General features: G+C 40.3%; 7 protein-coding genes across 12 annotated transcripts; 6 read left to right on the top strand and 1 right to left on the bottom strand.

The window, feature by feature from the left end:
* Positions 1-8278: 8278 nt before the first annotated feature.
* Positions 8279-16088, top strand: tmem244 (transmembrane protein 244). Of its 2 annotated transcripts, XM_085247366.1 has the most exons (6): positions 8279-8426; positions 11394-11479; positions 11601-11677; positions 14746-14871; positions 15154-15198; positions 15408-16088. In XM_085247366.1, the coding sequence occupies exons 1-6, from the start codon at positions 8334-8336 to the stop codon at positions 15503-15505; spliced, it is 525 nt and encodes a 174-aa protein (XP_085103492.1). In that variant the 5' UTR covers positions 8279-8333; the 3' UTR covers positions 15506-16088. The 2 variants fall into 2 exon arrangements, with proteins under 2 accessions (XP_085103492.1, XP_085103491.1); XM_085247365.1 differs by lacking the exon at positions 15408-16088 and having other exon boundaries at positions 15154-15401.
* A 128-nt stretch (positions 16089-16216) lies between these two features.
* On the top strand, positions 16217-21636 carry fkbp6 (FKBP prolyl isomerase 6). Of its 4 annotated transcripts, none has more exons than XM_085247364.1 (9): positions 16217-16649; positions 18457-18574; positions 18834-18923; positions 19012-19214; positions 19357-19476; positions 19600-19797; positions 20013-20122; positions 20876-20976; positions 21370-21636. In XM_085247364.1, exons 1-8 carry the CDS (start codon positions 16575-16577, stop codon positions 20955-20957), a joined length of 996 nt encoding a protein of 331 aa, XP_085103490.1. In that variant the 5' UTR covers positions 16217-16574; the 3' UTR covers positions 20958-20976; positions 21370-21636. The 4 variants fall into 4 exon arrangements, with proteins under 4 accessions (XP_085103490.1, XP_085103489.1, XP_085103488.1 ...); XM_085247363.1 differs by having other exon boundaries at positions 19357-19488; XM_085247362.1 differs by having other exon boundaries at positions 19012-19229.
* Positions 21637-23949: 2313 nt separating this feature from the next.
* On the top strand, positions 23950-43942 carry arhgap18 (Rho GTPase activating protein 18). The gene is made up of 18 exons (XM_085247582.1): positions 23950-24288; positions 32919-33183; positions 33622-33748; positions 34369-34451; positions 34686-34835; positions 37284-37347; positions 37778-37896; positions 38497-38568; positions 38701-38794; positions 39007-39098; positions 39885-39962; positions 40514-40673; positions 40767-40849; positions 40948-41154; positions 41288-41419; positions 42182-42303; positions 42393-42448; positions 42627-43942. Exons 1-18 carry the CDS (start codon positions 24155-24157, stop codon positions 42716-42718), a joined length of 2130 nt encoding a protein of 709 aa, XP_085103708.1. The 5' UTR covers positions 23950-24154; the 3' UTR covers positions 42719-43942.
* Positions 43943-46559: 2617 nt separating this feature from the next.
* On the top strand, positions 46560-57099 carry sel1l (SEL1L adaptor subunit of SYVN1 ubiquitin ligase). Its single transcript, XM_085247297.1, has 21 exons — positions 46560-47107; positions 47250-47287; positions 47551-47740; positions 48859-49026; positions 49746-49851; positions 50355-50517; positions 50638-50691; positions 50777-50836; positions 50929-51010; positions 51092-51246; positions 51776-51832; positions 51936-52004; positions 52351-52428; positions 52571-52633; positions 52865-52952; positions 53095-53243; positions 53401-53566; positions 53772-53846; positions 54680-54852; positions 54981-55109; positions 55259-57099. Exons 1-21 carry the CDS (start codon positions 47020-47022, stop codon positions 55523-55525), a joined length of 2418 nt encoding a protein of 805 aa, XP_085103423.1. The 5' UTR covers positions 46560-47019; the 3' UTR covers positions 55526-57099.
* Positions 57100-57313: 214 nt separating this feature from the next.
* LOC146557605 (phospholipase B1, membrane-associated) lies at positions 57314-64303 on the top strand. The gene is made up of 16 exons (XM_085247207.1): positions 57314-57433; positions 57712-57776; positions 59367-59457; positions 59586-59644; positions 60247-60314; positions 60490-60533; positions 60646-60766; positions 60882-60933; positions 61013-61093; positions 61194-61259; positions 61373-61464; positions 61552-61633; positions 62816-62917; positions 63127-63222; positions 63358-63429; positions 63889-64303. The coding sequence occupies exons 1-16, from the start codon at positions 57376-57378 to the stop codon at positions 64012-64014; spliced, it is 1275 nt and encodes a 424-aa protein (XP_085103333.1). The 5' UTR covers positions 57314-57375; the 3' UTR covers positions 64015-64303.
* A 5696-nt stretch (positions 64304-69999) lies between these two features.
* On the top strand, positions 70000-77295 carry LOC146557604 (uncharacterized). 2 transcript variants are annotated; one of them, XM_085247208.1, is made up of 8 exons: positions 70000-70264; positions 70607-70656; positions 71450-71543; positions 73066-73134; positions 73218-73286; positions 73843-74130; positions 74880-75274; positions 76539-77295. In XM_085247208.1, the coding sequence occupies exons 1-8, from the start codon at positions 70219-70221 to the stop codon at positions 76620-76622; spliced, it is 1095 nt and encodes a 364-aa protein (XP_085103334.1). In that variant the 5' UTR covers positions 70000-70218; the 3' UTR covers positions 76623-77295. The 2 variants fall into 2 exon arrangements, with proteins under 2 accessions (XP_085103334.1, XP_085103335.1); XM_085247209.1 differs by lacking the exon at positions 73218-73286.
* Positions 77296-78645: 1350 nt separating this feature from the next.
* Positions 78646-81418, bottom strand: ccn2a (cellular communication network factor 2a). The gene is made up of 5 exons (XM_085247282.1): positions 81131-81418; positions 80723-80939; positions 80351-80626; positions 80045-80256; positions 78646-79945 (listed from the first exon to the last, which is right to left on the bottom strand). Exons 1-5 carry the CDS (start codon positions 81191-81193, stop codon positions 79649-79651), a joined length of 1065 nt encoding a protein of 354 aa, XP_085103408.1. The 5' UTR covers positions 81194-81418; the 3' UTR covers positions 78646-79648.
* Positions 81419-108472: the final 27054 nt, after the last annotated feature.

The raw sequence follows: 108472 nt of genomic DNA, 5'->3' as shown, positions 1-108472 counted from the left end.
AGAGAGAGCGAGCAGCAAAAACGTTACAGATGTTGGCATGTGTGTCATTTCCTGTGTTTACAAGCTGGAAGAGTTTCAGGGAAGTATAGCAGCTGGGTGGAGCTGAAGAAGAGAATTTAAGGCATTTGGGCAGATATCTAACAATAAGCAGTAGGTGTGTGTCTGTGTGTGAGAGAAAATGTAAGAAATACAGAGAGCCCATTATTTGTTCAGATGGCTCAGATTAAGTTGGTGAGAAATGAAACCTCAAGAGCAGCTGAACATACACATGCAGAGGAGGCGATAGTCTTTGTATGTAGGCATAATTTTTTACCTTGAATGTGACCCTTACATACCATCTTTACCCCAATCCATCTCATGCCAATAACAAGTGTAAATGACTAATTATTATGTAATTATTATGTAATTAATGATTGATCAATATTATTTACTCCCTCTTGATCGCAAAATTTTTGTATTATTTTATGAGCTACTGATTGGTGGGTTTGTTCTTATACCCAGAGCCTTGAATACTGCTGAATAGTCAAAGCTGGTAGTATCCCAGGTACTCACACCGTGTCTTTAGTGCCAGTTGTAAGAACAGCATTGCTCCAAGCTCAACTCTTCTTAACCCAAAACACAATCCTTTCCTAATCCCAACTTTCACAAAATAGTTTGGCGGTTAAACTAAGAGCCATCAAAGCAAAAGTAAACAATAAAAAGTGGAGCAAAACAGGACACAAACTGCTGTCTAAGAGTTCACAGTATTTAAGCCACCAACAGTTTACACAAGAAAAGTGCTACATCAGTACCTGACATGTCTACTGTGCTTAAAAGTTTTACATTTTTAAAGTCTTTTTATACTTCTATATTTTGCTTCTAAGGAGCAGAATTGCTTGTAGTCTTGAGCAATAGCTCTCCAGGCTTTCTGAAAATGTACCGACCATTGTTGTTTTTTTAAAAAACATTTTTATATTTATCTTTAGGCATTAAAAAAAAGAATGCCAATGATAACTCAGTTTGACAGACAAAGAGTATTTTTTGAACCTACAAAGGAATTTTCAATGCACTATTAGCCAGAAATGTGTGCAATTAATCTTCAGAACATTTGAAGAAATTGCACAACTGAAGGAGAAATTACAAAGGAACTGGGCATTGCATCAGTAGCTACAAGTGTTATGGATCCAAATTTAAAATTTGTGGTACAAATGATAGTTGGTATGTATGGAGGAGGTCAGGGTAGAAGTTCAACACTAAGTGTTCAACACTGGAGGCTCTGTCATGGTTTGGGGATCTTTTTTAAATTGGTGGAATTATGACTGCAGAAAAGTACCATCAGGTTTTGATCCACCATGCAATACCATCTGGAAAACATCTTCATTTTTCACGACTACAGGGATCATGGTCACACTGCTAATGTAGTGAAAAGCATACCTGATAGAAAAACCCACAATCCGGTTGTTCAGTGATGACGCGACGAATCCTACTTCCGGGTCTAAAGTAGTCTGCGTTTAATATGGCTTTTGTGTTGTTAACATGTTTAATGTTATGTATTTTCTTCTATTTGATCTCAAAAAGCTCCTAAAACAGTCAGTGATCACTGTTGACCTCCCTCGGCTTTTATTACCGCTAATCATTTATTTAAGCTCAGTTTTTAAAACCTTAGGGTGTAACTACAGCCCAGCCCATGCAGCAGTATATGAATGACTAACCTCGTATTGTGGATGGATTATCTCAGTTGTTCTCCTGGCTGAAGTTTGGTCCTTTTACAGCATCCTGCCATGCGATTACATTTGTTCCTGACCACCGAGAACACTCACGGTAACTTTTATCGAGTGGAAAAAAAGTTAGCTTGTTTATATTATGCTAACGTAGCTGTGTCGCTAGCGGTCACGCAGCACATCATTATATACCAGCTAGCCCAACTTCAGTAACCCTACAAACGTTACTGCTGTTTAGTTTTCTGTCTTCATTTATGCTGGAAGTGATAACAGAGTTGTACGTTTTAATTTGTTTCCAAAACCCCGCAGTCAGGACATGCTATATTGTATTTAGATAGAAGCTAGCGAGCTAACTCCCTGCTAACTTCTAACTCCGTTAAATGTCATAAATTCCGTTTTCATGGATGCCTGGATGTTAAACTCAATTGTTACACCTGGTAGAGCAGAACGCTGATCATTTTATTAAAGATGAAAGACTTTAGACAGTTTTTCAACTCTCAGTAATGCCACAGTGATCGTTTGATATATGGACCTGCAGCGGAGTTTAGACCCAGACACGGCTAGTGACGTCAGACTGAACAACCGGATAGAAGATAATCGGTCATGGATTGGCTTCCCCGGAGCCTGGACCTCATTATTATTGAAGCAGTGTGGGACAGACAATGAAACAAAAGGGAGTCAACATCCAAATAAGGGCTCTGAAGTTCCTTCAGGAAGCCTGGAGAACTATTTCTGGAGGCTACTTAAAGAAATGACAAGTAATCTGCGTAAGAGAGTTCAGGCTGTGTTGAAGAATAAAGGTTATCATACCAAATACTGACTTTGAAGCTTATTAGAATATAAATCTTTTTTTCTTTATATATTATATTTTAGTGTGTTTTTACCTATTTCAGTAATTTGCTCCATCTATTTCACATTTCACAGTAACATCCCGACAGTCTTTGTAAACTGTTTGTTAACCAGTCAGTAAACATTATTGTTTAGTTGCTTATTAGCCGTAAAAAGTTTAAACAGGGCCCAGTTAACCATAAATTCACTAATTATGAACGACAGCTCATAGCGTTTTCTTGAGCCACATGCACATACACCCTCCCAGTGACAGACGTGGCCTATTTAAATCCTCAAACACGCAGCTTTGCAGCTTTTTCTGATTTTTTGTGGAAACATCTGGATCCTATAACATACCAAAAACTCTCATCTGGAAATACAAACCGATACATGCTCCAGGCGATATCCACAGTTATCCATGAAGGTGGTCAGTCAGTTGCTCTGTTTACATTTCATAACGGACTGAAAGGAAAACATACTGTAGAGGGGCGGGCGAGAACCAGAATAAGATGTGGGGAGAGCGTGGGAGTTAGAGGGGAAAAACAAAGCCTTACATTGTTTACTGGTACACTTCTTGTTTACAAGCCCTCTTGAGATTATGTGATTTACAAAATGTGTTGACTTTTTGGTGTTACACTTATTGTAAGCAGCTGTGGACGAGAGTCTGCAGCTAAATAATTAATGGGAAAATGTAATTGAGAGGAGATTTGGAAAAAGGGGGTGGAGAGAAAATGTTGATGAAGGAGAGGTAGAGGGAAGAAGAGAAAGAAAGACAGCAGAGAATTTTTCAAATTCCTTTCACTGTTTATCATTTCAAATGAGGATATTTGCAAGGATGAAATAAAGACTGACAGACAGCGAGGGAGCTGGAAGCCAGAGGACAGTATTCACAGATCATTTCACATGCCATGATTGGAGGATTGGCTAAAGGAGAAAGAAACAAGCTGACGAATGATTTAAAGCAGCCACTAATGATTTTTTCCCCATTATTGACTGATCATTTGTTCATGCTTTCCTCTCTTTCCTCCTGCTGCGTGTTTATCTTAAACAAATTAAGATGCAAACCACGTCTGTGTGTCGTTATGTGCTATTCAGACACTCAGCATGGATAGTACAGCCTCTCGGCTCCCACATAGAGCATATTGACATGTAGGTCAATGAGCCCAAGTGAGCTCATGAGTATCCCTCCCTATTGGTCTGTTTTGAAATGATTTTCAGAGACCTTAAAAACAGAGCGGGACAAAAAGCTGAGACGCAGCATGTTCATCTCTGCTCCTCGGTGGATGCAGCACAGATTGTTTAAGCTCACTCGTGTGGTGTTAACAGTCCCTTTGGTTGCAGGAGCACGCTGCTGAACTGAGTCATCGCTCCCATTTTTCACACTCGTATCATATCAGGTCTGGAGCTGCTGTTTCATTTGTTATGACTGGATCGCAAGCAAAGGCGACCAGCTTTACGGTTTGTTACATTTTGTAAGAGAACATCCTGTTGTTTGCCTTTTGAGGTTTTAGTTTTAGTGCCGGCTTAATAATTCATAATGCCTTGAAATGCATCTAAAATGCCGTTGGGCTTCAAAGGTTTTACTGTGCTTATGTCACCACTGATAGCCTGAGCTGAGTTGGGTTGAAACACAGATTCATTGTCACATGTTTTAATTTGTTATATATTTCCCTGACCTGTGAGCTTGGTAGGCTGGCGACTTGTCCAGGGTGGACCTGGCCTTTCACCCTATGGCAGCTGGGATAGCTTCTATCCCTTCCTAACAGCCCTGAGCTGGATAAGCAGTTAAGAAAATGGATGAATGAATTGCTATTGAGGCTTTCTGAAAGTCAAAGACAAGTTTTAACTCATGCCAATGATGCTTTTGTCTCTCACACAGTGCAACAAGTGATACACTGTCAAAATGAATAGATCAACTTGATAGATATTCTCATTGACTTCTCAGCTGAGGGTTAGATTAAGATGACTGACAGCTACCTCAATTCTTCTCCAAGGCATAGAAATAACTGATAAAAGTAATAATGTCTCTATAATTAAGACTTCAGCAGTAGATCCTTTCATTTGTGTAAGTCAAAAGGTGATGCCTGCTTGATTGCATTAAGTCCCCTCTTTATTGTGCTCGCCAAGTTATATGTGAACAATTTTTGTGTGAAAAAGGTCATATAAAAGAAAAGCAAAGGGTAAACGTAAAGAATAAGAAATGCTTCGTCACTCATCCAACTGACTTCTTCAGTCTCAGCTGACTGCAGGTTTGCCCAACCTTTAAACAGTACATTTGCATAATGACAGAAACCAGCTCCATTGCAGAGAGAAACGTGCAATTTCACCCAATGTGGCCAGTTTGTATATGGAAGATGTGGAAAACAGGGCTCTGTTATCATATCTTGGAAGACCACTGAGCCTTTGGTTGAGGTTTGTAGATAACTCGGTGGACAAACACATCACGTTCATCGGGGAGGATATTAAAAATGACAGGCTAGCCTTCTTAGACTGTGAGATTTCCATCAGTAATCTGGAACATTTAAAAGTTGATGTGTAGCGTAAAACAGCACATACGGATCAGTATTTAAGGTTTGACTCTCATTATCCACTTGGAGCACAAACTGAGAGCGAACACCATCCACACAGATACAGCGACCAGGGAAGCAGAAAAACATATCAAGAAGGCCCTGAGTAAATGTGATTATCCCAGCTGGGCATTTATTAACGTTGGGAAGGCACCTAAAGAAAGCCCCAGGCAATTCAGGAGAGAAGAAGGACAACTGCTGCCTGAGCGAAAACCTTTAGTGATCCCTTATATGTCAGGAGTATTGGAACAGCTGAGATGCATATTCTTTGTAGAACAGAGCCTCTGTGGCTTTTAAACCCCCCAAAATTGGTCTACCCTGAGGATCCGGTTCTCCGACGCAAACAGAGTAATAAGGTGTACGCTGCTAAGTGCCAGGAGGACTCCCGTGATTTATACATCAAGGAAACCAAGCAACCTCCGGCGAAGCAAATGGCACAACGGAGAAGAACTAACTTGTCAGGTCAAGACTTGGCAGTCTATTTATACCTACAGGCCAGTGGCTACTCTTTCAATCACGAGGATGTACAGATCCTGCACAGGGAGGAATGCTGGTTTAAGCAGAGAGTCAAGGAGGCATATCTGTGTGAAAATGGAACAACCATGTCTGAACCAAGAGGAGGGCACATGAGGAGACGTCTAAATCATTCCCCAACTCTCTGTGAGCAGTACCCGTGGCCATTGGTCATTACATTTTGGTTATTAAGGATCATGAAACTGACCTCATTATTAGTGAATGGTGCTGGTTTCAGTGATCAAGCAGATGCACTGTTTATGAAGTTGGAGAAAAGAGACTGATGAGTGACAAAACTTGTTCTACTGAAAGTGTTACATCCAGGTGAATAGAATCAACTTTCTGTGACAGTAAAACAACATCCACATGAATACCAGGTTCATGTTTGCTTACTATTTATCTTCAACATAACCTGTAACCATTTCTTCTCTATGTAAAGACTTCACAGAGACATATGATTTAGAGGGAGAAGTCACTCACCAGATCAGCCACCTTCTTCAGATGCTTTACAGTGCTGTTCTGATGTTCACATAAACATTATAAGGATTTTGAGCAGTTAACCAGGTTCAGGATAGGCACTGTGATTGGTCTGTGGCAAACCAAAACATACTCTCCAGTCTGTGATGTATTGTGTGTTGTGACAGCTTTCTGCTACAGCCAGCATTCAGACTGTCAGCAGCTTGTGCTACACTGCATCTTCTGTGAAATATCAGCACGCAGGCCAGCCTTCTCTTCCCAAAGGCATCCATTAGCCTTGGACACTAATGACCTTGATGACTGTTCACCAGTCTTTCCTTAGATCACCTTTTATAGGTACTAAATATCACTTCACACTCCGCAAGACAAGTTTTGAAGATGCTCCAACCCAGTGGTTAAGCCATCACAATGTGGCCCCTGTTGAATCGATCGTATTGTTATGCTTGAGCATTTTTTCCTGCTTTCAACACATCAGTTTCGAGAACTGACTGTTCTCTTGCTGTGTTATATATCCCCACCACTTGACAGGTGCCACTGATGCAAGATAATCAATGTCATTTAATCACTGCGTCAGTGGTTTTAATGCTGTTGCTAACTGGTGAAAGCAATATGTAAATAATGTGTTAACTGGTAAGCTTTAGCTTTGTTGGCAGGTAGATTGTTATCTCCCTCCTCATTCTAAACATTCTAAACAAAGCTGGCTTCATATTTAGCATGCGTGCCATTTGTCATTCACTGAAATGTTCTGCCAGGAAGCAAAATGGTGTGTTTTTGCAAAATGACAGATTGTTCTTTTAATCCCAGCTGCTTTTACTTTTAGCCCTCATTACAGCAGTTACAAACATACAATCATCCAAACACCTTAACTTCAAGGTAAAATACAGTCACACATTCAGTTCCCATCCTGCTGATTTCTGAATGTTTAGCAGAGAAGCACAGACGAGTGTGAGAAGTTTCCTGAGAGCTTCAGAGTAATAAAATGTACCAGCACACAAACCGCTTGCAGAGGGACAGCTAGTTATGACGCCCACCTTACTCTTCATGCAACCCCCCCTCCTACTCCCCTGCTCACCATCACCATGGTTACAATGATGCAGGTTACCGTGGCAGCCAAGTCAACTCCACACTCCACACAAAGGCGCACGTGCATGTGCTTTACCGCTCACTCAAAGGGGGATACGCATGTTGTGACGATGAGGAGTTGAATATAGTTTCCTGCGTAATTTCTGGAGGATACGAGGACATGGAGCTGCTGTCATTTCTCTGTCTCCTGTCTGACACTCTCGCTTCTGTTCATGACAGATGATGGATGGTCAGCAGCTGGCAGCCCCCAGTCCCCCCTCCAGATTTTCCCAATCTGTTCTTTTTTTTCTTTTTCTTCTCTACGCCAAAAATAGACACGTAGAAAAACAATTTGTGACACACACAGCACAAATATATACATATGAATGGTCAGCATCTTATCTGTTGCTGCCAGACCCTTGCATGCGCCTCTTATCATCTCTTCCAGTGTGTGCGTGTGTGTGCGTGTGTGTTGGTTAAGTTCATTTGAGGCTATGCTGCCACCCAGTGTTCACATTACAAACTGCAGAATAAAAGTTTTAATATTCTCCCCAACCTCCACCCCCGAAAAATGAATTCAAGGATGATTTACACATTTAGACTGAGCAAGAGTAACTCATTCAAAACAGGTGTTGTTTAACGGTTATATTTATATTATATTATAAAGACCCAACAATATTAGAAAGAAAAAAATCACACGACCCTCTATGAGCAAGCACTCGGCGACCGTGGGAAAGAAAAACTCCCTTTTAACAGGAAGAAACCTCTGACCAGACCAGTCTCAGGGAGAGGCAACCAGTCATTTTCATCAGTGATTTTATTATTCAGTGAACCGTTTTGCCTTTATAATGTAAGGGCATTATAATTTTAACAGACATAAAAAAATAACGAAAGCCTGTGAGTGATAAACTAAATTAAGTTTACTACACTGTCACATAAATTTTTGTCCGTAGCACTTCCTGAAGTCTGAAAATCAACATCCTTCATCTAACTTACGTGTAAGTGTTCAAAGCTATACTGACTACATGTATATGTTTGTCTTCATCCGCTTTGGGATTGATTCAGTCTTCTTAGTAGTAATCTCATTTCTTCTAATCCAGCCCTCCTTCCTTTCTTCCCTCAACATGCTCTCACACACACTCGGATATACACATGCTGCCTCTCTCATGTAGACCAGCAACCATTCATGTTGTTGGACTACTGCTGTCGCTGCTGTGGAGTCACGCTCATAAAACGCCATGGACCCATCTCCCTCAAAACTACACCCAGTGATACCTGGGTAAGGACACACTCTGGTACTGTATGTAGAAAATGGTTAGAATACAGTTAGACTACTGTATGTGGAGGGTCAAAATGTTTAGCCAACTTGGTAATAATTTTCTTACTGAAAATTACAATTACTGACAATCATTTGAATTATAGCACCTCATTACACACATAATTAACATTTAGCTAGCAGTGGTTTTGTATAATGTCATATTTTCTAATCCATAAGTGTATGTGGCACTGCACATCTGGTTGTAGGCTTGCATTCCTAGAAATCAAAGCTAATTTCCAGGTCATGCTTTTAAAACATAATCTGTAATCAGGAGATGGCAAACAGACAGCTAGCCAAAGTGTTTAGTTGTGTCTGATGGTATTAGCATGAGCTCAGCTACTTTAATGGTTTTGGACAGACTCACACTGTGATCCAAACTGTTGAAATATACAGTGAGAAGTAATCATAGACGGTATCTAAGGTCTAAACATCCCAGTGAGCTCAGAATATATTGTGAAATGCAATCGAGAAATACTGGAAGATGAGAAAACATTGTACATTAATGTACCTTAACGCCACATATCAGGTGCAGAGTCTGTAAAGTATTCATATATTAAACTGTTAAGCATTTTTCCATTTTTGTGCTGATGTAAAAACTGCTAACACTATCTTACAGTCCTGTGCAAAAGTCTTGAGCCACACCTCTTTTCTTTATAGTCTGCTTCCAAGAAGTTAGTTACTTTTAATTTTTGTTTTTAAAGTGTTGTTGAGCAATAGTTCTCCAGGTCTTTCAAAGTCTGTCTTTGGACATTGGCTGCCTTTCATTTTCAGTCAAGTCCTTGCACCTGTCAGCTGGATATTTTTCTTTTTGTTTGTTTGTTTTTGTTGAGCCAGTTAAGACCTTATGAGCTATGAATCATTCAAGCAAAAAAAAAAAAACAGGACTTGAGAGATGCATCTGGCCCTTCAGTTGATCCATCTACTGTTTACTAAAGCCTCATCAGAGATGATCTCAGTGGAAGTGGGGGCATAATAATCTCTCACACACTGCCAGTGCTGTTAAAGCATATGAATGGAAAAACACACACTATCAGTCATGGATTGCCCTCCCTAGAGCCCAGACCTCAACTTTATTGAAGCATTGTGGCATCACTGTAACAGTCATATTGACTTACAGGTTCATTAGAATTGTACAATTGCTATTTTTGCCTTATATACTATATTTCAATTTCTTTTTGCACTTTTCAATAAATTGCTGAACCAATATCCCAATTTCTTGGCAAAATATAAGTAAATGAGGGGTGGCACGAGACTTTTGTACAGAACAGTATATGCCTGAGGTGCCTATTTACATGTTTTTTAGAGAGTTAGTTTAGTAATCGTAAGAGAAATTACAGCAAATGTCTTACATTTTATATATTAAAACATCAGTCTGCCAGTCACAGAAACAAAATGTTTCCAATGTCTTGTCCAAGGGAGACCTGAGAAAATGAAAACACATCACACAAGAACACGATCAGAACAGAGAAACAGTCGTACAACAATAAACAAAGAAATAATAACTGAATTGAGAAAATGTTGGAAGAGTTATAAAAAATCATCAGATACTGAAGCTGTCGGAGCTTGTTTGCAGCTCATTCTATTTGAGCGGTGCGCAGTACCTGAAAGCAGTTCTTCTAACATTAGTGTACACATGGAGAATATATGAGGCTTATTAAACTGTGTGGTGTAATTACTAGATTTAAATGAGAAAAGAGATCTGAGGTAATGAACAACATAAGAGTTTCATTCTGGATATAGAAAGAGAGTGCATATTTACAATCAGGGGCAGAATGAAATATAGAGAAAGATCAAACTGAAAGTAAGAGCAGTATGACATTGATGAAGAAAATAGGAATTTTCTTTGTATCTGCCAGATTACTAAATGTGGATGAACTCAGCAGTAGGTACAGCTGTATGCTGGTATTATGAAATGCACCACTGCTCACTCGATTTTGATTGATTTATTACTAGTGAATGAAAAACCCTACTCAAATCCCAGATTCTTGGCATTATCGCTAGAGTTTGAGTTTCTAACATTCTTAGGTAGGATGTTCCAGAGTTTGGGGGCATAAACTGCAAAAAGCTGCACTTTTCTCTGTCGGAAATACTGGATATCTAACATTTATCATTGGTGATGAAGAAATGAGTCAAAAAAAACACATGAGCAGCTTGACTCGTCATCATGTATCCTGTTACCTTCGAAACCAGAAGTGCCTGTTTATTTTACCCGAAAGTGCAGTGAAAGTTGTTATTCATCTTATTTGCAGACGTTTGACTTGTCACAACAATAACTAATAAGATTAACGATGACCCCATTCCATTAAAGTATGCCAGCAAGCCAGTGAGCCGTTGTGCTGGCACCTGCACACCTGACTGGAATGGAACCAGCTTTTAATGTAATTAGTTTTACCTGTGTCTGACAAGCCAAACTGTCAGCCCTGAGGGGTGTTATCAGCCCTCCTAGGGTGTTATATAACTGATTTTCTGAAAAGGTTGCAGTCAGTCATCTATAAAAGGATGCCTTAGGGAGCACTCATTGACTGTCTGCTGTCAGGAGTTTTCTGGGTCACGTAAGAAGAAGATGGAGGAGAGGAGCAGTGATTTTCTGTCAGCTTCAGGAGCCAAGCAATATATCAGATAACCCGTGTCTTTTCCGGTAAACATCTCCAGATGAGTTTTCTCAGAAAAATGTGAAAATAAAGCCATAACGCTTGATATTTCTGTCCTGCCCTCTCTGTCATAAACAGTTAGAAATGAGGCAAAAATGCTGCCAGTAAGGTGCAGCATTATAAATAAGTAGTATTTCATCACAGAATCTTAGTTACTGTTTGTTCTTTATGCTCCTTCAGAAAGAGATTTTTTTCAGGACAGGAAACTTGGACTACAGCAGGTTTTATAGCTTCTTCATTAGCTTTAATGGTTTAGTCTTCCTTCTCCTCTCTTCAGGTTGTTCTGCAGAATCTGTTGATGTGCATGGTGTGCTTCTACTCTCTCTACTACATCGCGGTCAGTCTCTGCATTGGACTGCTCAGGTAAACTCAGACTCACACGATAATGAGACCCAGTGGGATAAGAGAGACAGATAAGCAGGTTGCAATAGACTTGTTATTGTTCGTGCTCACGTCATTATCTTTTCTTGCTTCATGTCTTCAGGGTTCATGAAATCAACAGCTTGTTGGCTCCATTCGACTACACCGCGCAACCGTCATGGCAGAACCCCAAATACCTGGGTGAGTTACAGTTGTGAAGTAAAACTAGAGGAGCACATCATTTTCATGACCTCTGTTACTTACATTCTGCTGTATTTCAGAGGCCAGTATTTTACAAAATGCTGAATTTATTCAGCTCTGAGGTTATCAGTTACTTTTAAGGTTAAATCCAAAACATATGAGACATATGCTGTCCTCCTCCACAGTGAGTACCTTTAGTCCAATAGTTACACATTTCGTGGTAATAGATTACTTCTATTTCCATTTAACTATAAAGCTAAAATATAGGGTTTTCTTTGTTTTGTTTTTTTACAGAAAGAGATGTAAATGACTATGATAGGTAGCCTTTAAGTGTTTTTAGTGCATTAAAGCCTGAATGGAAATCAGAAAAACTTTAATAACCCCTGCGGGGGAACTGCTTCATAACAGTTGCTCAAGACTGTAGAAATTGTAAAATTATACTACTTCATCAGAAAGAGGAGGAACTGTGTAACTTGACAGCCACAAGAAGGAAGCAAGGACGTCCTGTGACGTTCAGTGCTGCAGTGAGTCATGTTTAGTATATAATTCTCCTCTGAGACATTGCAGCATTCATCGAAAGACAGAAGCTACAGTCATTCGTTTTTACACAGAATTATCTTGGAATTACACACTATTTAAAATGACTTGTGCTGTATACAGTATAATTTAGCTCCTTTCCAGTTTTTCAGAAGCTAAAAATGAAATAAATAAATATGTTTTAATTCAAAATAAAACACATTGACCATATTTTGATTATATGATCTAGAAGAAAAAGTTGTGTGTTCCATCTGTTCTCACAATTGTCTGACTTCAAAGACCCACTGTGGCAACCGCTTGTGAAGAAGCGGGCACCTCTGATTTAATTACTGCATATAATGCGCACATAACTGAGAACTTGGGACAAGGAAAGTGTTAAATTTGAGGGACACGTGGATTCTTGTGTTTAAATATATATATAAAGGGCTTGAGCCTATCACAGCTGTCATAGGGCGAGCGCACCCTGGATAGACTGCAAGTCTATCACACAGCTAACACAGAGAGACAGATAACTATTCTCACTCACATTCAGGCCTACGGGCTCTTTCTTTCGTTCTTTCTTTCTTTTAGAATTATTAAAATTTAAAAAAAACAAACAAAAACAAACAAACACAGGAAACTGAAATAAAAAATTCCCAACATAATGATCTATAAACCCGAACAAAAAGGTGAGCAGAAAGAAGCAGTGGATCATCCAGTCCTGCCCCTAAGTTTGCATATAATCTCTTAATCAAAATGGTAACAATATACATATCTACATACAAATGCATACATACATAAACACATACATAAATACATACTTACACACCTATACATATCCATATGCACATGCATAGATGCACACAAGTCTGTCACTCTACAGATGCCATATTAAATAGTTTGGGACCCAATACTGAACCTTGTGGGACACCACAGGTAAAATATTCAAGCACACAGACTTGACTGACCAATTTGTACAAATTGCTGTCTGTCATCAAGATAACTTTTTAACCAGCTGTTTTTGGCCCCTCTCACATCATATCTTTCCATTTTTTGTAACAATATTTTATTGTCAATTGTATCAAAAGCCTCTTACAGGTCAATAAATATCCCCACTGCATATTTTTTTATTATGTATATGTTCGGTAATATTTTACACTAACTCCATCATTACCATAGATGTTGATCTAGTTGTTCTGAGTGATAAATCACATATATATGTAATTGGACACATAATTTCATGAATTACTTTCTTCAGTATAGTCATATCAATGTCATCACTATCTGTTGAAAATTATTTTTTTACATTTCTATAATCTCTCTTTCTTGTATAATCTCTGCAACTTTCAGAAGTATTGAATTTGGACTTTCTAGTCCACAGTTCTCACCTACATTGTTCTATAGACTCTGTCATGTTGTCAACAAACTTTGGACTGTTGGACAAAGTGAGAGTACCCAGAGAGAACCCACGCAGACACTGGGTGAACATGCAAACTCCACACAGAAAGACTCTGGGCAGATGGTGGATTGAAGCTCAAGATAGTAAAGCAGGAAAATTCTGAAATCAGAATAATGCAACCCTTTTTTCTCTCATGTCCTTTTTGCATATTTAGGTTGTTAAGGATGAAACTTGACCCATGAACACAGTGAAAGAACTCCTCGTGTTTCTCTTATTATTCTCCAAATAATCAAGGTTATTTTTCCTAAATGGGCTTACTTAGGAGAGAAAGGTCAGCTTCAAATAAGATGATTTATTTCTCATTAATCCAAGAAAAGACTGCTGTGAACTTTAAGTCTCAAGCTTGCAGCTCAAAGAGGAAAGTAAACAGGTCGCGGTGTACTGTGTTGTTCCAGTCCTGCTCAAAAATGGGAATTACTCATAAAATCTGGTAAAGTAATCTATGATCCAGGACACCACTGCAGTAACCTACATAGGAGTCATCTTTTTTAAAGGTGTTGGAGAAATCAGAGAATATGAATCTGATAGTGTACCCTGGTATGTATGTGTGTGTGTGTTTTGCAAGCAGTTAGCCTTCATGATGTGTGAACTAAGAGGCTACCAGACTGCAATCGCTGAGTTGCTGGCATTGGGATGGGCCCTCGTGGTATCGGAACAGGGACCTTCTCCAGACATGTCTCCGGAGGTGGTGGCAGCATTGCTAGTTAATGCAAGGCGATGTGCCAAATCTTCCAAATAAACATTTAAGCCTGTTGGCCCTCTTGATGTCCCCATCTAGCATTTGACTGCTGGGCCTGCAGCCAGCGATCATCCTCATGCCTCTCCGGACATCCCTGGTGTCACTGCGCTGCAGCCCTGGCTCCAGCTTCATCCTGTCAGGCCTCTGATTTTCATTGGTTGTTGTTTCTGGAATCTCCTGACCTGAACAAAAGATTGAAGGGCTCCTACTCAGTATCAGGAGTGCTGTCTGAAAATGTCATTTTATAGTGGCTCAGCATTATCACAGTCGCATGTGACTGGACATAGCAGTTTATTGTTAAAGCAAAAGCAGCTCTGTAAGGTGATGTGCCACTTTTTTGCTTTCTTCCTGCAGTCGGAGTAATTTCCACAGAAGTGACCTATATTTTGGGAGGACTGGTGTTTGCCTGGATTGTGGAGGAGTGGGTTTGGGACTATGCCATAACTGTCACACTTCTCCACATTGCAATGACTGTAGCAGGTATATACACACACACGCACGCAGAAACACAAAGTGGATCAATTGAGCGGAACAGCTGATAGGATTGGAGGCCTGGTTATGTAACTGGATATAGAGGCTGCAGCTCAGCGTATAAACCCACGGACACTATTTCATTTGAATGTTCACCGCTAAACTGGAATCAGTTTATCCAAGCATAAAGCTTGCATATTTATCTTTTTCCCCGAGGTCACAGTCAGTATTCATTAGTTTGATAGTAATTGTTGTCACAAAATTTAAATTGTATTCTGGTGTGTTTTGCAGTCATGTCAGACTTCCCTTCAGCTGAGCACTGGTGGATGGCTCTGGGTAAGATTTGTACTCCTTCATTGTTCTGTCCGTGCCTCTGTCTGACTCCAATCTCATTTGCAGAAGACAAAAAAATATCCACTTTGTTTTTCAAGCTTCCAATCTATTTCAAGATATTACATTTCTTCTATCTAGACATACTATAGCTCACTTACATCATGCCTGCAGATTCAGCTGCTCTTGCAGTCCTTTAACTCTTCTCTCCACAGGTACAGGCCTGGTGATGATGATATTTGGAGGACAGCTAATGGCCTACAAATTTTTCAGAAGCAACTTTGTCTATCCGGCTGAACTGCAGAATTTTTGATGAAAATGAAGCATTTCACTGCAGACAGTGTTATTACTGGTATTAGCAACTAAAGTATGTCAATAAAGTTATTTATACTGTACATATTCTAAAGAGAACCACAAGACTGACTTTGTTTCCTTACCAGCTTAGTTCAGTTCAAGTAATAGTCTGATCCCACTTTGTACAAATGGCCTACTTTTGTCAATTTAACATCTTTTTTTTTTTTACCTTTTCTGTACAGTTTATTATATTTCAGTTTTGTATTATTTGTTTACACACTTAAAACTTTAAACATAAGCTTAAAGCAACAGATGTTAAAGTTGGAAAAACTGTGAATTATATACTACCTGTAATCTATTGACTGATATGTGTGCATAGATAGTTTTTGTCTTTTTTTTTAAATTATCATTATTTCTTATGTTAGTGTAAGCTTCAGAATTTGTTACATATATTCACATATAATTTGTTGCTCAACGGTGGCCACACAGTTTTGTCTAAATAAACTCAGTGCACATCTACACAAAAATAACTTTAATGTTTGTTATATTTACAATATTTAAAATCTGTTTGGAATTTGAATTAAAAGTTTTATGAACAAGGACATTTTTATTGTTTCTTTTTTTTTTTTTTTTTTTATCTGTGTGTCTCTATTTTCCAGTCTGTCTTTTTTTTTTTTATATCAACGGGCAGTTAAAGTAGGATGACGATTTCTGTCTGTTAAAACAACACAGACCCCAGTTTCAAAATAGTCAATAGTTCAAAAGGCTCGTTAAGGGCGGAATTTGCAGACTGATGATGATACAGTGCTCTTCCCAAATAAACTGAATTTATAGGCTAAAAGTTTCAGTATTGGGATTGGTAATACCAGCCCCGTGTATAGTTGGCATTGGCTCACCTAAATGTGCAGACAAATTGCACAGACGCGTTTCCTGGACCCATCTTCTGCGCACAGTTTGGGACGCTCGTCAAGGTCACGTGGTGTAATTAACCCAAGCCTGAGCGCCAGAACAAACTAGGGAACTGGCTTTACAGAGTTATCTGTGTAACAGCGCTGTTTACAACAGTTTTAACTCATACTACCGAGTAAATGTCAAGGAACGGGTTAATATCGAGTTTGCGGAGGCTAATAAACGGCGAGGAGCCGCTCGAAACGAGGTCTCCGGTAAGTAAACGTGTCAGCAAGCCTGAAAGTTGCTAGCTCAGCTAACTGACCAAATGCTAGCAAAGTTTGAATTTTTGCTAAAAAAATATAACCACTATAATGTAATATTACAGCTAGTCTAGAAAAAACATATATTCTTTATGTAGGCTATTATTTTTAAATAGTGCCCAGGTTTGAAATGACACAACTAGCTTGGTAAAATTAGGTACAGTTCACCGTTAGCCTCAAGTGTCAGCTGGTTATGTACTTCACTGCCAGTTCAACACAATGATTTTACATGCAAGAGAATTCTGATTAGTGTCAACAGTATTTACTCTAAATACCTCACATACATAGCTGTGCAAAGGTTTTTATTAAATTTTCTTCATATTTTGCTAGTAAAAGTTTCAGCAATTTATTGAAACGTGCAAAAACAGTTTGCACGATTGTAACGAGTGAGTATTTGGTAAGACCACGTTTTTTCAACAACACAACCAAGCTTTCTATTCATTTCTTTAAGTAGTCTTCAGAAATTGTTCTCCAGGCTTCTTGGAGGATGGTCAAAGCTCTTCTTTGGATGTTGGCTGCTGTTTGTTCTATTCTCTATCAAGATACGCCCACACTGTTTCAGTAAAGTTGAGCTGTGAGCTCTGGGGAGGCCAGTCCATGGCTGTGGGTGTTTTGGGGTGTTTGGGATCATTGCCATGCTGAAAAATGAAGGTTTTTCTAACTACTATTGTATGAGGTATCACAATCAGATCGTCATCTATAAAACATCCCAGAGCCTCACTGTTCTACCTCCTTCCTTCCTGACATTTCTTTGTACATACCTACCAATTTGAACCGACAATGTCAGACTGGGATTAATCTCTAAGACCATAAGACCATGTCACTGATTTTCATTTCAGGTGTGTAACGGCTTAAAATACACTGCTCCTCACTGTCTTCGTTTACAGGCACAATATTGTGCTAGAAAAAGCTAGATGGGACGGAGCCTTGTCTCCTACTACAGCTACGCTTTGTTTTTTCGCTGTCGCTGTGTGCTAAAAAGCAGTAAGATTTATTTTTTTTGTAAGAATTTTATTTATTATTGTTTTTTAACTACCAGCCTATTTTATTGTGTCATTATTTGCTGCCTATTATGCCATTTAATATTGGTATTTATTTTACTGTGTGTGTGTGTGTGTGTGTACACAGCCCTTTGTGACCCTTACCTGGTCTACCACTATTTTCCTCTATTTGTTCACTTTTCTTTTTTTGAGGACACAGGGATATTTTTGTTGTATTATTTTTTTATTTTATTTTTTTCAACGAAAGAAAACAACTATGCCGTGCCGTGTTCTTGTGATTAGCTGCTCGTAACAAAGATAAAGATACAATTTTAAAATCAGTTCTTTGTTAAGTTGTTTGTTATGTGTATACCCAACACTTTCATGCCTTGAGTTAGGGGCTTTTTTTATGCTTGAATGATTAATTGGTCAGTTTTAAGTGGCTAAACAAACAAACAAATAATAACTTTGAAAATAGTTAGGTACAAGGACTGGACTAAAATGTGTAAAATAGCAGAGCAGCAAAGAAAACCTTTGAAGACCTCCATAAAGTCTGGGGAACCACTTAAAAAATGATGAGAAATTCTTGCTCCTTGTAAACAAAATATAACGAAATGAAGGGTACACTCACAGTATGAACATTTTTGGTCCTTGAAGTACACATAAATTTCAGTAGCAAATCTATACCAACTTTGTGTCACACATAAGAATGCAGCGGTTGGTGTTTGAGTATAAAATGTGTGTTTGCCAAGTGTCATTTAATCTTCTTTCCATCGTAGAGTCCTTTTGAGCAGCTACGTCCGCGGATGAACGATATCATAGGAGATGGAGGAATCCTGAAGGAGGTGGTCCAGCCAGGAGAGGGCCCGCCTGTCCCCGAAAACGCTTCAGTACTCAGTATGTATGAGTACACATTTCTTGTTAAAGCCTCTTACAGTTGTAAGTTATCATATACGTGAGGTCAGGATTTTTAGTTTGTCTAGCCACAATTCACAAAAATCTCTACTTCTTGTAGAGTGTTGTTCAGATTGTTATGAACCCTGCACCCAGTTGTCTCCTGAAGGTCACGTTTGCCATTTTATGGGCAATAACCTGTGAATTGTGTGAGCTGGTTGAGCTGCTACATCACTGATGGTCTGGTTTTACTTCCACACAGTCCATTACTCAGGATTCCTGGAATATTCTGATCAGCCTTTTGAAACCACCACCCACCTCAAATACCCTCAGATGATGAAGTTGGGGAGAGGTGAGAAATGCTCTACAATGGCTGAACCGTGAGTTTTTTTGTTTTCCCGCCTGAAATATACCAGTTTTAAAAGTCATTCTTCAAACAGATGTGACACTGGCCGGGCTGGAGCTGGGTCTGTTGACCATGAAGAAAGGAGAGTTCTCTCGGTTCCTCCTCCAGCCTCAGTATGCTTACGGGGAAATGGGATGCCCTCCATTTATCCCCACAGCAGCTGTGGTTCTGTATGAGGTTCAGATCCTCGACTACCTTGACTCAGGACAAGTGGATGACTTTATTACAATGAGTCTGGTAGGGAGGCTGCAGGTGCTCTGTTTAGTACTACCAATCTCAGACAGATCTGCATCTTTACTACACATACTTAAAAGCCTCTACTTTTTTGCTTTTATAGCACAGATCAGAAACGGTCTTTGATTTCTGTTCTCCTCCTCAGGAGCAGCAGAACACCGTTCCTATGTCCACACTTCTTGAAGTTGTCAACACACTGCGGAGCTTTGGCAACCGTTTCTTCAACCAGAACCGATATTACAATGCCAAAGATCGCTATAAACAGGTACATTTTGAAGTATGTTAATTGTTTTTATTTTTAATTACGTTTTACTGCGATGGCTAATATCATGCCAAGTTGTTCTTGGTGAAAGTGTTTTTTGATTATATTTCTCTGCTTTGCCTGCAGGCTATGACGCTGCTGGGAAACAGGGGAACACAGAGTGATTTAGAGAAGGAGAGGATCAAGACGGCTCTGCTTCCTCTCTACCTGAATATTTCTCTCGCTGAGCTCCGCCTGGAAAGACCGCACAAAGCCCTGAAATATGGAAACAAAGCCTTGGAGATAGACTCTGCCAACACAAAGGCTCTCTTCCGCTGCGGACAGGTAGGACGGGGCTTTTGTTTGTCTTCCAGACTGTCAGATAAATAATCCTCACTATCTCTGGGGGGTTTAAAAAAAACAAACAAAAAAGGGGGTTGATGACACAGGAAAAACAGGAAACAAAATCATTTTTATTCACGCTTTCGTGTTTCAAGTCTCCCAAAACATATTAACTTAGTTAAAGATGCAGTTTGATACACTAATCGCATTTCTTTTAGGCTTACCTGGAGCTGCATGAGTATGCGAGTGCTCATTGTTGCCTCACATCTGCTCAAGCACAGAAGCCCTTTGACAGTGACATCAACAACCTTCTGAGGAAAGTGACAATGTAAGATGATTTTAATGACTTTAGAATAAATGCTGCTTCAGCTGTTTCTCCTGGCCTGTGTGCAGCAGTATGCACAGCAGTTCGCTGAAACTGTAACAGCTACCTGACCTAGAGCCCTCTGTCTGTCCACACAACCGTGACTATTACATTAATTTTATATTAATGCCTCCACTCACCCACCACTTTTTAGGTGCACTGTGTAACTGCTTCAACAGCTCGTTAAGGTCTATCAAACGTCTAATCAGTCAATCACATGGCAGAAACTGGATTATACATAGTCAAGACTACCTGCTAAACTTTAAACTGTGCATCAGAATGGGGAAGAAAGGTGATTTAGGTGACTGTGAACGTGCCATGATTGTTGGTGACAGGCTGATCTGAGTATTTTGGGAACTGCTGAGTTACTGGAATTTTCCCACACGGCCATCTCTGGGGTTTAAAAGGAAATGATCCAAAAAAGGGAAAATGAACAGTAAGCAGTGGTTTTCTGCCTCATTGGCCAGACTGCTACAAGCTGCTAAAAAGACGACAGTAACTCGAATAACCAGTTGTTACTCAGCCAATGTGTGCAGAAGAGCATATCTGAATCCACAACTTCCCGCAGGATATCATACCATGTCACAAAGCACACACAAGGCAAAAAGAGGTACAGCCCAGTACAAGCAAGGTGTTCCTCATAGTGGATCATAACTGTCTTTTGTAACATTTGTGAAACCACTCGGAAGATATTCACGTGTCATTTTCTTGTCCCAGGTGCTATAAAGACAGCCTGGACAAAGAGAAAGACTTGTACTCAAAGATGTTTAGAGAGATGAAGGGCTCAGTGAAAATGTGAGGACCAGCAGGAGGAGGAGGTGAGAAATCCTGTTCATTCATTCTGTCTGGTTTTCATATATTTTAATCTCATCTCCATGGGAGGGTTAACATTTTAAAATGACTTCCGTGTGATGTGCCAGTAACTGTCCTTTTCCCTTAAACCTGCTACACCCGTCGTCACAAATAAATTATAATAAATACACTCTGTATAATAACTTTTAATGAAGCCATGAAAAAAAAAAAATACTAGACTGTGTTTCAAAGTAAAATCTTGTTGGTTAGTTTCCTTCTACTGATCTGGATCTCATCATTTAACCAAACATTAACTGTATGATCTGATACAAACTACAGCTCTCATGAGTTTTTGCCATTTGCACGGACAAATCGTCTTTGACTTCGTCTTTGACTCAGGTATTGGTTTGTTGTTGCAGGTTTCAAGATTCACCATGTTTTCCTTTTATAATTTGTTTTCTACTTATGAAGGGAGTTGGGTTGTAATCATTGTTTCAATTCTTTCAAAATTATCTCAAATTAAGTGTTGTTTTGATATTTTGTTAAATAATGTTTCTCATTAGTACCCTTTCTCTCCTTTGGACTCCTGCTGTACATATTCCTTGCATGTTTGCTGGAGTATTAAGCATTTGCTTGGGATCTTGAGATGATGATGATAATAAAAAATACAATGTTCACTTCTAGAAGAGTTTGTCTTTGTTGACTAACTGGAAACTAAGGTTTTCTCATCTTGAATTTCATCTTCAGTTTATTAGCTCACAACCTAATCTGTTGTAGGCAGATATTATGGATGTAATTCTAATATTAAAACGGCTGTTTGGCTTGTTTGGTTTTTTTTCCATCCTGGCAGTCCAGACAGGATTCATTTCCTCTTACTGAAGCAGATGGGGTAGGGGGCTTACAGGAGTGGGGAGATGAGCTACATTAAGAGTTTGCGCTTAATTGTGAGCTTCACTTGACCTAATTACCTGAGAAAGGATCTCCATTGACAGCAGGGGGTGCCCTTTCTGATACTACTGCTGGAGTGTAGCAGGTACCAGGGTCATAACTGAGCAATGTTTGTAACAAACCAAACTGCCACAAGCAGCCAAACTTGTGCAAACTTAAGATGTGATGATATTGGACTATTTGAGCTATTAGGAGTGTAAAAAATTACAAAATTACCAATTTTAGCTCATTTTTCAAAACTTATTTGAAAGATTTACTGTTATAGATGCCCTTTGGCCGCCAGTACTCTAGGCCCAAATGAAAGTGATCTCAAAGTGGAGGTAGCGTGAGGGATACTGGGAAGAAACAAAGCAGGAAGTAAGTGAATGATGAATAAAACTGAAGTCATGGAGAGACTGAGTTGAGTGGTGGCATGACCTCAGAGGTGGGGAGGTGCACAAAAATCTAATTTACTTCTCTGGCTAATCCAATTTTCACTGTGTGGGTGGGTCAGTTTTACTATCAACTCCCACCACATGGTGAGTACAGTAGGTTGTGCTTTGTGAAACAAAGCTTTACTGAATTCAATCAGGCAACAAAACAATGGCCTCCAGATTCACATACTACCTCCAGCTCAGGTAAGGAATTGGTAAGGTTTTTGTGTTTGTACACCGGTGTGTGCATATGGGTATGTAACCCTTTTTATTTTTAAACATAGGTCACATGCTATGTGATGTGTGTTACCTGTAAGTGCTCAAAATTTAGGATCAAATGTGTAGTTTACCTGCTGTGCATGTGCTGTGATCAGCTCTGACTGACTCTGGGCCTTTGAAATATGATACAGTTATAAGCATGTAGTATACACTGCATATATAACAGCATACACAGAAAAAAAGTAGTCAGTTTACCTTTTATATTGTAGTTGTGCATATTGAACAGTAATGTGACAAGTAGCCTTTTTAGTTATTCACATATTAAAAGCTATCGTTTAGAATTTGTGGTTACTAGAAATGTTATGTTATCCAAAAATGATCCAAGCAATTTTCCTGGGGGTGCAAGTATAAACTTGCAGGATATTAATATAATGCAGGCTCAGGTCAGTGTGTGAACACCCTCAAGTATTTGCAAAGCTGCATATTAGAAACACTACTTCATTTCAAAGCCAAAGCAGCTGCCCACGAACATGAACCCTAGGCTGTATTTTAAAACAACAGCTGCAAAACTGTAAGATGACAATAAAGAACCCTTAAGCTGTATGGCTGAAACTAGCAGGAAACTTTATTTTGCTCATTATCAATCCAGAGTGGAAAAACACTGAGCATTGACTTCCACCTAATCTACCGTAAGTTGTAAATAGTAGAGCAAATAACATACATTTAAGTCCCACTAGCTGTACGGGTTGCAGATCATTCAGTTCAATTCAGTTTTATTCATATACAGCCAAACCACAACAGCAGTCGCCTCAAGGGGCTTTATATTGTAAGGTGAAGTAATACAGCTACAATAATCTAAACAAAAAAACACCAGCAATCAGATGACCCCCTATGTGTAAGTGCTTGGAAACAGTGGGAAGGAAAAACTCCCTTTTAACAGGAAGAAACCTTCAGCAGAACCATGCTCAGATAGGGTCAGCTATCTGGCGCCAGGGGTTGAGGGTGAGGAAAGGAAGTCGGGACAAAAGACACAATGTGGAGCCAGATTAGACTGAGCCATGTTGACATTACATGAAATGCATGTAAAGTTACCATCTTTATAAAATGTAGGAAACATGGTTTTAATTGTCCTGCTTTACAACTTTTTAAAAATGGTGCCACAAGCTGTTAATACACATACGTGTGTGTGTGTGTCTATATATAAATGATAATTCAAATCTAAGGAGAAAAGTGTGTTTACTGGGAAGATATATGGAGGAGTCTCGAAAACCCCCTTGAGCTTATTTGTACAGGAAGCTTTCAGTACCCTGTTAGAGCAGCTGGGTGCGCTGTCACATCGGAAACTTTGCCCTGCGGGGTTTGGACCAATCCCGGAGCTGGTCTGTGAGTGTAATCCAGCCCCTGTCCTGCGCTGCCTCTCAGAAAACACACCGACAATTTGTAGAGAAAGACGATAACACGGAGCTGAGAGGACGAGGAGGAGGAGAGTAAAATGTGAGAATGAGTCGGCAACAAATCCGCACACAGATGGAAGGAATACACGGATAAAGTGATTATCTATCGATTAGCGATCGGATGTCATAGCCGTGTGTAAAATAGAAGAAAGACGAAAAGCGGGAGAAACATGAGCCGGCAGCAGATGGAGTCACAGGGAGTGGTTTTAACGGGTTACCACAGCAACGCGGAACTGTTGCAGCAAACTGGACCGTGTGAGTCCAGCTGTCCGCCAGTACCGGACGCCGAGCACACCGTACACAGGTGGGAGTGTGTGCAGCTGTAATGCCGTCCTTACAGACCATTAAAAGAAGTGTGTGTGAAAGAGGGCAAAGGTCACGTTGATAATGCTATTTTTTCCTCATTTTCTTTTTTGAACTTCAGCTGTGGAAGGAGTGTTAACTGCGTTAACTTGAACTCAGCAGTGGCCCGGTGTACTGCGCTTGCAGGCAGTCCACATTTCTTATTGTTCCCTCTGGCCTAACGCCGCCCTTGGCCTTTGGTTATGCTTTTTCCTAATCAGCAGATAACAAGTTTCACCTTGGTTTTGTTCCGCTGGCCAAGATTTCACACCTAATCCACAGTTCTTCCTTAGCACTGTAGCTTTACGAAAAGTCTTCCCCTACGAAGTGCTAGTTTTATAAGCAGTGAACAGACTCAAATGCAGAAGTATTAAATTAGCTCGTAGTTCATATATCCCATTCCCCTGGTCAGTGTGGTTGGTGACACACTTTTGCGCTGTGGTAAATCCTGTTCACTAGTTTCCATCAGCTTAAACAGAAAAAAATCATGTTATATTACACAGATTGTTCTATTATGAAAATAACAGCTGTAAGGATGTCTTAAAACAAATAATCTATATGGGATAGTCAGTTTTCTGTGATTCAAAACAGAAAATCCCTGACACTTAAAATATAGAGCTGGGTGTAGAGTTATTCTATACTTGGCCTGTGTTGCTGCACTTTAAAGCTTTTGGTTTTTAGTTTAAAACCAGGATAATTCGGAAGTGTCTGAAGACATAATTTAACTGTAACAAAGTATACAGAAACTACTTTTAACTGCTTTCTTATTCACATGGGAGCAACCATACATGTTTGACTTGGCAGATTTTTCTTTTTTTATATATGCCGGATGCCCTTCCTGAGGCAACCCCAAAAGTAACCTCTCTCTTGTTAGGCAAAAAAACACTATGGAGCCATGCAACAGTGGAAATATAAGGCCAGAATGATAATTGTCTGTGATGTCATGTGGTTAGTAAAATGTATGATTGATAAATTACATGTTGGGCTGCCACAAACCTCCAGGGCAGTAGTCAATGTTTCCTACACAGATTTTTCAAATCTAGTACTCGATGTGATCAGTCTCCACCTGAAAAACAACATCTGATTGGGTGTTTTGATGTTCTCTTCATGTAGCAGAATGTAGTCATGCCTTGTCTGGATTTCATAGCTTAACTTTCTGGCTTATTGTTTTATTTAATGGTTTGACGACCTTCATGTCCGCTTGTACAATGAGGAAGAGACTCAGTAATTCAAGAGGTGCTGTCGCTGGGGCAGCGATGAATGAGAACTAAGGTGTTACGGAAACAACTGTATAGCTACTCTTTTATTTATAACGGATCTTGCTGATTCATACAGGCTGAGCTGGATATGAAGTCTGCTCATTTACATCAGCAAACACCTGCCGTCACCAACTGTGGGCTGGTAAAAGTAAACAGCCCCAGCTGGGATTCAAACATGCACACCTGTGCGTAGGTGTGTATCTCTGTGCGTGTTCCAGATGGCTTGTCCAGGTAGCTAGAAGAAAAAAGAAAAGCAGCATCACATTACAGGCTGCCTTTGTCTCACCTCCCAAGCAGAGTATGTGTATCCTGTCTAGGTTGACGTGCGGAGGCTTAGTTTTGTAGTCATTGTTTCCCCTCATCAGGAAATGCCAGAGAGACATAATGTGTCAAGTCTCGCATTTGATGTCTTTATTTGTTACATTCAGGCCCTCTAAGCAAGGAAACTTTACACTATTATATCACATTTTCCATTGCCATATATAAACTATGGACTGTATATAAAAGAGGGTTGTAACCAAAGTGATGTCATTATTCTTTTTGGACTACTCTTGAAGCAGTGGCCTTAGCATAGGGGCTAATGCATCATTCTTTTTTTCTTTTCTTTGTTTTTCTTTTTATAAACCATACATGAATGAGAGTCTGGATGTTAATTTAGCAGCTAATGCTAGCTAGCATTAGCTAGGTACATCTATAGATGTACCTAGCTATTAGTGCCCAGACAATGAGCAGTCTTTTTGGACAGGACAGACCCTTCGATCAACAGCACCAGTTCCAGATTCAGTGACTTAAAAAGCTTCAATCCCTTGTACAGTTCTCAGAATCTCAGGAAATATGGGGGTCTGTGGGGACTGACTCGCTCTTGGAGCCTGGCAGCATTTTGAGAAACTGGAATTTTTGGCACTTCACCTTTTGGCTTAATTTGACTTGGCATAAAACACTACTTCTCAAAGTTTAGCGTGACAAAACAGACAGTTTAGCTCTACAACAGAGCACTACAACAGGAAGTGAAATAAATGAAAGGTTACAAGGCATCGGGCCAAAATGAATTACAACAACGCAGAGGGTGCAAACACACAGCTGTGTTCTGTATAACACATATCGGTCAGATCAAATCTGGCGCCTGTAAGGATAAACAAATTACAAACAGAAGAGCTGAGGATTAAGGAGATGCAGCTAAAACTGAATACTACAGAAAAACACATGGCAAAGGAGTTAGTAATCAGGAATACTATAACAGACATGGATAGGTCATATATTGTCGATTCATTAGAACTACAAGAAGATGATTTGTTCAACCAGTGGGTCATTGCTGACACCAGCAACTGTGTAAGACGGGGAAACAGAGCTAGGCTCTGTCTTCAGAAAGAGCAGCTGGCATCTGTTGGTCTAAATGGAAATACCACACCCACGTGCACACACGGACAGACACACAAACACTTGTCATCCTCTTCCCTTTTCCTCAGCTGCCCATTGTTCACTTTGTGTTTTGAAGCCTTAAAAATAAGTTTGATTGTCTTCCCCTTCCAAAGTCAGTTTTGAAACAAGCACTCCTTTAAAATCTTATGTCGTACATTATGGACAATATTTTTTTTAGGTTGTTTATAAAGGGATATCTTCACATTCAAAGCAAAAGCCACATATAGGTGTTTTTTATCCTATTAAACAAATAAAATTGAAATATGATTAATTATTTTACAAGCAAGCCAGACGTTTTAATTTGGGATAAATCTGCCTGAAGCTTCTCTTTACAGCATGTACAGACACGAGCGTGTTGTCTTTTTGATCTCACTATCAGCAAGAAAGTGAATAAACATTTCCCAATATGTCAAAAGTCAATCCCAATAGATGCAGGAATGCAGCTGTGTGAAAACAAGCCTTGTATCTGACACCAAACATGGGTAAAAATAAAGTGCAAAAGAAAAATGGCTGCTCAAGTCAAAGTACAAGTACATGCTACAGTATTGTTCAGTCAGTGATTTTTGTCCACTTTTAAGTGGTTGCCTGGCAACATGATTGCACATATATCATAATATTAAAGTTTTGTAGATATAAGTTAGATTTTATCATCAAATTAATATAATACAATGCTTTTTAAGGTGTTAGAGGCACTTGCATAGTAAAAATAAAAGGGTCATTTTAGCCTATTGGTATGTTGTTGCTATGCAATGTGGTGATGTCATAATATATGCGATAGATAAGAACCTTCAAGGACCTAAGGTTGTACCTGTGTGCCAAGTTTGGTCACTGAACTCGAGATCGTATAGGAAGGAGTTGGTGGGCAAACATGTAGAGATTTGGTGTTTTATAGTAAGAGTAGAAGATTGTTTTACAAATGCTTTAAAATATTTGCTTCATCTTAATGCTGCAGGCCGAGGCTGTAACTTACTCCATATTTAATATGATCGTGTGTCTTTAACATAATAATAGCTGTTACTTCTTGAATAGATCAGATAGAATTTTAATAAATTGTTAGAAATTGCGAATATAACATCTGCTTTGATTCATTTAAAGCTACATTTACTCCACCAAATCATGTTTTGTGCCACTGGAGTGATTCATAAAGTCACGCTGGTCATGTGGGAAATTGGCTTCCTCAGATCTTGACTCATGTTCACCTCATGTGTGCTGAACTGGCTCTTTGTGTGTGCCACTGTTTTCTTTCTTTCCTGTTTGCAGCTCACAGCATGGGATTGATTTTTATAGGCTGTTTTCAGTCCACGCGCGCACACACGGCCTTGCGCAATCTATCTTTGTCGGCAGCTCTAAGCAGCTGATAAAAGGTGTGGAAAAAGGTACAGAGAACAATTATACACACCATTGCAGCACTCTATATACTTCAAAGATAATATGTATATGTACTGTACGTGTGCCAAAATGAGAATGTGTTTGTTTTGCTAGCAAGGGCAGCTGAGGGCACGCTGCTGAGTCTCTCGGACTGTGTGTGTGTGTGTGTGTGTGTGCATAAGCAAGCAAAGTGATGTTGTATGCAAAGCCTTAAACAAATTTCTTTGCATTAATTTGGTGTGTGCTTTGCGACCTTGACTTTAACACTGTAGGAAGACACAAACAGGAGGCAGACCTGAACTTTGGGTTTAACCTGATTGTTACATAGTGATCAACAACCTTAGGTTAATTTTTAACAAGGTCGTAAATACATTTCCATGAATGACATGATTGTATTGTAATGAAAAATGTGGCAGGAGTGTCTTACCCAGTTAGATCGCTGACGATCTGAAGTTCATTTTTGTCAGATTCTGAGTTTGAGTGTCAGATACAATTATTAAAATGCAGGAAAATGCCTAAATGATAACCAGCTTGGCATGATACTCACAGTGTCACTTTAACCTTGCCAATGTTCAGCAAACATGACGTTTGCCACATTTCCACAGGAACTGAGAAATCTACCACAGCAACGCTAACTTCTCAATTATCAAAAGTGTTTCGAACAAACACAAAAGTGCTTAAAACAAAACTGGCAGCTCCAGAGGAACCAGTTTATTCTGAAACCCTATGAAACTGGGAAGTCACAGAGTTTAATAAATGCAAAGTTCAGCTGGGTTTGATGGAAAATTGACCGGGGATCATAAAATCCCTATAAACAGGTTAGGAGAGTCTGTAGGTAATAAGACCTTTGGTACAGATAACTCTCTGGTTTCTGTTTGTCATCCACTTTTAGTCACAATGCTATCGAACAATCACGTTTCAGACACTGACCCCTGGACAGAAATGAAAATGTTGGCCTGGATATCCACTGACTACACTGGAAGTCAGTTTCCCACAGGTCTCCAGAATTTTAAATCTTACTGCATATAACTCATTCAGTACTTGTTTCTACTTTTTAGTCTTTACAAAAACAGTCAGCAATCCAACTAGTCGATATTATTTTCAATACTAAAATTAGCTAATTGCTAGACACTTTGATGCATAATCATACATGTTTTCCATTGTAAATCTAATGTACTGTAAAGAAAAAACAAATGCTGCTTTACGCCTTTTATGAATTTGAACACCGATAAAGTAATGTGCACGTTTTGGTGTGTGTGTTTGTTTGGTCATCTCTGATTTATGAGTTAGTCAAACTGTTCATCCTGAAGCTCTGAATCAACACATGTAAACGATTAACTCATGTGGTGAGCTCATAGCTCTGCCTGCTTTCAGGGTAAACGCATCTTCTGAGGTACATCAGAAAACGCTGATGTCTTTCCTCACAAATGAAAGCATCAAACTTCCTGAACTTTTAAAGGCAACATGGACATGAACTGGGAGATGATTATTATTATTTATTTATTTTTTAAATTAAAACCACAGATGAAGTATAAAGAGAAGTCGGTGGTATCGCACAGAACTTCCAGCTAAATCCTTGTGTTTTTATGGCTTTGTTGTACTCGGTGTTGCAGGAAGTCTGCTGTGGTATGTGGCCGTAGCTCAGCACGAACCCTCAGGGTAATACTGGGGTGATAATTCCAAATTAATTAATAAAGAGCATCAGCTTAGTGCCGCTCTGTCTGAAATCCCATTTAGTCCTTGGGACTAACTGATTTTCACTTCCTCCATTTCCTTGGAGATTTGTAGAAAATGGCAGTTTTTTAGTTAAAAGTTATCAGTGCTTATCTTTTGCTTTTGAACACCTGTGTATATGAGTGTGTGAATATGTGCAGAGTTCATGTACGTGTGTTGGTACATTTGCACGTGTTTGCATTTTTTTTGCTTATCTTCATTACCTGAAAGTAAATCATATATTTGCACAAAGGGCAACTTTACTTTACACGATTTTCTTCTCCCTCCTTTTCTTTGTTGGCTTTAGCATATGTCAAAGTGAAGTTGTTGTGATTTTATATCATTCTAACATAAAATAAACTTAAATATTAGTTATATAGGAATTTTTTGTTTTGGTATTTTTGCTGTGTTATACTGTATTGAAATTGACCTAATGTCCCATTTATTAGTGACTTAATGCTTTATAAACATATTGTATATACCGACTAAACATGTCATCTCTTACAAACACCTAATAAGTCATTGTTTTGTTATTTGAGAGCTTTATAATGATTCTCAAGCATACATTTGAAATATTAGGTCTATATTGGTGCATGACAGCACCCTTTAATAGAAACGGGAATAACTGTGTTCGGACTCAGGAGCCATACTTGTAGTTTTTTAATTGAGGGGCCTGTTCCAATCAGTTTTATTGTCGTGGTGTCCGATGTTTTAAACAGCCCTGCTAACGGGTGTGCAGCTCTATATTTTTGGGTAAATGAGATGACACTGATAATTTGCAAAAAGATGGATGAATGACAAGATTGTTGAAAGCAGCCTTTCAGCTTGATTGATGTGTGACACTGAAACCACAGACCCTTAAGGAGCTTCACTTGCACTACAAGTGTAGTGGCTTGCTCAATATAACTCTTGTTGCTTAAAGGAAAGAGAGACAAATGTTGTCATGCTTAATCAATCTTATAATTGAAGAAAGCTTTGCTGCTGTTGTTGGCACAGTTTAGAACCCATGCTGATGCTCTGGGACATTTCAATAAGCTGATGTAATAGCGTTTTAACCCTTTTTGCCCTTATTCTTCTCCCGGATGTTGTAATTACACAATATATAGTGACAGAGGTGCTACTAATTATAGTACAGCAGGTGTGAAAACTTTGTGTCTTTATTAGTGGGCACAAGCAGAATAAATACATAAGAAATGTTGCATTCAACATTTAAAATCAGCAAGAAAAAACATAAAAATGAATAGTTTCTATATTGTTAATGTTCAGTTTTAGTGTGTGCTTTCAAATCCAGCAGAAAAATGCACATGTTACAAGAGACCTTGTCAGTGTGATGGGAGCTGAAATTCCAAGGGGGGAAAAAGTGAGTGGCACTCGCTGGGTTTTACTTTTTTACGTCTTTTACTGGAGGAACACCTGTGCCTGTGATATCTGTGTGTACCAGGGGAAAAAAAAGAATAAACAGTAACTCATCTTTATAACTCATCTTTCTTGTTCCGATTAACTAATTGTATTAACTTAGTACACTGACCTGAACTAGACCTTTGTTATCGTCAATATAAACTCATATTTTTCATGACATTTATTGGTTGCAAGTCCATTTTAGTTGCTAATGTTGTGGTCAAATTTAAAGAAGTTCATAGTAAGCAGTCCTGGAACATCTTAAATCGGTTGCATTTACTGTAGTGAATTACAAAATTGTTAACTGGCCAGCTAGCCAGTATCACATTTATATTATTTTTCCCCATTTTGATGTCAGTCTACCTCTGATCTGTCTGCAGTGATCTATTGTGATGTCATCAGATTATTTGCAACATTTATAAAGCACCAGTCCTCCTCAAGGTGTTTTATATCATAAGGTAAAGACCCCACAAAATTAGAGGGAAAACTGTCACAATCAGACAACCCTTTTAAGACCGAGCACTTGGTGACAATGGGAAGGAAAACTCCTTTGTTAAGAGGAAGAGACCTCAAGCAGAACCAGGATAAGAGAGAGGCTTTTAGGAGAAACAGAGGACTAAACATATATTATTGGAGCAGGAAGATTTAATGACACACAGTATTGATATTGAAATTCTGTATGTGGAAGGTGAAAAGATATGTTCAGATAAATTGTATACCTAAAGTAATGTACTTAATATGTCAGTAGGATATTTCTAGCAGGTATTATCTATTTACACCATCAACTAACCTAGGCTAAGCCACACTAATATGCCTTGTGATAAACTTTGTTTGCAGTGTTTGTATAGCAAAGGAAAGTCCAAGGTCTGCGAGATGTGCTATTTTTATTCCAAGAAAATGCTGGCATCATTAGCTGACTGATTAGGAAACGACCTTGCTAATAGCTTAACTTAAGTTGGAGCCTTTGACCAGCGTGTCCAGAGTTACTGTATCGCCCTGTTTTCATGTCATTAAAGGTACAGGAAATATCAGTGCATACACACCTGTGTACTTACAGAGCATGTTTCCAACAAGTGCTGGAGGAAGGCATCTGTCACTACTAAGTCCAAAGTACACAGCTACAAGAGAAACCTAGTTGCCCCTTCTTACATCATGACCACTATGATAGCAAGATGATACGTTTTGCTGGCTTGCCATATTATTTCTTTAGTTTATTGGGATCCTCTTTTGCTACTCTGCATCACAGACACTGATATTTCAATGGTACACAAAAAATAAAAATCTTAATAAATCAGCATTTCAAAATAAGCAAAGCAATGCCTTACGCAGCTATATCCAGCTAAGTGTATGAACTCCAATGACTCAATTTTAACTTTTGTCCATTATGTACCTATTTCACGAACCTCTCCCTGCTCTTGTCTGTATGTGTCTCCAGCCGCAAAACAGGCCAGTACACCCTGCAACACAGCCAGAATGGACAACAAGGAGACAGATATGGCACTTCTGCTTCTTCTACCACTGGCAGCACAGAAACCAGCAGCACGGAGCCAATGTCACTGCCCAGTCAAAATTCTGCAATCCAGCATTCCTCCAGCCCCAAGCTTGGATCCAGCCCCAAGACTGGCTCCAGCCACAGCCCCAGGCACAGCCACAATTCCAGGTCGAGACCATCGCCTGCATGTCAGCGCTACAACTCTCAGGTAGCCAGCAGATTTTGTTCACTTTCAGTCTGTTGGGGCAAATACTTCATTTCATTCCTACAAAATTCCGCTGTATAGGATTTTTTTTTTTTTGTATTTTACAGCTCTCTGGTAAGATGTACAGTATTTTGAGCCTCTCTTAGTTGCACTGGGAGTGACACAGTACGCAAGCTCTTGGGTTTGCTTTAATTCTTATACACTTTATGAAAAGTGTGTGTGTGTGGTATGTGTGTTATGTGAGAGCAGACAGTTGGCGCAGCCAGTTGCTGCCACCATCTAGACTTGTTGAGACCAGTTGAGAGACCTGTCTACTTCATTATCTCTGTGGATCATATCTGGAAGATCGTTGAAATGAATTATTAATCGCTGAAACGGGGCAGAGAAGCTGAAACTGTGAGCTTAAAACCTCATTTTTCTGCACGTCTGCTCATTTTGAAGGACTCTTTGGACGAGCTGCAGATGGACGACTATTGGAAGGAGGTGGAGAATATTTCATTCTCGGGCGGCGGAGGAGAGAGGGGAGAGGGAGAAGTTCAAGAGGAGGAATTGCAGAAAATTCCTGAAGGTGAGATACACATTAAAGGATGAAGGCAAAATTTGGATCGTAGACTTATTTGGACATATGTGTTGGTCCAGACGCAAACAAATTCTAATCTAAAAGTCTGTTTCTATACTGGAAGAGGAATTCCTCACTGAAAGCTCAGCCTTTTCATTCATCTCTTTATGTAACACTTTGTATGTCTCCCTCAGACCCCGATGTTTATACTCATTTTCTGCTTGTTTGCCGTCATTCGCATCTCTGTTTAAACAGTTTGGAAACACATTAAGTGTCTCGTTTTGAAGTAGTTTCATGTGGGACTTAAGTACCAGCTGTTTATCACACACCGCTGCTGGGCCAGCTCAGACTTGTGGATACTGGCTCTGTGTTGGCTTGCACAGTAGGAATGCACTTCCTGTGCATTTCTTCAGTCAAATTTAGCCTTTAGTGTGTGAAGACTATTGTTTTCTAGCGTAAATGCGCTCTTCCTGTTAGAATATGTAAGCCATTTGTGTATGTGGTCGCTCCTTTCCCTTTCCTGCACCTGTAGATTTGTTTAAGTAACGCCGCATCATCTCAGCAACCAAGTAGGGAATTGCCCATCATCTTCCCTTCTCAGTATTGCTCATTCTGTTTGTCTCTTTCAGAGGGTGAGCAGGAGGAGGCGTGGCTTGCAGAAGCAGGTCTAGCGCGGCTTGTTGATCATTCAATCACAGTGGATCATGATCAGGTAACAATCATATATCTTTTATTGAATTAATAAGAAGTTAGTCCAGGTACAGTTAATCAGTTCCATATTTTCAGGTCAGATCTTAAATAAGCATTTATTCTTTGTCACGTTTGAAGCCTTCTTATACAAATAAGCATGTACATGAGAGAAAAAAAGATGGACTAATGTAAAACATTGTGTGAAAACAACAAATAGATTTAAGTTTGTGTTTGATCTTAATCTATGTATTGACAGGAAGAAGACAGTGCAGTTTTCCTTTCCACGCTCACCAGGACTCAGGCGGCAGCCGTAGAACGTCGCGTGGCATCAGTGCAGCAGACCTTAAGGCGACGTAACCGGCAACAACTTCCTGATGTTCGAGATATATTCCGACACCCTGATAAGGTTAGCAGATCAACACTGTGCTTGACACAAACTGCCAGCTCACCAGCCACATTGTAAGGTACACCTTTTTAACTGCTCATTAACACAGATATCTAATCAGCCAATCACGTGTCAGGGACTCAATGCATTTAGATATGTAAACATGCTCAAGACAACCTGCTGAAGTTCAAACTGAGCATCAGAATGGGGAAGAAAGGTGATTTCAGTGACTGTGAATGCTGCACGATTGTTGGAGCCTGGCGTGCTGGTCTGAGTATTTAAGAAACTGCTGATCTCCTGGGATTTTCCTGGAAAACATGATGACTGCTTATTGCATGGTAGCACGCCATGTCACAAAGCTCAAATCATCTCTAACTGATTCATTAAACAGAATGAGTTCATTATACCTAAATTGCCTCCACAGTCAACAGATCTCAATGCAACAGAGCACCTTTGGGGGATGTGATTGAACTGGAGATTCTAGATTCATTATAGATCAACAAATCTGCACCAACCGTGTGACGCTATCATTTCAGTGTGGACAAAATCTCTGAGGAATATTTCCAACACCTTGTTGCATCTGTGCCACAAAATACTTAAAGCATTTTTGAAGGCAAAAAAAAAAGGGGGGGGGGTCATACTTGGCTGGTAAATATAATTGACCCAGTATTTTGCAGTCGGTCAAACCCCATTGAGACTCTAGTGCTTTCTTGCTGTGAGTAGCCATTCTAATGCCTGATCACAAAGTTAGAGCAATGGTTGATTTAGCTTAGCCTGGCAAAAGACAGCAAAGTTCTTGCTAGCTTGTACAGAAGAGCAGTAAGTATAATATATATGATTCTTCCTTATTAAATAATTTTGTTTGCATTTATATTATTTATTGGTCAAAGACAGTAGAGAATAGAGAGGAAAGCAGGGGGAGGGTCCAGGCCAGAAACAAGCCCAGCTCCTGGAGCCTTACTCAACCCAGTGAGCTGTAGTGGTAATATAAAGAGCATCTTAAGAGGAAACATCACAAGCTGGTGTGGCATGTGCACAGCCCAAGACCAGGAAGCTCTGAAGTGAGTAATTGAAACTCCTCAGATCATCACTGGCACCTGAGCATATGGATGAGATGAGGAGTCTGCTTAGAGGCCCAAAACAAAACACAACTCCCAACCACACCTTGCTGCCATCTGGACAGTGATGATCCACCTTTTGGCTGTACACTTTTTTACATATGCATAATAAATATAGTTTGGATAACAAGATGTGGTTTTACAGTGGGGTACTTTCTAGGCTACGACTGTATCTTAATTTAGATACTTCAGCTAGTACACTCTCCATGTGGTACACTAAGCACACTGAATTCTTACTAGTGTGATTTGTGAGTTTAACAGGGTAGCGCAGTCTTAAATCAAGCTTAAATCATTGCTGGTAACTTATCTTCAGTCCTGCTGGTGGAAAATCGTTTAGTGTTCCTAATCTTTCTGCTACACAGCCCAAATGACAACTATTGAGGATATTAAATGTTCGATGCAACATTCAACATTTGGATTGTTGTACCATACACCGGGGTCGGTGCCAAAGTAGATAAACTGGATGAACAACCAATTTTGACAGGGTGGAAGCCAACTCTTTTTACTGTTCTTTAAAACACAGCAACAACAAAAGACAAAAAGAGATTAATGCTGCCAACTTTATAACCTAAACAACAAATTAAATTATAAACAGCTGATCAGAACTCAACATGCATAACACAAAGTACACTCATAGCGAATTTGTTATGAAGTTTCAAGTGACGTCATACTTTAGAGTTGTTGATTACCATTTTTGGTTGCAAAGCGACACATACAAGGGTCGCAGACTTTTGACTGACTTGCATAGACCTATGCCTCAGTCACGCTGCTATGCATGACTATGTAGATCCTCAAAGCATTGTCAGTGCCCTTTGGAAAAATCATAAGGGAACTGACAATGACATTTATGAGGTTTTGCCTTTATAGTTAAAATTAACTCGATGTTCATGAAAATAAGCATTTTCAGTGTTCTGTTGTTTCACGTACCACAAAGGAAGTGGTCACAAATTTGTGTTTCACTTCAGTACAGGTCTCGCAGTATTTACTTGCTAGTTCCCTAAAAAAATCCAAAATTTTATGACATCACTGCAAATTCAGTATGGGTTAAAGAGTTGACTGGAGTTATCGTTGATAAATTACAAAAATAAAATGAAATACAGGGATCAAGATTTATAATCAGAAATAAATTTAACAAATAATACGTTTAAATTTAAATCTGTCTTTAGTCCAAACTGTTTGAACAGTTTGAGCCTCTCATATTTATTTCATGCACACTCACACACAGACTTTGTCCACTAATTAACAGAAAAGATAATGTGTAACAGGGCTTTCTATAAATTTGTGACTTGTTAAACTTGTTGACTGCTGTGTTGTTCACGTCTGTGTGTGTGTGTTGTGCTGTGTGTTGCAGGATGGGGAGCCTCAAAAATCCGAAGAAGGAAGTGAGAATGGACAGAAAGGTGCCCCTTCAACCGGTATGTGCAGCATACTCATGCAGATAAGTGCTTACAATATGAGTCAGTGTCATAAATCACTAACTGAGACCCCCCACCACCACCACCACCACCAAAAAGAAAAAAAAATCTGCCTAGCAACACACACACACATTTTTGGGAACTAACACAAGTCCCTGTGTGATATGAGAACATTCAAGAGGAAGTAACAGAGTATAGTCGTGTGACTGTATAATAAGCATAAGTTCTCCACAACAGAGAAGATAAAGCTGCAGAGAATAGGTTTTTTATGAGTGCTGCAGTGACTAATACGCTGCGCTCTTAAACTCCAATAAAACACATCCAGTTGTCTCTTTGTATACACTTGGACTTAGCTATCATAAACATATCTGTACTACCCTACATGTGTGGTCATAAGTTTTATTTCTTCATTGTGTGTGTCTCTAAACAGAAACGGAGACAGAGCTGAATGTTGACGTGGCGTTTTCAGAGCAGGCGCTCAGTTACAGGGACAACCACCAAAGTTTTAAGGTCACCCGGAGCCTTAACTCTCCTGACGACAAACTACCGGTGAGCTGCATTCCTGAGGATTTACACGGACACAAAGGTCATGCGCATATTCACTTCCTTAATGGTGTTTTTTTAATTTTCTTATTGTCTGAACATGTCTGTGCTTGTGCAATAGACAGCGTTGGCGCTTTAGAGTCAAAAGAGGATGCATTGATCATTTACTTTGTCAGGCAAGCATGGCAAAGCTATTTGAAAGTTGTTGCAGGTCAGTAATTACCAGGAAGAGCAGAAGATGGATATGGCAGCACAGAAAAAACTATTTGCACACAGTTGTTGTTGTGTTGGATTGCAGACCCTTATAATCAGATTTTTTTTAGAGTTACAGTTATGTTGGAATTTGTTTGTTTGATCTATATACAGTGTTGGAAGTTGATAAGCATTTCTGTCCTATATATGGTGTTGTCAATTAGCAGATATGGTGTTGGAGCTAAATCTTAGTGACATCTGGTGGCTGGAGCTGGTATAACAGAACAATTCCACTGATCATACAATGTCAGAAAAGGGTTTTTCTGTATCTATCATCATGCAGTTATTTGACTTTTACACTAACTGAATGTAAATACAATAAGAAGTCAATTTAGCTTTATTTTTCCTCCCTAGAACTTTAAGCTTCTCCCAGATAAAACGGGTCAGACGCGAATAGGAGACCTGTCTCCTCTGGATATGAAAAAGGTAAAATGATGTAACACAGTGATCTGTGTATCTATGCCTACAAGACAAGTGTTTGATGAGCTGTCTCCACATTCACTTACTGTTTAGTATCATCATTGTGTTTATCTGTGTCTGTGTGTAATGTTCTGTCAGGTGCATAGACTGGTGCTTGTGGAGATGACTGCTCTGTTTGACACTTCTGGGATAGACCTCAAGCCAGCCAAGGCCCTGAAAGTGAAGACTAAAGGTTAAACACACACACACACACACACACACACAAGATGGCCCCCACAGCCTAAATAGAAATGTCTCATTACACAAATCACACAATCAGATACAACAGATAAATACATTTACACACATACAAACAGAAAGCTAAGGTATGTGTGCCTGTATGGTATCTGTGCTTGTGTGCGGTGCAGTGCTTTTGTTTTACTCACTATTTGTTTGTGTTTGCAGAAAGTGGATTGTTTGGGGTTCCTCTTACCACTTTATTGGATCAGGACCAGAGACGGGTTCCTGGAACCAAAGTGCCATTGATACTGCAGAAGGTGAGTGCACTGACATTCACATATTGTAATCCAGTGGTTCCCAAACTTTTTTTGCTAGGCCCCCCTTTGTTTTACAAGAACAATGTTCGCCCCAAAGTGCAAAATGGGTTCAAAAACATAAACAACTGTGGGATGCTGTTTGTTCATGATTTGGACAGGGGGAATAAATCGTGGCAGGATCAGCCTGATATTATTTGTATCCCACTGTAACCTTACTGTATAAAGAGCAAAATTTCAGGAGTAGTTAGTCATTATAAGAAGTGTTTGTGAACTAAAAATCAAGAATGTGGGATTCTTTTTTTCTGTGATTTGGAGAGCCCAGTGCATGCTCCAGACGCAGTGAAAACCAGTTCTGCAGGGGAGACCTCCTTGGCACTTGTGCAGGTGAAGCCAAAGGGAAGATATGCTTCACCATATTTTCTAGTCTTTGGCTTGGAAGGAAGTTGGTTTGGAAACATATTTGGCGATGCTTCACCTCCTGCTTTGCGTTTGTGTGGAAGCCCCGTCAAAAACCTGTCCATTACGCTAGCAGTGTCCAAACGTTTTGTTTCCCCCCCCCTCTTTTCATTACCCCCCCCCCCCCCCCCCCCCCCCCGCAATGACTCTGCGCCCCCCCTAGGGGGCAGGTCCCACACTTTGGGAACCTCTGTTGTAATCGTAGTTTGTTCTTTTGCATGTGTGTGTATTTAAGCATATTTCCGAACCTCAAAATTTACACTCAACTCATTGGCTTTATGTTTGTTTTAATGGTGTTTTTAAATGACATTTTCTTTCTCTCATCATAAGATCATCAGTCATATCGAGGAGGAAGGATTACACACAGAGGGCCTTCTTCGGATCCCTGGAGTAGCCACTAGAGTCAAGGTTAGTTCAAGTATTTAGCTGACCACCCCTCCCACAGAGACAATGTAAAATCTCAGGTTCATAATAACGCCAAGCATAATAAAATCAAGCATCAACTTCCAGAGCATATATATTCCCTACTCCGTCTCCAACCACACTGTCATTCATCTTAAGCAGTGTCCACACTGGGGGAAAAAAAAAACACTTCACCCATCATTCATCACTTTGAAGCTGACAGCTCAGAACCTGCAGACAGTCCAGGTTCTGGTTGCCTAAGAAACCCTGTAATATATTTACTATTAGGTCATATGTCAGTTATTGGTTTCCTGGTAGGCGCTTCAGTCGCTCACCTGGAAGTTGAGAAGTTTACCTTGGGCCACCATCAGTTATTTCGCCCATGGTCACTTGAATTGACCAAATGTTCTTCACTGTCACTTCCAGTGGGAACGCAGCTTAAAACTGAGCTTTTCCTTCCCGTGACATCACCTCTTTCTCTATTTGAAATGTGAAAGTAATAGTGTTGTTGATTGTACTTGAAGTTGATAAAGGCTCTCTGTCTGTCCCAACTCCAGTTCCTGTGCCAGGATCTTGAGTCCTCCTTCTATGATGGGACATTTTCGTGGCAACAGATGAAACAGCACGATGCTGCTAGCCTTTTGAAGCTGTTTATCAGGGAGCTACCCCATCCACTACTGACCGTGGAGTACCTCAATGCATTTATTGCTGTTAACAGTATGTTTCCTGTTTACGACAAGTGCTTCATACACACATAGTGAGGCAACAAAGTGTCACACTCATGCTGTGTATATTTGTGTGCGTTCACAGATCTCCCCACAAAGAAGCAGCAGCTACAGGCTTTAAACCTGCTCGTCCTTTTGCTACCTGAAGCCAATCGAGACACTTTGAAGGTAAATTTGGCTTTATGGTCATCACACTTCTGTTCCCTATATTATTCCTTTATGGCGCGTGATTATTTTTGTAGTGAAATAAAAAATTGTGTTTGCAGGCACTGGTGGAGTTTTTCCAGCGTGTCATTAAAAATCAGGCCAAGAATAAAATGACCCTGAACAATGTCTCTGTCGTCATGGCGCCCAACATCTTCATGTTTAAAGGCTTTCGGTCCAAGGTTACAGAACAACAGGAGTTCTCCATGGCAACCAGCACGGCCAACATTGTCCGTCTGCTGATCAGATATCAAAATCTCCTGTGGACTGTAAGAAAAAAAATCTTAGCATTAAAGCTGTGCATGTGTGGCATTTTTGTGTGGTTAAACTAGTTACTCACTAACCACCATTATTTTTTGGTTTTAATGGAGTATATCTCTGTGATGTGCCTGTCTTATCCAGATCCCCAAGTTCATTATGAATCAGGTCAGGCACCAAAATATGGAAAGTCAGAGGAAGCAAAAAGAGAGAGCCGTACGGAAGCTGCTGAAGAAGATAGCCATTGAAAGACCGTCTGAGAAAACTATCCCTGAGGTAAGAGTTTGAATTTCCTGGCTTCACTGAGATACGTTTTTTAATATCCTATTAGAAATCTATAAATTATAAACACACTGTATTATGTAATACAATGAAATCAGAGGACTAGAGTCATTAACCCGGTGGCCGTGTACATCTTGTTTATCAGAAGACCACCTGTAAACTACTGGTAAAGGTGTCAAAGCAGACAAAGGGTTTCTTTGCATAAGGACGATGTATGACAGATTTAGGAAAAAAGCACACAAGTCAGTCTGTCTATGATGGCTACAGATTTTACTGTATTTTCAGTCTGAGACATCTAGTGTTATTGTATAAAAGTACAATGAAGATCATGATAACTGAATTTTTAAATCATTTATACAGGAGCCGTTGTGCAGCTCACACAATCCTCCTGATTAGATGTCGGCCTCTTTTCCTCACGGGTGTCTGACAAGAGCGATTGGTTAATCAGCAATTGAAGGGATTCTAGGCAGTTCTTTCTTTTGTGCAGTCTTGTGTTAAAACGAATCTGTTCCTCTTGACAGATTCTTAGTGGATGAATAACTTTAGTGATGTGAACCTAAACCTTGACTGTAGTTTATTAAACAGAGGAGCCACAATTTTTTTTAAGTCCACATTCTTGAGCTGTCATTAGTCCAGGTTTTAAGTAAGTACCTGGGTTATTTAGAAGAGTGATTTAGATTACCTTATTTTATTCAACTGTTTACATCTAATGCAACTGACAGTCTGTTTCTCTTCTCTGACTCTGTGTACAAGCAGGAGACCTCACAGGGGATTATCCGAGTCCACGCACCACAGTTCAGTAAAATTTCTATGGCACTTCAACTTACCGAAGACTTGCAGGCTTGTGATGTGTTAACACGCTTCCTGAGCCAGGACAGGTAACATGAATATTAACAACACAAACAGAGAAGCTCTCACATGCCCGCATGTCCTCTGACTACGTCTCTCATCTCTCTCATCCTTCCAGCTCGTTGGCAGTAAAAAGAGATGATTTGTGTCTCTATGAGATCGGCGGAAACATCAGTGAGTTCTGCTCCCATAAAACTACATGTGTAAACTAAAAACATACACTACAATATTAATTTCCTTGCTCATAAAACAGCTTCTATGGCACAAATATGCATTTTAAGTCGTGACAGTACATGCTGTCAATGTGTTTAATGTTTCTCTCTGTCTGCTCTTCTTCTTGTCATCTTCAAAGAGGAAAGATGCCTAGATGGGGAAACGTATATGAAAGACCTCTACCAGGTGAATCCTACAGCAGAGTGGGTCATCAGAGCTATGCAGCGATGAGTTCATCAGGTCCTGCTTCATGCTGGACCTCTCTAAATTGCCACCACTGTGTCCTGAAAGAATATCCGCTGCCTTGTTGTCTGTGGTTCTGGATGCACTTGGAGTTTTCATATGTAGCATAGATATAGATACTTTTAACTGATCCTCAAATTTGCCACAAAATGCACATTTTCTAATGGAAGAACTCATCAAAGCAGATTTTATGTTATGTGGAAATACGTGTCCTTTTTAGTTTATTGCACAACTTAAATTCCCATACTTTTTTCTCAATGGGGGAAAAAAGGAAAATTATTATTATTATTAACAGGAGATTATAGAGATTAATAGTTTGGTGCAGAAAAATAATATTGATTAAATCATAAATCAGTCATGAATAAATACTGGTCCATTTTTGTGGGCTAATTATGATTTTTTTTTTTTTAATCTGTTTATATGTCTATTAAAAGTCCTAAAAATGATGTGTACAGCCACATTATTAAATAGCATTAAATCTGAGCATTTCACCAGGAAGGATGCTTTGGAGGTTTGGGTCTCTGAAGCTGAAAGGTAGGTGCTGTAAAGCAGTGGTTTATTTTTTAGCGTAGAAGAAAACTGATCAAAAACAGTGGATGTGTGAGTGTTTTACCCTACTCTACAATGTGAACAAGCACATGTGTACGTCATACACATGCAGTACTGTGTGTGTCAAGTTCACTTTAAGTATTGCTTTAAAGGGATAGACTGCTGACTGGATGATACATTTGCACGTGCTGGGCTCCAAACATATCTGTTCATTTGTTGTTTTATTCATTTTTGGCTCAGTACCATCCACAGTGTGGACATGAGTTGATATATTCTACTTTGGCAAAACATGCATTTAGACAGGAATAGAAAAAAATCCCCATTTTATGTTGGGTTTTTTTGGCATCTATTTGTGTTTCTCTCAGTTTTCAACAAAGGTCTTATCAGATTTAGTGCAGTTTCTCACAGTTTCAGCAGCCTGTGGAGGATTGTGTCTGCACTATAGAGCCACTTCTTTTATGTATAGCTAGGGAGTATTCAAAAAAAAATGATTTTGGGTTTATTTTGAATGATTTTGATTTATTTATTTTTTTGAATATCTTGTTTTTTTTTCTGCCTTGTATTGTTGTTTACTGTGATTTTTTTCAGATAACTGTTTTTGTGTAACTGCCTCTGAAATGACCACTAAAACTGCCTGTAAATAAACATGCAGTTATTAATTACCACATCTGTTGGTATGAGTGCTCATGTATCCGAATGACTTAAAAGTTCTTGTACACTGGAAAAACTGTCGCAGTCCTGTATCTCTCCAATTTTCAAATGAGAAGTTAGTTTCCCACCACGTTGTACTGACCTACTTAGAGTAACAGTGAGGTTAGAAATAATGAGGTCCAACAGCTTGGATGTAAAGGGCTTGAGTCAGAGCTCTTGGCAGTTTTTACAGAAAGATTGAATTAGTGTACAGGTTTTCTGTGAGTCAGATTCAGGGCACCAGATGCAAACAGACCACACTTTGTAGAAGAATATAATATCCATAAGAATTTACACAGTGCTTTTGAATTTTAAACTAATATTCTAAAGCTGCTGACACCTTTATTATGTACCAGTACTACAGATTCCAGGCCTTGTATTCTTCACCTGAGCCTGTAAGCTTCATGAAACTTATTGATCAACCAGAAAGTTAAAGGCTACTTTTGACGTCTCCCTTGTCACAAGGGGTCACCACAGCAGGTAGTTCCACATGTTTGATTTAGAAGAGTTTTTACCCCAGATGCCCTGCAAAGAGGATTTGTTTCTCCAGCTGGAATTGAACCAAAAACCTTTTGTTTGTAAATGTGCTCGATTTAGTTCAGTGTTATTTATGTAGTGCCAAATCACAAAAACAGTTACCTCATGGCACTTTATATTGTAAAGATTGTAAAATAATGGAGAGAAATTTTCAGCAATCAGACTCTCCTGTGAGCAAGCACTTTGCTGACTGTGGGAAGGAAAAACTTCCTTTTACAGGAAGAGACCTCCAGCAGAACCAGGCTCATTTGCGGCGACCAGTTGGGTGTGAGGGGAGGGAGACGGCACAAAAGACACTGTGGAAGAGAGACAGAATAATTATCAAATGCAAAGTGATGTATAAACACACCGTGAGTGAAAAAGGTAAGTGAAGAAGAAATACAGTGCATCATTGGAAGCTCCCAGCTGCCTACCTTTTGCAGGACATGTGGGACTAATAAAGGTTTATCTTATCTAACTAAGGGAAGGTCACCTGATCCGGCCCTAACTATATGCTTAATCAAAAAGAAAAGTTTTAAGCCTAATCTTAAAAGTAGAGATAGCGTCTGTCTGGGAGCTGGTTCCAAAATAGAGGAGCCTGAAAGCTGAAGGTTCTCCCTCCCATTCTACTTTCAAACAGAACCAGAAGTAAGCCACCAGTCTGAAAGCACAGAGGGTGATATGGAACTATGAGGTCTTTAAGATAAGATGGAGCCAGGTTATTCAAGACCTTGTATGTGAGGGGACAAATTTTAAATTCAATTCTTGATTTTACCGGGGAGCCAGAGAAAAAAGTCAGTGTGGGAGAAATATTCTAAGGAGACGTGTAGGAGAAATATGTTGTCTCTTTCTAATCCTTGTCAGTACTCTTGTAATGAATTACAATCCAGCCTAGATGTAATGAACGCATAAACAAGTTTTTCAGCGTCACATTGAGGAAGGATGTTCTTTTGAAACTTGCATAATGGCAGTTGATATGTGGTAAGAGTTTTAAACCACTACACTATGAACGAAATATTAAAGCACAAATGCCAGTGCTTTACAGAAAGAAACCCACTAAAGTAACTAACCAGTATTTATGACGCAAGCTCCAAAAACAGCAGTTGCAAAGTGATTTAAAGAAAATAATCAAAGATAATGGCAAATGTAAAAGCAGGTTAAAAGAAAGCTAAATTTGCAAGGGATTTAAGACACTGAAAAAAACTTTGCACAATTATTAAAATGGAATAACGAGCAGCACAAACACAGGACTGATCGGATTAAAAAACATTGATATAACTAAGAAGAAACAAGTAATACATTAATAAAAGACTTGATATTATCATATCACAGAAAGCACTTCTTATTGAATACAAACAAAAGCCAGAAAATGGCTTTAGGTATCTAATGGCATAGACCAAGCAAATGGACTGTAATGGATTAGTAAAACCAGTGGTTACTGCTTTAACCACAATTTTTAAAGTTGCCCAGAGTAGCAAAAGTAACAGGAATCAGTACTGACACTCTGCACAAGATACTCGAGAAAGGTAGAGCCTGAAGTATAAGGAATAACTATAGTTAGAGATTTAAAAAGAGATTTATTGACATAGCATGGCCTATGGTAGATTGATTGATTGATTGATTGATTGATTGATTGATTGATAACTGTCCCTGATTTTCCTCTTCTCCCTTATTCTTTCCCCGAGAGCAGTTTCTTTATTATTATTTTCCCCTTCAAGATGGATAATGTGTTTAAATAGTAAACATGGGATTACCCGGGAGCTGAAAACATTCAATGCCATAATGTCCGGGTTTTCCCTTTTTATTGTAGTTACATTCAGGTTTGCACATATTCACCTTCAGCACTTCAAAATGCATATTTTTATCCTAACTAATAGCATGTCCAAACAACACCCTCTACCTCCCAGATTATTATTATCTCCTTAAAGTGTTTTGGTGTCGTGGACAAGCCCCTAAACTGGAAACATAACTGTGTACGCATCCGATTCGCTGACATATCTTTGGCCCCTATTCATTGGCTACTGTCAATCTAGGCGCAATGTGATTGGTCGAATCACAAGAAAAGGAAGTGGCGATCAGTAGTGTGGGCTCAACGCTAAGTAGTATTTGGGTGGTGTATATCAAAGGGTAAAGCTACTGGCTTTCGTCCCTAAACGTGGATATTTTGAAGTGTCAAGAGGTACTCGTCATCCAGTTTTTGGGCCGAGCAGTTGAACAGCGGGCATATATTATTAACGCTGTCTTGCTAACCTTTGTTGCGGCTATGTAAAACTAGCTTGTTAGGTTTACGTCATTTCAGCAGGTGCTACTCTGCTAGCTTAGCTTCACATTGGGATCTATTAGCTTGTTAAACAGCTACAGTAGCTAAAATTAAACAAGCTGGCATCTAGAGGGAATACGGCTCAGACTAGTGTGTGACAGGGAGTTTACTTATGCTACTTCTCGTAGTGTGACCCGAGACTGCGACTGGATGTTTAGTAATAGAAATAGCAGTAGTCACAGCTAGCAGATTGTTAGCTTGTTAAATAACAACAATGGGCTATAAGAAGTGTTTGAAAACAGCAAGGAGACTTTATTTTTGGGGTATTCTCTTCATAGTGTTCAGCAAAGGAGTAACAGCTGGTGAGTATGAAATGCCGGTGGTGTTGTAACACTCACTATACGCGTGTCTTAAAGTGTCACAGCACCTGTTTTCGTCTATTACATTTCTTTGACTGAATCAAAACAACACATCTCTCACTGCTGCAACATTAATGCTTTTTAGATGAGGAGCAACACCAGGACGAAGCACCAGAGTTAAAGGTGTGTCATGGGCTCTTTGGTGCATGGTTAATGCTGATCATAGACTCATTTGCAAGCTGGTCTCTTGGGAGTTATATGTAACACACGATTTTGTATACGTGTTGCCTAGAAAAGTTAAAGTAAGAAGTCATTCAACTTAAAAAGAAATTGAACACACTGCTAACTTTGCAAATGAGCCTCATGCAAAGGCATTGTTTTTATATACAGCGTAATTTCCCTCCTTTAAGTAATCCTTTGTAATAACCTCCTGTTGATTTCTCCAGTCCTACCATGACCCAGACTCTGAAGAGGAAGATGTTCGATTATCACCAGAAATTGTGGCAGGTACTTCTATGACCACTGATCACTCCCATCCTGAAGAGGAAACACAGCCCCCTTCGGAGGGTCTAGAAGGAGAGGAGAAGGAGGACCTACCTGACCCAGCTCCTCCCGTTGAGGAAAAACCTAAAGAGGGTAAGGTGTAAGATTTTAAAACATCCACACAACAAAGGCGTGAAAAACAATCACAATAAGTTGATTAACGTTTGAGATGTCAAAGTTGTTAAATACTTCCTGATGTTTTTACTGTTTTAATTATTAGAAATTTAGTTTTTAGCATCTCCTGCTATACCAGTGATGGCTTTGATATTCTAATCCCCACTTTTTACATTAGAAAATGTTATCAGTGTTTAAAAGTGTTTGCATGTTAAGAGCCCTCAGGATGGCCCAAAAATGGTCATGACTGCTGAATGTAGCTACTTTAATGGGCCGTTGAGCTATTTGGTATCTGATTATAACAGTGTAAAGAAGTGCGATTTCAGCTTGGGACTTGGAGCTTCAAATTTTATCGTTGATTGCTTTAAAGTGTTAAATGTTTTGTCAGAAGATAGTTCCCTATGCGTTCTTAAAATAAAGAGCCTAAGATGTTAGCATGCTACATGGAAGGAAAAGCTTAGTGATATATTTTAACGATGTCTAGTCTGAACCTATAAATCTTTCTTTTTGTTGTAGTGCCTCGTAGTGGTGTTATCACACGTCTCATGATCTCAGCATTGCAAACAAGCTCTTTCTTATGATTTTTTTCCTTTGTAAGCTTTGTTTAGTGTTTAACATGTTAACCTGTTTTCACTTTGCCTGACTCTGAGCTAAGCTGAGTGTGGTTTCAGGGTAGAGCCACATTTGATAAACGGTTAAACCCCCGTGAGACACTAAACAGCTTCTCGCACCTGTGGCTCCTCTTGCAGTGCAGTTACATCATTTCACTTGGGGATTGTTTGTAATTACCCTGCTAGCTCATTGCACAGTTGTATTACTGAACTTGTGTGAAGGAGATGTATTCAGATTAACGTAATTGCGTGTGTAAAGTTGCAACTCTATGGTAATTGTTTCAACTCCTCTGTCTCTTTGTTATTTTTCCACACCAAAGTTGATGGTGCAGCAAAAACCAAAAGATTTGAGAATATAAAGAAAAAAATATATTTTCACTTAGACCTCAGGTCCACCAGTATTTTAAAGGAAAACAGCCAGAGTTTGTTTGTTTTCAATCAAGTAAATTTTATATATGGGTGTTTTTTGTTTTTTTTTAAATACAGTTCCTGTGGTGAATGGAGGTACAGCCCATGGAGAACCCTGCATATTCCCCTTCCTCTTCCAGGAGACAGAGTACATAGAGTGTACCACTGACGGGCGGGGGGATGGACGGCTATGGTGTGCCACGACGTACGACTATGACCAGGATAAGAAATGGGGTTTCTGTGAGAGTGAGTTTCAAACTCAAAAACTCTAAAACCTTCACAAATGAAATATTGTGATTCATTTTAAAGCCAAAATGGAGTCACATTACGGCACTTTGGTATTAAATATATTGCATTGTACAGTACAGGTCCTGAGCCAGCCCTCATTTCATTATGTTTTGCTTCCAAGGAGCCAGACCTGCTTTTAATATTTAAAGTGATCTTGAGCAATAGTTTTTCAGGCTTTCTCAAGGTCTTTCAAATGTTTTCTTTGGACTCGGCTGGTTTTTCACTCATTTTCAGTCCAGCTCTTGTACCTGACCATTTTCAGAGGATTTTTTTGTTTTTGTTTTTCTTCCTATTTGGTTGTTTAGGCCACCAGATGAACCGATTTGTCTACACATAAGACACAACTCAGTAAAGAGCATGTTTTTTTACTAGTAGTCTGTTGCAAAAATGCATAATTTGTTATTAGCCAAAAACTTAGCATATGTACACAATGTGCAGCATCAAAGGTCACTGTGACCTTAAATGTTTTTCCCCTAACACATGAATTCTTGTGTTAAACTGTCACTGATCATTCTTTGTTCTTCTCAGTAACAGTCTTGGTAGAACTAAACGACTACTGAAACCAGCCTGAAGATATTATTATGACTTTGTTTGCATAACTGCTACTGCTACCAACCTTTTGAAAACCTTTTATTTCCTCTAAACAGTCTGATTGGCTTCTCCTCTCTTTCCCTCAGCGGAGGAACAGGCACAGCAGAGGCTTCAGGCTGAGGAAGCAGAGAAGCAGTATCAGACTGTCCTGCGCATGCTAAACTCCACCACCAGGAAGACTCAGAAAAAAGAGTGAGTGGCTTACTTTTAGTTTATTTCTCTGGTAGTTGTCAGCCTAATTTTGACTCTTGAAGAAGAGTTATAGAAAGCATGTGGATTTGAAATCTTTTTTTAGATGAAGCAGAAACAGAAGCTTTCCAGTTTTTGCCCACACTCTGTTTTAAGATAAAAATCAGAAAAGGAACAAAAGTAAAGATGCTCTATTCAAATTGAAGATTTTGGCAAGGTTACATTTTTTTGCCAATTTTCTTTTTATTTGTTTAAGTTAAAATGCATATTCCCACTACTGCCTTCTGGTCATCTTTTTATTTCACAGACAAAATTTGATGTTATTTTACATGTCGATTGGGTTCAATGTCCATTTCTTGCGTGTTTTATTACCAGCCAGCGCTTGCGTGCCTTCCATTTGCACATCCTTATTTGCTTTAGCTATCACACTGTTTGTCATGTACACATTATTTTTATGTGAACGTGGATTCAATTTTGCTTGTGCCTACTCTGCTTATCTTTCTCAGATTATATGAAAAGCTGCTAAAAGTGGCAGAAAAAGGCCACCAGAAAGCCATGGAGAAGGTGGCGTATGCCATGCTGTTTGGAGATTACATGAACCAAAATATTACCAAGGCCAGAGAAATGTTTGAGAAGCTTGCCATGGAGGGCTCACCTAAAGCTCAGATGGTAATGATCTCGCTCATAATTATACACGTCTCTTGAGAAAAGTGTTGGAAGCCTGTTTGCAGGTTATTTGTGCTGAGAGGAGCAACTCTGTGACACTCTGCTCTGTTTACTTTTCTTCAGGCTCTTGGATTTCTGTATGCAGCAGGGCTCGGAGTTAACTCAAGTCAAGCTAAGGTACGTCTATGCTCTGTAGATTTGTCTTACAGTATATGGGTTTGTCAGTAGTTACTTATGTTCTGCCATGTTCTCTGTTTTTCAGGCCTTGGTTTACTACACCTTTGGTGCACTGGGTGGAAACCTGCTCGCTCACATGATTCTGGTAAGCAGATTTTTCTGTCAGTGAAGAAATGCTGCAGTCATGCTATTTGTATACTTTAATAAAAATTACACTTCCTTATATTGTTTTATTAGGGCTACAGGTACTGGGGAGGGGTGGGTGTTCCCCAAAGCTGTGAGTCAGCACTAACGCATTATAGGCTTGTAGCAAATCAGGGTAAGTGTTTTGCGTTATTATATTCTAGTGCAGTAATAGTTCTTGCTGGGCTAATAACACTCTTTCCTCTGCCAACTTTAGTGGCCAGCGATGTTTCCCTGACAGGAGGCTCAGCGGTGCAGAGGATCAGACTGCTCGATGAGGTGGAGAACCCGGGATCTACCAGCGGGATGTTGGAGGAAGACCTCATCCAGTACTACCAGTTTCTAGCGGAGAAAGGGGACGTCCAAGCTCAGGTAAAGTGGTCAAATTTTTAAAAAATAATTTATTGCTGGTATTGGGAGCTAATGTGACCTTTCCTTTGACATACCTGAGCCAGTGGTTGATTGAACACACAGTCAAAATGTTTGTAATGTGTTTATTTGTGTCAGTTTAGAAATCGTTCTCGTTACACGTGTTTGGCAAAGAAAACATTTGAATTTGTGATCAGCTTCACTGTTCTGCCTTTTGTGAAAGCTCCTGACTGTGGGGAATTAACAAACTACACAATATAGTTGCATGTCCACACATTTTTATTATTATTATTTCTTTATTTATATGGCATTTTTGCTTTTTCTTGTGGGCAGGAATGGGAAGTAGCTTGAATGGATGGCACTAATTTACTTTATTGTATAAGAACTGAAATCTGGGTCAGACTTGGATTATGCATGCATGTTATGTAATGTCTAAATGTGAAAGGGCTACATAATGTGTCATTGCTGGGTAGTATCAGTCTGAAGCCTTGTTGTAGTTTTTATTTGATTACTAATTGAATGTTTTACTTAGGTGGGCCTGGGTCAGCTGCACTTACATGGAGGACGTGGAGTAGAACAGAATCACCAGGTATCTTTGTCATAGATTTCGCTCACTGTATTTTATTTATTTGTTTTGCTTATTTTGTGAGTTTTCTCTGTCAAATGCATTTATGCTGCTTTCTGTCCAACAGAGGGCATATGACTACTTCAACCAGGCAGCCAATGCAGGCAACACACATGCTATGGCTTTTCTTGGAAAGGTGGGTGAGATGGAGGCTCACTCACTTCACTGTTATGTCACCTTTTTTTTTTTCTTTTTTTAAACAGATATTTCTTTCTTTTCTTTCTTTTTATAAAATTTTCCATTCATCACCTTGTTAATTTCATTTCTTATAAGAGCAGGGTTTTTTTTCTTTTTTCTTTTTTGCTTTTAATGCCATATTTTCCATCTATTTAACACTGTGTTGTGTTGACCTTAGAGACAGTTTGGTTATAGAGACTTTTTAGAATAAAACCAGCTTGGCATTGATGTTTTCACAGAGGGCAGTGTATTTGTGTTTAAGGTATAAAATTTAGCTTTTATGTCTGTGACTGTCTGTTCCTCAGATGTATTCAGAAGGCAGTGAGTTTCTCCCTCAGAATAATGAGACTGCCTTGCAGTACTTCAAGAAGGCTTCTGACCTGGTAAGGATAACGCTGTAGACTAAACTGGGTAATTTATTCACTCTGAGCTTGCTCACTCACTCACAGCTGAATTCTGTTACCCTTTCTTTAAATATTAACATGCAGTAATAGTTTTTACATATTAATTTACTTTTTTTTCCAGGGTAATCCGGTGGGACAGAGTGGGTTGGGGATGGCCTATCTTTATGGTAGAGGTGTGCCAGTGGTAAGATATTTTATTTATATATTTTTTTAAGCGTGTCTCATATCTTTTGATGGGATCTGTACATATAGATAAGATCTCACCTTCACTTTTAGGCACTTGGAGTTGAAATAAAGTTTTATATAAACAACAAAGAAAAACAGTTTTATATAACAGGCTTTTATTTTGATGGCAAGCTGTCAGAGTGTCTCTCCTGCTGAAGCAGCTATTGAAAAGTTGTGTGTTTGTCTCCAGAACTACGAGCTGGCCCTCAAATACTTCCAGAAGGCAGCAGAGCAGGGCTGGGTGGATGGACAACTCCAGCTGGGCACCATGTATTACAGTGAGTTTTACAGCTCAGTGTGTCCTTCAGTGTCTCACTGCATTCTTTCATAGTTTTCCTCTCGCCCGCTGTCTGTTTAGGAGTCCTCAGTCTTCGCTCTTCTTCACATAATAACATTTTTGTTCCTATTCTTGTTCCCCAGATGGCATTGGCGTGAAGCGTGACTACAAGCAGGCTCTTAAATTCTTCAACCTGGCCTCACAGGCTGGGCACATCCTGGCCTTCTACAACTTGGCCCAGATGCATGCTACTGGTACTGGTGTGATGCGTTCCTGCCACACCGCTGTAGAGGTTAGTCCACCCTAAATCTGCTGCTTCTTTCACTGTTAAGAGATTGTCTCTCCAACTTGGTGTCTCCTCAAACATTTATCGATTAACAGCAGTGGCTTTTATCTGCACTTTCAATACAAATTGGAGATGTGTATCACACTGTGTGTCCTGTTTGCAGCTTTTCAAAAATGTGTGTGAGCGTGGTCGCTGGTCAGAGCGCCTGATGACAGCGTACGGTAGCTTTAAGGAGGGTGACATGGACGCTGCGCTGGTTCAGTATCTGCTGCTGGCTGAGCAGGGCTACGAGGTGGCTCAGAGCAACGTGGCCTTCATTCTGGATCAGAGTAAGAAAAACCAAGACATTAGTATTTAACCATGGTAGTGCAGGCTTTTAGCAGTTAATTTATGTGCACCACTTGCAATATTATAGCCATGTTTAAATGCTAGTGTCATGATCCTGCTACGCTCTTTACCTTTGTTAGAGAGAGATTCAGGTCTCATTTTAAATGTTTTAATTTTTCATGTGTTTGTGTGAATTATGCCACACAGAAGGGGCAAGGATCTTCAGTGAGAATGAGACCTACCCTCGTGCATTGCTCCACTGGACAAGAGCTGCAGCGCAAGGTGAGTTTAAACAAGCTCCGTCTCCTCGTCAGTGTGAACAGTGTGTGCGCCGGAGCAGTAGAGTCAAAGTGCACTGCAAGTTTAGGGAAATGCGTCATGATGTTTAGCTTGGGAACGTATTGCTTATTGCACATTTCACTTGATTGAACTGTGATGCTGTGTAGACACTGGCTGTGAGCACAGCTGCAGCTGCTCTGCTTGGCTGTGCTGTGCTGTGTGAAACAGTTATTAGTCAAACTTTGGCTCCTTTTGTGGTTGAATTTGTGCTGCTGTGGATGTCTAACTCCTGCTAGCTGAGCACAGTTCTGTTACCAAAGAAAGTCTCATTGCGCTGTACAGAATTTGACCCCACTGTGGTTTTATCAGGTGTAACCAACGTGGTACCAAAACTCCACATCCTTTCAGAAATGGAGACATTTCACTACAATGCTCAGCCAGCACAACCAGCTCAATTTACAGCACACACACACACCACTGCACATAGTTTGTGTTGCACTTATTATCAACAAGCGTGTCACAGCCAACAACCTTAATAACAAAAGCCATGGCAACAGTGAGCATCACAGCTCCAGTGTGTCTCATGCATCCTCCATAGCTATATATTATCTAAGTGCAGTGGAACAGGCTAATGCCTGAGCAGCCATAGCTGCTGAGGGTGCACTGATTCTCTCTGGGGTCACATGCATCGTAATTTATGATAATCGAGCTCAGCCTGTCTTTGTGTATCAGTGTGAGATACTGAGTGGTGAACACTAAGCTGGTTCACAGAAGATTTCTAGCCGTGACTGTTTGCATATAAAACCAAATCTTACACATGTAATTGTCCTTGTAAGGTTACACCGTGGCAAGGATAAAACTGGGAGACTATCATTTCTATGGCTACGGAACGGACGTGGACTACGAGACGGCTGTCATTCACTATAGGTTGGCATCTGAGCAGCAGCACAGCGCACAGGCCATGTTTAACTTGGGTTACATGCATGAGAAAGGCCTGGGTATCAAACAGGTGAGCACTCACTAAACATCACCTGGCTCTCAACATGTCACAAATTTGCGCTTTGTCATTTAGCAAAGTCAGTGTGGTTGTTAATTTGATTTCTAATTCTGAAATTTTCCATGTTTTTTTTGCTGCAGGACATCCACCTAGCCAAACGGTTTTATGACATGGCTGCTGAGGCCAGTCCTGACGCCCAGGTTCCAGTTTTTCTAGCTCTGTGCAAACTGGGCCTGATTTATGCTCTCCAGTACCTGCAGGATCTTAATGTGAGTATTTCCTCCTGAATTCACAAGCTGTCATGCTAACCGTATGGTTTTCAGTAACACGTCTTGTACTTCAGATAGTTTCAGAGATTCTTCATTAGAAAGAAAAATGATGTTTCTTTTTCCTCCTTGTTGGTTGCGACTTCTCGCAGTTGAAGGAGCTGATTTCTCAGGTGGATCTGGACCAGCTGCTGGGCCCAGAGTGGGATCTCTACCTCATGACGGTCATCGCCCTACTGCTAGGCACAGTCATCGCCTACCGACAGCGCCAACACCAAATCATAGTGCCACCTCGCCCACCTGCCCCAGCGCCTCCTCCCAGGCCGCCTCAGGAACAGCCACAGGCCCAGGCCGAGCCCCAGGCTCAGGAAGAAACACCAGAGCAGGGCCCGGCCCAGGAAGAGGAGGAGCAGCACTGAGAGGGAGATAGACGGAGTGAGGGTGGTGAAAGATGGACAAGAGGCTCACTGCATGGAGCACCAGTAGCTGAATACCTGCTACTTTGAGCACCTCGCCCACTCTGCCTGTTCCCCGCCATGTGTGTGTGGGTTTTTTTTTTTTTGTTTTTTTTTTTTAAAGGCTTGATGATGGCTGCTGAACTGTTCAGTCTCACCTCTTTCTTCCTTTAAAATATGCTGGTCTTCTGCTGAAACCGACACATTGTGGGTGTTAATGGACAACACTGCAGTAGAGAGTGTTTGGACTTGGTACTTTTTGACTCAGGATACTGCCAGACGTTCCCCCCGTGTCCTCAACATGGAATTAGTCTTGTGGTTGCCAGATCAAAAGCATTACGAACTCAACTGAGAAAATTACACTCGTTAGACAGCTTCATTCCCAATTTTGTTCAGTATTTTAAAAAAGTCTGGGTGGAAAATGTGAAGTAAAATCATTTTCATTTCTAGCGCTGGTCTACTTGGTAAAAGAAAGTCCTGGTTCTCTGCATGTCTTCTCTGATCTCCTTGCAGACTTTTAGTTTAGCCTTTTTTTTGAGCTAACTGATGAGTGAACAAATTTTGCATTCCTTTATGCTTTGCAGTTTTGCATTCATTAGTTATTTTGGGTGACATGTTGTCAGATCAATAAGTGCTAAATATACTAAAACTATGCTGAGTCATCAGTACAAGAACAATAGTTTGGGAAGTTCTCACTGACAGAAAAGCTGGGCTGTGAAGTAGGTGATGTTTGCTGATGCACACGGGGATTAAAATGTGTACAGAAACATCAAAGTTAATTTAAAAAGCAAGCGAGAGGAATTTAAACTTTTTTGGAAGTTGTACACTACAGTATGTGTACATTTTTTTTTCCAACACTGTTCTTTGATTTAATTATTGTTGCTGGTTTTGAAAGGCAGCTTAGTATTTTTTTTTTTTTTTAAATGCCAACTGTTATCTGGAGCAGCCTTAAAGATAGCAACAACTTAAACCTTGCATTGTTTCTACAGTAGAGGAAGTGGATCACATTTCGTTTTTTTTTTTTTTCCCTTTTGTTTTGTTCTAAAACTTCAGCTGTCGTGACAATTTCCACCCCCTCACCAAACGTCCAAGTTGGAAATCTGCCTACACTTCTGAGATCAGACGGACATGAATCCGAGGCTGCGCTGAAAAGCAAACGAAGCCACGGTTAGACCATGCAGCATTTCTGGAACCAAGATCTGAAATTTCATTTTGTTTTTTATTTTTGTTTTTTCACTTCATTTGTTTTTTTTTTCTCATTTGTTCACTTCCACAAAATGTACTAAAGTTAGTGTTTAACTGCCAATAGATATGCATGATTGAACCCCAGAAGGAGAGCGTAGTGTTGTTTGCAGGATGATTAGAAATAAGTCCAAACTGTTTCCTGCTTTCACATCGGCACCCACATAACTCACAATTGGTGTGAAATAAAACACTGGGCAAAGTTACAGAGAAGAATTTTTCTTTTCTTTTTTTCTTCTTTTTTTTTTTTAACCATTAAAACGCGTTTATAAATTTAATAAATGATATATGGATATTTCAAAGATGTTCTGAATGTTTGATTGCCGAAATGCTTGGATCGATGATCATTTGTAGTTCGGATAAGTGGCTTGTGCCCTGCTTGGCTTTAAATGTCTGACATAACACTGCAATGTTGCTGACATTGATCAGCAGCGAGAGCGGCCGCTTCTCATTGGACCTGTTGGTTGTCGCTCAGCCATTGAGGCTGAGACAAAGTGACAATGCTGTGAAAACTGAGGGTCGCATTGTGCAGTGTGTAGGGGTGACCCATTGACTGGTCCATACGCAATACTATGGGGTGGCTTTGGATCGCTGTGGCAACGTGTGTGCTCGCGTCCTGCTCTGTCAAAGGTAAGTGCTAGAACAAGCAGGAAGGCACCTCCCACGTGAGGCTGTGTGCCTATATTTATTGTAACAACAGCCTCTGAAACGGGGCCCTCCCTTTTATTATTTATTTTTTTAATGGATTGTTTGGGTTTATATCAACCATCTGTTTTTATAGATATACACCAAGGCCAAAGTCAAGACCAAAAACCTTTGAACTAGGGCTTATTTAGCTGATTAAAGATGAGCTTTATCAGTGGCTTATAAAGTGGTTTGAAAAGTTTCAGTTAATGATCCCTTTAAAGGAAATGACTGGTGGTTGGAGTATGAAGAGGGGATTCGGCACTACAGCAAGGAGGCCCTCAATAAGGTACTGTTTCACCTATGTTTATCACTGAGGGTTTATTTTGTTGTTAGACACAAAGTTTAAATTTTGGTCGTCATTTAAACAGCAAAAAGCCTTCGTTGACAGGCTTATTAAAAAGACAAAAAACAATATATAGCAATTGTTAACCGTTCTCTTAAAAGTAGGTTATCATCGTGTCACACCAGACTAACCACATGGCCCAGCAGGCATCCTGAACTTGTGCACAGCTAACGCATCAAAGACAGTGAAACAATGATCGATCAATAAAAACGCAGTCCGACAAGGTACTGAAGATGAGGTTTCCACGGTAGCAGTGAAAGTTATGTTCAGGTTTGCCTACTGTAATCTACAACAGAATCTTAATGCACAAACACTGTGCTCTGCTGGATTAAATATTTTTATATTTATTTTATTTAGAAAGAGGGACAATACATATTAATGAACATTTTAACAAATGTAAATATGCCAGATTATAGCCTTGGGCTAATTTCCATCTGCAGACCCTCTGGCAGGTTGGTGTTACACACAAGTTAGTAAAAACATACAGAGACACTATTTACAGATCATGTGACAAGGACAAAAACAGTGATCACATCATAATATAATTTAAGCTTTGCCTGATCTTACTGTCAGTTATTTAGTTGCTATTATCCTGTTTGTTTGTTTTTCAGACTTGCTATGCTGTAAAATGTATTAAAGTACCACAATACCAATGCTCCCAAAAAATCAATCTGGGTTTGACGGTTGCCAGGAGTCCTTGTATGACTGCATTGTGTCAAGTGTAAAGTTTGGTAGAGGGGGATTATGGTGTGGGGTTGTTTTTCAGGAGTTGCACTTGGCCCCTTAGCACCAGTGGAAGGAACTCTTAATGCTTCCACATCCCAACTTTGTGGGAACAGTTTGGGTTTGACCCCTTCCTATTCCAACATAACTGCTCATCAGTGCACAAAACAAGGTCCATAAAGACATGGATGAGCGAGTTTGGTGTGAAAGAACTTGACTGGCCTGCACAGAGTCCTGACCTCAACCTAATAGAACACCTTTGGGATGAATTGGAGTGGAGACTGTGAGTCGGGTCTTCTTGTCTGACCTTACAAATGCACTTCTAAAAGAATGCTCAAAATTTACCATAAACACTCCTAAACCTTGTGGAAAGCATTCCCACGAGAGCTGAAGCTGTTATAGCATCAAAGTGTGGGCTGACGTCATATTAAACCCTATGGGTTAGGAATGGGATGTCATGCAAGTTCACATGCGCATGAACGTGGATGAGCAAATACTTATGGCAATATAATGTATCTAAAACGTTCTAATGCAATAAGATTTTTTTGAAGATTTTAAAGTTGATTTTTTTAAAGATTTTTGCACATGAGCTTCCCTTTTTTCTCCACAAATGCATCAACATATACAGTATTAAACTTACGCAACTGTTTAAGACATTTATAGCAGTTTATTCCGATGTAGGAAGACGCTCAAAAAAGAAGAAAACAATTGTCAGTCCCCGAAGACAAACTTTTGTCATTATAAGGACTCATAAGGAAACATAACTGGTCTCGATGTGACAGCGAGGCTTCTCTCTTTTTACTTATTTAGGAGTTTCCAGAGAAAACCCGGCCAGTGAGCTTCAAGCATCCTGTGTTCCAGTGCTCAGACATGAGTCCTTCTCCCTCTGTCCCCTCCTCAGGTCTGTCCAGGTGTCACCTGCTGACCTCAAATCTTGTGTTGTTCAAGAGTTTGAACTAACGCTCTTTTTCTCTTTCTTTCCCTCTCTACCTTCCCTCTATCCACCCCTCCTTCCACCCTTTTGTCTAGTTGAATTTGTGAAGGCCGCAGATATCAAAGTCATCGCCGCCTTGGGGGATTCTCTGACAGTAGGTGTTATATGTTGTTTGCTGCTTCCTCTGCTGTGCCGATGATACAGTGTAACATCGACCAAAAATAGACTCGCTCTGACCGTTGATTCATTCATTTTGCATACTCGCTTAGTCCTGCTGAGCAGAAGGCAGCTGCAATCGTGAGAAGAGCTAAAACGCTTACAGTGATGGATAAAGACTGAGTGCAAATGAGATGGAAATAAACTTTAAACTGCATTACTAACCAAATGTTGCACCAACGGAAGAGCAGTCAGCTTAGTTATTATCTCTTTTTGTGCTTTTATGAGAACGGCACATCTTCATAATCTAAGAGAAGATGCCCAAATTGCAGCTGGTTAATGGGGACCTGTTATCATCTCCTCTATATTTGTATTCTTAGACTCTTTGTGTATCGTTGCATGACTCACAGTTTATAATAGTTCTCATCCCGAGCCTTGATTCGGCAGCGTTGCACGTATACGGCAGAGAATTTGGAAAGGCATAATAGGATCCGTTTAAATTAGAGTGACAAACCACCCACACAAACACTTACTCATAAAACTGCTTTTCTTCTGTTCCTTGGCTCCTGATCTCTCTATGCTGTGCCCCTTCTTTTCCAGACGGCTATCGGCGCCAACGCCACTACTGTCCTCGGCATTCCCATTGAGTTTCGTCACGTGTCATGGAGGTGCCTGTCACAAATCTCGCACAAATAACAATCAGGATGATGTGAAGCAGACTGATCTCATATCAGGAACATGTTAGAAACTGTATTCCCCCATGAGAGTGTCAGTCTGTAAGAAACAAGGTTAAACTGACATTAACAGTTCTGCTGCTGGTATTGCTTTCCTTTCTGCTTGCAGCATTGGAGGCTATGGGACATATCAAGATGTCATTACTTTGGCAAGTAAGCTGTCACTGCTGTGTCCGAGCTGTTTCTTAACTGTATCGTTCCATGAAACTCACAACGAGAAAAGTCCAGCTCATTTTCTTTACCTGTTTGACGCTGTCATTTTTAGATATCATCAAGCTGTTTAACCCCAGTCTGCTTGGAGCTTCTCCTGGAAAGACAGTTCATGGGATGCAGGCTCATATCAGTGAAACGGGCTTCAACTTGGCCGTAACTGGACACAACACCTTGTAAGACCTTCGCTTACTTTTGTGTTGCCTAATCTAACAAATTATATTCTTCTACAAAAATAACTGAGCTGTGACCTAATTCACTTTAGGAAACATGTTATTCTTTATTTTGTAGCAATCTCCCCGGTCAGACGAGACATTTGATAGACACACTGAGAGGTTACGAGGTAAAGCGAGGCCTGTTTTCTCAGTAATGATACAGCACAGGGATGGGAGAGGTAACGGGACTGTCGTCTCTTCCTTTAGGGTCTCAACTTTGAAGAGGACTGGAAGCTTTTGACTATTCTCATGGGCATGAATGACATCTGTGATTACTGCAAAGATAAAGTCTGTCTTGGTCTCTTATCTTTAATTCAATAGAAAATCTCTCTCTATATATGGAATATTGCCTCTTCTATTACCTCTGATGAATCTCCTCTACTTCCAGGCTCTTTTTTCAGTAGATAACTTCATCCACTATATGACTGTCTCGTTGGAAATGCTTATGAATGAGGTAAAGTCGAAGATAAACGAAATCAGGCTTAGCCCTGGATTTACTGTCTGCTGAGACTGAGGGTCAGTGCTGTGCTGAATCACTACAGTGCAGGTCTTCATGCTGTGCTTCAGGTTCCCCGTATGATTGTGAACGTGGTTCAGATCCTCCCCATGCAGACTTTGAGGGAGGTGCAGAAGCCCACCCCAGGGTGTTTGCTCCAGCGGTGATCACTCTCTTTCTCTCTCAGAACAAGTTAAACTCTGGCTTGATTGACACTTCTTGAACTTTTTACTTTTTGACTTTGTTTTAGGTCTTTCTGCTCGTGCCTGATAGAGCCAGTAGCCAGATCTCCTGAACTCCGGGAGCTGGTGGAGGTCAATCTGGAATTCCAGGTGCACTTTACTTCTTTCATGTTATAAGATTATGTATTATATAAGGAAAGATGGTACAGGAGATAAATTCTTCTTTCATTTGGTTGCCACATTAGAAGGAATATGGACTCTTTTTTGATCCCTCTATGCATCATAAAAAAAATCCCATGTTTTTTAGGAACAACGTGTTCATTCTGTACAGCAGACTCTGAATGTTAGGCTGCACAAACAAGCTCGTCTGTAAAACACCTGCAGAATCTTGAACTGCACACTCTGTTGTATGTAAGAGCTATCGGAGATGAGATTTCTAGGTCAGTATATGAGGAAAAACCGCCATAAATATACATGCACTGCTTAAAAATGTTTTAATCAGAGTATAGCATCAAGTCAGCTAAAAGTAACAGAGAGGGTTGTTTAAACAGTTTCAGCTGCTTTAGTGTTAATGAAATTAACGAAAGGTGCTCTAGAGGGACAACAAAGAGACACAACTCCCAAAACAGCAATGGTTTTACAGTGGAGGTCACTCCTCATATTTTCTTCCTGTGTTTTCACTAGTTTAGCATTTGACTAGGGTCAGTGTAACTACTGGTACATAAGGTGATACCTGAACCCTGCAGAGGTTGCACAGGCAGTTTCCTGTGTCTCCCAGCAGAGTCTCAAGAGCACGGAGGAGATTCCAGGAGACAGGCAGTTACAGGACTGGTATCTCCTCCTTTGTGCAAAGAGGAAGAGGATGGTGTGGATGGCAGTGACCAAACAATCATAAACAGACTTCATCTTCAAACAGATGTCCTCTGTGCTCACTGCCTGGCACTATAGAGCCCATTTGCCATAGAATACCAAAACTGCCTTGTTAAACATGCACTAATTTGTATAAATATCTAATTTACAGAGTGCAGAGAAATGTATTTTAAACATTTGCTTTCTACCAGCCTGAAAGAAGAACTATTTTGGAAGGAAACAAAGCTTAAAGAAATGCCCATTAAAATGCATTTTGACTGTATCTTCCATAATAATTTGCCTTGTCATTGTCCCAAATGATAACTCACTTTAATGTGCAAACAGGGTACATTGCACCCAAAACATTATATGCTGATTTCATGTTCGCAGCTCTCACTGTAATTTGTGTGTTTGCTGTTATTGTAACAGCACAAGCGAGGAGAATGGGAGACAAATTGATTCTCACGCTGCTTTCATCTGCAGAAAAGACTCGAGAAGCTGCTGTACAGCGACCGCTTCTTCAGGGACGACTTCGCCGTTGTTCTCCAGCCCTTTTTGAAGAACGCGGACCCGCCCCGCCTCCCGGTAATCCATCTCACGCCTATCAGTGTGACATAAGTGTCTGCTTTCAGACCAATCGGTGCGAAGCATCACGCGGCGATGACTGACTCATCAGTGATCCCCAGTGTGACAGCTGTAGCATTTTGGCTGAGAAACTCACGAGTCATGTTTCACCAACAATGCTGTCCATCACTAAAACTATACCGCAGTGTATTTTGTGTCTCTCTGAGCAGAACGGGAAGATCGATATGACTTTCTTCACTCACGACTGCTTCCACTTTACCATAAAGGGACATGAGGAGCTGGCCAAGGGACTGTGGAACAACATGGTGAACAATAAGTTGTATTTGATTTAAAGGCACAAGAGGCTAAAGGTCAATGAGTCATTCAGGGTTTATTGTGTAGGATTCACATGAATGTGAACTGTGTAATTGTTCAAATACACATGTCTGCTTCTCTCACAGTTTCAGCCCGAGGGAGAAAAGACGATTGTGAGCAGCTTCTCTAACCCCATCACTCTCATCTGTCCGCCTATGGTAAGATTAGCTTTCCATATTTGACAACTTTGTTTGGCCTGATTGGTCTAAAGAATTGAATATTAACTAAACGTTCCTCCAGTGAAATTAGGTTTCAGAAAGTGTTTTAAAATGTTTGTTTAAAAGTCTGTTGATTCAAGGAAGTTTAGCGCTGTGGAACCTTTTTTTTCTCCATTTGTTATGATTCCTGTGCTTTAGATGCTTCTCAAAACACTCTGTTACTGCTTTGTCATGCTGCTGTGCATATAAATGACACTGCATTAAAATAAATGAGTGCTTGGTGAAATAAAAATTAATTTTAGTTCACCAGCAACTCAGAGCTGTTTGAAAGACTGGGAAAGAGGCTACGGTGCGTCACGCTTCTCAAAACGCTCTGCAGTACTGCATTATTTGTGTTGTGATAAATCTTAATTCAATATCTGATTTTTACAGTTATTATATTACATATCATATACGTAGGAACACCCATATATCTTCACTCGACCGATCGCAGCCAAGTCAGACCAACCTACCCTCCAGACTGACGCTCCATCACCAGCAGTCATCTTCCTGCTGCTCCTCCTGGCACAGTTTGGAGTTATGTAGCTTTTAATTCCTTTTCCCGACGCAAAACACACAGAGGGCGAAAGGAGTTTTTTAGCCATTCACCAGCATGGAGGAAATGACTGCAAACTGACAGATTTGACAACAAACAATCATTGCAATCATGCAGCCGAAATATCTGAATCTCAGAGGATGTTGGAGATGGACGAGATGAGGATAGGGGAGCTTCAGATGGTTGGGGGTTGTCTCTATAATATTGCCAGATTTTTACTAAATAAAGTGCCTGGAGATGACTGGTGTTGTGAACTGTTCTTCAAAGTGAACTGAACTGAGAAATGTGATTTTCTAATAGACCCTTTTACAGTTTTTAATTGAGATTTAAATAACTTTTCCTGCGCTAAAGACGATATACCAGTTAGACCGCATGCCTGGTAGTGGGATGTTTCTGTTTCTCCCCCATTTGGGGAGCAGACTTAGAGCATATATGTATTTTTAATAAAAAGTTTGCTTTGTACAAATTGCAAATGTTGTAATTAACAAAGCATGACGACCTACTTTTGGTTCGTGTGACTTTTATACATTCATACATAAAATATTAACGACTTTGCCTCTTTAAAAACTTCTGGGCCTTTTTTTAAAAAAAAGTTTTCAGACTCATTAATTTACTCAGATTTACCTTTTTAAAAAACAAAACTTTTTTATGCTTGTTTGTTTCTGCACGCTTACTCACGCAGAGGGACCTTGGCAATGTGCCTCGATCAGCTCAGTGAAAAAAAAAATGATTTAAACATGAAAATTTGTCATTCATATCATCTGCTGTAGATTTCCCCAGACAGCTCTGACTTCTCAAACAGGGGAAGATTTAGTCACAGGTCCGCTCCTCAGATCTCCAGGCAGCTGCTGGCCCACTTTCACTGCTCCATCCTCCGGTGCCTGAAATATTATTATTATTCTTCACTAAAAGAGGGAAAGCAAACCATCAGTCATTGCACTGAACAAAAAAAAAAAAAAACGACAACAAAAAAACACTAAGTGTTGCTCATGCTGCTGGGTGCTGAGCAGTGGAGTCATTATCTTTTACCCGCAAAATGTCAGCGGTTGGCGTCAGTAGCTGAGGTGTAATCATCCTGTGCAGATGGCTGTATTGTACTCTCTGGTTAAACAGAGCCTACAATACAGAATTCACCGACTCCATTGAATCAGTGTGATTACAAAGGCAGGTGGAAACTATATTAAGGCAATCTCAGGTTACTTTAATGTGCTCAGAAATAGCAATTTACCTCCAGAATGGAAAGGAAAAGCATATGATATGTACTCACTGTGGTGCAGCTGGGTTGTATAAGTATATCATGTGTCATATATGTAGGAACAATCATATTTGCATGGGGAAAGCCTCCCTTTTCTAACGTTTTCTTATAATAAAACGCATAACCCTTGAGTTTAGAAAGGTAATTATTTGTAATCACCTAACATGTATTTTTTCCCAAACTCTTTCAAATTTATTTGCTTTGTGCCAGTTTACTTTGTTGCTTCTTGGATGCTTCTCTTTGACGAATTTCAGTTAGTGCTTGTAGCTTTCAGATTTCATTATAACCCTTTTATTGTATTCAAAGGAAACAGTCTTCATGTTTAAACAAAGCCGTCGGCACTTTACGCGGGACAAATATGGATCCTCTGGTCTAGCTCTGATGCAGATTGGCCTTTATTGTTTCTCTGAATGCATAATGAGATCTTTGGGATGTCGGTGAATGTGAAACTGCAAACAGTCCAAACGCCCCCTCCCACTTTAGAAACCTCTGCTCTGTTTGTTTTTTAATGAACATGTCAGTAACAAGATGAAAATGACCTCATGAGGACATGCACATCCAGAAGTTTTAGAATTTTCCAGTGTGCATGTCTGCTCCTTATAAATGGAGACAAAATGCTGGTACTGTTTCTGCAGTTTTAATGTATCATCATTTAATGTCAGATCTCAGGAGGCTCAGGGAAAAGGTCTTATTAAAATTCAAAGGGAGAAAAAAACAATAATAAAGCTTCACTTGGTGCAGGGTTGCCAATTCTGACACTTCTGATGTGACAAGACCGCTGGTCAGGAGGTGAATCAGACACAGATCACACACCCACCGCCTCCAACATCACAAACAACCCCCAACTCTATTTGCTCCATCGTATCTTTCGCACGCTGAAACGTCTGTAAAAAATCCAGCCCTGAAGATGTTTTCTCTGAGTTTTTTCCACACCTGCAGCTTTCATACAGCAGCGGGATCCATCAACGAGCTTTTCCAAGGTGAGAGAGTTGTGTGCATTTAGGCGGGTGGCACAACAGATGGAACTATTTGTGACTATTAATAGGGATATTTTTATTTTACTCTTAGTAAAAGCCTGATGGGTTTACTGAAATCAAAAAAATACATTTCTCTCATGTCATGTTTTTAATTAATTTGTTATCAGTAAAATGTGGCAAAAAGGAAATTTAAAGTAAAAAATTAGTTATTGTAATTAGATAAATCATCACTACCCATTTCAGTGTTGTTATTGGTTACACGGGTGGCAGATTTGGTCTAATTACCTAAATTAATTGGGGTGCTATTTGGGACCTTATTTACAGGCTTCACTGTGTTCTAATTATAATCATCCTTTAGGAAGGGCATTGGTATAAAATATATTTTGGCAAATATTTATGCAGATCAGGATAATTGCATACAGATTGGTCAACGCACATTGCTCCACTGTGGCAAGCCATTAAAGGAGCAGAAACAAGAAGGAGATGACAGAAGAACAGATGAAAACAAATTGCAGTCATAAGTAATTGTGGGGACTTTCAGTGTGGCTGATGTAGGTTGGGAGGGGCAATAAAACAAACAGAGATTTGGTGACTTGGAAAAGTTTTAGCCTAGGACCCCATAGTACCTTCCATCCGTTTTCTGCAGAGGTTGTTGGAGGTTATCCCAGCTGTCACAGGGAAAGAGGCAGGGTTGATAATCTGTTGGACGGCTAATTGTGAGAGATAGCAATCCATACTCACAACCTAACATGATGCATGTCTTTAGACTGTGGGAGAAATGAGGTTTGGAGATGAAGTATACTGATGACCAGCAGTATGGCTTAGTGCTGAGAAAGAGCCCTACAGATGTTATGTTTGCTTTAAGAATGTTGATGAAGAAGAATAGAGAAGGTCAGAATGAGTTGCACTGTCTGTTGGTAGATCTAGAGAAAGAGATGAGGAAGTCAGGAGTGGCAAAGAAGTATGTCAGGGTGGTGCAGGACATGTATGAGGACAGTGATGACGTGGATAGATGGGTTAAAGGTGCGGGTGGGATTGCATCAGGGATTGCATTTGAGCTCCTTTTTGTTTTCTTTGGTGAAAAACAGACTGACAGACGCGGTCTGCCAGGAGATTCTGTGGAATAAGTGATCTGTAGCGAGAGCAGGAAGTAGGTGAAGGAGAGTCTGGGAGTAGAGGAGTAGAAGTAAAGGTAAATGAGTTCAAATAGCTGGGGTCGACCATCCAAAGCAACAGACAGTGCACAAGAGGTGAAGATTAGTGCACAGGAAGGGGAACTTGCTGGAGACTAGTATCAGGGGTGATTTGTGACAGAAGGATAGCAGCAAGAGTGAAAAGGAAGGTTTACTAGCTGGTGGTGAGACGTGCTGTGATGCATGGTTGGGAGACAGTAGCACTGACAGAAAGACAGGTGTTTTTCATTCGAGGTGACCTGAATGGACAGGATTGTAAACAAGTACACCAGAGGAACAGCTCAGGTCAAGTGGTTTAGACACAAAGATAAAGAGGCAGGGATGAGATGGTTTGGGCATATGCAGAGCAGGGAGCTGCTAAAAGAAGAGGAAGACAAAGATCTTTTACCTCTTCATCCACAGTTGGTATCAACCTTCAACTCAGTGTTTCTTGCTATGCACTTTGGACTAACCTGATATCAGTTTCATAACAACAGAAGCAAAACATACTCAATTCTGAGAATTTGTATCTAATGACAGCTGCAGTTGTATTTAACACCTGCGTTCTGTAGTTAGCATTGTGCATGATGATTAAATGTGTTACACTGTGATAAATTTTGTCTAAATAGGTGAAAATTATTGTAGGCGTTACCAAAAGAGTGCTTCATTCAATAGATGTGTGAAGAAGGCTGTGTATTTGGCTCAGAGAAAGAGGTTGTCTGTTTTATCTGTATCAACAGGCACAATAAACTGTATGCTGTAATTATAAAATATTAATCTAGAAAGATAAATACTGCATTGTTCCTAAATATGAACAGACCTTGCAACATAGCTCAGTTTGATTTGGGTCACATGCTCACATGAGCAAATCTGGACAATGGCAGCAATAATTTTTAATAAAATATCACCAGGCAACACATTTAGGCAGTCAAGCGGCACAATCAGTAAATACAGCTTGATAATCCCTCTTTGTCCTATGGGGAATCACTCAGTGATGTTGACAGAGACACTATCATTTATTTACAATACATCCATTCTCTTGACTGCTTATCCAGTACAGGATCGAGGGGGACTGGCGCCAGCTCCCAGATCAAATAGTCTTTAAACAAGATGTGAAGGAAAAGCAGACTTCCCCCTTCAATTCTGGGGTTCACATCCCACAGAAGCTCAACTGGATTTAAATCTGGGGAATTTGAAGTCCACACTTCAAACTTGCTGTTGTGCTCCTCTAACCATTCCTGAACCATTTCTGCTTTGTGGCAGGGAGTATGATCCTACTGAAAGAGGCCACAGCTATCAGTGAATACTGTTTCCAAGGAAGGAGGGTCTGCAACAATGCTTAAGTAGGTGGTACGTATCAAAGTAATAGCTACATGGAGGGCAGAACCAAGGTTTCCCAGCAGAACATTGCCCAAAGCATCGCACTGCCTGCACAAGCCTGCTTTTTTCCCACAGTGGATCCTGTGCCAGGTGTTCCCCTGTGAGGTACACGCATCCGGCCACCCACGTGATGTAAAAGAAAGTGTGATTCATCGGACCATCAGATTGACTTCTTTTGCTCCATGGTCCAGTTCTGATATTCATCTGTCCACTGTTGGTGCTTTCCTTGGTGAACAGGGGGCAGTATGGGCATCCTGCCTGGTCTGCAGCTATGCAGCTCCATACGCAACAAACTGTGATGCACTGTGTGTTCTGACACCATCAGAACCAACATTAACTGTTTAGGTAGTTTGAGCTGCAGTAGCTCATCTGTTGGCCACACGGGCTTACCTTTGTTCCCCATGAGCATTAATGAGTCTTGACCGTCCACAATCCTGTCACTGACTCACCACTGTTCCTTCCTTGGACCACTTTTGATAGATACTGACCACAGCAGACCAGGAACATCAGCTTGTCAAACTCCTCAGATAATTACGCTTGCACATTTTTCCTGCTTCTAAGAAATCAACTTTTAGAACAAAATGTTCACTTACTCTCTGACAGCTGCCATGATGAAGAGATAATCAGTAATATTTACTTCACATGTCAGTGCTTGGTGTATATATTTATATACATATAGCTATAGGTATGTGTTCAGATATACATCCATATTTTTGTGGGTGGTAATTGTGCGGATAAACATATGTATCAGGATGATGATCATCACCCTTCATATTCCTTGTTACTTATTTAAAATCCCGCCATCTGTCTACCCCCTTTATCCTGTCAGGACAAGCTGTGTTTCAGCTTGTCCTGTTTTCATTGTTGTGTGTCTTTGTCCTGTGCGGTTGTTGCTTTTTTCAAAATCAAATGTATAACATAAACCTTTTGAATCAAAGCTAAAGTCTACACAACCAAAAATTAATTTAAAAATACATATGCTTCCAGTTAAACCATACAAAGGATGAAAAACATGATCGATGCTCAAACAGCGCACGGGGATAGAGATGCTCACTTTTATACCTGAGGCACTCTGAACTGGCACACGCCCTGACAACCAGCGAGGTATGATCAGGTACAACAGCAATTATTTGTCCCAGGATGATGTCATTTCCTCTCTCCAGCTCACGCTATAAAAAGGGTGCTGTTGCGGCGAGGTCTTGGTGGAGAGACCGGAGAGGACGGAGGCTGTCGGGTCACCGATGCTGCAGAAAATCTAGCTCTCCAGAAATACCGAAAGGCGGCTAAGTTTTGTTCAGAATGCGTCCCTAATTCACCGACTTTGATTTACAGGGAAGAAACCTAACCTTCTGATAAAAGCTTCGCTATTTTTTATTATTCCTGGAGAGCTACTTCGCCTCGTTTCCAAACATGATCGGGAGAGGACTGTTCCTTTTGACAATCCTGTCTAGCTGCGGTAAGAAAAAGAACAGACAGCTAAACCTTGATGAAGTTGAGCGATATGAAGACACAGACGGTTGGTTGAAGGAAATCTGCATTAAGTATTGTGACTGCCGGGGTTCCGCACCGAGGACAGCGACAAGCGCATCTTTAATTGCAATGAATTCACCTGCGCCTTTGGCACAATTATTCTCGTTACTAAAACAACCAGAGGCTTGTAGTAACACAGCGAGTGAGGAAAGAAAAGCGCACACGCACACACACACGCACACAAAGGAGCTGTAGGGATTATGAAAAGCATGTGAACAAATAAACATGCATGATTTTCTTTTCTCTCTGTGTTCTTGTTCTCTTGCAGTCCTTTCATTGCCAGTGACTTCGAGTCAGCTGGAGAATGAGGACGTAAAGGTAAATATTTTCTTATTGTTTTTGGTAACATTTTCTATTCTAATATTAGTTTTATTGGAGCAACAGAAAAGCAAAAAGCAAAAAAGAAACTAGTACAGGTTAGTGTTAACCTTCTTAAATCGATACTTCAGGGATATTCTTCTTGTCAGTATGACAAATAATACAAATCCACTGCATTGCCTTCTAGCTGCTCTCCAGCTGCACTCTTAAGGCACGCAGTGATTAGAAATGTTTAATCCCAATAATTTAAAGCTTTAAGCACCTTCATTGTGAGGCAAACCCACATTTGCCTTTGTAAAAATCAATAGAAAGCAATTTGAGAGCAATGGAGAGCCTTGACCTCCATGATTTTGAGGATGCTAAATCCACTGACAGAGAGGGAGGGAGGGAGAGAGAGCTTTCCAGAATAAGGTTTGGAGAGACAAGACTGCAAAAGGGAAATGTGGATCACTTCAAAGGTCTTTTGTGAAGAAGCTGGGCACCTTTAAAAAAAAAAAAAAAAAAAAAAAAAAGGAAGAAGAAAAAGATTGTGAAAAATTATGTATGGATGTAGTATTGGCGCAATGGGAGTTGAAATAATTTTGATCCCTCATCTAAAGAGATTTATATCTTTCAATTAGTGGCTAAGTTAGCACACAAGCTGCATTCGAAGAGTCTCAGATTCATATGCTGCTTTTGATTCAGTTTAATTCATCTTGCTTGCAACAGCAGCTTGTTTTACTGTAATTCTCACTTTTTTTGGGATCATTTGGGGACTGTCTCTCCTCTGATTCTGGATTGTGTGCATCCACAGGTGATGAAATGCATCGTGGAGGCGCTGGCAGATGTCCTATCGAGGCCACACCCCATGCCTGTCAGTCAGGAGTGTTTGGCCACACTGAAGACAGGTAAGCAAAAGAAGGAAGACAGTTCGGCAACACTGAGCATAATCAAATGTCCTTTATTATTAAAAGGGGCTGTTAGCATGGCTCAGTGCTGCAAACAACTACATTGATAGCTTAAATTAGCACAGGCAACATGCGCGTAAAAAATGAGTTATTAATGAAAAAGAATTGATTTTGCAATTACGTGTTAGAATATTACCTAAAACTGAAGCATGTCGCTTCTTCTACTGCACACAGGCTGCACACACATAAGGACTGTAAGATAACCCACAGTCTGGCTATTATCTAGTCCCATCTAAAAACACCAATAAAACTTTGATTTTCACATAAAAACATTTCCCAGACTGTTGGATGGTGTTATCCTCTCTGCTGACCTTTTCTTAACATCCTCATATCTTAAACATGCTGCAGAAACACAGTGCGTTTCCTTCATATTGCCCCATCGCGGCAGTGTTTTAGGTTTTAGTTTTACATTCCATTAATCTGAGGGTCTAATCAGCTATAATGTATTTTCCCCTCTGTTGCCAAGTGCTTGCTCATCACAAAACTGATGGCTCTCTTAATCTGACTATGCTAAATGCCTTGGGATATCATATTTTCTGATTTGGCCCCATGGGAATAAAATCAAAAATGGATGTATGTTTACATCATTTCTAACCTTTACCGATTTGCGAGGGCACTGGTAGAGGTCGCTCCCTGTTTATAGATTTATACAGATTTCCCTGGTCAGTTATTATCATCATCCCCACCCTCACAGCTGTCATTCCCATATAAAAGAGCGGATTAAGAGGCCAGGCCTTGCTGGAAAAGTGCTGTATTTTAGAAGAAATCCACCGTTCTCTCGTAACGCGTGCATAGCGCTCTGATCATAAGGTTAATGGATTGATGCAGTGAATGCTGGGTAAAAGTCTGCTGCAGAGTGTTTTATTCAGAGAGGTCACTAGGACTCGGTAAAGACGATTCAGTTACATAGATGGTGTTTTACCTTGATGTCATCCTTGTTGTATAAAAAAAAACACACACACAAAAAAAATCGATCACAGCCTTACTCATCGAGCGTTTGCTACTGAGCGGGTGCTGTGAGCGGGAAACTGTACACCACCGTAGGGGATGGAAAGAAAGGAGAATGGAGAGGAGGAGTAAAAGGAAAAGAGAGATAACTGATTGATACAAGAACATGATACAGTACAGTGTCTCTTGCTCCTGCTGCTGCATGCTATATGCAGTGCTGTTTGTGGGTCAGCAGAAAGTCCAAGTGCTCGCTTGCTGCTGTGGGAGTCTCTGTGGGCCAAATGATTAATTGTGCTCTTGCTTTGAAAGCAGTAAATTCCAGGGCAATTAACTCTGATGAATCCACAAAAACGTGTCTCTGAATCCTTTGAAAACAGTGAAAAGGGAAAGATGTACACCTGTGATTTACCCCCTACAGCATCAATTCCCTGCCTTTTATCTGCTTTTTTTTTTTCTTCTTCTTCACTGTTATGTTTGCATTTTAATGTGTGTGTGTGTGTGTGTGTGTGTGCAGATGACCGACTTGTTACTATCCTTCGTCATCAAAACTTTCTGAAGGAGATGCAGGAGATCGCTGCTCAAGGTGAGTCACGGATTACTCATCTCGTTTACGTGTGCATGAAGATAAGAATGATGGAAGGCTCGAGCGACTCATTTTCATTTAAGGTGGTCGGGGGAGAGCTGATACGCCTACAGCAGCAGCACCGACCCTTCAGGCTACAGATGATGTCCCTGGTGAGCTGGACCTTCCTATACATCATGTGGTTATGCTTCTTATTTTTTATGGCGTATCTAATCGGTGGGTTAAATGCAGCAGCTGTGACAGTGATGTATAGTTTCCATTATTTATGTTTTTCAGCAAAGTTGCGCTAAAAACACATCAAAAGTGCTGAGGTAGATTTAACTTCTGCTGAGGCTCTGTGAGGGAAATAAATCAGAACATGTATGACATCCTTCCACATAACAGCATACCTAGGTTTTTTTTTTTTTTTTTTTTTTTTTTTTTTAAATCAGTGCTAGTACCAAAGTCAATCACACAATGGTAAGGTGGGAAGGAAAAACAAGAATAGCAATTTGAATGTGGTCAAAGAAGAAGATAATGGGCTTTGTTTTTTTTGTTTTTTAAATTGTCTGGGTTACATATGCCTCCTACTGTCAATCAAAAACATGGGGGTAACAACAATAAACCCCATAATAAACTGTAGTACTTTTGTGTAAGCGCCTTCTTTTAACATCACTAGAAAATCAATTTCTTCTAGTAAATTAAATCCCCACTCTCCCCTATTTTCAGATCGATCCATGTTGGAGGCTTTAGGAGGCCCCGGCGAACGATCTATCCTGTCCAAGAGGACGGGAGCTGGAAAAGATGAAAAGGAAGCAGGCATGGAAGACGGTGAGTTGCAGGGGGACAATGAAGCTGAAGAAGTGCAGGTGAAACGGGAGAGTGATGAAAGCCCGGGAAGCCACGTCTCTGAGTCTGCAGAGGAGTGGCGGGAGGGCGAGGATGAAAAGAGGGAGGAAGATGAAGAAGGCTATGACAAGAAGCGAGCAGAGGAGATTTCAGAAGAGGAGAGCAAAGGCAAGCACACATTTCCTGGTCCTTCTTTGAAATTTATGTGTTATAAAGTAAAAGTAGCATAAGGAAATTGGAAAAGGAGATCGAGAGTTTGGCATCTAAAGATGCAGTCGAGTTTTTTATTTTGATAACACAGGCCACTCAAAGCAAATGAAAAGATGTAACATTAATGGTAGAAGCAGGATCTTAAGACAGAGAGAGCGGTGAAACAAAAACTGCCTTGTAAATGGAAACTGCTTGCTATCTCAGGGCTGGCTGATTGATGGAAGCACTTCCATCTACATGATGAATCTCAGCCCCCTCACTCGCAGGGGAGCGAGGCCAGCACGGCTGGCAAAATGACAGCTCGTCAACAGGAATGAATGAGTAGCTCACTGTTGGAAAATTCAAGCGCTCGGTTACAACTGCAGTCATCTCGCCATACTCTCTAAAGTTATCAAGACTGCAATCAGCTCGTTCTATCTCTGCAATGTTCAACAGAGAAATTGTTTTATTTTGAGTACAATGAAATAGTGATACTGATTCTGCAAAATGAAGCTTCAGCCAAGTCATCTGATCGCTTCAGCCATGCTGATAATTCCCATAAAGCATTGCTAGCACTACTGAGGTCCAGTGCTGCCAGCTGGCAAGAAATATTTCATTACAAGAAGTGGAATCTTGCTGATGGTGGAAACTTTTCTGGCAGCGGCCTAGCAGAGGTGTTTCAGTGAGAAAAATAATAAAAATAAATCTTATTCTTTTCATATTCCCAGATGATGGATCGGATGAGAAGAGAGACGCACGCAGAAAGAAATCAAAAGACGAAACATCCGATGAAGCGGAAGAGATGACCAAGAGGCTCTCACTCTTCCATAAAAACAAGGGCAAAGAGGAAGGACGTCAGGAGGAGACAAAGCGAGGGAACAGGGAGAGCTTACAGCGGTGGACCAAGGCAACCAAGCCTTTGCTGCTGAAGAAGAAAGCAGCCACAAAGGAGGAGCAACATGAAGTGCCTCATCATTCAAAAGAGATAGCGGAGGAAAAGGAGGAGAAGAAAAGAAATGCTCAGAAGAGTCCAGAGGAGAAGGAGCTGCAGATGATTGCTCGAAGAGCACCGGAGGAGGGGAGGGGGTTGGAGGAAGAAGGGAGCGCCAGCAGAAAGTCAGAGGTGCTCGTTCCCCTTCTTTTGTGAGATTCACGGTCTGAGAAACAAAAATAAAAAGTGCTAAATCGCTTAAAGGAATCTTTCCACATGCCTAGGAGATATAGCAAGCCACAACTTGGCTTAAAATAAAAACTGGAAATTGTTTTTATATAACCTCCAATAAAACCGCTAATTAATAATGACACAAACAAGAACACCGAGAGCATAAAGAGGATACTTAAACTACTTAAAAGTTTTATGATGTTTTTATTACAACATGGTGACGTCAGCCTGTTACAGCATCGCTGTGGCATTGTAAGGTGACGTGCTGGAAAAATAAAGAGTCCAAACATATTGTTGTAAAGCTGATAAGACAAGATATAAAAAAATATGTTTAAAGTTATACTGATTTTTTTTACATTTGGTGTGAGCTTGACTACGACATAACTTTCACCAAAGTGAAATCATCTCAAGCTGTTATTGGGTGTCTTCCATCAAACAAAATGTGAACATTAAATCTTGAAAACTGTGGACGCTAGACTGCTAACAAACAGACAAACAAACAACCGATTACGTACTCCCTCCATTTTGGGGGTAAAACAACAAGGAGTGTTTGATTATCTTTTTGGGAGTTAAACCATAGATCTTAGAGATGGACATCTCTGTTCTGTGTTGTTCAGCTATAAGAGTATACCAAAGAACATCATGTCGCATTCAATAAGCTGTGAAACCAGTGATTGAGACCACAGATGCATCAGAAAACTTGATCAAAGGAACCAAAGTCTAGATTTCCATCAGATATCTGCCCAACCAGACTTCTTTTTGAAATCACAGGGGTCGCCCCCTGCTGGCCATTAGAAAGAATGCAGAATGTTCCTCTTAGAACTAGGAGTTGCATCCATCTTTGATATACAGTGTATGGCTGTTTCTAGTCTAATGATACATTCATATTTAGATATGAGGGATTTCTCTCAGCAAGTAAGAAGGAAATCCTTCCTGAATGCAATGAAATTGTTCCTCAGGATGTTTTACCTGTTTGCTTCTAAAGCAGGATTCTTCCTACAGCTTGACTCCCTGCAATATCTTGAAAGGAAGCTATTTACACTGCAATAGCCTTGATGGATGCAAACTGCAACACAGTTGTTATTAAATTGAAGGTAAAGGATGCCATTCTGGACGTTATCTGCGCTCTCTCTAATAGATAGGACATTCGAGCCACGAATAAATATGATTGTTTGCACTGCTGGTGTCCCTTCTCTCACACGCTGCCTTCTCATTATACCTGCAGGAGCCTGAGATTGAAAGTCTGGCAGCCATCGAGTCAGAGCTTGAAAATGTTGCCCAGAAACTCCATGAGCTGCGGCGAGGCTGAGAGAAATCGAAAGGGGGAGAGAGAGAGAGAGATTGGAACAAAGTTTGACACCGCAACCTCCTCTGCCTCCTCGTCCTCCTCCGCTTTACCAGCTGCCTGGTTTCCACAGAGCGTGTGAATGTGTGACAAGATTTTTGTCTTTCCGCTATTTTTCCTGAGGAGGCCCGACCGCCGCAGCCTCACTCGTGACGTTCACATAGAGTAGCATACAGTAGATGCACATTGCAGCTAGACGTGCATACTAACAACACACAAGTGCGCGCGTACCGTGCATTTGCGTGCGTAACATTTCAGAAGATTTCCGAAGAAAGGCGACTTGTTCAGCTTCATTTTCTCCGACAATCACGTCTCTGTTTCTGTAAACGTATCTCTTCTGCTTTTTAGATTATCTCAACGGTGCGCACTGATTCATTGTGAAAGGTTAAGGCAAATCCAGGTATACACCTACAAGGTGAGGTTGTACAGTAATGGCATGTATACATGTACAAAGCTCTTTCTGGAATGCGCATTTACTTACAAAGTTAAAGATAGAGAAGACTTAGATGATTGTCATAGATGCAGTTGATGCAAATCAAGCCAAGGCAGTAAGTGATTTTTAGCGGATTAATGTCTGGGGTGTGATCTGTACTGAATTTATGTAAGAAAATCAATAAATTGAATAGTTTATCTGGAATTCTCTATTTGGTGACTGTTTTTCATGCCTCTAAAGTCAGCTTATTATTAACATATTAAAGGGAGAGTATTAAGAGTCATTACAGGACCATCACACTGTATAGATTGATCTACACAACCCACACAAACCTATAGGATCCACTGCAAACTTAAATTACAAGTGTAGATACAGTCTGTGCTTGCTTGTGGGCGACAACGCTGACAACATGAATCATCAGCATGACACACAGGCTGTTGACACATTCTTTTTCAACGGGCAATTTAACCTTTGTTTTGGCAGCAATATGAAAATTCTTTGGTTGTTACTATTAAGAAGAAAATATCTAGAGTAGATATTATCATACAGTGTTAGCTGGGTTTTTTTTAAATGCTGCATTTTAACAGCAATATGTCAAGAGCTGCCGAGCGAAACATGGACTGGAAGGAGTCAAGAACACAATGTGGGCAGTGGAGAAAGTTCTGCTTTCTTTGGCAACTCGAGTAAATATAGCTACTGTAGGCATGACTCGAAATTGAATCATGTACAGTCAGACAAATGCAGTCTTGGAAAGCCTGAATACTGCATCTGAAGGTAGGTTTTGCACAGAAAATTCAACAGAAAAATTTAGTTACTGAACATAATCCGAGATCACAGATAACAGTGACAATGGGGATAGTGTTTACTGGATATTTTGTATTAGTTATATTTGGAACTTTGCATCTCTACACTATTCAGCCAGCTGTTACAAATATAGTTCAGGGTTTTTAAGGTTGTGAAAGGGCACCAGATGGCAGCATTAGACCATCTCTTACCTCTTTTTTTCAAAGGCGAGAAACGCAACAGCATGATTAAAATGCACAATGGTCATGTTTGCATGGACTCTTTTCCATTTTCCTTTATGTGTGTTACAAAAATAACTAGAAAACACATGAATAAATGCATATGCCATTAAACTTAAAACATCCTCTCTTATATTTGTCTGCTTTTATGTACATAATTTAATTGCATGACACACAGCTTTCTTGAGTGCTTGCACTGCACCATGTTGCATAAAACCAGCACGAATATGTAAGGCATCCATGTCGTAGATAAATGGAGGGATTTTTATAGATTACTTCAATTAGCTAAACAAAGACATCCTTTATGTTGAACGCCTCTTTAAATCACTTGAGCCTGAAGGCCTGCTCCGATGACTGAGGCTATTTTTTTTCTGAGTGAGTGATGCACGAGTTCATATGGTGTCAAAACCTAACAGTTTAGCAGAGCTACGGTTAAATGTGCTTTCAAATGTCGGCTGAAAGCCAAGAGCTAATGAAGCCGTTGTGGAGCTGGATCTCAGTCTCGGATCAAAGTTAAAGACAGACCAGTTCATGTTTGTATAAAAAATATAAGATTTTATTTCCAGCTACAAAGTCAAACATGTAACATTTTTGTCACACTTCTCAATAAAATAGTAAAAAATAACCAAAAATACACCACTGATACATTTTGAAGCACAGAAAACATTTTGGCTTTTTAAATTAACTTAAACTGTACACATATATACAAAGTATATACATCAGTATTTTTTTAAAGGAATGAAATTACAATTCTTCCAGTCTCCTCTTCTTCTATTTTTGTACAAAATAGACATTTTGTTCCTGTAGATGCTTTTTCCCCCCTCCTTCTGACCTGAATCAGTAATAGTCAAAATGTTTTTTTTCTTCTTTTCTCAGTGCCGTGGCAAAGCCCACTGTACTCCATTATCTAACCCTAAACTCAGCATGCTGCTTGCTTTCTCATCCAGGGCAGAAACTCTGACCTTTCCTCTACTCTGTAAGCACAGTGAAAAGCGTACACACAGACAAGGCTAAAATTTAGACACGCACACACACAGACACACACATACAAGGACACATTCAGACCTGTTTGGACAGGGAAACACTGGCCTGCTGTGGACTGCATGCTCCCTCTACAGCTGCTTAGAGTTTACAGGTCTGGTCTTGGACTGGGAGGGTGGAGGGACTTATTAGACACCTCATTTAGAGAGGAGGTCAACGTTTAGATAAGGTATAAAATGCAAACAGTAAAATGGACGGGTTTGTAAAAAGGCTTTCAAGGGAAATGGGCGGAAACCTGACAGCAGGTTTGTCAAAAAAAAAAAGAAGTTATAGTGCAGGGATCTTTTGGAGCTGCTAAGCAACCCTCTGTCTGAGTCTATGAGGCTGATGTTCATCAGCTGTACAAAACATACAGGCACTAAGACGAGCGCCTGGGCTACTTTTACAATGAGAAAATGGCAAAATAAAACATGATAAACATATATACTGAGCTGCAAAATGAGATGGAGTTGTGTTTGTTTTCAAGTCAAAAGCGCCTATCGTCCAGGAGCGGCTCACGCCATGTCTCCCATCATCTTCTTGTAATACATGGATTCGAAGATGTCGTTCTCCCCGGGGCAGTTGTAGTGGCAGGCACAGGACTTGATGAACATCATGTGCTTCTTCATGACTTCTCCATCAGGACATTTGAACTCCATGGGCAGGGTGGTGGTCCTGTGTGGGGTGCAGCAGCGGCCGTCCAGGCAGACGCCGCAGAACTTTGGCCTGTAGGACTTGGTGGTGGTGCAGCCAGAGATCTCAAACTTCATGGGTTTGGAGACTCTCGGAGTACGGATGCACTTTTTCCCTTTCTACAGGAGGAAAAAAAGAGGAAAGAGCAACTTCAGCAGGGTTTCTTTTACTGATATGCCCAAAGGTCACGAGTGTGGTGCTGTTTAACGAGAACTCACCCTAATGCTCTGCTCCAGCTGAGACTCGCATGGTCTCACCATGCACAGCCGGGTCTGTTTTTCTAGGCGGCATTCACGGTTATCGTTGGTGACCCTGGTAGATACTCCCAGGCCGCATGTCTTCGAGCAGGCGCTCCATTCAGTCGTCTGAACCAGGCAGTTCTCTCTCATCATAAAAGGATCTGGGCCATAGGTCTCCTCCTTCCTGTATGCTGTAAACACAGGAGGAAACGCTGGGTTAGAAAAACTGTGCTAATTATGCTGTAACCTGCTGTAGCCTTGTGTTCTTCAAAAACAGACACTTACCAGACAAAACAGGGCCCATGAAGCTTTTTGTGGTGGGAGTTTCATTCTCCTTTGTGTCGGAAGAACCACATTCCCACTCCTCACAACACTTTCCAGGCACTTTCACACGCCTTGGGTTGGGGCAGTCTGGGCTGGGCAGCCGGATGTCCATGGAGCAAAGAGGCACACAACCGATGGCTCCGTCCAGACAGGTACACTGGTACTTGCAGCTGCTCTGGAAAGTCTCTCCACTCCTGTACACCGTTCCGCCAAACACACAAGTGGCTCCGTCTCGAGCTGTCAAGTAGAATTTGCAAGAGAAGGGTCATGATTTGCTTCATACATTGGATTTATTGCAGACGTCATAGAAAAGATCAGCCATGAGTGGCACACCTGTGCAAACTCCTATGCGTCTGTTGTTGGGAGCTCCGAAGTCACAGTAGAGGCCTTTGTGCGGGTCACAGACGTCTTTCTCAGTGCAGAGCTCCCCCATCTGTTTGGCACACACCCTGCAGCAGCCACAGCCATCCAGCACCAGGCTGACACCTGGGGGGCACTGAGGAGGGGTGGACGGGCACGAACACTGGCCGCTGCACTCCTGACCTGCAGCCTGAAAACAGGCACACACACAGACACATTCTCTGGTAAATATCATGCCCACGTTGTGTGCTAGAAACACAGACACACATCCAACACACTGGCTCTTAAGACAAGTTTAAAGCACTGGCTTCACCATTCAAGTCCAGCTAAAGCCAAAGCCTACACCAAAACACTAAAATGAATTATTTTTTTCTGACTTACCATGTAGGAAAGCATGATGCACAGCAGAGGCAGCAAAATCATTTTCTTCATCTCAGCAACCATCTTCTCTTGTCTTTAGTAATTAATTTAGATTCTTCCAAAAACACCTTCTCGGAAAAAGTCGTCCTTTAGCGTCAGAGTTTTGAGCTTGAGAAACTTTTCTGATCAAATTGATCTCTTGTCTTGTTCCCAACTGCTGCTCCGGCTCACTGTCTTTTTTATTTTTCCTTTCTTGGTGAAAGCTAGAGTTTAGCTTCGGTAGAAGAGTTGATCTGAGTTCTGACTGCAGAGTGGAGCCTCCTTTATACCCGCTGGCCCTCGCAGCACGTCACTGGGGGCTGAATGGAGAGCCAGCCCTGGACAAACATGGACATACTTGGCATTCTTTCCTCGCTTCCTGCCCCCCACTCCAGACATCCCACATTCCTGCTGTCTGAAGGCAAGGCTCTGCTGCTCGGCCAAACAACACCGTCTCTCTCTCAGAGCACCTTTCATCTGGATTGGGAGGTTAAGTCTGGTTACAGTCCTGAGACCCCACACTGGGAATTCCTAAAGACTGACTTCACAAACAGACAGCCAGTACCTATAAATATTAATTTTTCAAAAAGAAAGAAAAGGGGAAAGGCAGCAACAGTTCAAAAGTGAACCCTCAAATAACTTGATGAGGAGGAAGGACAGTGGAAATAAAACAGGTAGAAGCTCATAAGCAGAAACATACAATAATTAAACAAACTCCAAGAAGTTTAATATGTGGTTAAAACTTTAAGCCCACAACAGCATTCCTCAGCCCTGGCTTCAAAGGCACATGACAGCATGTACTTTAGTACGTTAACAGCAAGCGGTTAGTGAAAGGAAATTCATTTGAGTCAATAACTTGAGCTGGTTATTTGTCAAGGTGCTTGTTCCAGCACAGAGACCTGGCAGCTGTTGTCTAGAGACTTTGTCTTCTATGCCCATGTGGTTATTTCTGAGACACTGCAGCGGCATTCTTGTGCACTGACATCAGTGGCTGGACTGCAGATTTGATTATTAGCTACTCTTTTAAACACATTATCATTAAGAACTCATTACCGTGAATGAAGCGTTTTGTTTCTGAATCCCTCCTCATGTGCTGTACGTGATATACCTGACCTGATTCCCTCCAGACTCTCTCAGTGAATTTGTTCTGCAGATAGACTCATCCGAATGTGGAGCAACTCAGAGAGCTTTCTTTGCTTGAGTAACAGTGCCAGTTCCAAAGTACAGAAATAACTGATTATGAGTAAAAGTTGTGATTTTTTTAAAAGTATTACCGGCTTATTATTATTGAAAATTTGCCCTTTGTGCTAATAATGGCAACTGTCAGTGACAGAACCTGCAGTTCCACATATAACCACATGAGGCTGACACCAAGAGCAGTTCAGCATGGTGGAGGGGTGGTGAGCACCTCACATCAGGAAGGTCCTGAATGTCAATACAGGACTGGGCCTTTTTGTGTGGAGTTGCATATATGCATGTTCTCCCTGTGTCTGCGTGGGTTTTCTGCAGGATCTGCAGGTTTTCTGCCATCTTCCTCCCAAAGAAGTGCATGAGGTTAGGTTAATTAGGATTTTTAATTTGGCTGTGAATGTGAATCATTGCTTATCTCTATGTTAGCCCTGCAACAGGCTGGTGAACATTTCTGTACTTTGCTTTGCTTCATTGGCCAGTAAAGATAGTGGATGCATAGTCTTCACAACAGGTTTTCGGGCTTTCAAAGGTTCTTTGGAGATTGGGTGCTTTTTCACTATTATCAATCCATTCTTTGTACCTGACTGTTTTATGAGGAAAAAATACACAAGCACAACAAGGGCACCAAACTCAATAGCTGAACCAGTGTTGTGTCTACACATAACAGACAACCAATTTTATATTCTATCTTCAGGCACTTTGTTACTAGCAGCTTCAAAATGCATCATTCAGTCCCATCTCTTACATTGTTGAATCTGCAAAATATTCCACACATAACACAGTTTGACAACCATGAAATAGTAAAATTTTTAGCCAACAAGGTGATTCTCAAAGCTCTAGTAGCTGAAAACTTGCCGTATCTTGGTATGATGTGCAGTGTGTTCTTAACAAAATTTGAGGAAAAGGACCTAAGAGATGCATATGGCCCTTCTGGTGATTCATTCATGATTCATTTAAAACTCTTCAGAGATGCTCTCAGTGGAAGTGGAAGTGGTTCTGAAGGAAATCATACACAGAGAAGTGTCAAGTTACCTAAGAACCAAACTGAAAATCAGTGTAAAAAGGTCTCTAATTTTCATGCTTTTGGTAAAAAAGAATCAACAAATATTAAAATAATCAACAAGATGTACAGAGGTGGTCAGGAGAAGTACAACAATGAGTGTCTACAGCCATCTGTAAAACACGGTGGAGGCTCTATCAGGATTTGGGATTGCATTTCAGCCAGAGCATTTTGATCCACCATGCAATACCATCTGGAAGGTGATTGTCAACAGATTCATTTTTCAGCATGACAGTGATCCCAAACACACTGCTAATGTAATAAAAGCATACCTGGATGGAAAAACACACAATGGAACACAGTCAGTGATGGACTGGTTTCCCCGGAGTCCAGACCTCATCATTTTTTAAGCACTGTGGGATCATCTTGAAAGAGAACAGAACAAAAGGCAGCCAACATCCAAAGAAGAGCTTTAAATGTCTTTTAAGAAGCCTGGAGAACTACTCCTGAAGACTACTGAAATACAAACATGAAAAGAAGGTTTGCCTAAGAGAGTTCAGGCTGAGTTAATTATGATTTTCCTAGCAAAATATCTAGAAATGAAGGACGGTTAAAGACTTTTGCATGGCACTTTTTATTTTACCCTTGTCAACTACATTAGGACTTAACATTATCCATGTCTAGGAGTGAGTGGGCCAGTAAGTGGTAATTAGTAGGTATCAGACCCATAGAGTCCCTGAATGCACCTTGCTAACCTATACAGGTGATAAACACAGCCTGTTAATATTGTGGCAAAAGTGGCAAAAGTGACTTAGTTACTGTCACTGTTTTTGCTTTGTTATTTAAAAAGAAAGTTTTTACACCACGGCTAAATCTAAATTTATCTGGCAACCTGGCCAATATTCATCAAACAGTTAAAAGAATGCATCCAGTGTACATCCTGCTCATTATCCTAATGGTCAGTTTTCTGAGTTACCTGAGCTGAATAAGCAGCTCAGCCAAGGTATGCAGGACAAGTATTAAGGGAACAAAGACTAATGTTCTCAGTCCAAGTGGCACTTCCCGAAATGGATGTTTGTTGATTTGAGTCTTAGGCGGCTTTTCTTACTTCCCGAAAGACAACATTTTTCAGAGGATTCTGAAAAGGCCGGAGATTTTGTTTCACATCTGACAAGAAGTTTTGACTGCATTTGGTCTTAGTCAGGATAAATGATGATTACAAATCCTGACTGCAGTGAAAGTGCAGCCTGGCCCACGAAGACCCATGAGGTAAATACGAGACGAACAAAGGCTTCTCACCTGCCTAATGAGGTTTAGTCTATGAGAAACTTGAAAGGCCAGGTGTGCCATGTCCCTGGCCAGGCTTATTTTATTACATCAAACCCCAAAGTGGAGATTGCAGGAAAGGGCCGAGACGGAGGTTTGTGTATTTTTTTTTTTCAAAAAAAAAAAAGGGGGGATCACACACCAGGCTAGACTCTTCTGAAAGGCCGCCCTGCTCCTGCTCCAGCCAGCGAATCGGAAATGAAAAACTCCCAGAGAAACCTGGAGCTGAAAGAATGTGAGTGAGAAAGCCAGCAGACTGGGCTGTTACTACAGAGGAAGTTTCCCCATATAAGGGCGTCTGCTCTTTTCCTAATAAGGATATGTTCTCTCTCTGTGCTGGCTCAGTACAGTAGGGACTCCTGGACCACAGTTGTGAGAGAAAGTGTGGTGTGTGTATGAGTCTCTGGTCTGTTTAAACAGACCAGAAACAGTGTGTGTGTGTGTGTGTGTGTGTGTGTGTGTGTGTGTGTGTGCTGTCAGTCATTACAGCCTCAGGACCTAAATTCAAGTTCAGGGATATCTGAAGGAAACAGCTTGATGGAGAAATAGACTCCTGCCACAAACAACACTCTGACTGACATTGTTATCTGACGTGCGGAGTAATCTAGAGTCTGTCAGGCTGATTCATGCGTCACAGGCAGTTTTTAAGCTGCTTTTTAGAAATGTGGTTTGAAGATGTTTGCAGTTGTAACAGTTGAATGAATGCTGCTTCGTTTAAGGTCAGCTGTGTCCTGGACAGCCACCGTAACCCTGGGCCTAGGTTAGGAAACTTATCTTTCTGGATGTTGTTATGATGCTGTCACAGCGAGCGCTCACTAACTGTGGCCTGTCAGCTTCAGGAATCTTTTTTCGTTCTGAATAACAGCAGGCCAACTGGCTGCGTTCTCCCTGTTTTGCAGATTTGGATGTGTGGACGTGATGGCTGTGGTGGCCAAAGGAAACATATGGCTCTGTGTGTGGCAGGCTCAGATATGTCAGGGCTAAGTATAGACTGAGATATTTGCCTCGGATAGTTGGTTAGAATCCATAATGGAGCTGTGGTGGTGTTACAGGGGAGTCTGGAGAGCTTTGTACTTTTTAGCACCACTGTTATTAAACATGTCTGTATGCTAACTGACAATTTTACACAGTGGAAAAATCTGTTGTTTAGTTCACTAGTTTACTTTTGATTGTTATAGTTGGAGTGAATGTTAGATGTTAAATAACTCACCAACTACTTTGCTAGAACTAGGTTGGACCCTCCTTTGCCTTCTGAAAAACTTTAAATCATGCCACACAGCTAGGTGCTGGAAACATCCCTCAGAGATTCTGGATCGTGTTGACATGATAGGACCACAGAGTTACTTTACATCCATAATGGGAAACTCCAGTCCCACCAAAGTGTTCTCTATTGGATTCTGCCATCAGAAGCCATCAGAGGATATGTACAACGTGGTCATAAACTAATGGGCCCAGTCAGCAAGAACACTCAGGTAGGCTGTAGTGTTTAAATGATGCTCAGTTGGTATTAATGGCTCTAAAGAGTGCAAAAAATCCAAATGTCACACAAGAAATTGAAACTCGTGAGACCAGGCAACGTTTTTCTAATCTTCTGTTGTGCAATTTTGGAGAGCCCAAAATAATGTGGTTTACATGACACTTAATTTCTTTAGCAACATCCGACTCCTGCTTTAAGTGAAACTAGCATATCTTCAGTTATGTCTGCCTCATATCTGACTCTTGCTGTCAAACTTCCCACTGTGTTTGGATGCTAGTTGCTATTTTATGATGCTGATCAGAGTGACGAGAGTGAACCAAAACTGCCAGGTACTGTAGATAAAGATCAAAATAACCCTTTGCACATCCAGCCTCACAATTAGACTCAACTTTAGCCATGACATCACATAAGATCATGTGGCCTGTGTAGTAATTTGAGGTCAAGGCCTGCCTCTTACAGTCCAGATTTACTCTAGTCGCCGCTTGCTCGTTATAGCCTCATTACGTTCGTGCTTCATTCATTCTTACTGTGTGACATCACAAGGCAGCAGAAGCATGTCAGCTGGGAGCTCACCAACTTTAGGATCTGCGGCGATGACAGACTCAGTGTCTGACCACGCTACATTTTCATACGCCTACGTCAGGTTCTGGGAACAACGCTTTCCTCATTTAGCCGCCTCTGGAAAGTGGAAATAATTCCCAGTTTTCTTAAACACCTCATATGTGTGTTCTATCACACCACGGTTGATGACTTCATAGCTGGTGCTGACGACACAGAGCAGGCCTCTGTGTCCCGTGGGGCATCTCCTCACCTTTTCCAAGCTTCGCGGACACTGTCTGCATTCAGCACCACTGCAGTCATAGTAGGCCTTCCCAGCACTTTCAAAGTTAAACAGGAATATAAAAACCAAAATTAGCAGTCGCACAAAACATTCTGTCCTGAGGTTTCACTTTTGTTCCGAACCAGGTCAGATACACTACGAACACCTTCAGTACACACATTGCACCTAAAAGCGTCGGCCTTCAGTTTGCTTTTATGTACTTTCCATTTCTTGCTTGTTTAAAAAAAGTGCATGAGGTTTAGTAGATGCATTTATCCAAGCAGTGCAGAAGTACTTAGTGGACTTTATTGCTGCACCCTGTTGCCAGTTTGTTAGATACACCTAATTAAAACTAATGCATGCTATTACAGCCGTCATGAAGGTCAGAGTTAGCTTTTGTTCTGATTTATGCTCACTTTATAAATGTGCATCTATACGCATATGCTGGCAAATCCAGTATGTTTTTCCCAAACTTTGTCCACATTTCAGGCTGTAGTTGTGTTACCTCCACTCAGCTGTCCATTAAACTAAATTCCATTAGTGGTAGCTGGCAGACTATTCGAGGAATGTTCCATGGCTTTGGCCTTCAAACAAACCATCTATGTACCACTAAACCGAACATGAAGCCAAGATCTCAAAATGATTTTCCTGCCTGCATATTTCTGCTTCTTTGAACTTGGTGGCTGACTGCAGAGAGATGGCGAGAGCGTAAAAGCTGAAAACAACCCAGAGAGACCTTATTATTATTTTGCACTTAATTAAGATGTCGGGCATTTTAATTGTCTTTCCGAAAGCACGGTGCACATACTTTTGCGTCAACGCTGCACGCACAGCCACTCCACAAGGAAGGCAAAACTCGATCACAACAGCAGAATAAGTGCATAACATGTCATTTGCAGTGTCTTTGTTTCAGCAGCAAAGCAAACAGGCTAATGAAGACTTGCTGGAACAGTAAATTGCTCCTTTGTTTCACAGTTTGGAGTCAGTCTGCAAAAACACTCAGAGGGGAAATTTTAAATGAATTAGATGATGATCTGTAGATATTTAACAATGGAGAAGGGACTGGTCCATTACTGACAGAAAAGGTTGAAAACCGATGGAAACCCTTTGAAGGCTGTCTATGAAGAGACAAGCAGTGGAGACCAATAATGGATCTGGAGCCTGGTATGATTTGTGGATATTTAACAATGGGGTTGGTGGGCAGATAAACTGTCAAGCTGGAAACTGAGTCTATTTAAAGGCTGCGCTGGGGGAAAATGTTCGGCCTGGAAACATGCATGAGACCTAATCTTTTTCAGGCACAGCCTGCATGAAATAGTTGGGTTTAATATTACTTGGGGTAATGGACCTAAGTATAATATACTGACAATTTGATGCCAAAGAGGCATAGTTGAAAGGTAGATTGCATTTTTCAGTCAAATTTTCTCATAAATCATTAAGTTGGGTAGAAGGGAAAGGGAAGATATCATTTTCATCTCCTGTGGACAAAGCATTTTTCCCTAGCTGCAAAATAGTGTCACAGGTGGAAACTATAGTAATAAGCTGAGAGCCTGGGAACATCTGTACAGATATAACCGGAGGACGGATGAGTTTCTGAGCTGTCAAAGGAAGAGAGAGTGGAAACTGCCTGTTTAAATCCTGCATCCTGGAAATTGTTTAGACTAGAGACACAGATGAGAATTTTGGGCTATAGCTCTTTCAACAAACAACAGAAGCTCATCACAGCTCGAGATTTACTGCCACACACATGGATGTGGAAGTCAGATGGTCTTCACCTAAACACAACTACATGTGGGTCCAGTACAGCATCTGTTCTGTTTCTGTGACTTCTCAGCTGGAGGTCGAGCGGGTTTCTAAACTTAGAAATAATCTCTGACTCTCTGGGTTCTCACTGAGCGCTTCATCCTGTGGACCTCATGCCGAGCTATGAGGGTTGATGAAACCAGGTGGTATTTTGGCAACCTGACTTCAGTCCTGCCAGGAAGTTTTACACCATCATGAAACCATCACTACTGATCAGAATTAACTTTTCAGACCTACAAATGCCAGCAGCAGCTAAAAAAACTGTGAATTCTAGGGGTCATCAAGTCTCTGTGGCCCTAAAGATGGACCAGCCTGAACAGATGATAGTTTTCTAAATATGGCATCAGCCCGGCCACACACTGTGCTATAACTACAGCAGAGGCAGCTCCTTCAGAGTGATTTGAAAATTTGTTAAAGATCCGAGATGAAAAGAATTGTTCACTTAAAAGAAAACAAAATACAAAAAACCCACTTGGTCACTTCTTTATCAGATTTAGGTGAATAATTATCCTACGTCAGGTGCAGATTTGTGAGCTTTAAAACGTACCTACAAACACCCCTAAAACCTAATTTACCCATTAACACTAGATTATTCAATAAAATAGATATATTGACTTTTTCATGTCATAGTCTCTATTCCACTACAAAACTCTACTACTGATGTTCACAGACGACATTGTGATCTGTAGTGAGTTTACGGGAGCAGGTGGGGAGGTGGAGGTATGAAAGTCAGTAGAAGCGAGACAGAATACATGTGTATGTATGAGAGGGATACAGGTGTAACAGTGAAGCTGCAAGAAGCAGAGGGATTGATGGTGGATGAGATTAAATACCCGGAACCATCCAAAGCAACAGACTGTACACAAGAGAGGTGAAGGAGAGAGTGCAGGCAGGGTGGAGTAGGTGGAGATTTTAAGAGGGTTAAAGATGTCAAGATTTTCATTGGGATTGATCAAAGAAAAGATTAATAATGAGTATATCAGAGTGCTGGGTTAGCTCAGTGTGTGAGCGGGCAACCACACACCACGTGGCTAGAATGCAAAAGCCTGGGTTCGAGTCTGACCTGTGGCACCTTTACTGCATGTCTTCACCCCAATTTCCTGTCCATCTCTACTTGCTATCCACTAAAAAATGTGAAAACCCCAAAAAATAATATTTAAAAAACAGCATATAAGAGAGACAGGAGGAGAAGAGTAAGACCACAGAGAAGATGGAAGGATGTAGCGCTCCTGTGAAGGGAGCAGCCAAAGAAGTCCACTACAAAAGTCATTTTACATTTCTTTTCTCTGCCAACTAAACAAATGAGACACAAATATATGATTACCTATGAAAAGGCAGGTTATCTGGCTACTGTAAACAGTTCAGTTTTTTATAAAGAATACTGCATTGAGAGCAGTGGCCAAGGCACCTGTACACACCTGTACATACTGCCACATTGCAGCAACTAAAATCTGAGTCTGTGCTTTTTTGGGGTCACATTTTTATGATTTTGTCCTTGTAAAAAGAACCTGATTGAATATTAACTGTGGCTGAGGAGGTATAGAGCGGGTCATCAACCAATAGGAAGGTCAGGGCGCCCCACTCATTTCTCTCAGTTTCTATTGAATGCCAGACAAAGTGCTTAAAGAGACAGAGTGAAAGCACATGTGTTTATGTGTGTGTGATTGGTGGTGAAAGTACCAGTCCAGTGTTGTTCACTGACACCACGGTGGTGCAGTGAGTGGAAATGTACAAGAATGTTCAGCTCAGTTTGTCCTTCAAGTCTACCAGATGTGATGGGAAAAGCCATTCCTATTGACTTGAGACGACCATGTTCCCTCTGTGAACACCACAGACCCTCAAAGTGACATCACTGATTACGTTTGTAAATTCAAATTCAGCATTTTGGCTGACAACCCTCTTGTGTTTTTAAAACCAAGTGCTGGTCTTGCATAAGAGACCAAGGACACTGCAAATGCATGTAATAACAATTTTGTCAATCACAAAGTAACAGTGCTCTAAATTCTACCCTGTTATACTCTAAATGGGATCAATATTTTAAAAATTAACATAATATAGTATTAATTATCTTAAACTAGTGATGGATACAATCAGTTTAATTTGGAGAAAGTGTCCAATAAGGTCGGAGATCAAAGGAGAAGTAGACTTCTATACTGTCGCACTTCAGGAGCTGCCCCCTGATGGACACTAGAAGAATGCAGGCTTAAGGCACATTTACAGTAGCTTTACTTTGGGAGACCCATATCTATCTTTAATATATAGTGTACAGTGAAGAGAGAATATCTTCAGTCCCCCTGACAACAAGTTGCTTTTAGTTTGATATTGCCAAACTAAACCCAGCAGCTTTGCTCAGCAGGAATTATCTGACCACTTATTAAAAGGGTAACTTTGCACTAGTTCCTGTTTGGGTGCTTATACTACATTTCAAAGTAACCTTTATCACCATGTTTAAAAGGAGAAATAATTCGAGCTCTCCTCTGCCAAATTTTCTCATTTTGCAGTAAAAGTGAGCTTGACCACATCCAAGCTTTTCTTCGTTTTTCACTTGGGGGAAAGAAAAAATCATGTCGTGAATAGTTTGAATTGAACATCTTGCGGCTCACACAGAGGAGGCTGTGAATGTAAACACGTCTTCTTTAGCTTTCTGAGGCCACTGCTTCCCTGCAGGAACGGCAGCTTCCCCCTATTAGCCTGGCACACGACTGCATACCTCGGTTAATTAGCTTCCCGTGAAAGCCTTGAATAAAAACATCTCCTTTAATCACACGCTACTGCCTCGTCTCATTCGCTGCCAAGGTAAATGTTACTTCAAGCGTTTAAAAAAAATTGACGTTTTGCTTCATGGGCTTCTACTTCCCAGACAGGTGTTTCACTCTGTGATGTGCAGCGACACAGGTCAAGATGTTACCTTAAAAATTCCTGAACATCAAACCAACTCAGTGTTTTTCTATCTATTCGAGTCTCTCACACTGAGGGTGCCTGAGATGTCAAACTGGTTTCAGGAGTGTTTGTTTAGTGTCTGTTTTACTGGATGGTTATTTACTGGCTGTCAGAAGGAAACCGTGCTCTCATACAGATTCACATAAAGCTTAGGGCTGCTTTAAAAGTTTGTTTACTGTTAGATAAATAGTGTACCTGCTACATAGCTTGTTGACTCGAATTTGATTATTTAGCAAATGCTGGTAACACAAATCTCCATTTACTGCAATACACCCATTCAAACATAGAAATAATTTAATGCTGTTTACCTGTTTGCAGCTGCTTATTTGACTTTTATGAATAGACATACAACATCTTGTAGACCCCCATTCATTAAGGTGAAAACAGGTTTTAATTTAAAAAGTTATTGCAGGATTCCCTTGCAACTTGTGGTGACGGTAGCTCAGGCGACAAATAAGGTCATCCACTAATTGAAAGGTTGGTAGTTGGATCCCTATTTGCTCAGTCTGCATGCCAAAGTATCCCTGAACAAGATTCTGAACCCCAGTTTGCTCTCCAGTGAATCCATTGACTGCTGATGTGTGTAAATGTTACATAGAATATTTTTTCTACTTAGGCTGGAAAAAAAATGCATGTATGAATGAGGGATGTTGTTTAAAGCACTTTGAGTGCTCATTTAGAGTAGAAAAGCCCTACATAAGCAGCAGAACCAGCCCACATGCAAGGAGTAATAACTTTTAGACATGTTGTGGTCATAATACTTCCAACGTGAAATCTTGACACTGGCTACTATTTTCCCAAATTCCATTTAACAGTCAATAACAGTCATTGCCGCCAATCATTTGTACTGATTACTTTCTCAATCAAGTCATCAATAGTACATATAGACAAAACACTGGAAAATATATCTATACATCTATATCTCAGCTATCCGATAACACAACTGCAGCTTCTGTTGACTGACTAGCTTGACTAGACTTGCTTTGGATCATCTCACATCTCCATCTGTCCATGTATCCATTTATCCATTTTGAACTGGGATTTCTTACCAGTTGAACATACCTGAAACACCTGACCTTGTCAGATGTCCAAACTACCTCAATCGGCTCCTTTGAAGGTCTGTCGATGTTCCATGTGTCTAAAGCCACTTTTTGGGAATGTTTAGGTCCCTTCTTGTTGCCCAGTCCACAAAGCACCCGGCCTTTCCTAGGCTTCACTGACCTGCCAACCCTGCTCAGTCTGCCAACTGTAGGGTCCAAACAAGACAACATTTAGGTTTCAAATTCAAGGATATTCTGGATTTAAATTTGTACATTGTTGCTATTTTAGTGTTGCTATAGACTGTGCATGGTCACAACACCTCTTTCCAAACCTAGACAACGATTTGCAATAACCATCATCAAATTGTTCAGCTTGTCTGCAGCTGGACAGATGCATTGTTTGTGTTTCTACAGCGGTTCAATTGCCGTTTTTTCTGATTCTGGAAGTGTAGATTAATTTAACTTTCAACTATAGAAAAGCCAATTACTCAAAGAGACACGCAAATAGCTCAACTAACAATTATTTACTCTTTGTGTTTAGTCTCTGTCTAAACAGGGGAGATAGTAGCATTCAGCCAATCTTTCTGTGAATTCAGGATTAACTGCCTAACCAGTCAGGTTGTGGGTTGCCAGGTTGCACTGACAGGAAAAACTGTACTTATTGTATTGTATTGGGTCTTATGGGTTCCACCCAGGTTGGCCTGAGGAAGCCACATATGTCCTGCTACCTATGAAGGCCTTTATGGTATTAGCCCCTTCACTGACAACATGGCTTCTGGGATACCTTAGGGACTTTCTACATGGTAAAGTTTGCAGTTTACAGAAATTGCATATTGCTAATTTTTATGTATAAATATAAGTATATAATATATTTCAATATCTACAAGTACATCACAACTGGGGAAACCTGCTGATGAACAGATATGGTCGAAAGCTCCAGAACAGCTCCAGATGGAGCTAGATAATAAAATAGTACCTCAGGGGATTTTCCATTGCAGTCGTTAGATGTTCTTGTAGAAGCTGAGTTCTTAGGTCAGTCTTCAAAAATGCCTTGCTATAGTGTAATTCACATGTTTAGTTAGACCACCCCCTGCCTGGTCAGCATGGCTTTTCCACTCCACAGCCCTAGTTTGGAACGTAGACTTTGTGTTTAAATTTGTAAGCTCAAAACCCAAGCTGAGAAAACCCTTATGTCATCATTAGGATTATTCTCTAAGACTTAACAAAACTCCTCCAGAGCCAGGAGACATGATAAACACAGGCAGAATAGTAATGAGTAATGAGTTTTCTAAGGCTGGGAAGCACTCTCCATGGAAACTGACTTATGTATAAAGTAGGTGGAAGGAACCTTTAAAGATATAATATACTGTACTGTTGATGTTAAAACATAAAGTTCGGTGTACAAAACCAGTCCTCAGTGCACAGGACTCTTGTCTTTAAATACTTTGTCCTGTGCCTGTACTCCCTGTCTATGTTCTTATGTAATACAAAACACATAGTACTGCATGGCTAATGACTCATCTTCAAAAAGTTCATCTTCAAGTATTTTGCTTGTGGTTTAAACAGAAAACTAGCCCAAAGGTTCTAACACAAAGAGAATGTGAAATAGCAAATTTCAAGCCACAGACAGTCTTATTATTGAAGTGTGCTATGAGTGCCTCTCAGCACTGCCGTGCTTTTTGGCTTTACTAGTGAAACCTGGTCGGACTCTTTGGCACTGATGTCAAAAAAATAGCATCTGTGCGATGTCTGAGGTGAAAGTACAGTCAAAGTCAACAGCAGGTTTGTCTTTTGATGGAGTTGTTAGTGCTGAATGCTGCAGAAGTGAACACTGTTTTCACATGACTAATGCGAATGGACAAAAAGTGAAAGATTACTTCGAGGAGGACTTCAATTTCATAAATGGCTGTGAAAATATGACTTTTCTGGGGTTTTTCCCCTTCTGCTAAGCTGTTAGTATAAACATAAATGTGCTTTCAGTGAAATAAAGGATTATAAAACAATGCTCTCAGCTGTGGGAAAAGTAAAGTGTTGGAACAGTGAAATGCTTTGTACAAAGGAGCAAACTGTAAGCTCCTAACAGAATTGTGCTGCGCCGTATAGAAGTAATCTGGCCAGGGTTCCCATCAGCACTAATTGTTTCCAGATATACAGTCTCGCACAGTGGCTATGAGGACCCCTCCCAGTCTGTCTTAGCGTCTGGAGCAAAAAGGCTTCTCTCCATCTGTCTGCGAGCTGCAAGGTCAGACTGCAGACTACACCCTCGCCTTGCATCTGTCTGTTTGTCTGCTGGCAACCTGATGCTCTGTGATTGTCTAACTGGAAGGTCACAGCTGGTCTGTTTTTACATTCCCCTAAACTCAAAAAGATCAACCGCTGAAACTTATCAGGTTTTCTTTCAAATGACTACCACAACAGCTGAATTTAACATTTCTCACAGATCTAACAATCTGCGAAACAAAATAGCGAGTATTTACTCTATTAACTTGTAGTTTTCAGTGTAATACAAAAGTAATAATAGGTATAAGTACTGCACTAACACAAACACTGGGAGAATGTGAGATCCTGGGATAAACATGGGAAACAAATTCCAACTACAGTCATGTGGAAAAAGTCCACTAAGTCTATTCCCATATGAATTAAGAGGGTAAGCAGCAGCCAGGTGCCGTTAATTAAATGTACTTGATTACTTGCTCATCGGCAAGTGTAAACACCTTTATAAAATCCAGGGTTTGACAGTTCGCTGCGCTGGAGCATTCAGGTGTGTGTTAATTTTGAGTCAAGGAGAAAAGACCACTGTCATGGAGGCCTAGTTTTGATTTATTTGTATTGTTATTTTGGCTTCTGGGATGGGGTCCATCGTTGATCTTAGCTATGTTTTATTTTGAGTCACGATTCTCGTGTTTATGACCATACCAGGGGTTTGAGTTTTGTACTCTTTTTAAGGTAATATACAGTTCCTTGTTGGTCATATTCTTGGTTTATTCTTTAGGTTTCTTAACCTGTACTAATGCTGCCTTTGAAAATCTAGCTTCAGTTTGTGTTTAGAGCTGTAGCTATATATTTAATTCCTTAATCTCTGCCTTGGGTATATCCTTGTTTAATTATCAAGGAGTCCCTGTTTCTTTTGCCTCACTGTCAGTTTTATTTCCTTGTCATCCTCTTGTTTCAGTCTTGTTGTTTCTATTCTTCTTGCTTACTACCAGTGTGTGCATTTAACTTCAGTTTCCTTTTGTCGATTTGGTCCTGCTTCCTTGCGCTTTGTCCTCAATGGATTTTGCTGTGTTTTTGGACTTGATATTGGGTAAATTATACTATTTGGGGAGAGAATATTAAAACTGGCAATACTGCACAGCATCACATTTGAGAAAAGCCAAATACAGCATATCAGCACAAACATCTCATACCGTGTACCAAGAATTTTGGTGGATGTTTGTGGATGATTTGGGATTTTTTTGCAGCCACAGGACTGTGACACCTTGCAGTCATTGAGTTTGCTATGAACTCTTCTGTATGCAAAAGTATTCTGGAGTCAAATGTGAGGCCATCTGTCTGACAGGTAAAGCTTAACCTAAATTGTGTCATGCAACAGGGTAATGATGCAAACTACTGCAGCAAATCTTTAATAAAATTGCTGAAAACAAAAAGAATCAAGGTCAAAGACAATACCTCGACCTGATTGAAATGCTCTAATGGGACCTTATAGGAAAGATGTTCATAAACAAACAGCCTCAAATCCTAATGAACTCAAGCAATGTTGTAAAAAAGAGTGGGCCAAAATCCATCCACTATGATGCGAGAGATTGATAAATTATACAGAAAACCTTTACTTAAAGTTAATGCTGCTACAGATGCTTCTACAAGCTATCAAAATGTGGGGGTGTACTTAGTTTTCACAGGACTGTGAAATAATTTTTTCATCACATGACTGTGTGCTGATTGAATGCTCTTCACATTATCATACCTGTACCAAAGCTGAGAGTGACAGTGGAAAATCTTTTCCTCCCACCACACTTTTCACAGCAACCATGGACCAGTTGACAGTGGATTCCTCAGCAAAGTGAGGAGGAAGTGATGACGCAGGAAGGAGTTATCAGTCAGCAAACTGTCAAGCCAGCTGCAGACAACCCAGGTTTCACAAGTTTCTCCTACTTCACCACAGACACAAGAAACATGTTTTCCATTCTAAGCAGGAGTGATTAAGGGCAAGTCTTACAATAGTGTAGTGGTTAAAAAATGTAAACCATTGAGGTGTCATTGTGAAGTGCTAATTGTGTTTTTGCATGTTACAGCATAAAGAAACTATTTGAACATTTCTGAAGAACATTTTTTTGCCCTCTTTCTGAGATTTAAGTGAGAGGATGGATCGCAGTCTCACGTTTGTTTGCTATCTATCGTAGCCAGAGGTAGCTAGCTTAGCTTGGCTTAACAAGACCAAATATATTCAAGTCATAAATGGTATAACAGATGGATGTAGCTTGTGAAGCCTTTGTGGAAGTGCCTAAAGAACTCCGTGGCCTTAGTAAAGACTTACTTCATAACTTTATGGGCTAAATTTCTAGTTTCAGATCTTACTAAAAAAAACATGAGTTTCATTTTATATATTACTGTCGTTAATAGAGTGAGGAAGATTATCCACTGTAGCTTATAGCAGCAGACTTTTAATTGACTTCGCTAACCAGTGGGTGATGTCACGGTGGCCTCATTCATGTTTTTTTTGTACTGTCTGAGTCATATTTCCTCCTATAAACATTGGTTCAGTCTTTGTGTGAAGCTAACTATGTGTATTGTGGTGCATAAAAATGTGTTCCCAACATGAATGGACCCTAAACTCCACCGGAAAGTCGATTCTGTTCTTCTGGATTAAGATTTTTCAGTGGGAGAAACATTTCGTCACTCATCCAAGGGTCTTCTTCAGTCTCACTTGACTTGGTGCATACTTGGTTACATAATGACCAAAACTAGCACCACTGACTAACAATAAGCTGTGAGATCAGTTCATTAATATGCGTTTCTTCCACTAAAAATGCTAAATCCAGATGAACAGAAAAAACTTTCTGGGATTTCCTTACCCGGATGATTGAGCATGGATCAAGAGAGCCTAAAGTTAAAACAACTTGGAAAACTGGTTATCGGTAAGAAATTTTAGATTTATGATGGAAATTCGTGTTGTCATTATTTGCAAGATTAAATTTTTTGTATAGTGTTATACACTCTTGGTGTGTGGGAGTGTGAGGATCCAGGTGCAGACAGAAGAGGAGACAGTACTGAAGTTGAAATGAAACGCAAGCCTTTATTTGGGCTGATTAATGTGGAAAATAACAGAAAGCACCGAGGCAAGACAAAACTAGAAGCTGAACTGGGAAAACTAAGAACTGACACTTAACTCAGACAACAGGGAAGGCTAAGATAAGGTGACAATGATGCATATGACTGAGAAAACTATGAACAGGATTCTGTGCTGGAACAAGAAAGAACTATGAAACGTATACACGTAAGCGATATGAACATGACCAGCACAGAGTCCTGAAACCTCACATAGCATGGGGGAAGTTAAACAGACAATGCGACACCGAACAAAGGAAGACTGAGGACTTAAATACACACATGAGGTGATCAGGGGAAGTGGAGACACATGAGGACACAGCTGACCAGAAGCATAATGACAACATAGGGGAGAGTAACACTAACTACAATGAACAAAGAACACCAGACTAATAAAATAAAAAAATAAAACAGGAAACACAGAGACATAGACATGACATGAACTTGACAACAAGAACCACACAGACATGAAACATGACAGGTAGATGCACAGACCAGGGAGAGATGACAAAAGGGACTAAGAAACAAAGGACTAAACTGCAACCTAGAAATCAACTAGATGAGTTAAACTATAACACAAATGAATACAAAAATATGCATTAAAACTCAAACACTGGGCCACACGACCCAGTACCGTGACATTTAGTTGCACATAGTGACCTAAACTGTTTAACAACATGATTTATTGCCAGGATGCTAACCCTAACAAAGTCAGAAGAGCAACATGCAGACCATAAGAAGAGTGTGTGAATGTGCAAAAACCTCTTTTTATTATATTCTGAGCCAAGCTAACTGTCCTCAGAACCAAGTTACTAAATTTACCTAATACAGAATATCTGCTTGCTAATTAAATATATTGCTTGAGGTTCCTGGAGGTTGGTGGCTGTTGCTAGGTGAAACTCACCAAAAACCTCCTTGTGCTTGCTTGTTTACTAGTAAATTACTAGATTACTGCAGTCCCCTGTGGTTTGCATGGAGACTGCAACTTGTCAGCAAACAGTCATAAACTACCAGTCCAGCTGTAGTCATGCTTGAAAAATGCAAATGAAAAATGAAGAATGTTAGCCTTCAAAGTAAAAGTTATGCCTTAGCCCTGCAACCAACATGTTTTGAAAGGTGCAAGTTTTACACTGAAGGTTAATATTTTCTTTCTGGTTTATCTCGCACTTTAGCGCTTAGTAGTAGTTAGCAGGTGTTGGTAGAAAAATTACCATCTTCCATGGAAACTATGAGTAACCAGTCTGATAAAGACCAAAGAGATCATAATGCCTTTTTCATTGCAGCACCATATACCTGTTTGTGACCAATTTCACCTAGCAACTGCTGCAGACCTCCAGCAACCATTGCCCAAAAAGGAATACACATTTGTTGCCGATAGGTCTGTGTGAATGGGGCCTAATTCACTTGACTCTACAGCAACACATGTCCAAAATGGTGAACAAGTTATAGTCACTCGGTTAATAGTCATGTGACTGCAAAACCAGGATACATGTAATAAATATAATACATTCCCCTTCAACACATTTCTGACTTGTTCATACTGTAGCATTCTTTTTCTTTTAAGGCTGATTTCTTGTACAAGTCTTAATCCACCTAAAAGCATCATTGTTATCTTTTACTCCCCAAATACTTTGAATGAATCATCAACTGTGAGCTCACTGCTATTTCTACAGCTGTATTCAGTCATCACCAGCAAACATGAAGGCAATGACGCAGGAAGGAACTATCACTCCATCTGTTTAATCAGTGGATGTTTTGCAGCTGTTCTAATGCATTTTGTAGACATGACTGCAGACGATTTATAATTCCGTATTTATACTCATTTATTAAACAAAATTCACTGTATTAAATCGCTATTTTCAGCTTCTTTTTTTTCTCTCTGAGATCAGTGTCATGTTTACAGTCTGTCTGGGTACTCTGTAGGGAAAAGAAAGGGGTCACCTCCCATTCGCTATTCCCAGTTAATGTTTATAAACTCGGCAAACAAGACTAAACATTAGACTAAATAACCTCGTAATAGCATTTCTTCAAATCTAAAACCCTGGTGGCTTGTTGGACCAGGGTCCTTGTGAGGTCTCACAAGTACAATGACTGAAGGGTTTGATAGTTAGGTGATTACAACGTGTCATGTGATGCTATGTGACTATGAAGCCTTGTCTTGGTGAGCAGAGTTTTTACAGAGCACATCTGACAGGAAGGTGTTCTGTCGCAACATGAACACGTAGCCTGTCTCAGGTACACTTACTGTTCCCAAAACGTTTCCTTTATAACCTTTATACATTCCCTATGCTGAATTATCAATTTTAACACTTTCACTTTTGTTTGCCTCCTCCACCCATCTGTTTCCTCCCCTCATTTTTCCACTCTGTGACATATTGTATATAGTCCTCTGTATTTTGTTACCGGGTATTTTTTGTCTGTACTTCAAACACTTAAACCAAACTTGGCCAGCGGACTTTCATTAAGCATGTACTGTATAAACTGAAGGTTGTGCCTTTCCTGCCTTTTGAGTGCGACCTTCTGCGGTTAACTATATGCTACGATACCTTCGCTTCTCACGGTAACTGTTCCCAGGTATGTTATTCTCCTGCCTTTTGGACATGTGGTTTAGCGTGCCTGGCAAGGCGGCAGGCAGCTCTCCTGGCTCGATGTGTTTATGCAGGTGCGGGACGTTCAGGACACACCGCCCTGCAGAGTATTTTGGAGGTGCTTTTCAGAGCAGCTTACCCTGCAGTATTAGAAGGGGCCGCCTATATGTGGCATTTAAGTGGGACAGCCCAGAAAAGGCATTTCCTCGGCTTACTGGAAATGGAGTCTTAAAAAGCTTGAAACGGAGTCAAACACATCATAGTGAGAAATGCTCTAATGACAGCAGAAAGATTGATGTTCCCATACACAATGTGAGACAACAAGATCATCGAAAAGAAGAATGCTGAGCACGCGTTACATAAGCCACCTTATTTTTTGAACAAGTGTGTGTTAGTGTGTGTTTCTTGAGCAAAAAAACCACTGCCATTCTCTTTGAGTTAAGCAAATCATAATCAAGGAAACTAGTTTAAAGGGCTTGCTTGATATCACAGGAAAAAACATGCAATGCTTTGTTGCTAAGAGACTGTAAAATATCCAGATGGAACAGCTTTAGAAGCAAATGTAAAACTTCTGTCTTTTGAAACCTTTGGACCAAACTGCTGTTTGTATTGTCTATTCAGTGCATATGTTTATCTGATGTGTGTGCCAGATTTGCAGGTTGCATAAAGTGCCACCTCTAAATTGCCTGTAGGTGTGACTCTGAATGGTTTTCTTTCTGTTTGGCAGACTGGTGAAGTGTCCAGGTTGTAATCTACCCCTTTCAAAGAGGGAGGTTTCCAGACCCAAGATAAGACCTAAGAAGACTTGTCGAGATAAGTCTTCTGGGTTTTTTTGTAGAAATCTTTATCTAGTTAAGAGTGAGTTAATCAGCTCTTGAAATAAATCAACCTCTTTGCTGTAAATTCAGCTGAAGTGTAATCTCAGAAGAATATCTTTGCTCAAAATGAAAATTAAAAGGCATTTTCACAGTGTCATCTTTTCCAAACATTAAATGGTGTTGTCAGTATTTGAAACAGGATGATAAGATAACAGTGGTCATCCTGTTTAGAAGTACTGACAGGGCAATTGTTTGCTATGGTTTCATTGTCAGGAAGCATGAGAGAGAAGAATAGCCTTGCCCTGCTTGGCTGACACTGTTCTGCAAAGTTTCCTGGATAATGAATTCCTCTGGTTTTGGTCAGCCAACAGTGAAAAACCAGGATAAAGAGGGGAGAAGGACTTAAAGAGGGAGAGAGGAGGCCTGAGGTGATTGTCCAGTCAGCATGGAGGGTGTTAGCAAGTCCTCTGTATTGTGGATAATTGCAGATTACTGGTTAGATAAGTGGATTGACTAGAAATGTGTGGGAGTACAGAAATGCAAAACAACAAACTGAATTTTATTTTGAAAGTGTCTTTTTAAGGTAGAACTTCGTCAAGTCTTCATGAACCCTGGTACTTCGATCAGAGGGAGGAAACTACCAGAGCAAATATTTTGCACTGCAAATTAGAAACCAGGCCTGCTGGCCACGGAAAGCTGAGTTCAATCCAGTACGCATCTACCTGCTATCCTTCACATTAACAACCAGCGCTGGGGCTGACTGGATTTACACAGGCACAAAACCCTGTAAAATTCTCACTTTCCAGCATATTCCACTTTAAAGCATATGAACTCTGGCACCAGTTTAAAATGAGCACACGCTCAATGAGCCATACTGTTGCTACGCTGGTTCAAACACAGATGCATCTTAAAACAGAGTACGAACATACACAAAGTACACTGCGCCTCTACAGCGGAGGGAACTAGGTTGAGAAATTTGAAAGAAAACAAACAGGATTCCAGAGCGGTGCGCTGTGGCGTGAGGCTGCTGGACTGAAACACAAAGAGAGGCCTGTTCACTGCATACGGGAGCATTCCAGCTAACAGAACAGGCTCTGGGATGCTGTTGACCTAAGCTACTTTAGAATGTTTGTGCAATAGCGTTTGACCACTTGATTAAAAATATCGTTTGATGCTGAAGTGGCTCTGTCCTAGCAACGGGCAGTTCAGACTGGTCTGAGCAGAGCAACATGCTGCGTGAAAGGATGGCTCTTATGAAAAGATGAGCACTGAACGGTTCGCTCACTGAGAATGAACATCCAAGTGTCACTTTTAGATTGCCATTGGAAAGCCTGTTTATTTCACCTTAAATGGTGCCACTTTTGTAAGCAAAATACATTTGAAGGTTGAGCAACAGAGTTGAGTATGTGGATTTAAGGGGATGCGACTGTTGAAACTTGCCATATCTTCTCTGCCAGTGCCAAACAGGTTATTCAGCTATTGACTCATGATTGGTGTCTTTTATGGGATTAGATGAAATAAGACATATTGCCAAGTTAAGAATTTATTCATTTATAAAACATGGGCCTCAGTAGCTTGTGGAAGATCCATACACAGCCACATCAGCCTGGCACCTCCTCATCATGCTGGTCGCCAGTTTTGTCACACACTGCCGTGAGATGGCATCCTATTCTTCAACCACCATTTTGCACAACTCGGGCAGTGTGGTTGTGTTGGCCACTCTCGCACAAAGAGCATGTCCAAACTGATCCCACAAGTTCTGTGAAATTAAGATCAGGAGTGCCAGCAGGTCATTCCATCTTCTCAACTCCCAAATTCTGGAGGTAGTTTCTAATAAAACCCACTCTGTGGAGGCAAGTGCCAGAATCTTTGAGTACAGGGTTCAATTGCGGAGATGTGGGAGTGCCACTGGTTGTAGAATCTCATCTTCATATCTCTATGCATTCAGATTGCTTCCAAAGATTACAAACCTTGTTTTTCTAGTGATGGAGATGCTGCACCAAACTATCAAAAGCTGCTACTGTATTTGTGTAGCAATCAGCACAGCATTCTCTGTGTCTTCCCCACACTTTGACCCTACAATCTAATTGCCATAGGCAGAATTTGGACTTGTCGCTGAGCAGCACTGTCAATCAACCTGGGGTACCACAAGCTCAAAGAGTCAGTGCATACTCAACTCTGCTGCTCAACCCTCAAATGCATTTTCCTTACAAATGTGGCACCATTTAAACAGACATAAACTGGCTTTTTAACAGTAGGATTTATTGCCAAGAACCATTGTTACATTGTAACAATTACATCGATCAAACACAAATTGAGAAAATAATTGAGGAAAGTGATAGAAATATGATTTAAATCCAGAATGATGGTAACAATAGGACACAACACTTTGTGAAGGTAATTCACTCACAGCCATTTAGTCAGTCAGATCCTTTTAAACCTGCATAAAACAATCCCCATGCTGCTTTTGTTGACCATTATGAATAAACAGTAAAAAGTAAAACTAGAACTAAGGACATGTTTCATTTTTTTTATTTTAGTTTATTTAGTTTTTCAACCACACAACATGTTTACTTAGTTCTCTAGTCAAATTCTAGTCTTTGTTTTATTTATTATTTATTTTTATTACATAAAATATTTTGCTTACAGCTAGTATTAGTTTGTCAGCTAATTATTAACATCATAGCCAATATACCTTATCAACTTGATACATTTACAAATGTATATGCAAAAAATATTGTCAAAGGTCTTGGCTATCTCCATCTTTTACATACAGTCTATGTCATAATCATGCTTAAATTAGCATATAGCAGTCTTCTTACAGAACGCAATCAACAGAAATTAGGCCTAAAATGTGTATCAGTATGATTACAGATTTTCACTGCCAAGTTTAACAATATGTTCTAAATCTGCTGATCTAAAATTTGGCTCTCGCAATTAATAAAATATTTTTTATTAGCTGAGGCTTAAAAATTACTGTTGATTGGATGAGTTTCACTGAGTTTTTTCTTTTTAATATGTCTCATTATACAAAGGGACTAGTTCCAATATGTGCCAGTCTTAACTTTAAACAAGAAAGCTGATATGAAAATTGAGATAGGTCTTGGATTTGCCAAGAAAAATCCAGCTCTGGGAAGTGAATGTGACCTGATTCTTTCTTTTTTAACTAATACCATAGAAATGCCCTTGAGCATTTTTCTGAACTCCAGATTGCTCTGATGGAGCTGCTCACTGGACGAACAGTAGAAGACTGTGGTTGCACTGGGCAACTGCCAGGTATGAATGTGTGTAACTTTGTACGTGTGAAGAAGGGTGTTGATGAAAGAGACTGTGTGTACTTGGCAAATATTCCCAGGATAAATTAAGGCAAAAAAGCAAAAGTCTATACTGAGAACCAAAAAAAGAAATGCTTGAGGTGGTGGCAGATTTGTGCCTTTGATGGTCGGATTGAACCAGTCAGTGCAGAAACATGGGGATGAATTTAGCTGAAGTCTGACATTGATTCTTTTTGGCTTGTTGTGTCTTACTGGTTTATTAAACTGCCGCTTGAAGTCACCGACAAATAAAAAAAATGTAAAAAAAATGTGAAAAGGTATAGGCTTTGCAAAAATATAAACTCCTTGTCATGATCCCGGGTTTTTTACCGAGTCCTGTGGGTTTGGGACTTTCTTTTCTGTTTCTCTGTGTTTCTCTTATATGATTAGTTTGTTACAATTTATACCGTTTTCATTCTTGGTTTCTTTATGTTAATTTCCTGAGGCTGGTTTAGTTAGAATTATGTGGGTTCTGTTCGTATATGGAGGAGGTTAAGGAGAGGTGCAACAGTGAGGGTCTGCAACCATCTGTAAAACATGGTGGAGCCTCTTTCATGGTTTGGGACTGTATTTCAGCCAGTGGTGTTGGGCATCTTGTCAAAACTGATGGAATTATGAACACACAAAAGTATCATCAGAAACAGACATCATGCAATGCCATCTGGAAAGCATCTGATTGCCAACAGCTTCATTTTCAGCATAACAATGATCCCAAACACACGGCCACTGCAGGAAAGCATACCTGGATAGAAAAGCACACAGTTAAACACTATCAGTCATGGACTGACCTCCTCGGAACCCAGATCTCAACATTATTGAAGCAGTGTGGGATCATCTTGAAAAATAGTGAAACAAGACAGCCAGCAGCCAAAGAAGAGCTTTAAATGTTCTTCAGGAAGCCTGGAGAACAATTCCTGAAGATTACGACAAGTCTAAGAGAGTTGTGTTGAAGAATAAAGGCGGTCATACCAAATATGGACTTTGAAGCTGATTAGAATTGTACAAACTTTATTTTGGCTTATGTACTGCATTTCCATTTACCACCTATTTACAATTTACCTGGATAAGTAGAAATAAATTTGGGATGGCTCAAGACTTTTGCACAGTACTGTGTATCTCATACATTTTCTTTTTTTAATTTTGGTAGTGAATGTCACCTCTTCTCCTTTTATCTTCGTTTCACCTTTTCAGTGTGATTGAGCTCATCTTGTGACATGTATATACATCTGATTTCATGTATGACATAAAATTCATCTCACCATTAGCTTTTTCACACAGGAAGGTCTGGATAGCTTTTTTTCACCTAATAAACAAAATCATCATTTAGAAACTCTGGTAATTTTTTTAATATTAAAATGAGTTTGATGATCTGAAGACATGTAAGTATGACAAATATGCAAAAAATATATGCAAAAACTTATTTCTCAGCACTGTTATATCACTTCTCATCACATGGCCAAACAAGTATTTTTCCTTAATGTACAGAATTCGTTTGAAGTCTTGTCTCAGTTATTCTCATAGACCTGATCTTTAACACACAGCTACATTTTTACAGTTAAAGGTAAATACCAGACGATAAAATGGAAACAAACAGTCTGAGAATCCCCCTGCTGTGGAAACATGACGAATCTATCACAACACTGTGAGTAAACTGAGGGCCTCCCTCCTTCACTCTTTCCTTCTCGTAAGCACTCCGTCAACCTTCTCTTCCTTCCTCTTCCTTTCTCACACACTCATCCACTTATTCCTCTCTCACGGTTTCGTGGATGTCCACACATCTCCAGCATGCTCGTGACAGCAAGCTGTGTTTGCGGAGCACCATTCATTCGATCACCATCATCTCTCCACCCATCGAACCCTCTTAACCCTTGACCCCGTCCACCTGCCTCCTCAAACACGCTTGTGCACACACTGTTAACACCTCTTCCTCTGTTAGCTCTTTCCGTCTCTGACGTCAAAACCCCTGTCAGTGAAGCTCATTAACAGGTATATCTCACTTGAGACTCAAGTCTATGGAATCCACAAACATGGAATCACATTCTTACTCACGAGACGTTTAAAATGATTTAAAATTGTATTTTTTTAAACATCTTTTTCAGTCTCTGAAAATGGTTGGGGAGGAGAGAGAAAGAGGTGTTTCATTATACACATGTAAACACTTAATGTCAGTAACTCTAATGACCGCGCATATTCTTGAGGACTCTCCATAAGGCTGTGTGCAGCGTACAGGTTACCTCATTCTTTTCCTTTCCATTACAATTATATTTTCTGGTTTGCTCTTAGCCCTCCAATGAGCTACCATGGAATGAGAGGAAACAGAAAATGGTGTGGATTTGTTTCCCCGACCGCCTAAAACCATGCAGTTAGCATGGAAGACTGTATACCATCTCAATATTTTAAGTGTAACTGTGGTTCAACAGGAACTAGAAACTAGAGCCAAATTCCTACACTCCCACCGTGACATACACCCACAATTTATTACCCGCCATTATGGAAACCAAGAATCAAATATCTACCAGGATCCAGACTCTAATTCCAATGGTCCACCATGAAGTTAAATCTTACCACTACATAACAATAACAAGAGCTGGATTCTGGCGAGGCCATGGTGCTAGTGTGTGTGTGTGTGTGTGTGTGTGTGTGTGTGTGTGGTCTGACTGGTGCCCACATCCTTCCAGGACAACAACATGGCCACCTAGGAGACACACATTCATTCCTCAATTACCTCCCTGCCTTCTTCCATCCATTCCCTCATCATTCATCCTTCATTCCCTCCAACAGCGAGGCGGCTGGAGGCTATGACGTCTGTTGTGTAATACGAATTCGCCATAGTTTGTCTTCCAGCATTTTTTCCTCGTGGTGACATTCCTCTGTTCAAACAGCCTCCTACATATATAGGAGGTGATTTGAGCTGAGCAAACCACACTTGTTCACACAAGACATTTGAAGGGGAGGTTGAAGAAATCCTTCTTTACTTTGCTTCTTGTTTATTAACGAGTAAATAAATGAACGTCCTGCCCATTTGACAGTTGACATACTTGACTCAATCAAGTATGTCTGCAGGGTAAGCAGGACTCTAGAAGTTGATCATGCTCCTGGCTTTGGAAGATGAATTATACACACTTACCAACCAATTTATTAGGTGCACCTCGCTAATACCAGGTTGGACTCTCCTTTTCCTTTAGAACTGCTGTAAGTTTTTGTGACATAGATTCAGTAAATTCCTGGACACATTCCTCAGGGATATTGGTCCATATTGGCATGACATTGTCAGTAGCAATACTAAGGTAGAATTTGATGTTTAAACAATGCTCAGTTGGTATTTAGGTGCCCACAGTGTGCTAAGAACTATCCTCCACACCATTATACCATGATTAGCTGTTGATCTAAGCATTATTATTATAATTGTGACCCTACCAACTACAGCAGAAATAGAGATTCAACAGACCAGGCAACTGTTTTCCAAGAATCCATCCTTTCACTTCTGCTTTTCAGGGGCGCGGGAGGCTAACCACAGTGCCATCGTGCATCTATTGTCTAATTCTGGTGAGTCCGTGTGAACTTTAGCCTCACTTTCCTGTTCTTAGTTGACTGGAGTGCCACTCAGTGTGGTCTTCTGCTGCTGTAGCCCATCTGCTTCAAAGTTTGATGTGTGTGCATTCAGAGATGCTCTTCTGTATAC

Source organism: Mchenga conophoros, linkage group LG15 (assembly GCF_057382185.1).
Source record: "Mchenga conophoros isolate Kocher_MC1m ecotype Shallow Benthic linkage group LG15, M_conophoros_male_GT1.1, whole genome shotgun sequence".
Taxonomy (NCBI): Eukaryota; Metazoa; Chordata; class Actinopteri; order Cichliformes; family Cichlidae; genus Mchenga; species Mchenga conophoros.
Note: the sequence above shows the minus strand (reverse complement) of the source record. Positions and strands in the feature narration are given on the sequence as shown.

Coding starts and splice junctions, on each gene's coding strand:
- arhgap18 (XM_085247582.1), top strand. CDS start 24,155: ATGAGCCGGCAGCAGATGGAGTCACAGGGAGTGGTTTTAACGGGTTAC. Junction 24,289..32,918: donor GCCGAGCACACCGTACACAG/GTGGGAGTGTGT, acceptor ATGTGTCTCCAG/CCGCAAAACAGGCCAGTACA. Junction 39,963..40,513: donor GAGTAGCCACTAGAGTCAAG/GTTAGTTCAAGT, acceptor TCCCAACTCCAG/TTCCTGTGCCAGGATCTTGA.
- ccn2a (XM_085247282.1), bottom strand. CDS start 81,193: ATGGTTGCTGAGATGAAGAAAATGATTTTGCTGCCTCTGCTGTGCATC. Junction 80,627..80,722: donor ACGCATAGGAGTTTGCACAG/GTGTGCCACTCA, acceptor TCTACTTGACAG/CTCGAGACGGAGCCACTTGT. Junction 80,257..80,350: donor CATGGGCCCTGTTTTGTCTG/GTAAGTGTCTGT, acceptor CTGTGTTTACAG/CATACAGGAAGGAGGAGACC.
- sel1l (XM_085247297.1), top strand. CDS start 47,020: ATGGGCTATAAGAAGTGTTTGAAAACAGCAAGGAGACTTTATTTTTGG. Junction 47,288..47,550: donor ACGAAGCACCAGAGTTAAAG/GTGTGTCATGGG, acceptor TGATTTCTCCAG/TCCTACCATGACCCAGACTC. Junction 49,852..50,354: donor AGGAAGACTCAGAAAAAAGA/GTGAGTGGCTTA, acceptor TATCTTTCTCAG/ATTATATGAAAAGCTGCTAA.
- fkbp6 (XM_085247361.1), top strand. CDS start 16,575: ATGTCAAGGAACGGGTTAATATCGAGTTTGCGGAGGCTAATAAACGGC. Junction 16,650..18,456: donor CGCTCGAAACGAGGTCTCCG/GTAAGTAAACGT, acceptor TTTCCATCGTAG/AGTCCTTTTGAGCAGCTACG. Junction 20,123..20,875: donor CTTCTGAGGAAAGTGACAAT/GTAAGATGATTT, acceptor TTCTTGTCCCAG/GTGCTATAAAGACAGCCTGG.
- tmem244 (XM_085247365.1), top strand. CDS start 8,334: ATGTTGTTGGACTACTGCTGTCGCTGCTGTGGAGTCACGCTCATAAAA. Junction 8,427..11,393: donor CTACACCCAGTGATACCTGG/GTAAGGACACAC, acceptor TCCTCTCTTCAG/GTTGTTCTGCAGAATCTGTT. Junction 11,678..14,745: donor GCAGAACCCCAAATACCTGG/GTGAGTTACAGT, acceptor TTCTTCCTGCAG/TCGGAGTAATTTCCACAGAA.
- LOC146557605 (XM_085247207.1), top strand. CDS start 57,376: ATGGGGTGGCTTTGGATCGCTGTGGCAACGTGTGTGCTCGCGTCCTGC. Junction 60,315..60,489: donor TTTCGTCACGTGTCATGGAG/GTGCCTGTCACA, acceptor TTCTGCTTGCAG/CATTGGAGGCTATGGGACAT. Junction 60,534..60,645: donor AGATGTCATTACTTTGGCAA/GTAAGCTGTCAC, acceptor TGTCATTTTTAG/ATATCATCAAGCTGTTTAAC.
- LOC146557604 (XM_085247208.1), top strand. CDS start 70,219: ATGATCGGGAGAGGACTGTTCCTTTTGACAATCCTGTCTAGCTGCG. Junction 70,265..70,606: donor GACAATCCTGTCTAGCTGCG/GTAAGAAAAAGA, acceptor GTTCTCTTGCAG/TCCTTTCATTGCCAGTGACT. Junction 74,131..74,879: donor TTCAGAAGAGGAGAGCAAAG/GCAAGCACACAT, acceptor TCATATTCCCAG/ATGATGGATCGGATGAGAAG.